The 126837-nt window shown below is 37.8% G+C and overlaps 2 protein-coding genes across 3 annotated transcripts in view; one reads left to right on the top strand and one right to left on the bottom strand.

Moving 5' to 3' along the window:
* The window catches only part of sdcbp2 (syndecan binding protein (syntenin) 2), a 48566-nt gene extending 44421 nt beyond the window's left edge, over positions 1 to 4145 (top strand). For both annotated transcript variants that reach the window (XM_051932591.1, XM_028812136.2), the window contains exons 7-9: positions 1410 to 1581; positions 1968 to 2059; positions 3399 to 4145. In XM_051932591.1, the coding sequence (XP_051788551.1) occupies positions 1410 to 1581; positions 1968 to 2059; positions 3399 to 3453 (319 nt within the window). In that variant the 3' untranslated portion in view covers positions 3454 to 4145. The remainder of the gene's footprint in view (positions 1 to 1409; positions 1582 to 1967; positions 2060 to 3398) is intronic.
* A 9865-nt stretch (positions 4146 to 14010) lies between these two features.
* On the bottom strand, positions 14011 to 80384 carry snphb (syntaphilin b). The gene is given in 8 exon segments (XM_028812137.2): positions 14011 to 15140; positions 15142 to 15541; positions 20155 to 20304; positions 29385 to 29504; positions 36069 to 36134; positions 43590 to 43686; positions 77333 to 77398; positions 80243 to 80384. Coding segments are annotated over 6 exon segments (1629 nt in total). The 5' UTR covers positions 43634 to 43686; positions 77333 to 77398; positions 80243 to 80384; the 3' UTR covers positions 14011 to 14291.
* Positions 80385 to 126837: the final 46453 nt, after the last annotated feature.

The following is a 126837-nucleotide window of genomic DNA, read 5'->3' on the forward strand; positions in this document are numbered from 1 at the left end:
GGGACTTGCGTGACGTGTATTGTTCTTCCAGAGGGGACAGCATATGACATTTTACATATTTAATGGCCACTCCCAGGTGCTGCCAGGCCACTTCACAGAATCCTCCATCACGCCCTGGGCTTGCTTAGTCCTACTAGTACCGAAAGCCTCTCCACTCGATTCTCTTGATTTTGAGGTCCTGTTAGATTGTGGTGCTCCTCACCCTGTGGCTGGGTGTGGCACCATTTAGAGGTGTACGTTGTGTACGTTGATCTGTTCCTCAAAATTTTTATATGTAATTTAATTTCCTGTATGTTGGAGTAAATGAGTGGAGGTGTCCCATTGAATGAATTGCTGAGTAGACACAGTCACGTGGGCTTAGCCCAGAGATGCTGGTAGTGGCGATCGAGCTCGGGGCTGCTGGTCTACATGGCAACCTTCTTCAGCCAGCTACACTATAGAACAGGGATCCTCAAATCACAGTCCTGGAGGGCCGCAGTGGCTGCAGGTTGTTGTTCAACTCTGGTTTTGTTAAATTACTGGCAAGGAAAGGTTTCTAATTAATTTCAAGGATTCTTAGAGCTTTAACTCTGCGATGTCAGGTCGTTCTCTTATCCTCGGTTTTCTTCCCCTTTCTAAGGATATCATCCAAATGATGTGAAGGCTAAAATGGAGGAGTAATTCTCAATCCTTCACTTTTTTTTGTCCTTCACTTTTCTCTGAAGTATTTAATTAAACCCAATAGTGTACAATAAATACACAGAGAGGTGTAAATGGTAACAAGCTAAATGGAGAAATGCTGGACTCTTTTGTCATTTGCATGTTTTTGCTAATTAGGAGCAATTAAAAACTACAAATACGGCTGTTTAAGACTAAAATAACCAACAAGGGGTCCAGATCTTAACAAGCAAGACAACTAAAGTGAAGCAATAAGGGCTCCTTATTAAGTAACTGGGTTGGAACGAAAACCTGCAGCCCTCCAGGACCGTGATTGAGGACCCCTGCTATAGAAGAACTCCTTCAGCAGCCAGTTGGGGCTCTAATGGTGAGGGTGCCCCCCACCTCGTGGCAGTCTGCCTCACTCTCTCTGCTGCACTTGACCCTCCCATTTCAGCAGCCTGTCTTCTCTGTAGTTCCCACCATTCTGTTATTCAGGTCCTGCTGCTGCTGCCACCACCTCAGAGCCACCTGCTTCACCTCTGTGGACGCGAAATGGGAAGAGGTACGACTCGGCGTGATTTCCAGCCAGTGACAGAAAGGACAGGTGGATTTGCTGTTAGGACCCCGTGCCAGTTTTGGTCCGTCATTGTAGAATGTCACAAGTGTCTGGCTTTACTGAGTCTCTATGTCCCTTTGCTAACTGTTGTTGTGTTTGCCCAAAACCCTCAAACCCCAAATGGACTTTGTGTAACTGTACACGTTTCCTCTAGGCCATTCCAGCGTACAATTACAATGCACAAAGACAGCAGTGGCCACGTGGGCTTCATCTTTAAGGACGGAAAGATCACCTCCATTGTGAAGGACAGCTCTGCTGCCCGAAATGGGATCCTGACCGACCACTACATCTGTGAGATCAATGGCCAGAACGTCATCGGGCTGAAGGTAAGTAAAGCGGCGGCGTTGATCTGTGCTTTATTATGGTGGCCTGTATTTCAAAACGTTTTGTCTGTTAAGAGTACATTTTCACAGTAAAACTGTTTGTGCTTTTGTAACTGTTCACACAAACTAAAGCTGTGCCTCCTTGTTTAGTTTCCTGATCTGCTCTTCCATCCATTGATCGTGATGGTAGGGTTTGTGGGGCTCAGAGCGTGTTTTGGTGCCGGTGGGGTTAGGTCAAGGGGCTAGGCCTGAATGGAGGTCAAGCTTAAGCACAACAGCAACACTGTGTGAGAATTTACAGTCCATTTGTCAGGTCAGCCCTTCAGATGAACAGATGGTCCATTTTGAGCCTCCATTAGTTAATGTGTGCTGTGCCTTTTGATTTTCAGGACTCTCGGGTCAAAGAGATCCTGGTTTCATCCGGAACTGCAGTGACCATCACCCTCATGCCAAAGTTCATCTATGAGCACATGGTCAAAAGGTAAAGCAACTTTCTGTGCCGCCTTTGTAGAGATTAGAGATTGAGATTAAGATAAACTTGTGCTGTCGCCCCGACTTTGTTTAGAATTAAAAAGTCATAAAAGGCAACGACGCAAGATCTTTGAGCACTTAAACGAACACCCACACAAATTTCTAATATGTAGCTTATAGTGAGTGATAGGCAAGAAATGTTTAATGTCGTGTTTTCATGCAGAGAGACGACAACAATGTTTCTGTTACAATTGGCGTCTTCAAGATACCAACACAGGCTAACGGCAAACAAAATCTAAAATATCTGGAGGGGATCTGTGGTTATTGGTGTCTCATAATCCCCATGTCCAGTCATCCAGTTGTATGTGCACCACATAACACCCAAAACTTTGTTAAATACACCACATCCAGAAACTGTCCTCAGACGTGATCAAACATTTTAAGTTGTAAATCCACAACCGATTATGTAGTGGTGGTCCATGAACTGTCCACTGTATCTGAAATGTGTTGCAGTCTGAGGTGTATTCTCTATCTGATCATGTAAAGCGAGTTAAAGTGCCAACTGTAGTTGAACTGAAGTACACTAACCCCCAAAGAGGTCTGAAGTCCAACCCAAGTACAAGTGTTTGGTCTCACCTCGGCACGTTCTCCTGAAGCAGCGTCGTCTTTAGTAAAAATACAAGTGTGTGGAGACGTTGTGAGCATGCGATTGGACGACTTGTACTTGTGTTGCACAATCCACAAGTCCTCTCTTTCATGGGTGTGTTGTGTGTTTGCTGCTGTCTGGTGTTGGCCATCTTATCACATCAGAATCTTCTGTTCTACATGGAAACACGAGATTAAACGAGCTGACCTGAGCTAAAACGTCAGTGTTGCCAATGTACCCGAGCCGCAGTGTGGCATCTCTCTGAGGGTCCCCTTGTTTTGTTGCACTGCTTTTGTCACATCCAGTTAGCATAATCTCTTATTAATTATAGTGAAGCACCTGTTGAAAATGCGCAGTTGCCAACGTTAGCCAAAAGTAGTTTTTAGTTCTTAATGTACAGCTCTAAATTATTTGTCATTTCTGTAAAACATTTTCACATGAACTTGTCAAGTTCAAGCCAGAGAACCTTAAGAGGGTGGGTGAGTTGGCAGCAGAGCTCCTGGTAAATGGTGTTGGTGCGCACCTCCCACAGAAGACTGGCGGAGGGCCGCAGTGGTGTAATGACCAGGGGGTGTAATAATCTCGTTGGGGGGGCTTCTGGCCTGCATCCTTAACTGTCCCTCCATCAGTTGCGGTCGGGAAGGTTTCAGGTGTGAAGTTTCAGAAGCTCCATGGTAATGCTGCTCTACCCCTCCTTCCTCAGAATGGCTCAAGGTCTTCTGAAGTCCTCAATGGATCACTCCATCCCTGACGTGTGATGGGGACGATGCCTTTGCACGATGACCTTGTATTCGAGAAGCCCTAGCCATGGAGTTCTGGATCTGTCCAAGTAGCTGCCTTAATATCAATCTTCTTGTGTGTCGGGAGGGATTTCTGCTCTGATTACAAACTTTTCAAATGCTGGCTACGTAAGATGTTTGTTTTTTGTTTGTTTTTTCCTGTTTTCAGAGTCATGTTATTAATTTACTTTGCCATTTTCACTTTGTTTATGGAAAAAAAATCTTGAGGTATATTTAGTAAAAATCTGTGGAGAGTTCCCAGTATGCATGATGGGTCCTAGAGGTTGCAGAAAGACGACATTCCAGCCAGTCAGCCCCGGTGCCATGTCCTGCTGTTGTGCATCAGCTCGACTCCTCATCGTGCGAGAATTCGTCTTGTTTTGTTTGTTTGTTCCTCTTCTCGATGTGTTGATGTTATCCTTGTTTATATCCCGGCCTGAGTGAACGAGACGGTCCCTACAAAAAAAAATGTCGATCAGTTGTGATTCCGATGTTTTGGCAGATTGAGTTGAAGTTCACCTGATGCCACCCGTCACGGGACGTGTTAATGTTAGTCCAGCACTGTTGAGATTTCTGTTCAGAGTACTAGTAACCAATCAATAATTAATCTTTTGTATTAAAGTATATATAATATTCTGTAATAAACTTTTATAGTTCAGTCAGCCACCCAAGTCGTGTGTTTGTGATTTTCTTACATTTTTTTAATAACATTAACACAAAGCACTCCCGGTGGTGCTGGACTGGCATTTCAGAAATCACACACGTTAGCCAGTGGTCCATAATAACTCCCCCTTAGCATTAACAGCAGGACGCTTGTTGGCACGTGTCACCAGCTGAAGGTCTGCCTCGAGCAGAAGTGGGCTTGACATGTTGGACATCACTGGGAGCTTAGAGAGACCTGCTCAGTGATGGAGATCGGCTGGACCAGAGCGAGACTGAGACTGAAGACGTGTTACACGTAAGAAACTGAGAGACCGAGGGCGACCACACCAAGGAGTGAAACTGAAGCAAAGAACCTTAGCTGACGTGCTCCATGCTGGTGGTTTTCAAGCCGTTTCTTGTACTGTCCAAGTAGAGGGGCGGGCAAAAGTATTCAGTCCCTTTGAACGTCCTCCGTTTTCTGCATGACCATTTCTGTTCGGTATTTTTAATGTGAACTCTTAACGCAGTTTCCAAAGTCCAAATAAACCATTTTCTGATGAAGAACAACTCCACAAAGTTCACTGCTTGCACAAGTATTTAAACCTCTGTGCTTTGGAAGCTCCAGGTTTACACAAATGACACAAAGGTGACAGTCGTAATGAAACCTAATTAGGTGCTGCTTGGGAGTCCTTTATCTCTCTCTCTGGGTACAAAACGCCCCCCGTTTGTAAGGGCCTTAGTTTGAGAAGCCACAGGACTATTTGAAAACTGCTGTCCAGGGGGTGCCATCACCTCAACCTCGAGGGTCTCTAGAAATTCTGTCGGGATGAGTGGGGAAGAATCCCTCCTGATCAATGTGCAAAACTTTGGACATTCTTACCCCAAAAGAACTGAAGCTGTTAGGGTAGCAAAAGGGTCCTTGACAAAGTAGGAATGTGTGGGGCTTGAACCCTTAGGGGCGCACACTAACTGTGGAGTTCAATATCACAGAAAGTGGATTACCTGGACTTGAGAAATGTGTTGTTACAACTCGAGTTCACATTAAAAATACTGAATGGATAGACAAGTGTACAGATCTTTGTCAGGCAGAAGACTGACGACTGTCATAAGGAGACAGACGGTGTTTGTAGTATGGCTGGTGACCAGCAAATAAATGCTTAAGTGAGGACATCACCGACTTGATGTTTCTAAGCGATCTAAAAGTCGACTGTCCACAGGTGGACCAACATGTCGTATGCTTTATTGAAGTCTATAAAGTGCTGGAAAACTGCTGTGACCCTTCAAAAGCAAAGGACAGAGTTGGCACCAACGTTCTACAGCCTGGAGACATTTGATGTTCAACTCGGTGATTGTCTTCCTTGCAGGCTTCTCTTTACATGTCACAGAAGTGCTTTTCTTAGTACTCCATCTTTTACATCGTGGGTTGGCACTCCCTGGTAACTGGCAAACCTCTTTTTCAGCACTTTTAAAAATGGGGGCTACCACCAAAGCCTGCCTGTCCCCCACCTAAACACTGAAGTGGTACGTTAGCCGCAACACTCCAACCATGCAGTGCTTTCATCATCTCATCCAGCCGAGTGGCCCTGCTGCTTCAAAGCTTTTTCAATTGCAACAGCAGCCACACGGATGGAACCAACGACAAACAAGGCTGCCGCCGATCCTCCAATGGTGTGCCCTGCAAGTTTAGCTGTTCCCTAAACAGCTTCTTCCGCCACTCATCCGTATCCCCAGTTGAGTCCCAACATTTGCCCACTTCAAGGAAGGTAAGTAAAGTGGTAGAACATGAAGCTTTAGCCGAGTGACTAGATGACTCCTAATGACAAAAGTAGGTGCAGCAGTTGAGGGGAAGCTTTGTCCTTCAGCGCAGATGTTTCATGCACATTCAGATTCAGCCCATCTTCTTTTACTGCTTGGCATTACTGGTGCAGAAGTGAAGGGGCTCACCGCCCAGCCACCTGCTGACCTGTCCACACACTCGTCAGGTCCAGCGACAGTCTGTGCCGTCCTGCTAGTTTCAGCAGCACACATCAAAACAGCAACATGGGGGATTTCTGTTGTTGGACGTTTTGCTGTTGCGAGTTTCTGGCCAAGCGGATGCCACACAATTAGCGGGTGCAAAAGTTTCTTGAATTTGAATTCAACAATTTGGTTTTACGAAATGACGTTGCGTCTCGGTGTAGTAAATGCAACACACAACTGAAATCTTTCCATGCGTTTTAATTTGGTGTCTGTTTACACAGCATAATGATTAGAAAAATGGTACAAAATGAGTGAAGTCCGTACAAAGCTGTGCTGACAACAGATGGTGGCTGCGTGGTTTTTTTATTTCTTTGCTAACATTGACAGGTACACAGACAGAGGTACTGGTGAAGCCGGCCTTAATCGTGCCAGCCTTGAGCCACACGCACACACACACACACTAAAAGAGTTCAAGGGGACAAGAGTTTGACAGTAAAACACAAAGCTGGACATGTGTGGTAAAAGGGTGACACTCCGGTGTTTATTTGCACCCCAGCATTAAAGCCAAAGTCCTATTCATTGTTATTAACAGATCTTTTAAACACCTCGCCTACAATTTCCATTTCTGTAGGAGTAGGACAGTGGGACATTACTGAGCAGATTCAGGCGTGTGACCCTGGAGCTAAGCAGGAGCTCCTGCACTGGAGTGCAGGTGGGCACAGCGGTCAGCCACCGTGAAGGACACGACCCAAAGTGGAACGCACTGTCATTAGACTGTGCCCCATCCATCTTAACTCAGAGACTTTGTTATGCATTACAGAATAAATAAAGTAATAATAAGCTAAAATTGAAGTAGTTTGGTCCAACCTTATCTTTGAGGTGGTCACTTACAGTAACTGTAAGAGTGGCAGTATTCTGTCCTCTAGGGCTACCATGGAGTACACCATGAAGAGTACAACATGAAGAAGGGCTCATTTCTCTAGTAAAGTTAACACTCGATTGACTTCAAACCCAACGCCGTCCACACACGCTGCTGTGACACTATTACATACAAACGTCTATACACTGCTCAAAACATGAAGGGAACACTTAATCCTCAGAGTCTAACACCAAGTCCGCAAAGCTTCAGGCATAGCAATCTGTCCAGTTAGGAAGCAGAAGCGATTGTCAATCGACGGCATGTTCTGTGGTGCAAATGAAAGTGACAACAGGTGACCTGGAGGGGCAACGACAAGACACCCCCAACAAGGGAATGGTGGGCACAGACAATTGCTCTCGCCTTCTCCCTCCTGACTGATTCCCCTCCTAAATGTCCTCGACACTACGGGTAGTTTGAGGCGGTACCTGCAGCTGACTCAGGTTGCAGATGTCCAGTTCCAACAGAATGGCACATCCATAGATTCCATCGCAAGATGGTCTCAAGAGCATGGAGGAGATACCAGGCGACAGGCCATACATGAGGACAGCTGGACAGGCTTGTAGTAGGACATCACTCCACCAGCTGGGCCGTTATCTGCTCCTTTGTGCGAGGAGGACCTCTGCTAGAGCCCTACAAAATGACCTCCAGCTGGCTACTGGTGTGCATGTTTCTGACCCAACTGTCACAAACAGACTCCATGAGAGTGGCATGAGGAGCCAATCTCCTCTAGTGGAACCTATACTCACAGCCCATCAGCACGTAGCTTGAGTGGCATTCGCAGACAATACCACAATTGGTGCCCTGTTCTCTTCACAGACGATAGCAGGTCTACACTGAGCACATGCAACAGACATGAAAGAGTCTGGAGATGCTGTGGTGAACGTTGTGAGGCCTGCACCATCCTCCAGCTTGACTGGTTTGGCACTGGGTTAGTGATTGTCTGGGGAGGCATATTCTTGGAGGGTCACACTGACTTCCACATGCTAAGCAATGGTAACCTGAGTGCTGTTAGATACCAGGATGAACTCCTCAGAGCCATAGTCAGACATACTGGTGCAGTGGGCACTGGGTTCCTCCTGGTGCAGGACAATGCCAGGGCCTCATGTGGGCAGAGTGTGTAAGCAGTTCCTGGATGACGAAAGCATTGATGCCATCGACTGGCCTGCACCTTCACCAGAACTGAATCCAATTGAGAACTCCTGGGATGTTATGTATTGGTGCATCTGATGCCACCATGTACCACCACAGCCGGTCCAGGATCTCACTGATGCCCTGAACCACATTGAGGAGGAGATCCCACAGGACAGCATCTGCCATCTCATCAGGAAAAGCCCAGAGGTTGGCAGTAGTGTGTATGGCCCCCACGTGCCTGTGTGCACTCTGGAGGCACATTAAGAGCTGCTGTGATGAAATTCACTTGAGTTGGCCCACCCTGTGATTTCAGTTTCTGACGGCCCACAATGGGTTGGTGAGTTTGGTTTCCGTTGACTGTTACAACATTTTGCTCTCAACAAATCGCACAGTACCACTCAGTAAAGATTTTTCATTTGAATACGTCATTCATTGAGATCCAATGTGTGATTTAAGCGTTCCCTTCATTTTCTTGGACCAGTATATGAAACTCTGAATGTGTCAATCTGAGCATTTCATAAATGACAATTTAAGCAGCAGATGGCACTGCGTCTGAGATGGGTTCAGCATCACTTAAGCCTCGACAAAATTAAAACTAAAGATCAGGAACACAGCTGATATACAGTCATATGAAAAAGTGTGGGACCCCCTCTCAGCCTGCATAATAATTAACTCTACTTTCAACACAAAAGATGAGTGGTATGTCTTTCATTTCATAGGAATATCTGAGTACTGCGGTGTTTCCCGAACAAAGATTTTTATGAAGCAGTATTTAGTTGTATGAAATGAAATCAAATGTGAAAAACTGGCTGTGCACAAATGTGGGTCCCCTTGTCATTTTGCTGATTTGAATGCCTGTCACTGCTCAATACTGATTACTTGTAACACCAAATTGGTTGGATGAGCTCAGTAAGCCTTGAACTTCATAGACAGGTGTGTCCAATCATGAGATATAAAGGGATTTAAGGTGGTCAATCGTAAGTTGTGCTTCCTCCCCTTTAACTCTCCTCTGAAGAGCGACAGCATGGGATCATCAACTCTCAAAAGATCTGAAAACAAAGATTGTTGAGTCTCCTGGTTTAGGGGAAGGCTACAAAAAGCCATCTCAGAGGTCTAAACTGTCAGTTTCAACTGTAAGGAATAGAATCAGGAAATGGAAGGCCACAGGCACAGTTGCTGTTAAACCCAGCAGGTCTGGCAGGCCAAGAAAAATACAGGAGCGGCATATGAGCAGGATTGTGAGAATGGTTACAGACAACCTACAGATCACCTCCAAAGACCTGCAAGAACATCTTGGTGCAGTTAAAGTTGAGGGTCAGATGAATTCAACCCAATATCAACAAATTCGTCAGGATAATGTTCAAGCATCAGTCACAAAGTTGGAAGTTACGCAGGGGTTGGATATTCCAACAAGACAATGACCCAAAACACAGTTCGAAATCTACAAAGGAATTCATGTAGAGGGAGAAGTACAATGTTCTGGAATGGCCGTCACAGTCCCCTAACTTGAATATCATCAAAAATCTATGGGATGATTTGAAGCAGGCTGTCCCGGCTTGGCAGCCATCAAATTGAACTGAACTGGAGAGATTTTGTATGAAGAATGGTCAGAAATACTTCCCTCCAGAATCAGACACTCATCAAAGACTATAGGAGGACAGCGTCTAGAGGCTGTTAGATTAGCAAAAGGAGGCTCAACTAAGTATTGATGTCATATTTCTGTTGGGGCGCCCAAATTTATGCACCTGTCTAATTTTGTTATGATGCATATTGCATATTTTCTGTTAATCCAATAAACTTAATGTCACTGCTGCAATACTACTGTTTCCATAAGGCATGTCATACAGTTAGGTCCATAAATATTTGGACAGAGACAACTTTTTTCTAATTTTGGTTCTGTACATTACCACAATGAATTTTAAGACGTTTCATTTAAAATTCATTGTGGTAATGTACAGAACCAAAATTAGAAAAAAGTTGTCTCTGTCCAAATATTTATGGACCTAACTGTATATTAAAAGGAAGTTGCTACTTTGAAAGCTCAGCCAATGATAAACAAAAATCCAAAGACTTAAGTGGGGTTCCCAAACTTTTTCATATGACTGTATATACACACACCTTGAAAAACCTAATGCATATTTTATAATGCTTCCACAATTAAACTATTAAATATAATTCTCTTTGGAACCATAACAGTATTGATTTAGGCAGTTTGCGTTGTAACCTTAAAGAATTAACTTCCTTACCAAACACGTCCCTTTTCTCAAGACGTATTGACCTGCACCCCAACAGATGGCACAACTAGCCACCCTGGAACAAAGAAGATCCAAACAATTGGGGATTTCAAAGACAAAGGTAAAGCAGGCCAAGGCAAAATTTGTTTAAAGGTTTGGTTTTATGGCGAGTTTGTATAATTACCATTTTGATTAAAAAGATCTTGAAGAAAAAAAAAAAAATGAAGATTTAGACTAAAGTTGTCAATCAATATCTATCATTCCTATTTTAATTAAAATGCTCAAGTAAAAACGTCAGCATCCTTAACCAGCACACTGATTTAATATTCAGTCTGAAGCAACACAAGCAACTTATGACAATTTAACAAAAAGCTTCAAATGATGCAGGTGGCAAAAACTTGACACAAAGACGCAGCTCTTGGGTAGACAGATATTGCCACAGTGAAGGTGCTTTGAAGAAGCCTCGTTGATTTTTAATGCTAATATAGCGAGGGTTTCCAAGTCTAGTCCTAGTGCCCCCTGCTGGCTACAGGTTTTCATCCCATCCATTTAGTAATCGTTTAAACACAACTGGTCTTCCATTTCTGGAGTACCTCAAGGACACAACAGAACTGAGAAACGACATGCTGGTCATGTGACATGGAATATAGGTGGGAGTGAAAACCTGCATCACCTCAGGGGGCAGAACCACACCTGGAACCCTAATAGGTACTGTTTCAGAAACAGCAGCAGGTGATTGTCAAGCGGGAACAAAATGAAAGCAGCTACAGATCAGAGGAATACATTCTTAGACAACATCGCTGATTATGTAAGTATGATGTCACAAAAACAGAAGATGGAGTTTTAGGCATTTATGTGCAATTATAGCAATTTGACACAAACTATTTTCATGACATCCTTCAAATATTGCAATATACTAGATAGTATTTATCATATCTACATAAAAGTTGCAAAAAGCGGACATGTCCAATTCAAGACATGCAAAGCAAAAAATTCAAGTAATAAACCTTAAAGTGAACAGTGCAAAATAAAATTCTGAATAGTTTTTGGTATATCTGAAACAAAGTGTTTTTCTTCATTTAAAAGGAGCAGACGTGAAACACAAAACAAATGAACATTTTGTGTAAAAATGCTTCTTTCCGACCCTGTTTGAGACTTGGGAGAACATAAGCAAATCAAGAAGGAATCAAATAAAGTAAAACCACCATCTCACTCCATTATCCAAAAGTTTAGGAAAAATACATTAAATGCAAAACAGTGAAAGAAATTTCATCAGCCTTCCTGTACACTTAAATCAAAATATTCTTCTTAGACAAGTCTGTCTACATTTTGGACAAGCATAAAACACAAGAGGCCTACTGGCATGCAATTGTGCACGGTATGGCAAGAGCCCAACAGCTGTTCTAGGGCCATCCGAATCCACCATGAAACGCAGTGCACAAGCTTCCTGGCACGAGTGGCACGAGTTCTGAACTTCACAAGGGCCTCCTCAAAGTGTGCAGCACTCACTCCACATACTGAAGGGTGGAAAAAGACCAAGAAAAGAATTCTTACATAAGCGTTAAGGAAAAAAAGTAGGAGCTAAACAATGGACACCTGAAGAAAGACATTTTGTTTGTATACAGTATGTGATGTGTTCTAAATAGATCTGACATTTGCCTTTTGCGCTTCTGCCAGATTACAGGTTTCCTTTCACCCATCATTCATTTTGGCAAAATTCTAAAAATAAAAGACCTGCACTGATCATACTTTATACACACAGTAGAACTGGCCAATAATAATGAGAAAGATCTAGAAAAAAGTGTGTTAAAACTTGATAATGAATTCCTTTAATCATAAACAGTGCTGTGAAAAAATATTCACCTCTTCCCAATTTTCTCATTTTTGCTTTTTCATAACACACAACTTGTTTCTAATCTCCAAACAAATTTAGTATAATATAAAAGACAATCTGAGTAAAGGGAATGCATGGTATTAAATGATTGATTTACTGTAGGAAAATAATTCATCAACGCCTCTCACACCCCCTTGGTCACTTAATCCACAACTGAACCAAATTTAAATGACAGTGGGTTCAATTCGAATAGACACACCCAAGCTTGATTGCTTGCAGCCCTAATGAATCTAAACGTCAATTCAGTAGAACCTGTGAAGTTGACTAAAAGGGCTCAACAAACTTCACACCGTGCCTTAGTCAAAAGACATTCCAGAAGACCAAATAAAGAAAGTTACTGAAATATATCAATTGGGCAGGGTTACAACGCAATCTCTAAAACAGACTCCAGCAGACCACTCTGACAGCCATCATCTCTAAATGGAGAAAACCTGCAAGAGAAGTGGCCAGCCTAGCAAATTACTCCAAGAGCACATGGAAAACTCATCTGGGAAGTCACAGACAAACCCAGGCAAATGTCTAAGGAACTGCTAGCCATCCACAGCTCAGTTAACGTCATTATCCATGATTCTACCATTAGAAAGACACGAGGCAAAAATGGTATCCATGGTAGAGTTGCAAGGCAAAAAACCTTGCTAAACATGAAGGACATAAAGGCTCATCTAACATTTACCAAAAACATCTCGACTGTCCCCAAAACCTTTGGGATAATGTTCTGTGGACAGATGCATCACAAGTGGAAGACACAGGTGCTGTTACATCTGGCATTAGGCTAACACAGCTTTCCACAATAAGAACATTGTACCCACAGCCAAACATGGCAGTAGTTGTGTAATGATACCATGATTCTTTGCTGCCTCAGCGACATGCTTTGATCAAGGGAAGCATGAATTCAGCTCTCTGCCAGAAAGTACTGAAGGAGAATGTCTGGTCACAGATCTATAATCTGAAGCTCAAGTGCAACTGGGTCATGCAGCAGGGTGGCAATAAGAAGCACAAGACCAAGTCCACCTTGGAATGGATGTTGAAAAAACATGGCCTACTTGAAGTCCTGAGTATACCCCATTGACAATATAGGGTGGGACCTGAGATAGGCAGTTCACAGTTGAAAACTCTAATGTGGCTGAATTAAAACAATTCTGTAGAAAAGAGCATGACAAAAATGTCTCCACAGCGATGCTAAAGACTGATTATCTGTTACTGGAAGCTTTGTTGCAGTTGTTGCTGCGAAATAAAGGTGGCACAACCAAGTATCGATTTGTTAGGGGTATAGGGATTGGTGAACTTTTCCTTTAATAAATGAAATGATCATTCAAAAACTGGGCATTGTGTTTACTCAGGTTGTCATTTGTATGATAATAAATTTATCTGGAGAACACAAACAATGAAGTGTTATGAATAAGCAAAATAGAGGAAATCAGCAAGTGGCAAATATTTTATCACACCATTGCATATATTTCTACAGTATATATTATACTGTACACATACACAGAGAAGAGAGTTCTATGTTTAAACAGCAATAATTCACTCCATCTTGATAGTATAAATCCTCTTAAAGTGAAATACGCTAATAGTTACCATCTTAAAAAGTTCGTTAGTTGAAGATATTGTTTAAAAATGATGAAATTGTTTACATTTTGCTTGCGTAATCTATAAAATACACCTGTGACTCAGTGTAGTGTAGTGTTTTCCTCTAAGAGTTAAACTGACCTAGTTACAGCAATATCTCTGATAAAACATTAATACACAATCAGGAGAAGAAGAGATTTCAATGAATATATTTTGTTTTAAACCTTGAAATCACATTCTATGGCACACAAGTCCTAGAAACAAAACGACTCAGGCCACCAATATGTTAAGGAACATAAATAAGTCACTTCTACATAAATATGGAGGGTATGGCTCTTCTTGATTGAACATTGGCAGACATTCAGACATTGACCCTTTGTCTAGCGTGAAAAGCTACAATCGTTGTCAGATAAATGCATGTCTAATTCCAGCATCTCAGTGCAATAGTGAAGGTGATGAACAAGTAAAGTTATATTTGAGTTCCACCATTCATTGGACACCCTCCACTGATCTTACGAATGGACTGCAGTGCTACAGCACAACAACCACGAAGCAAAGAGCTGATGTTGTAGACTGGCTGACCATTCCGACGCTGGCCACGGCACAGCCAGGCCACTGTAGGCACTATAGGTACAGCTACAGCCAGGAGGTCCACTAAGAAGTGTCGGCTCCAGTAGCTCTTCTCTGGACTTTTTGCTGTTGGTGCCTCCTTAGGGTTTTGCTCTTCATCAAGTTCATCATCATCCTCCTCCTCCACCTTCACCACCTCCATTTTGTCCGGGCTGTCTATCTGCCCCAATGCACTTATGGGTTGCTTTAGGGTTGGCTGGCAGTTGTCAGGACTTGAGACAGCACTTGGCCAGTCAGTACTAGTTACCATAATCATCGTGCTGGGATCACTAGAAGCCAAATCCACTGCACAGGCACACCCCGATAGTATCTGGTTCTGGTAATCCAAGGGAACCATCTCCATATCCTCTCCTTCTTCAGATATCCATGTAGATGTAGGACTACATGCCTGAGATTTCATTACTTTTTCCATGATGGTGTCCAGGTCTGGGTTGTAGTGGATAAAGTCGGTTTGTATGGCTTGCTCCTGGACTTGATGAAAGCTATGGTTATTGATCCCAATTTCCATGCTACTCTGACTGCTTATCAGTTTTTCAAAGGTAGAACTTTGTGGGAGTCTGGAGGCAGCTGTGTATGAAGTAAGCAAAGAAGCATCCTCAGATAAGAAGCCAGGTTCTTGAAGCTCTGTTCTGCTGGTGCCATTATCGCCTAAAACAAAGCCACTGTCTACCGTCTCTTCTGCTGAAAAAACTAGCAAAATCAGTAATGTTCTTTTCTGGAGCTGCATGGTCACTTAATTTTGTGTAGGTAGAGCTTCGTGTTAAGGATTTAGCTGGGGATCCACCTGCAGATTCCAGATTTAGAGCATTTCCTTCTTCTCTTGCCGAGTCATTCTGAGCCATTTCCATACTGTACAGTAAGGTTTCCAACTTTTTGTTCTGGATGTTGATGTCAACAAAGTACTTTTGAATGCCCATATCCTTATCAGAAATGTTATCCTTGACAGTGTCAATGACTTCTTTCAGCTGTTTAATCTCTTTCCTGGCTTCTTTTAGTGCAAGTTGTGCTTCAACCCGATGGCATTCCTCTTCAATCCAATCCTCCTGCATTCGTGAGAGCTGAGCTTTGAGTTCATCAACTTCTGTGTCCCTGAAAGTAATAATTTAAAAAAAAAAAAAATCAGCCATTTAAGTGCAACCACAAACTTGAAGAAACTGTACATTGCTAAATGCTACGTAGATATGAATACAGATCATCCCTTGCGATTCGCAGTCCATTTGTAGTGCTACCTAAATGGACTGCAAATCCCAATAGCCCCAGGAGTACTGCATCATTGAGCAGCTTCAAAGATTGTCACGAGATCTGCTGGGTGAAACATGATAAAGCACAGTCTTTAAAAGCGAGCCATAAGATCGTTGGGTGTTTTTTTTTGTGTAAACGCTTCACTGTACAATTGGATTACAATTACATCCATTGCCCATGCCCAGAGGGGGATGGGCGGTCTCATGGTCTGGAACCTCTGCAGATTTTGATTTTTTTTTTCCAGCCGTCTGGAGTTTTTTTGTTTTTTCTGTCCTCCCTGGCCATAGGACATTAATCTTATTCTATGTTAATTAGTGTTGTCTTATTTTAATTCTTACTTTCCCTTTTTTTTCTCTTTTCTTCATCATGTAAAGCACTTTGAGCTACATTATTTAAATGTGCTACATCATTATTATTATTATTGGAGTACATTTTTCTCTGGATTTATTTTTGTATCCTGTGCCCTCCTGTGTGTGTGTGTGTGATTTTGTCTGCAGAGCACTCCCAACATTCTAAAGATCTTCACGTTTATCGGAATCAAGGTAGAACAAAACTTTACGTAAGTTTCAGGAGGCTGTTTATGGCCATATTGTTTCATTACTACACTACCATCAACTGCAACTGTGAATCTGAACTGTGACATGAGTGTTTAGCATTTTGCTGGATTTCTTTCTTAGTATCTGTAATAGTAATCATTTTTATTGTTTATTACCATAAATATACATATATAGTATATACGTATACATAAAGTTACATTTTGTAAAATGTTACAGTTCACTAGTACTACACACTTTGTCTGGGGGATGCCATGCATCTTTACCTTGGCAGCCAGCCTCACTCACATGATTGATTGTAAAGTGATTGTTCTATTTCATGTTTATCATAAACAGTTTCATCTTTAGTGCAATAGACTTCAAATATTTTACAATCACAGGCTCAAAATGTATTTGCACACTTTCACATTTGTGGGTCTGGTGTCCTTAACCCCTGCAAAAATAATAATAATAATAATAAATACATTTTATTTAATAAGTGCCTCTCTCAGCACTCAAGGTCATCTTACAAAAATTTAAACAGAAATAAAAACAAATACAAAAATAAAATCAGATAACAATAAATAGTAGTAACAAACATGAAAGATAATTGGCTATAACAGTGATAAAATCGTAGTTGACATGCCAGTTTAAAAAGATATGTTTTGAGAGTAGTTTTGAATTACGTGATACGAGGGGGAAAACTACAACAATGCTCTCACTCTCATAGAACAGAGTCTGATGTGTGGTACAGTAGAGCTGCAGAGAAGGATCTGAGGGAGCAAGAAGAAGCAGAAATCTAAAGGGGACCAGTGAGGTAAGGAGGAGCAAGACTGTGGAGAGCTTTAAATGTTAAAACTAGAATTTTGAATTGTGTGCAGTAGGAGACAGGGAGGCAGTGAAGTTGTGAGAGAATAGGTGTAATGAGTTGTAAGTGATGGCTACATTTTTTTGGGGATGCCAGATAGAATGACATTACAGTAATCTATATATGAAGTGACTAAGGTATCAATCAATACTTCGTCCTGCTCTTGCACAACAAAGTACTGGAGTCGAAGTGTTTTGGAGATGCAAAAAGGCAGTGTGAGAAACATTATGTGGGATAAAAAAAGAAAGGGTACTGTCTAAAATGACGTTCAAGTTCTTAACCTGGGAAGAGATGTTTGAAATAGTGTTGTTAATTAAAATGGAAAAACTGTCAACATTAGTGAGCATTGATTTAGAACCAATGAGGAGCGCCTCGGTTTTATTGCTATTTAGTTGGAGAAAATTAGGAGTCATCTATGACTTTATGTCTTGAGATATGCAGTGAGAATATTTAGAGAGGAAATGGAGGTAAGCTTTAGTGGATAGATAAAGTTGTATGCTAGATAGATAGATGCTGTCAGCTTAACAGCGAAACTGGATGCCATGATGTTGAAAGATATTGTCTGTTGGGACGATGTAGAAGAGAAGTGGCCCCAAAATAGGGTATTGCAAGGGATAACGGAATTTGTTTCTCTCAAAAAACCCTAAAAATATTGCAATGTTGCAAAATCTGTTTTTACACACAGCTTCACCCAACTTAGAATTAAGTGAGTGATCTCTCAGCAAGATAGTCTCTTTACTTAACATAACATTTTTTCCCCATTAATTCTAAACAACAAAAGTTTTACTAATTATAAACTGCATGCAACACACTGCTATAGCAAACAAACCAAAAGCAAACAGGCCAATTACAGCTGGTGATGTAGCAGTACATTGTATGAGTAAAATCACCATGTGGAGTTAGATGGTCTCTAAAATGTTACTGCTTACAAAACACATATTAAAAAACAAATGCCAAAGAAAAAGGCATGAGCTGAAATGGAGGGCAGAAGATGATCTTTAAAATCCCAGAACTGATGACAATAAAACTGGAAATTAATAAATGTGTATTACAAAGCTGGGAAAGTGAAAAGCCAAAAAGTAGAAATGAGCAGACACAAAACAAAATCTTTATATCATTAGAGAAATTACAGTGCGAAATATGATATAGCACACGTTCAGCTCTTATTCATAAATGTTTTAGGTTTTCAAAGGTAAATGCCTACAGGACCAGAAGATAAGAATTAGCTGGTAAACTTGAGTGTTGTATTCTAAGAAACTGGACATTAGATAACCGTGGACGAAATTAAGAATTCAAGGCACAAAAGCTCAGAAATGTAAAGCATGACACAATAGAATGAGACATCAAAATAAATCTGCTGAAGTAAGAAAATACAGGTGAAGGATGCTGGAAGAAAATTAACGCTGGGTCCTAAAGTCAAAAAGGTCATACAATCCAAGTTTTGGTATAAATAACTGGAACCAAGCCTGCCAAAAATGCTCAGAGAGATGAACAGATTATTCCAGACTGGGGTATTATGATTAACTCTAGAAGAAAAAAAAAAAACAAATTTAAAAGCAGGAGAATAAAGTATGAGATGAGTAATTATGACAGTGGAGGTAAGTGAAGCTGAGAAATATACTTATAAATCATTTTGCTGCAGGAAGCAAAAGGTAGGAGCAATTACCCACAAATATTCATTAGTTAAGTTTGAATAGGATTAGTGAAAGAAAATGGAGAGAATAATCTGAGCATCCTCTGAAACTGCAAAAAGAAAGTTATTAGAAACTAGGAATGCAGTGCTCTAAATATTAAGTCCTGAAATTAGAACCCAAAAAAGTCCTGACACTAATTCCTATATACACCAGACTATGGCAGAATAAAAAAAAATGCTGTACATAGCAAAAGACAGTTGCTGGCTGTATTTAATTGAACAGAAAGAAAATCAAACAACATGGTGTTTGAGGACGTCACTTGCATTTGGGAAAACTACATCATCTACAGGACCCATCAGGTGAATCTGTGTTAATTTCTGCAGAAGGCAAAAGGACTTAAAAGAATTCGAGGATTATTCTGTTTTGATTATGACTTCAAGAGAGTGCCTAGCCATTGTGTCAGGAGACAGTTATGTTTTCACAGAATCAGAAGTAATAAACATTAACGAAATCATTACTTCTTTTGATGGACATTTAAAGGAATTTATTTATTCACTGTTTATTCATTACTATAGTTATTATTATTTGTGTATCAGTGGTTTATTCATTGAGTATTTTGTAATTCGTGGGTGGGGGGTTATGCACTGCAGTGTTGGATTTTGTAAACAGTTGATTAAATTGGTGTGTGTGTTTTCAGTATTTATAATAACAAATCTTCATTCCATTCCACTCTTACACTTGCTTCTGTTAATGTGATCTGTACTTGTTGTGTGGCTCATAGAAAATAGTATTTGTTATTTGAGCTCTGAATCTTTTTTTTTTTTGCTGCCACACTATGGACTGGTAGTGCACATTATAATTCTTCCATCAAGTAAAGGATCTTGAGGAGTGGTACACAATTGCAAAATGAAATGAAGGATGAATATATAAATAGTCTAAAAGGTATCTCAAATTATTGGTTGATAATATTAGAAAAATGAGAAGAGTCATATACAAGTAAAGGTTAGTCATCCAGATAAAGAATGCAAACAATTCACCTTATCAGTAGAGATTTTCCAGACTTCATGAATACTCTTCTAGAGAAATCAAAAACCTTGGGGGTTTTGAGGCTACGGGCATTACTTCATTCAAAGGCCAGACCTAAACAAATACTCACTGTACATTACTACTGTTACTTTCAGTTTAGTAAGTAAAAGTGCATTTGCTCAGACACTTCATATGTGTGACAAGATCATAGGAACAGAATCACACATAATTACACCCTGATAACACACCCTCCTATCCCATACAGAACACTTGAACAATTAAATATCCATGTGTATTTAAACATTTTTAAAAAGTATTTGTAAAAAAAATATTTTAAGATTAAAATAAGCTGTCTTTATATACAACACAATACTGTAAGCAACTGAAAACATCATCTACCTCTCCTGCAGTCTGTCTATGGATTCCTTTAGTCTGGCTCGCAGGTGACGGATACAGACTTCCTTCTGCTGCAATGGAGTCAAGTACTGCTCAGGGTTTGGTGGCTTAATGCCATGGTTATCACTGCAGGAGGAGTACTTCATGTGCCGTCTAAAGAAAAGAAAGATGGCAAAAACTGACACACAGTATCCTTGTACATGTATAAATAAATGTTAAAATATCACAGCCCATCTGTACATCCTGACAAGAATCCGGCCTGCATGGAATGTGAACCTGTAACAGAATGCTTTGAAACATTTTCATTTATACCAAATACTGGTGTAGCTAAGGGATCCTTAAGCATGATATATTGAAATTCAAGGTTATGTACTAATATAATAATGTGGTATTAATTACACAGAAACATAAAACATGGTAAAATTACTCCTAAAAAATGTTTTTATTGAACAATAAGGTCATAAAAGCAATTCACGTTCCAAGCACCCCTTACATTTTGTGTTTATTGTTAAGAGGTACAAACTGTCAAATGTTACTTTTCTCTTTGATGTATGGTTTCAGTTGTATAAATTTATCAAAGGTGCTAAACCTGCTGCTAAATGTCCAGTTAGTCTAAAGAACCTCTGAATCATGTCAACTGATTTCACTAAATTGTCACTTCTAAAATGCAACCATTCAAATCAATGTTTTTATTTGCTTCTAGACATTAGTTTTGTTATTACCTACAATATTCTTTACTGTGTTGTTTCTCATGGAAGCTGCCATGCAATGCTCCTGCAAGATGTTAACATGTTTAATGCAGAATTCAGCAGCAATGCAGTCTACAGTAAATGAATGGTTTCCATGCACAGGCCACTGCTTCTGCTGGACTCGTCAGTCAGTCAAATTATGTAAATTTGGCTTATTGATCAAAAATGGACAGTCTTTGTCTATTTTCAATACACGGCTTCTTAAAACCACACATCTGGCACAACAGATAGATCTGTTACGCCATTGCATTTATCACTGATGGCTAAAAACCACAGTACATGAAGACCAGTCTTAAAATTGCTTATACCTCATTATTCCTGGTTTAATCAACCATTTATTGCCAAATAGGAAAGAGGTTTTCCAAGACCTACCTAAATATAAGCAAAATGTTTTGTATTTTATTTTCCTAAACTTGATAAAAAAAAAGCATCACAGCCTTCAATTGAACTTGCTTCCCAAGCATTTTCAGGTAGAGGTATTACCCACTGCATCTTTCTGTCTGCTAAGAAAGGACATTTTAATTTCAATATTTAGGGATAACAAACTCTTATACAATAGAAAAACTAAACCCCGTTGACACAGGTTTTTTTTTTTTTTTGTTATTGAAATTTGTCAGTATTTGTTTCTCAGTACAGTGCTGTGAAGTGATCATACAGAGTTTTGGGGCCTACTGTGTATGTAAATGTGGACTGTCAGCCAAACGGCGGCACTAGCAACAGGATTGAAGAAGTGAAGATGATGAAATGTTCTACACTGGAAAATGTTTGGTGACCAGGGCTTAAAGGGCTGTTTGATTTCATATAACAACATATAACAACATCAATATGCTCCAATTTCTGGCCTCTTGATATCATACTAAAATAAACCAGTTCCAATCTTCAATCGTGATATGTCGCCCCTGTATGCTGCTCCTCCAATTCCTCAATATCAAATACTAAAATAACAAGACTAGCAGATCCCCTTGAAGATCAGAAACTAAAACATCACATAAAATATAAACAGTAATCCCTCCTCCATCACGGGGGTTGCGTTCCAGAGCCACCCGCGAAATAAGAAAATCTGCGAAGTAGAAACCATATGTTTATATGGTTATTTTTATATTGTCATGCTTGGGTCACAGATTTGCGCAGAAACACAGGAGGTTGTAGAGAGACAGGAACGTTATTCAAACACTGCAAACAAACATTTGTCTCTTTTTCAAAAGTTTAAACTGTGCTCCATGACAAGACAGAGATGAGAGTTCCGTCTCACAATTAAAAGAATGCAAACGTATCTTCCTCTTCAAAGGAGTGCGCGTCAGGAGCAGTGACTGTCAGAGAGATAGAGAGGAAAGCAAACAAATCAATAGGGCTGTTTGGCTTTTAAGTATGCGAAGCACCGTGGCACAAAGCTGTTGAAGGCGGCAGCTCACACCCCCTCCGTCAGGAGCAGAGAGAGAGACAAAGTTTGTTTTTCAATCAAAAATCAATACGTGCCCTTCGAGCTTTTAAGTACGCGAAGCACCGTGCAGCATGTCCCTTCAGGAAGCAGCTGCACAGAAGGTAGCAAAGTGAAGATAATCTTTCAGCATTTTTAGACGAGCGTCCGTATCGTCTAGGTGTGCAAACAGCCCCCCTGCTCAATCCCCCTACGTCAGGATCAGAGAAAGTCAGCGCAAGAGAGAGAGAAAAGTAAGTTGGGTAGCGTCTCAGCCATCTGCCAATAGCGTCACTTGTATGAAATCAACTGGGCAAACCAACTGAGGAAGCATGTACCAGAAATTAAAAGACCCATTGTTCGCAGAAATCCGCGAACCAGCAAAAAATCCGCGATATATATTTAAATATGCTTACATATAAAATCCGCGATGGAGTGAAGCCGCGAAAGGTGAAGTGCGATATAGCGAGGGATTACTGTAATGCATTGTGAGGGGGAACAAGAAATCAACAGAGTACCTCCTATATGGTTTCACTTTAACCACAGAATGGGATGGTATGTGGTATGAGCTGTAATGTGGGAGGAAGGAAGGTTCAGTAAAGCTCAAATAAGATGTGATTAGCAATAAAGCTCGCATTGGGTTGCCAGGGAGGGAGGGAGAAATACAAAAGAAGTGGATTCCTATTGTCCAACACAAGCAGTTAGTGGCTGCATTAGTTTAAATACTAGCACAGCTCAGATAGCAAGTACCACACAACCAAAATGGATGAGCAGACAACTCTACATATCCTGTGGTTCACCAGATTGTGTTTTTTTATTTATTCTCTTCTGTACAAATCAGTACTTTTCTCTCATTTTGAACCTCACTCCTTCATAACTTCTTGCCTTCATTGCTTCTGCTGTGAAAGACCTGAACAACAAAGCCCCTGGAACAAAACAAATGAAAGCAGAAATTCTGAAGTATAGCAGAGCCAGCCTAGAAGCAGCTTTAGTAATGCTATGCAACAAGTGTTGGCAAACAACAATGATACAGAGGGAGTGGTGAAAAAGCATGTATGTCAAGGTACCAAAGAAAGGAGATACCACAGACGCTACAAATCACACCACTCTGTTCTAGGAAAAGGCTACTGTCTCAAATTGCTGTGCAGAATACGTGATGCAACCAGTCCCTTACTGCAAAATGAACAGGCTAGCTTTCGACAGGGATGTCCATGCTGCAAAAACATTTTTGTTCTGCGAAATGTTATTGAACAGAAATCACTCCTGCCGAATTTCTACAACTTGACAGTGTGCACTGAAAATCCTTATGGGAAATTCTGACATTACGCCACTCCATCAACATCTCTGAAGAGCTATACTCAGCATGCTTTGTAAAACCCTAGAAGAAAGTGCACAAACCCACCCCATAGACCTGGACTTCTCTGATGTGGCACTCACAACTAAAACAGAACTGGCCCTACAGGCTAGAATATTAACGCTCGAAAGTGATGTGGGAAGACAGGCCACCCCACTATTGTACAAGGCCAAGACTGGATAACCAAGTTAGTTTAGTATTGATTAAATCTAGTTTCATAAAACAGATATCATGTACTATCATCCAGCGTGAGCAAAAGCATGGTGTAACAGAAAGGAAATGTTCAGCAGCGTTCCTCGTCACTTTCAGGATTGGCTGCCACAAACCAGACATCAGTGAATTATTGCCTTATGAGTCTTTTGAGGCATGTAGTCAACGTGTACTACACCATCAACATCCAAATTGTGCACAGGATCTTACCGGTGCTAGCTTGGAACATATAAATCTTTGATGTTACAGAATCATCATGTGGACATTGTTTGAACTGCTGTTTGCACATTGCACATGACAGAGGTACCTGGAGGGTCAAGACAGAGAGGAATTTGATTCCAGGTTGTGAAGTGTTCCTGGATTTCTGTGCTCGTCATTACCTGTCCATAGCAAGCACCATGTTCGAATGCTAGGATACTCAAATGTGCCTAAAACTATAGTACCTTGGGATAAAGGTAAGTGATTGATTTTGTAGTGGTGTAGATCAGGGGCCATTTGTTCCAGATACCTGGATAAAGTTGCACTGAGCTTTCAAATAGAGCTGGAAAACCCAAAGAGGTGATAAAGGGCCAGAAAAGACTAGCTGATACCATTGTTTAGAACAAGTTTAATGTCCACCCCATAAGTGCTTATTCTGAATCTATGGAGATGTTTGGGCACAAAACCTGAAGGGAACAGTGTTTAACACCTTAACAGAAGGTCGTTTGTACCTGTTACAGCAGCAATCCTAGGTGGTGTTACTTATAGTAAACACCATAAGCAAGGGAAGCTGTCAAGTTGAAGAAAAAGGCCTTTTGTGCAGTATTAGCAAAAGCTTGTCCAGATTTGTCTGAGAGGTCATGGCATGGCAAAAAGGCAGCAACCAAAGCAAAAACACATGCATTAAAGCCACGGATAATTACTTTTGAATAGACTGAAAATGCCCTCTGAATAAGTCTAAGCTGCACATAGCACCGGCTGCTTCAGAAAGTAAGGGAGAAACATCCTTAAGTGGGGATTTGGTTGAGAGCTGGAAGAAGCACTCTGAGGAACTCTTAAATGCAGAGGATATGCCTTCCTTGGAGGAGGCAGTGCCAGAATCAATGGATAAGGTTGGGACAATCTCTGTGGCTGAATTTAAATGTTAAATGAATCTTTTAACAAAATGTAAATCTTGGTATAACCAACTTTTTTTTGGACCAAAAATGGCCACCAAAGATAATGTGATGCAAAAAATACTTAATGCTGCTCCTACACTTTCCGCAGAGTGTCTCGGAAACCCTGCAACAGGTAGTCTCAACAAGAGAGACAATCTGTTGCGAAATTTCTAGTCTCAGGCAGCCTCGGGCAGGCAAAGTGAGCGTGTAGGCACGACATCATACACACAGCAGAATTCTGAGTCAGTGCTCCATCTGTGTGGGTAGTTGTGTTGTGTGCAGATACTGTACTGATTGAGTTTAATAGAGCTTCTCAAAGTTTTCTTTGAGATGAACAAAAAGAAAACGAGAAACAGCATCAGTTTATGTGAAAGAAAAATTAACAATCCTGAAAAAAGTTTTTTTCTGGAATGAAGAAAACTTGATATGTCAAAAGCATTTTGGAATCGCTCCTTCATTTTCATCCAACAACTCGTTTTCATTCTGTATTTTCATACCCGTATTTCTATTAAAAAAAATAAAACAACATCTAACGCCTCATTTTCAAATAAAATATTTTTTGTAGTTTAAGAAGCACGTTTTTTTTTTTATACAGGTATTGTCAAGCTTGGGTCACAGAGTTGTATGAGAGATAGGAAGATGAGTCCAGGTTTTCAAGGAAAATACAGGTGCTTTATTACTGTATAGAGAAGGCAGGTACAGGCTCAAGACTTCATTCAGAATAGGAGCTGTTAGGAGCCACAGCATGGGCAATCGTCCTGCTTTAGCATCCATCTTCAGATTAGAACAACACTAGCAGCTCGGAATCACTGCTGTGGCAGACACAGTCTGGAGAAGAGAGACCAGGAGTATATGAGGAAGCGCAGATCAAAGCCTGGTGTTAAATATTAAACATTGCGCAACAAGCACGGTCCACGGTATCCCTGATCCTGCAGAGGACAACCAATTGCTTTGCCCTTGGTTTACTGTTTACAAGACATAGAGCAACTACAGAGCTGTCCTTGCCCCACTGCTGTTAGACATGGCGAATTGCTGGCAGTCCCAGTCACAATACTATACGAATTTTCCCCATATTCATTAAAACAAAATTTCCGTTATAAGAAAATATTTTTATGATCCCACAAGTTTCGTTATAAATGGGATTCCACCTGTATGTTGTGGATATGTTTTTGCTAAAGTACCTCTTCAATGTTGCATGGAAGGCAGGGATAAATCCTTGGGATTGGTAGGCTGGGCGGAAAGTCTAATCCAGTATACTGTAATGAAGACTCTACCCAACAGATGTCTCAAGTATTCAGGAGAGGTTATGTGAATGCCATCCTGGCTGTTCAATTGCTGTCCACTCTTTCCCCTAACACAGATATTTGCAAAGTCATGGGAATTTGCCAACCCTGTCAATATGTGCTTTGCAGATTTGGAAAAAGCTTGTGACCTTGTAAGCCCACAGTATCTTGTGGAAGTTATTGCAAGAATATGGGGTCCCAGGGCTGTTCCTTTGTGCCATCTGATCTCCATATTTACAGATTTTGAGTTGTGTTCACATAATTTTTCAAGGACCATAATTTGTGGACCAATCGAGGTTCTGGAGTATCTAGTTTAGGAACCTAAGGGACATATCTCTGGTGTTTGAATTTGATGTTATCTTCTATACCTTATTAGACTGTGATCTCTGTCCACACTGGATTGGTTCATAGCAGGGTGTGATATATTTGGGATGAAAATTACCACTGTATTTTGAGAGGTCATGGGCCCTTTTTAGAAACTCTACGCTTGTTATATACAGGTACTGGGTGAGCAGTTGCCTGAAGTGGATTAGTTCAAGTACTTCAGGGTGTTATTCAAAAGCGAAAGTAGAGGTGATCATTAAGTTAATGTGGCAAAACTTTTACAATTGTACTGGTCCTTTTAAGGGGAGCTAAAGGAATTTAGGTCTCTGGAAAAAATTGTTGAGTTACCAGTTGATCTAGATCCCTATCTTTCATGAATACAAGCTCCAGGAAGTGACTAAAAGAAAGATTGTAAGCACAAATAGCCAAAAACACTTTCCAGCATTGAATTGCTGTGCTCGCTCTCTTTGACAAGGAGAGAAGCTCAGCAACCTGAGATCACATCCGAGTACAGTCGTGATGGAAAGGAGTAACCTTAGGTGGTTCAGGTATGTAGTTTGGTTTCTCCCGAGTACCCCTCTCGGAAGGTGTACAAACCACATGCCATTGGGAGAAGAAGCACACTCAGGATATGCTGAATGGATTTTCGTTCTCTGCTGTACTGGGAGCAACTGGCTTTTAGTTGGGGATAGGGAGGCCCCTGGTCAAACCAGATAAGCAGCTGGCTATTACCACTTTCACCAGGAAAAATGGAAAGAAAAGGATGATGAATATTCCTAAAATAAATATTATTTCCATGTACAATAGTGTGACCAATCACTACCAAGTTATACAATCATATGAAAAAGTTTGGGACCCCTCTTAATTCATTGGATTTTTGTTTATCATTGGCTGAGCTTTCAAAGTAGCAACTTCCTTTTAATATATGACATGCCTTATGGAAACAGTAGTATTTCAGCAGTGACATTAAGTTTATTGGATTAACACAAAATATGCAATATGCATCATAACAAAATTAGACAGGTGAATAAATTTGGGCACCTCAAAAGAGATATGACATCAATACTTAGTTGAGCCTCTTTTTGCAAATATAACAGGATCTAGACGCCTCCTATAGCCTTTGATGAATTTCTGGATTCTGGATGGAGGTATTTTTGACCATTCTTCCATACAAAATCTCTCCAGTTCAGTTCAATTTGATGGCTGCCAAGCATGGACAGCCTGCTTCAAATCATCCCATAGATTTTCGATGATATTCAAGTCGGGGGACTGTGACGGCCATTCCAGAACATTGTACTTCTCCATCTGTATGAATGCCTTTGTAGATTTGAACTGTGTTTTGGGTCATTGTCTTGTTGGAATATCCAACCCCTGCGTAAGTTCAACCTTGTGACTGATGCTTGAACATTATCCTGAAGAATTTGTTGATATTGGGTTGAATTCATCTGACCCTCGACTTTAACAAGGGCCCCAGTCCCTGAGCTAGCCACACAGCCCCACAGCATGATGGAACCTTCACCAAATTTGACAGTAGGTAGCAGGTGTTTTTCTTGGAATGCAGTGTTGTTCTTCCGCCATGCAAAGCGCTTTTTGTTTTGACCAAATAACTGAATTTTTGTCTCATCAGTCCAAAGCACTTTGTTCCAAAATGAATCTGGCTTGTCTAAATGAGCATTTGCATACAAAAAGCGACTCTGTTTGTGGTGTGAGTGCAGAAAAGGCTTCTTTCTCATCACCCTGTGATACAGATTTTCTTTGTGCAAATTGCGCTAAACTGTAGAATGATGTACAGATGCACCATCTGTAGCAAGATGTTCTTGCAGGTCTTTGGAGGTGACCTGTGGGTTGTCTGTAACCATTCTCACAATCCTGCTCATATGCCGTTCCTGTATTTTTCTTGGCCTGCCAGACCTGCTGGGTTTAACAGCAACTGTGCCTGTGGCCTTCCATTTCCTGATTCCATTCCTTACAGTTGAAACTGACAGTTTAAACCTCAGAGGTAGCTTTTTGTAGCCTTCCCCTAAACCATGAGACTAAACAGTTTTGTTTTCAGATCTTTTGAGAGTTGCTTTGAGGATCCCATGCTGTCACTCTTCAGAGGAGAGTCAAAGGGAAGCACAACTTGCAATTGACCACCTTAAATACCTTTATATCTCATGATTGGACACACCTGTCTATGAAGTTCAAGGCTTAATGAGCTAATCCAACCAATTTGGTGTTGCAAGTAATCAGCATTGAGCAGTGACAGGCATTCAAATCAGCAAAATTATAAGGGGACCCACATTTTTGCACAGCCAGTTTTTCACATTTGATTTAATTTCAAACAACTAAATACTGCTTCACTAAAAATCTTTGTTCGGAAAACACCCCAGTAGTCAGATGTTCCTAGGAAATGAAAGACATACCACTGTTATCTTTTTTGTTGAAAGCAGAGTAAAATTATTATGCAGACTGAGAGGGGTTCCCAAACTTTTTCATATGACTGTAATTAATGATAATGCAATGATAAGCATTAACCATATAGGTTTATGTTTACTCTGACTGTTCCTTAATAAAATATTTAACATAGAAAGGACTGCGTATGTACCAAGTGAAATCTGAAAGAAGATACAATGTCAACTGGTTCACAGGTGCAGTCCAAGTCACTGTTCACTAGTTACAAATTTTTCTAAACATACTATCTGGATGAATTTTCTCATATAAGTAAAGATTAAAATGAATTACTTAGAACCGAGATCAATATTAGTGTTTTATTTTTACCTGGGGGTTGGACTTCCATCACTACCTTTACAAGAGCCAGAATTACTGCTGCTACTTAAGGAGGATGTGCAGTAGGGTTCACGGAGAGATGTCCCAGCACTGACAGGAGGAGATGGTCGCCTGGAGTTAATTAAAAAGGGGGGAAAAACATGAGCTCAGATCAAAAGGAATACATGTAAGCTAGACTAAGTAGAATTACTCAACCTGATATGGCACACAGAAATCATTAGGCTGGGGCAACATCTGTTTAGTTAAAACGGACATTTGCAACATACGCTACAGAAGTATTTGTGAGAGACAGTAATGGGTAAGAAAAAAAGGCATTACCCCCAACCCTGTGTTTTAACTGCAGATTCAACAATGATAATATGTTGATGCTTTTGTTCATGTGAACTAACCAAACGAGACAATGAAAGACAAGAGAGAGATAATAACATATTTAGAAAATTCTTGTTATTATGAAGGTTGAACAAAAATACTTTGCAGGAGTCTTAACAAGTCAACAAAAAAGAACAAAACAGGAGTGAAATTCTTACTTTTTTGCTTTTGATTATTGGACAAGTACAAACTAGTAATTTCTTGTCATTGTTGGTCTTGGTATGATTTAGCAAGGAACTAAAACCACCATGATATAGACATAAAACACCACTGTCTAAAATGTGGATCTGCCACTACATTCAGCTACACACATCATGTATCCACACCAGAGAATATTCCATGTATATTTAAGTTTTATGGCTTAAACATTCTGGAGGGACCCTCACATACAAACATACGCATACATCAGGCTCTATGCAACAATGATTTTTCCCTCTTTATTAAACATAACATCCATTGAAATATGATGAAAGGTCGTTACTATTAATGAGTTAGTTTTGTAAATTTTATACATACACATATATTTTGTGAAATTTGTGAATTTCCCATCGGGATTAATAAAGTATCTATCTATCTATCTATCTCTATCTATCTATACTGTACTGTGTGTTTGTGTATTTGGGCTGTCACAATATGAAACTTTCACACTTAAATGCTATACTAAAGTGCATGTCATTCAGTTACTTCACCTAGTAACCTATACACAAAAAATAAATACATAAATAAATAAACAAACAAACAAACAAACACTACAGATAAATTACGCACTCCATGGAACAGTTTGTGGCTTTTGTAAACACACCAGCATGTATTGGCTCTCCTATCAACTATATGCAACAATATGGTCCTGAGTGTGCTTGACTGGCCATTGTCCTATACATGCAATACAGAAACATCCAAAGTAGGCACTTGTCCTCTTTTGCTAGACTTTCAGGGGCACACAAAGTCCATTAAGAGAGTAGACTTAAAAGGGACACTGAGAGCCAAGTACACTACCCCTACTTGCATTCTACAGTAAACACTAAAATGAATGGTTAAAGCTTCAGCTCTGCCAAGATTCTTTAAGCTTGCATTCTAAGCTTCATCCGATAACAAAAACTAACTGATCCATGAGTTGACATGTCTGAAAAGATTCCTACAGACAAGAACACTTACATTTATAATTACATTTTCAGCTTGTAATAGCAAGCTGCATCCTTTTCACTCTGGTGGACAACATGCACTTCCAAGCAGATAATGTTAAGTGTAAATTGAGGGGATTATGATTCAGCCAATGGTTACAACTTTCTTTAAAAACTGGGTGCATACACTTCATTCTCTTTGGAGCAGGAAGCTCACCCACTCTCTTGGAAGCAACTCTCCATAGAGCTAGCCGAGAGTGTCCAGCTCCAAAAAGTGTGCCACAAAGAGTTGCACAGCTCCCTACAAAGTGGGGAAAGTAACAGAAAAGTAAAATCCTTTATTAGAACCTGTAGTAGCTACTGTTCAAACTGAATATTAATTACACAAATCAGAAATTCTATAATTTAAAAATCGGAATTTTGATGATCAATATTAATATAGAGAAATCAATATTATAGAGAAATTGTTTAAGGTATAATTATATGGTATAAAAGACAAGAGGCTTGTTTTAGTCTAATGAAAGGATTAGCAGACAGTTACTTATTTTCAAAACATCTGACATGATATTCTGCTTGCTTTCATGAACCTTGTTGGAAAAGAGATTTAAAAAGAATTGGGCTAGGAGTAAACATACTAGTAGAATGCATGATTTGCAAAGTATGAGGACCATTTGAATCCTTGGCATTTTGATCTGTGGCACATACACAATATCTATGTAGTGGTAAGACATTTCAGTCATGAACTACAAAACCACACCCTGTGTTACCTGTGTAAATGTTCCACATGCAGAAATATATTAAGAAATTAAACAAAATATCATATACTTAAGATACATAGGCTATGTTAGATAAAAAGATTTGATTCCTCCACCACATTTTTAGTTCTTTTGTTATCTTTAGAATTAGATGTTCAATACACCTTTGTGGTAAAGTTAAAAGGAAGGCACTCTTATTAGTAACAAACAAACATGAAAGTTTATTTTTTTCTCTCTTATATGTAGAGTGCACAATTTTTATGAGCTCTAAAATAAATGAATAAAAAGTGACATGAAGTTTACAACATTCAAGGTCTTCATGTATTGTGAAAGAAAAGTCTGTGAGAGGGCTATTACAAGTACCAAAAAGCTCAATTATACTTTTAGACCACAGAGCCCTTTTACACTGGATTTCAAATTCTCCCTTATGCCTTTTGGCAATCTCTAGCTGAAATGTCATACAAGATAAACAGTAGTTTTCTCTTTGGTACTGTCCCATAAAGCAAAGCAGCAAGTGGTGAAGTGTCTAGGCAACAGTTGTTGCCTGCAGCCTCTCACAAAGCCACTGAAGATTTCTTTCAGAGATGTAATAGGTCTCTTGGTGGCCACCCTCACTATTGCCACTGCATTTTCAGTTTTTGAGGATGGCATGCCGGCAGATTTATACCTGTGTCATTTCATTTCCATTTTTAATGACTGACCAAACTGTGTCACAGTTATTCAGTGACTTTTAAAATTTTCTGTGTTCTTCTATAACCTTGACACAGTTGCTTTGAGGGTTCCTTTATCCTTTACTCCTTGACTGCTCATTTAACTATTATGTGACTTCTAAAGCTAACTGGCTGCATCAGTGAGGATTTAAGTGTAAAATCATAGTAAAAGGAGGTGAATACTTAGGAAATCAATTAGTTTGTGCCTTAAACTGTAACACATTTAGAACAACTTTGTTTTCACTTTAACATTGAATAGACTTTTTCTGGTGTTCAGTGTCAAAAAAGCCTAATTAAATCTGCTGTGATTCAATGTTGGACCAATAAAAAAAAAGACATATTGGGGAAAAACTTTTAACAGGCACTGAATCATAATAGATATAATTATAATAATGTTGGAATAGAGACACTTGTTGCCCATCACAACTATCTCCCACATAGGATTTAACTCCAAAAACCTTGACAGATTTGAAAACAGCAAAAGACACAGATCTACACAGATGACCTAAAGAAGAAAGGAAATGTTTATCACTAGTAAACCAGCATTGCTGCTACCTACAAAAGGTTGATCTGTCTACAGTTTGCGAAAAGAATAGTTAAAAAAAATTACATATACATTATATAGAAGTAAGATCAGAATCATATACTGTAGAATCAGGGCTACCTGAAAGTGCAAAGTAGCTGAATGAAACTTTGTGGAAGCAGGAATTATATGGAAAATTGTGTCACTGGTGACCTCTACCCGAGTATCTCTTCAGGGATGAAGTCAAAAGCAATGGTTGCACATACCTTTAGATGTTTTCAGTCGTTGCCTGTACAAAGGCTTTCTAAAAGCATTGTGGCCTCTTTAATAGTGCAATTTCCACCCTGTTTAAATTGTTATGTAATATCATTATACTTTTTCACCTACTGTAAAGCACCTTGAAATTATACTATTGTTGAAATATATGTCCAGTCAAAAGTGTTAAAATTCCTAAGACTCTGATAATCGACAAAATCTCAGACTGGTCCGGCTAATTTTAAACTCCGTTAAGCATTAAGAATACCAGAAAAACAACTAAAACACCATTAATATTTATAAAATATTCATTGACATTTTTCAGATGACCATGCAAAGCTAAGTGATTATACTGTAGACTAAGAGCACAATTCTGAGCACTAAACATTTTACTCTGAGCAATAAAGCCATCGGAATACTGACATGGTAACATCTGGTAATTTACTAAAGGCAATAATAATATAGTTTTGGACTGTGAGGATAATCTGTCAAACAGCAGCAGGTTTACTAGGCTAATGCTCTGTGGTAGCTCAGAAACATGGGAAGACTTCTGAGCAGAATCACTGATTCTGCAATAATATAAAGGACCGTCTCTTCAGAGAGCAGTAAACAATGATGTCCCCCCAAAAGCAGCTCAATAACACACATAGTATATTACAACGTTTGCAAAATGAAAATTAGAGGTCAATCTTAGTTAATATTCTCAATACAGTTCTCACAGCTATGATCAAAAAGTCTGTTTCTATATGGAGTTTCTAATGCACAATATTCTTATTTACCAAAAGTATAATTTAGCGTTCTTGAAAAAAGGCTAAATCTTCCATACATCTTATAAACTTGAAACTGTTCTTATTACAGAAAAAGAAAAAAACATTTTCACTATAAAACAGGACTCTGGACAGGCAGCAGTTTTTTTCTGCATCACTCATTGAGGTGTCATCTCACACAAAAAACAAAAGATCCTCATACTGTAACTGTCATATTCACTGCAGAGCACAATGCCATAGGAAACAGGATGCACAGCTCCTGTACCCTCACTCTTACTCACCCAGAGTGAAAGTAAAGGAGTGTGCCTCCTCATATGTAGATCTCAACTTCCTTATCTTTTTATGAAACAAAGCTATAATTTAACTCTGGCTATATTAGACTTCTACAACATTTCATACACAGCATATCTAGCCTTTACTGTATAGTAAACATGCTATACATTTTTATAGGTATAGGTCAAACAACATTCACTGTTCTTGTGGGGAACTGTAAGGGGCTGCCTAGAGATATTTTACTATTCATAATTTTCCACTGTACATTGAACATATCCCCTTCTACTGTATACAATAAGCAGCATCTGAATACATTCCCTGAAGAAGAACCAGACCTTCTACCTTTTACATCAAATCAGATCTTAATCATGTAACAACTGGCTTTGTGAAGTGTTTGCTACTCAAAGTATTTTTTTTGCAGATTCAAAATTTACCAGTGGCCTGCTGAGATTTTACCGAGTTAAAGAAACTGTAGCTTGCATAGAAAGAGACACGGTGATCTTGGACATAGTACATAAGGTCGCATCTCACTAATTTTGGACCTCTTCCATAATAAAAGATGAAACATTCCCCTTCTGGGCTGTAGTTTAGCTTGTTACTTTCTGTACAGGTGTGGTCCAGGTGATGGACTGGTATCACATCTAGTGCTGGCTTCTGCTTTGTGCTCAAAGCTACTGGGAAAGTCTCTGCTCTCCACAACCCTGACTTAGAGCGTCAGGCTTCAGAATATTTCAAAACATGAGCAGTGGAGTACTTAATAAACCATGCCAACTAGTTAACATCTCATAATGAAAGAAAGGTGATTCCCACACTTCACTGCAAAAAAAATTATTTTACTTTGCAAATCAAAATTTGCAGCTTTTTCCAGGAAAGAACATACTGTCAATAAATTAAAGAAAGTATGCTTCAAGTATTTTTCTTCCTCTTTACTGCCGTTTCCTAGCATAAAGACCACAAGTTAATACAGTGCACAGGTAAATGTCTGTCTATTTTCAAATAAACCACATTATGTTTCAGTGTTACTTCTCAAACATCTTGAAGCCAATGGGTGGTCGGTTTATCATATGCAGAATGCATATGATCTCAGCTATCTACTCCTGTATATTTGCAAATGTTTTAATTTTCTTATTGAAGTTTAAGCTAATTGTTTGAAACGGGGACTGTTTAAGTAAAATCATACACCAGGGAGAAAAGTATTTTTTAGGAACAGGAGTCTAAACAATTCTACCAATTTTAAACAGAAATACTTATATTTGTACATTTGTGCACAATTTTGCTTGGGATAAGCTCGGCCTATACAGGACTTTGTACTGAAATAAATGCTCAGAAGAATAAAATCAATCAATCAATCAATATTACTGGTTCAAGTAAACATCTTGTTGAATTCCAAGTACCTTGAGCTCCAAGAATCGAAAGGCTAACAAGTCTCCCACTATACAGTTGTCAATGCCAGGTACACAAATCAGAGTTTGCTCTTTAGGGTGAGTAAGCTACAACATGCTCTTTGATCCAAGTAACTGGTGAATATTAACACTTATTCACAGTGGGGGCGCAGATATTCCTTGTTTAAATAATACATTCCAACTATTTCCCAATAGCTTTTCCAGACCAGGCATCTTCTACCAAGCATAATCATGCAAAAACTGGAAAAAAAAAAACACCTTCTATACTCCACAAAAGCACCACTCTTAATTCTGTTACTGTTACTCACTAATGACTCTGGTAAAAAGAATAAATATATTTTTGGTATGCCAAGTTACATTTAAGATCAAAGTAATCATTTCATTTAAAGTATCAAACTCTGATGTTATTTGTACTGCACAAAAAGCATAAATATATACAACTATTCTAATGAAAATGAATAGTGTGTGTGGGGAAAAAAAAAATACAATAAATTCTCACGCTGAAGGGGAAGACAACATTTGCTGCAAACGGCGTTTCGGCTGCAGTGCCTTCAAGGGGTTGAATCTGAGGAGAAAAAGAAAAGGTAAAGTATAGGCTCTCTCTTTAACAAGACTTGAAACAAAGGAATCTCTTCCCCTTCAGTCAGATTTATTGTATTAAATTATATTCATCCTGTTTTCTGCCATTATAATCCACGCACTACCCCATAAAATACTGAATGTTCCAATATCAAAATATGGCTTCTTTTCCAATACAGAATCCTGCCCACAAGCTCAGTATATAAATAAATCAATCAAGTAAGCATTCAAGATAACAGCAATAACTCTTGGAAAAATTAAAACATAAAATTCAAAATAAAGATTCAAGGTGCATTTAAGGTAGTCCTGGAAGCAGAGTTACTGTCTCCTGTACAGAGGCAGATTTAATAAATAATACCTGTAATGTAACATATGCAATGCTTCAGTGTACAGGTAAAACATAACATGATGTACAAATTCATAGTGAGCTACTGGGTTTCAACACATGTGGTGTTGGTAACATGAATGTAGTAAAATTCTTTCCATGACGCCCATTTTATCTGAAAAGTTAATTACTTAGAAAGTTTGATTAAAAAAAAAACAAAAAAAAAAAAACGGTGACACGAAAAAGAATGAAACAAGCAAAATTATCCTATAGACAGACATGTCTGTCCTAATTTTAGTGCTTTGATCATTAAAGGAAATTCAGCAATTTCAGATGGTTTACTTAATTTCAGAATTTATATTTTATATTATACACACACACACAGAGTATATAACATATTACTGATGGCAATATCCAATAGTAGAAGCATTATAGAAATTACATCTACTATTTCAAGACTTTCAAACTTATTTTCCATGCAAAAATAAAACCTAGAAAAAAAATTGAAATTAGCACAATTAAAAAATAAAAAAAGCACTACAGTCATTAAAATACTGTGCAAAAGTATTTAAAAGATCTCTAAAGCAATCAAATCAATATCTAGAAAAACAATCTAGAACAGAAGAGAGATTTATAAAAGTGCTGTATCAGTGTAAGCACATAATAAAAAGGAAGAATAGGTTAATAAAGCAAATAAAATTTGATACATATGCAAGCCAAAGCAGATTTTGACAAAAGGTATAACCAATAAAATGAAAGCCCATCTATACTTTCTTCACTAAAGTGAAAATGTTTTTATGTAGCTTATTTTCCAGTAATTTTGCACAGTGTTACTGACCAGGCTTACCTAAAGGTCACTAAAGCGCACAAATTAGTAAAAAGGTCAACTCTGTTCTGTCAAGGCAGTGGCCACTGTCTCATTTCAAGGTTTCAAATGTTGCAATTACTGTATGTCAAGGTTTAAATCCTCAATACTTGAGCCGAGTAACTAAAGGGTCTCTTATTTCCAGTACTATTAGAATTTTAAAATCAATAATGACAAAGGGTATGGTTTAAAATCAATATTAGTATTTGTTGGAAGTATGATGAGACTGTAGTAATGTATATAACCTTTTCAATCTGTTTAATAAAGTTTTTTACATTTGTACATCCTTGCTAAAAAATAAAAATTACTTTGTATGGAGAAGTTTTCTTAAAGGAATATTTCACCCAAAAATGACTGTGCAACTTTTAGTGGGGGCTGAGAAAAATGTTTAATCTCATATTTTAATGCAGAATGGACAGAAATTGAAGACAGAACTTTTGACCAAAAAAGACCCATTCCCTCCCTCCCTCCCTGTCATTCATTGGTCAGGAATCCTAGTCTTCAATTCAAAAAGTTACTCCCATGAGTCTTTAGGCTTCCCTGTAAAATGTACATGCTGATAATTCTATAAGTAACTATTTTACAATATTTTAGCACAAAAGTAATTTTTTTGCACATTTTGAGCAAGCAACTGGATAACATATGTGAATTATGCAACACGAGTAAAATTGTTTTTGCTTTTTTCTCCATGGATGTTTTCGAACATCATTTTCTGTTGTGCAGCAGATTCTGAAAGTTATGTCTAAATTAAGTATAAACTTTTAAGCAACACAAGGCTGTACGGAGAGCTATGTATTACTTTTGTAAAAAACTTGATTACTATATAAAATTTACTGTTATAAACTATGTTCCTGGTTATCACTAAGTGTCCATAGTGACAAGGCAGATTTCAGAGCAACAGGGAATGAGTTATAAGGAATGATTAAAAGTGCTGAGCCTTTTCAGTTTAATCAAAAGGAGATTAAGAGGAGACTTGACTAAAGTGTTTAAAGTTATGAAGGGAATTAGTACAGTAGATCGAGACTTTAAAATGAGTTCAGCAAGAACAAGGAGATACAGTTGGAAACTTGTTAAGGGTACATTTTTCACAAACAATAGAAAGTTTTTGTTCACACAGAGAACTAAAAACACATGGAATAAGTTGCCAGGTAGTGTGGTAGACAGTAGAACTATTTTGGAAGAATTAAGCATTTAAGACCGATAAGCTTTACTGGGCTGAACGGTCCATTCAATTGTAGATTGGGTTCTAATGTGGATCTGGTATGTGCTTGTGGTGTGTCTGTTTAGGTGTGTTCTTCTTAAACACCTTTATTTATATTAAAAAAAAAAAAAAAAAAAAGGATTCTTTATTGTCTTTAATCTGTGAAGACTGTTTAGGCTATGTTTTTGAAGTACGTTTTCTACTTCACCCAGGTTCAGGTTATGTCACTAAAGCCAAGTTCATCTAAAGATGACATTGATAAACAAATGAAACACACATTGTAATTCAGAGATTTAGCATTTGCTTTAATTAGCTATTGCTGTGTTCACATACAAATATATACACACAAATCCATCCAGTCATACATTTTTCTGAACCCACATAATCTTTTACAAGGTGGGAGGCAAAAGCATATTCTAGAACTCTAGAAGCATTGGGTCATAATGTAATCATTTCCTTAAAATATATACTTCAATAAAATATATACAAAAATGCATATTCATAATATATATGGCTAAAAAAGAAAATAAAGTGTCTCACAATTACAAGCGGTCACATTACAGCTGTTACACTTTTTTCTGTAATGTACCTATCTGAAACAAGGCTTAATAAAAAAAAAAAAAAAAGTTTTCACCATTTCTCCAACTACAAAAACAGATGAATAAAGATATATATATTCTCACACAAGTCAGTTAATTTATATTGGCAATTAAACACTGCTTAAATGAAAATATACAAACACATAGGTTTTAATCATCTTAAATCATTAATTCCACTACAGCTTTTTTGCTGTTAAAAGAAACTTTCTATATATTTATACATGTGCTTTTGTTCTTCAGCTAGACATTCACAATTCTTGTGGTGTAATTATAAATGTGAATTACCTTTTTAATTATGGAATACTTGTTTTTTACCAGAACCTTTGCTATATGGCACACAGCAACAAATAATAAACAATGAAACTTTTTAAAAAATTGCAAATGTATCAAATGTTCATAATCATCAAGAACACACAAGACTAACATGCTTATTCTGGTATTCTATGGCAAATGCCAATCGAGCTCCACAGTGCTGGGCAGTGAGCACAGGGCCCACTAGAGGATGTCGGTCCCTCAGGCCACCCTCATGATGTGGGTTTCTCATTGTTTGCTCAGAGACATTCTCACCAGTGGCCTGCTGGAGGTCATTTTGTAGAGCTTTGGTAGTGCTCATCCTGTTCCTCCTTGCTCAAAGGAACAGATACCGGTCCTGCTGATGGGTTAAGGACTTTCTACAGCCCTGTCCAGCTCTCCTAGAGTAACTTCCTGTCTCCTGGAATCTCCTCCATGCTCTTGAGACTGTGCTGGGAGACACAGCAAACCTTCTGGCAATGACACGTATTGATGTGCCATCCTGGAGAAGTTGGACTACCTGTGCAACCTGTAGGGTCCAGGTATCGCTTCATGCTACCAGTAGCGACACTGACCATAGCTAAATGCAAAACTAGTGAAAAAAGTCAGAAAAGATGAGGAAGGAAAAATGTCAGTGGCTTCCACCTGTCAAACCATTTATTCCGGTTTTGGGGGTCACCTCATTGTTGCTCCCCTAATGCACCTGTTAATTTCATTAACACCAAAGCAGCTAAAACTGATTAACAACCCCCTCTGTTACTTAACTGACCAGATCAATATCCCAAAAGTTTCATTGACTTGATGCTATACTCTTATTAAAAAGTTGACATAAAAGAACAGGTCAACAGAAAGGAAAGTGCTGTGTAGGCACAAGTCCAGAACAACACACATTTTATTTTACAATGGGAAACATTTCCCCAAATCTCCCACTTGCACAGCACAGTATAAAAGCACAGTAAACAAAGTCCACAGCACTGTCTTTTCATCTCTCTCGCCTCCCCTCCTCCTCAGGCAAGCTTCATCTTCAACCTCCCGACTCTTACTCCTGGAATGACAACAGGCAGGTGCTTTTATGCTGCCCCTGGGAGTGCTCCAGGTGGCTCATTAACAAGGTATGGAATCACTCCCAGGTGTGGTGAAAGCCCAAAGTAGGGCTCTGCAGCTCCCCCTGGTGGTTACCACAGAACCCAACAGGGCTGCGGCAGACACCAACTCCCATAGATCCTATAGGGGAATCCGAGGTGCCACTGTAACCCAGGAGGGGTGCCATCTACTGATCTGGGGGAGGCAGTGCCCAGTGTACATCTGCTTCCCCAGTCCTTCCAGAAGTACGGCCTCCCAGGCCAGGAAAAGGGCCCCAGCCATCCATCACTCTATATCTATAAATATGTAAGTTATTATATATATATATATATATATATATATATATATATATATATATATATATGAAAATTTTGAGACGAGACTCTTGCCAAGAGATTTTTTTCAAGTCCCGCCCTCCTCTCAACCATTTTCAACCACGCCCCCAGTCCTCTCACCTCTGATTCATGTGAATGCTTTTGTCAGACACAGTTCCTGCGCTCTCCGCTCTTATAAATTTTTACGTTTTTTTCACTTTAAGTTCCCAATAAAAGAAGACTTATGTCCAAATCTTATTGAAGAATTTCATCCCGAAGGGTTAATCAACAGAAGAAATGAGTACAGGGGCAATCCTAGCACCGAAGAATGATGAAGTCAAACCAATTAACACAAAAAGTGTCAATCAATTACATGGCAATGACATGTAAAATTTTAACAGGCGACAAGAAAGGTAATGTAGTACATCTTTCGCAGATAACAGACAGCAAAGGAGATCTTGATATGCCATTCATATTAAAAAATGTTTAAAGTTTCCCATTATGATAGCTTTTGCTATGACAAATAAATCACAGGGACAAACATTCAAAAAAGTTGCTTAATTTATTAGAGAGAAAGAAACGATATTTACTCACGGCAGTTATACATTGCGTTGTCATGATGTAAGTCCAAACACGGAATCAAAATTCAGTGAGATATTGACGAAAAGTTAATTAAAAAAATTATTTGTACTGAATTTTTACAGTGAAAGTGTGTAAGTTTAAAAAGTATTTGCATGTTAAATTTCAGAGCCAAACAGAACGAACCCCTCTAAACACAGCATGAAACATAATTTTCTTTGAATTTATTACATTTTACTGTTTTTTAACTATGGTTAATTACTCGCTGTAATGTTAAAATAGTTAGTTCTATTATGCAAATGTAACAATCGCTTCCCCATACGTGAGCAGAAGATCCACGAAGTTCGCCCAGAGGTTAGCGAGCAAAGCGAACAGGATGGCAGAGCCTTCTAGTGTATATTATATATCGTGTTTCCCCGAAAATAAGACCTACTCCAAAAATAAGCCCTAGTCAAGATCGTCAGCTGAAAAGCAAGGTACCCAAGGCCAGGTTTATACTTCATGCGATGTGACGCGTGTGCCCGAAACTTCCATTAAATTCCGAGGACACCTTGCCACAAATCTCTGAAAAGGATGTTTAATAACTACATTCATCAATCAGGGATGCGCCCATTCCAGCAGCATCGGCACAAGACAGAAACAAAATCCCTGGACGGGGCATCAGCTCATTGCAAGGTGAACACAAGCACACACATACATTGGCGTCATTGTATCTTCACCAAATCCCCAAACCTTCATGTCTTTGGATGGAAAACTGAGCACACTGTGGAAACCCACCAGGAAAACACCACAAACTCCAGGCAGGGATCACAAGGGACATGACTCCCTGAGAGACAGCAGCGCTATTGCTCTGCCACCCCATATGTGTAACTGTTAGCAGTACTGTATTCATTATTTAAACAAAGTTAACGATTTATCTGTAAAATGTAACCTCCATATTTTAATGCATTTCATCATGAAAGTGATATCAAGTATAAATCTAAGAATTCTAAATGTGCAGAGACCTGGAATATTATAAATTTAATGTGTTCTGTGTGGTGATGCTGCTTGCCACTGCTGTCAGGTCAGGAGGAAGCCCCAGAAGCGCATGGCAATTAACTGGGTCGGTTTTAAGACGACGTTTACGACAGTCTACTTTAATGATAAAGTAAACTACGAGGTTAAAGAGGACATTTTGAGTTTAAAGCTGAAATCTCCACTTTAAATCACAAAATAGACATTTTCATTATGTAATTTTTTTTCTCTGTGGCTCAAATACGCCACCATACATTCTGATGGTATTGTAAAGGTGCAAAAAAAAAAAAAAAAAAGACAGAACAGAAGATGGCATGTGAGACTTTTAAACTGTATTGTGTCATTACTTTGGGGAATATGCAATGCTTGAATATAAAAGCACCACGAATGCATTAGTATGTTGGCATTTTGCTTCACCACATCGAACCATTCATCAAACATCGAAGCACGCACATCGATCCTGGAGAATCCTAAAAGCGTAGCAAGATATTCAGGGTTTGAATGTGGAGAGTTCCGACGATATTCCAGAAGAAGATGACAGGACTGTATTTGGATAAATGTATATTGTTGTACATAAATAAGCCCTAGTGCATCTTTTGGAGCAAAAATTAATATAAGACCCTGTGTTCAGAGAAACACGGTATAATATATATGATATACACACACACACACACACACACACACACACACACACAGAGAATGAAAATTAAAATACAGAATTAAAACTTGTTAGTTTTAAGGCTACTCCACAATTGCTCATACTAACAACTCCTGTGGACATGCCGGATTCATACTCTTATACTTTGCCTGATGTTATTTTCAATGCACAAGAGTTTGTTAATTGTCTGATGTTGGTATTGTAGGACTGTAACTAGTCTATGTGAGACACTCAAGTAATAATTTCATTGTATTATGTATGTACAATGGTAACTTCAAACTTGAAATTTATTTTCAAAATTAAATTGACCTTATGCATGTACAGTAAGCATACTTTGCAATGAGCACACTTGGCAGCACTAGCTACAACTGGGATCTAAGCATGCTCTTCTGAAACTGTGAAGAAACAGTGCTAAACGCTGAACCGCTACATACACAAGAAGAAATCCAAACAAAAATACAGACAGGAAATATCATTTAAACTTTTTGTTTTTTTAATAGACTGTCTATTACCTGCGTGATCCAGTCAAAGATTTCCGGCTCGTTGGAGCAGACATGGAGATGGATGCCGCTATGGAGCGTGAGCACGGTTTTTTCAATCTTGAACTACCTGCGAGAAAATAGATATGCAAAGATCACTTTACAGTGCTGTTTAGGATATTTGGATTTCAAATGCTGCTACACCAAACGGACCATTAGCATAAGGAACAAACCACACAAACAAAGAATTTTTTTATTTAAATGTATTATTCAGGTTTGTGGAATTTACTGCATAGATGTTCTCTAGAAAAGACTAAAATAGCTTTGATGCCAATATTCAAATCTATGCTTAAGTCCTTTCCTTTTCTATCATGAATTTAAAAGCTATCATTGCAACATTGAACATTAAGCTATTGAACTTTAAACTATTCTCCTTGTTATAAAGTACTTTCCTGGCACATGTTTACTGTGCTGGCTATACCTAGTTTTATTTAAAGAAGCACAGAGCTAAAATTAATTTGCATAATGTATGTATATGAAGAATATGTCCCATCTCACTATTTGCTTCATTATGTCTGGTCTAAGGACTATACTTACTAGAAATATACGCTAGATTTTTGACTTGTTGTATATATTACAATTGTCCTCACATACAGAGTAACCTTGTTGTTCTCTTTTAAGTCTAATTTTGCTAGTATTTCCCATTTTGTTTATAATTTAAGCCTAATACCATGAAATATCTCTGTAAATTTTACATTTGTTCTAATTCAATCAATCAATGAAGAAAGTCATAAAAACTGGAATACTCCAAACATGTCAGATGATTTTTTTCAGTTCTGAGATAATAAAATTTAAATGGATTACTTAGGAAAGTGTATTTTTGTTTATGTAAACTACTAATTTAGTTTACGTTCCCCATAAACTGGAGTCTTTCTGGCAGCAAAAAACATAAGCCAGGAACGAATCCTAGTAAGTACATCAGTCCATTACAATAAAGACTCAGCCACATGCTCCGACACTAAGCCAATTTAGAATTACCAATAAATTTAACATTTTAAAAGAGTTAGAAAAAAAAAAGAGTACATAAAGAAAGCCACACACAGAAACGAGTAGAAATTGAACCAGAAACACTAACGACTGCACCACGGTGCCATCCAATGACAATTATAATTATAAAATAGTCAAGACATCCCTATTCATAGTCTTCAAATTAAATATGATTGACTAATTTATCTATCTATCTAATTGAAAACGACAGTGTACCAAACTCTGAGCATCTTTTAACTCCTTAATGGCTTACCATGCATTATGGACTCAATAGAAGCATTTTCCTGCAGTTTTCTAAAACATTCCACATACAGTATAGACAACACATTCCTTCCCCGTTTAAGAAATGAATTTCCCAAATGGAATTACATCTTAAAGTGTCAGTTTTGAATGTATCATTTGCTAAAAATAATTTGCAGAAATTGCCATTTTATTGATTTCCTAAGGCCCATGTACAGTATATGTTGTGTATCCTGTAGTATGTATACAGTCCCAGCTATAAGCTATATGGCAACTTGCAAAATTGTGATCAGAGCTGATAATTGTATGTCCCAGTGGATTACTGTCTCTTAGCTTGCATTCAGTATCTCTTCTATCATCGAGATGGAGCAGAAAGCTATGAGGCAAATTAAGTATGAATGCTTTTACTTCATGAGTAGTTCAGCCACAACAATTCTGTTAGGGGACAAATCTGTTTGTAGCAATAACACGCAGAAGGTACACTTTTTCCAGGAATAAAGTTTTCTTTATGAAGGAGTGGCTAGTTTGCATCTTGAATTCATGCTTTGCAGATGATCTTGTAAGTGGGGTGAAATATAGTTAGCAGGTTTAAATAAAGCCAAAGAATGTATATTTTGTCAGAAAAGCCTAAATTGATTTGTATACGCTTGAGCTACTTTTTGACCAAAATGTTATAATTTGGTTGCTGCATTGTTACATTTTACATTGCCAATGAAGCCATTAGCCTATTTTTCACATCAAAACACAACCTGATGAATGTTATGGGCAATTATGTTTGGGACTTTTGCATCATTATTGCCAAGCATAGCCATGCCATTGCTGTGTTCTATGTAAAGAATAACATTTCATCAGTTACTTATAATGAATCTGCTTTACATATAGCAAGAAATGTCCTTTTCTTAGTGGATACTTACTGATCTAGATATGTCACCCTGCCAAATTTCATCTTTTTAACTAAATGGGAAACAGTTTTTCTTGATGAGTGAGTGGACTTTGAATTTTATATAATAATTTATTAATTATTATTACATATCTACTGTAAAAGTGTGCCAAATTAGTTAAAACAAATTAGTATTAAAAACTCCTACCACAACCACACAAAATCCAAAACACTCAACAGCTAATCGTGCCAGTTATTATAAGAATATTAAATTGTACATGCAAAATTAGTGTGTATGCCTAGGCAAAAAACTTGAGGGTTCAAAAACACATGGTACTATTGACATTCATGAGGCTCTCACAAGGAAAATAAGGCTTTAGTCTTGGCAGACCAATATCCCATCCACAGACAAATTTCTGGCTTGGAACAAAAACAGACATCTTACTCTGATTCAACTTGAGTATCACACATAGTGTTGGTGGTTTACAGCATTCTGCATTATGGTAGACATTGTAGAAATTACAATGGAGCTATAAAACAAACATGTAATTACATATACAGTCTCTTCCAAGTATTCATCCCCAAAAATTATTTTCACAATAAATGGTCTCAGATGCTAAACTTAAAGTAATGCATTAATTCCAGATATTTAAATTTAAACCAGCTCTTTAAAAGCAGTTTTTGTAACATGCTTTTTAGTAATTTTTTGTTATGAGGAATAGTACAACTCATGGAATAATCTGCATTTCGATAAATGACATATCAGACAGCCTATAATCCACAGACAACTTTAGCAGAAAAAGTTATTAAAACTCTAAATACTATTACTGCTTCATTCATATGAAATCAACATCATAATTGGGCCAGATGACTTCCAGAAATGCAATTAGCTCTTAATTCAGCAGTTCACGAATTGAGAGGCTTCTCAGCTTGCTCTTGGGTGAAACCTTAAAGGGCCATTGGACAGACTTACATCGCAAGCTCCTCACCCTTCAACTAAAGCATATGGCATAATTCAAGTTTAAGATCAGTTCTCTAGGGAGTTCAAGAAAAGGTTGGGGTTTTTCCCAAATCCAGACCAAGCAAATATTATAATAAATGCCATAAAAGATATACAGTTTGTGCTGGGTGATTTTTTTGTGGGTGTGGATACATTACATTTCCAATGCAAAACAAATTCTCTGCAAAATTACGACTCAAATAGGCAGAGCGGCAAGCACAGAGAAGAGAAAGGGGGCCTATAAAACTAAGTAGGATTCTGAAGAGATTAGGTAAAATATGATACTGTTTAAGCAGTTAACTTAAAATCCTTCTTTGGGTACCCAGTAGACCCAGCTAAGGTGGGGTATGTACCTTATTATATAGACTTAGAAATGGTAATTTGTCTGCGTTCTCCAGTGGAACCTAAAGTGTTTGTCCTTTAGAGGCCACTGTATCATTACTAGAAATCAGACAGCTCCACATTGGTTTTAAAACATAAGGATGTAGAAATCACAGAAACAAACAAAACAAAACAAAAAAAAGACTAACAAAAGGGTGGCATAAGATCAGAAGCAAGAAGGAGGAAATGCAGTGGACACTGATATACCAGATCTTAATGTAAATTCGAGTTTATGATTGGACATCAAACAATTTATGGCTTACTTGATGATATTGTAAATCGTTGGGAAGAGGATTTGTTCCCATTATGGAGAGAACTGGCAAGCCGTTAAAAATTTTCTTTCTTGGAGATTGTGTGGATTGGTTAAGTTTACCCCAGGCAGGCAGTCACAATCACCTGTTAATGAAAATAAAAACCGAGAACTAAATAATTAGGTAGCATGTGTGTTATATGTAAATTCTCACCTGGGGCTTGAGTATACACAAAAATTTGAATTAAACCTTGATTTTATCTCGGCAATATAGTAAAAGCTCAGGAAAGCTGTATGGTAGCAGGGTCTCCATTTTATCCAAGGAGCCATCTGTTACACCCTATCAAGTTTTCATTCCTGGTGTAGTAATGAAACGTTTTCATTTCTTAAGTTAACAATTTCGTAAGCCATCATTAGAAAAATTAACCACTACTCATAATGTGCAGAAATGTGACGAGTGGCCTACTGGTACCAGAAAGCACAGTATTTATGATCTCACTGCCCTTATTGAAATCACAAAAAGGAACAGAACATTTGTGTGGGATAGCTTGGCTGGTCTCGTTACAGTGCATGCTGGATACTTTATCAGCACACATTCTATTTCAAGTCAATCTAGCTTCATTTTGCAATTACTGATAGATCGACTCATTTAAAAACCGAAGCCCAGAACTACTACCTGCATCAGAGTTTGCACAATAAAGCAAATGAGAGAAGGTGAGATAGAACAATGTAATTTACAACATCCGCTCCCTATGTTCTGATGAAGGAAACGCTACAGTAATTCTTTTAGATTTAAGTACAGCCTTCGACACCATTGACCACTTTGTTATATTACACAGACTTGAAAATTATCCTGGGCTTCCTGGCACTATCATTCTGTGAGTTTAGTTAATATTTATCTAATCGATTTCACTATGTATAGTAATGTAATGGCAGTACTCGGTCATTATATTCAGAAGTTAGATTAGATTTCTTGCAGGGCAAGACTCATCCATTACTGCTTTCATTTTACATGCTTCAGCTGGGAGCGGTCATTAGAAAATACAACATTAACTTTCATTTGTATGCAGATAAATAACTATACCTTTCGTTTAGGCCAAATACTCTAATAGTGTGCTTAATTCATTGCGACTTAAAATGTGTTTTTTCTGTATTTAATTAATGGTGAGGGGGATTTAATAAAATACAAATGTCCTGTCATGTTTTAACTCAGCAGGTCCAAACACTAGTTTTATTTAATCAGCACACAACTTAGGCATTCTCTTTGACACCATTTTGTACTAAAATGTACACCACATTCAAAAACCTGCTTTTTCCAGCATTAAAATATTGGAAAATTAATTTTTTTTCTGAACATAAAGGATACTGAGAAATTAATATACTTCTTTCTACTTTGACCAATGTAATGCACTATTCACATGATGCTCAAACATTTCCATTGGTAGCTTTAAGATACTTCAAAATAAGGCTGCAAAAATGACTAGAACTTGACAGTACAACCACATAACTTCGGTTCACAAGTCTGTGCACTGGCTTCCAGCTAAGATGATTTGAAAAAAATCTTTCTTCTTACATATAAAGCTTTACATAACCAAGGTCCTACTTATCTGCATTCAAATGGAGATTGCATTATGATCTAGATGTTGGTATACAGCTAGTACTGTACAAATGCTTTCCAGGTATACAAAATTCTGCACTACTTTACTCCCCTCTCTCTATTCTGTAGTGGTGTAATGGTACTGGTTGGATGGAGGTTAGAGAGAGAATATGGTTGGACTGATCGAGTCAGAATGTCATACTGCATGATTGGAATTCACAGGAGCATACCACAACTACTTCTGACTGAATGAAGCCTGCAACTGAAAATAACTGTAAAAATCATGTATTGTGATGGGGTCTTGAGGTATGTTTTTATAGGCGTTAAAAATTAATTACATTTTATGTGGGCACTGCTATTTTGTAATTGGTATTGTTTCAGTTACCAGGCGGCCACTAGGCAGGTTGCACATTTCTGGTCATCACTTGACAGCATTACCTCAAATGTTATAATTGTCAGCATTGTGCACTTTGTTTATCCAAGCTTCTGAATTTAACCTTAAATGTGTATACATACATCAGTAGTAAGCCAATTTAAAAAGCTGTTTGGCAATAAACACTCTTCTGTCCTACCTACAATTTATATCATTTTGTGGCATTATCTATTCCGACTACCAATCTTTTTATTCTGCTCTTATATGGCAATTCCTGTTTGAAGTCCTGGGTTTTGCTGCGTAATTTCCACTGTTCTGATTGCAGTTTTCAAAGAGTAACTGCTGGCACCCCATACAGTCAATACACTTAAATAGAGCGGGCACAAAAAAAAAACAATACTTTGGTACTAGTTTGGTACCAGCTTTTTTATATTATCAATAGTACCGAGAAAGTCAATACTGTACATTTATTGCCTTACATTTGTAAGAGATGAAATGGTAATGAGATTAACTTTTTAATAGCATCATACATAGTTACGATAAATTAATGCAAGCCTTACATTTATTTTCCAATTCTAATGAACACTTCATACAAATTTCCATCTGTCCAAGCATCTTTCCAGTTTGCATGCAGTTTAATGTCACGGATTGAGGAGGGGGACCTCACATTCATCCACAGTTACACATACAGAACTGCGAGAGGACTGGCAGTGTAAACAACAGTTCCAGCAAGAAAACATTGATGCAAGATTCAAACCAAGTGGCTGTTTGGCTTGTCTACACCAGCAATTGCACAAGTTGCTCAATTTGTTAATACCAAATAAAATGTATTTAGTGTTTCAAAGCTTTGAAAGGACAAGAGACATCTCACTATTAATACAACATGTACCGTGCTTACAGACACGTAAATTACTGAAAAATAGGAATGTGATCACTAGCATAAGAAAGCCTGAAAACATTAAAACAAAAGGCTGTTTATTAGTGGTCCTGAAAAAAGACCATGTAAAAGTGACAAGTTTGATTTCACACAAGAAGCTTAAAAGTTGGGACAAATGTAAAATTAAAGGGGGGACAGATTTGGACACAGCAGTGTGAGTTTCTGATGTTTGAAATCTGAATTAATTTGACTCCTCTGTTAAATATGTTTCTTCAGTAACCAGCTAATGATGCAAAAAATTGTTTACAATAGTAAATGTTACAAACCTAACAGAAGGATTCACCGGCAAATGAGACTTTAAACCATGTTGTTACAAAAACAGCTTTAAAGTGTTTAATTGTAAATATCTGGAATTATCTTGGATTTCACCAATTCAACAGTATACATTACTGTATGATAATGATTGAATTTTTAGATTTAGTATGGATTTTAAGAAGTATATTTCAGTTACTGGACAGAAAATTTCATAATAAATTTAGAATGTTCACATGCTAAAATAAATGCAGGTAGTTTATGATAATATTCTTTACTAGCCGACGCCCGCCGTAGCATACAGCGATGTAAGAATAGGAAGGAATTCAGAAATCAAGAAGAAATAAATACTTCTTGAAAGATGCAGTTGTGCATAGGTGTTTTGGTGGAGAAGACAGATAATGAGTCGAAAGATCTAACCCTAGAAAAAGCCATGTACAACGGACCGTGGCTGAAGCACAGGTCTGTGCTCTGGTCTTTGGGTATCCGACAGTGCATGTAGAATTTCCAACCAAGCAGGATTACATGTGAAAGTGATAAATCAGGCTTTCCGAATTTACGTACTATGGCCATGGCATCCCAATAGTTTTGTTGCATGTATCTTGGACTTCCTGGAAATGTGGACGTCAATATGATCATTTTGCCTACACGTACGTTATTTTCAGCGTTTGCTTGCAGTGCGTCCGATAGTCCTTTGTATCAAACCCACGCGCAGATCTTGATGTAATTTGAGATGGTTGAGACGCACACCCTCTGTTTTAACATACACATCTACGACGTACTGTTGGAATAGTTTGCCGCTGGAGTGCAAAATACTACATGTATTCCTCATTGCTAACCTGTATGCAGAAAATTGGCATTGAGTAAGCCTTATTCACTTGGCAGTTCTTTTAATTTTTAAATCTTTGTGCCAGCCAATGTCTCCATAATGGAAAAAAAGTGGGTAAACCATAGGATCACAATTCATATTGAGTGTGGAAATCTGTTTACAGGAGTTGCCTATGGGATAGATGCAAATGTCCCTTTTGGCAGGCAGTTCGCCATCTTCATCCATTATCCTCCGCTTATCCGGGGTCGGGTCGCGGGGGCAGCAGCCTAAGCAGGGAAGTCCAGACCTCCCTCTCCCCAGCCACCTCCTCTGGGAGGACCCCAAGGCGTTCCAAGGCCAGCTGGGAGATATAATCCCTCCAGCGTGTCCTGGGTCTGCCCTGTGGCCTTCTCCCAGTGGGGCATGCCCGGAACACCCCCCAGGGTGGCGTTCAGGGGGCAACCTAACCAGATGCCCGAACCACCTCAACTGACTCCTCTCAATGCGGAAGAGCAGCAACTCTACTCCAAGTCTCTCCTGGATAACTGAACTCCTCACCCTATCTCTAAGGGAAAGTCCAGCCACCCTGCGGAGAAAACTCATTTCGGCCACTTGTATCCGCGATCTTGCTCTTTTGGTCACTACCCAAAGCTCGTGGCCATAGGTGAGGGTAAGAACGTAGATCGACTGGTAAATCGACAGCCTCGCCTTTTGGCTCAGCTCTCTCCTCACCACGACGGACCATTGCAGAGCCCGGATTACTGCGGATGCCGCACCGATCCGTCTGTCAACCTCCCGCTCCATTCTTCCCTCACTCATAAACAAGACCCTGAGATACTTATACTACTCCACTTGAGGCAGCACTGTGCTCCCATCCCAGAGAGAGCATTCCACCCTTTTCTGGCTGAGAACCATGGCCTCTGATTTAGAGGTGCTGACTCTCATCCCCGCTGCTTCGCACTCAGCTGCGAACCGCTCCAGTGAGAGCTGGAGGTCACTGTCCGATGAAGCCAACAGAACCACATCATCCGCAAATAGCAGAGACGAGATTCTGAGGTCACCGAACAAGACCCCCTCCACTCCTTTCACTTCTTTCTGCGCCTAGAAATTCTGTCCATATAACTTATGAACAGAATCGGTGACAAAGGGCAGCCCTGGCGGAGTCCAACCTCAACAGGAAACAAGTCTGACTTATTACCGGCAATACGGACCAAGCTCCTGCTCCTCCTGTACAGGGACTAAATGGCTCGTAGCAATGAGCCTTGTACCCCGTACGCTTGGAGCATACCCCACAGGATGCTTCGAGGGACACGGCCGAATGCCTTCTCCAAATCCACAAAACACATGTGGACTGGTTGGGCAAACTCCCATGCCCCCTCCAGGATCCTGGCCAGGGTGTAGAGCTGGTCCAGTGTTCCATGGCCGGGACAGAATCTGCATTGTTCCTCTTGAATCCGAGATTCGACCATCTACCGAACTCTTTTCTCCAGCACCCCTGAACAGACCTTACCGGGAAGGCTGAGGAGTGTGATCCCCCTATAGTTGGAGCACATCATCCGGTCACCCTTCTTAAAAAGGGGAACCACCACCCTGGTCTGCTAATCCAGAGGGACTGCCCCCAATGTCCATGCGATGCTGCAGAGACATGTCAACTAGGACAGCCCCACAGCATCCAGAGCCTTGAGGAACCCAGGGTGAACCTCGTCCACCCCAGGGGCCCTGCCACCTCGGAGCTTTTTAACTATCTCGGCGACCTCAGCCCTGTTATGGACGGGCCCCCTCCGGAGTTCTCCAGCTCTGCTTCCTCTAAGGAAGACATGCTGGTGGGATTGAGAAGATCCTTGAAGTATTCCTTCCACCGGTCAATAACGTCTGCAGTTGAAGTCAGCAGGGCCCCATCTCCACTGTACACAGTGTTGGTGGAGCACCGCTTTCCCCTCCTGAGGCACCCGACGGTTTGCCAGAACCTTCTTGGTGCCGAACGAAAGTCGTTTTCCATGGCTTCCCCAAACTCCTCCCATGTCCGAGATTTTGCCTCTGCAACGGCTGATGCCGCCACACGCTTGGCCCACCAGTACCCCTCAGCTGCCTCTGGAGTCCCACTGGTCAACCAGACCTGATTGTTCGCCATCTTCTCCGACGAAAATAACTGCAAAATCGGTGTGACATGTCGGGGCATTGTATCGTCATAAATCCTGCCTAGGGTTTTCTTTGAAAACCATTCACACAGATGCTGTTGGATTAGACTGAGCGATTTCATGCATGTGTTTGTATGATTTAGCGAGGGGGTTAATGGTTCTAAGCATGGAATCTAGCTGGACAAGTAAATTTTCGCTGCATGCAGAGTTTGCTTTACTTTGTAAGCGTACTTCAGTAGCTTGCGGCGTGTCAAAAACATACAACTGTCCATATCCTGGGGAGGTAGAAGTGTTAGCGTATAGTGGAGAGATTTGGTGATAAATTTGCCCGTGTATTTTAAAACAGTATGGTCCGTGGCCAGGAGATTGAGTTATCTGTGCACCCATGTAAGCAAACACTAGAGAAGAGTTGTATTCTCGAATGTGTTCACGATAAATTTTTAGCTTCTGATGTTTGCTGTGTAAGAAGGTGTTGTAAAGAGACAGGTGGCTCCCGCAAAGGTGGTAAAGCTACTTTACCGTTGTAGCAGCACCTCGAGTACTTCTTGGATGTATTATGCTCAGCAGGCCAGTATAGTGCATGACAGTGTTTGCACTGCTGGTCTGGAGTCCCAGTGTTGTACTCTTGGACGGGAAGACAGGAATTAGGTGAAGTACCACCTGTGGTAACGGGAAGAGAATTGTGTGTATGTCTGCCGAGACTGTTTGTTTGGAAACGTTGCTTTGCAGATGTCACATTGCAAGAGTTGTGAATGAGTTTTGTTGCGTTTAGTCAGACAATCCTGTGTAGTGAACTTCTTATTGCATTTCTGGCACTCATATAGTTGTTGGAAATAATGCCTTTTCTTGTGTTTAGCAAGTGAGGTTCGCGTTTGAAAAGTTTTGTTGCAGGAATCACACTTGAAGAATGTGTTACTGGAGTGGGAGTGAGGTAATTTTTCAGCAGAGTGAATTTTTGTGTGCTTGTGAAGATAGTTCTGCATTGTGAAATGTTTTGTGCAGGTGTGACACTGAAACAATTTGTCGTTGCAGTGAATTTTGTGTTTGGCAAGGCTGGGTTTTGTTTTGAAAGGTTTACTACAAATGTCGCAGAGGAAGGTTCTATCTACCAGTAGACGAAACTGTAGTGTTTTGAAGAAGAATGACTGAGGACTGATGTGTTTGTGTTATCAGACATTATATGCTGCTGGAGGGCTTCATAGTGGCCATTGTCCAGTTGTCCCGACTACAGAAGGTAAATGAAGAGAGTATTTCCAGAATTGTAAATGCAAGGCAGGATGTTGGAGTAGTGTTTGAAGTAAATGACAATGGTACCATGGAGAGTCTCTGAAAGAGCTTGAATATCAGCTTCACCACCATAAACTTCAGATGTTGCCATGTATTGGATAGTACTCCTGACTTGTTGTGATAACTCAATTTGCATTGGAAAGAACAACAGGAAGAACATCTCCAAATCGGTCCCAATGTGATGCAACAAAATCTACTGCCCTATGTTGTAGTGAGAGTGCATTGCCTTTGTCAACCGTCTGGGTCACGAAATAACCCACTGATAGGAACAGGCAGTTGCTGGATCCCGGAATAGAGATGATGTTGTACAAAAACCCGTCAACAGAGAAGATACTGTCGTTCATTTTATAACAAAGGCTTAGGAAACAACTGCTGCAGTATAACGAAAATAGCAAGGTGTATGGGAGGCCGCAGGCAGCGTGGGGAAGGGTTTGGAAGAGGACGAATAGGAATCGAGAAATGCCGTGTCGGCTACGTGTGGGCGGGACCGGTTTTGAAGTGGAAGCAGGACAAACCAGAAGAGAAATATATATAAAAGAGATAAACTTTATGCCAAAACCACCCAAGGTTATAAATCCTGTATTTGTTTTTACACTGGTGGGATCCCCACCTCCACCCCACATTACAGTTCAAGCCCTGCATTGTGTTTATTTATGAATGCCAATACTTATTTACTTAAATGATAGTTGGGTAACTTCTTAATAGATATATCAGTATTGAAAGTTGTTAGGACTGTTAGTATTTATGTATTTGATATTGTATTATAGAAAAAGGCGCAATATTATTCAATTCAATGGTGGAGGAATTTGAATAAAAAGCCATTGAATGAGAGTTATGTTTTTGCTGTAGTATCGAAAGGTATCGTTTATTGTAAAATTTCACTTATATTGTGGCATTGCTACACTACAAGATGTGGAATGATTTGTCTGATATTATAAAAGAAATCCTTAGGTGTCAGCTTTTAAAAATTACGATTATGCCTTATGTGCTTTAGTCTAGTATGGCATGACTAGACTTGCCTATTAGCTATTCTTTTTGCATTTCTCCTTTTTAGTGATTTTTATAAAATGTTCAAGAATTATGAACTGTTACTGACCCTTCTCCATTCCGTTTCTCTTCTTGTTATTTGGTAGAGACACTTTGCTTGATTGCTATACTGCTTAGCAATTGTCCCACCCAAAAATATTTGGAAGCCTTGCAATCCAAGTATGAAAGTGGCATTGCTACCTTAGACTTCAGAGCACAATCACATACAATACTGTAGAATGCAGAGTTAGGACTGTGTGGACATCTGGCCAAAGGCTCCGACATGTGGGCACTTCTGACTTTGTCTTATAACTGTGGACCTCCAGAAGTTTATTTTCTTTACATATGGTGCAGACTGTTGCTCTTTTTCTTTACCTTTGTCAACTGGTCATTTCTCATCCACAATATCAATGTACATGTATTGTTAGGATTTATATAAAGGAGTTTAAAAGAGCTTTGATGTGTTGTGTGTATAAACTAAATCAGTCTTTTATGTGTGTACATTATGCATTTTATAAAATTTGTAATCAGTAAACTTGCTACAGCACACTAAGCTCAGTGAATAGAATAGTGCACATCAAATAAATGGAGTTGAACTAGAGGCTGAGGTCTCTGTGTGGCATAAACTGTATGCTGCACATACAGGTCATAACAAAATACAAGGCAAGCTATTTAACGTCGGCTTTTGTCAAACGTAAAACGCTTACTGTCCTACTTAAGAAAACTGATGCATTTAAATACATGGATTGTAACAGGATCCAAAAAGTAAATATTGCTTTACAGAGGTATAAACACCTTCTATGGATCGCTCCAACAAGAAACACATAATATTTATATAACAATATAGGTGTACAAATTCTTGTAGAGAAGGCAGCCTATAAGCAGTAAGCAAAATTCAAAGCACATCACAAGAGCTGCCCATGAACACAATAACAAGTAGTACTGCAATTCTGACTCATCACTCCTTAGACTGGGAAAATGCTGATAAGCCCTTTTCACTAGAGAAAATAAGTCATGACAACCCTTATATAGTTATGCAACCAAGCATAGATGTCAAAAGAATAGTGGGGGTACAGAACAGTTGAGAATGGTTAAATATTACATACTGAGGTAAGCCAAGCATAGTGTAATAACATTCAACTTTTTTTTTTTTTTTTAATATACACATCAATGAGTTCTGGGTCTATCTAGAGATTAGCAGCTTCATTAAACATTTTTTCTTTTATTTCAAAATATGGTAGATTTCCTATATCAATCAAAAAATGAATTATAAAAACAAAAAGTGAAAAGGAAATGGTTGCTTTAGCCTAAACACAAATAGACAATGTAATGGAAAAGGACTCCAAATGTCTTTCACATAATCACTATATAGGTAAAAAGTATTTTGAACAGCTGTGCTTTCTTGTCAATGATTCTAATCATCTAGAAAATGAAAACAATGAATGTCAAGGTTAAAACATGCACATATTATATACATATATATATTTTTTATAAATGTATACACACACATGCACTGTATGTTTATATATATATATATATATATATATATATATATATATATATAAACATCCGTATCTCTCAAAGCAGACAAAGTTGCTAGGCAACAGCATGTCAGGATTAAAAGAGATTCATTAAAAGAACAAGATTGGATATAGGTCAAACAGTTCAGATTTTTGAGCAAATACAGAATATGATGACTACCACTCACATCCATACATCATCTGCCAGCTTCAAAGCTGCTGCTGATGCTTTTACAAATGACCTTTATAAATAAAAGTTGAACAGGAACAAAAGCAAATTTTTAGCCTGTTTACATGTATAAAGCTCCAGATATCTTAAATGACACATTATCTGTTCATACGATTTTGGGGTGTATAAGCATCTTTTGGAGAGCTGCACCATTAAAAAAAGCTTATGGTGACTAAAAACAGAAACAGAACTGTAATAAAAAAAATTAAAGCTCCAGTTTTTGCTAACCTTTAATAATAGCATTTTATGTTCAGTTCTCTCCTGCTGTGCAAAGACTTGAACTGGATCCAGATCGCTCAGCATCTGTAAAATTTCCATTGACGATTTGCTAATGAAAAAAATCCTTCCTTGCACAATTCTGCTTGCACACAGGAAACAGCTACCATTCTCCTCCTCTTTCCTTCACTGCAGTAAGCAGGCGCACCACAGCTTCACCTAAATGACACTGAACTACAGTGCTTGCTTTCACTGTTACAGCGACAGTGATTAATTATGATGGGCTGTTATTTCCTGATCTTGCTAAATCAAAAAGCCATGGCAAGCTCCTATTTCAAGGGCTGGCACTTGCACACACATATTGCAAAAATCTGATGTCAGTTTAAAATGTTCCAGAAAATCCAATGGAAATTACACACTAAATATGCAAGTGTTCTAGAAAAAAAAAAATGTATCACCTGATTCTATACGCAAGATATACCTCTCAAAAAACTTTGTCACCCCTATTCTAAAAATGAAATTTAATATCTATACCACAATATCATTGCACAATATTATAATTCTCATGTACACATGTATGCACAGTCAGCTGTAGTTATTACTAAACATTTGCAGACAGCAATTAACAGTGTCAAAAGCATGTAATTGTGGTGCAATCATAAAATTATTTAAAAAAGCCAATAGAATGATGAAAGAAAACATCCATTCATCCAGCCTTGTAAGGAACATTCATGTAAGCACCCACATTTAAATCAGAGTGCTAATTTTACATTTGACAATTTTATATTTTGACAACATTTCACATTTGCTACGTGCAATCCAGTAACAGAAACCTATAAAATTGTAAATTTGATTGAACATCGCTTTATTATAATAAAAAAATCCTGGGACGAGATGTGACCTTTTTCAGAGAGATACTTTCACGTCCCGCGTGACTTTGTGCCAAGAGATTTAACCATGCCCGGGGCCGGAAATAAAAGACAAAGAGTAGATGACAAAGTAGAAGATGGTAAAGAATTAAAAAACATTGGTGCGATACACATGCGGAGCAGGTTAGAGAGATAATGGAAGTACTAAAATTCGAAAGTTTCAATAAAAATGATAGTAAAGATCACATTAGCATAAACAAACAGAAATTACTCAGTGAAATAACTGAACAGCGAAAAAGATTGAACCCAGCACTATATTCATACCAAAAAACGTTTTTTATTTTTGTTATGATATGTATTTTTCTTATACCGCAACACCATTTTAAATAGCCTAAACAACGTGGCGCAGCAGGAAACTGTTTAAGGAGGAACCTTTTTCACTGCTGCACCGCTAAACACGCATACAACGGAGTACATGCATTAGTGGAGATATTGAATGGTGAAAATGGACAGAGAACATTCCGAAACTGAAGCTGTAGCAGACAATAAAATTGAACATGATGACACAGAAGAACTTTTGCCGAAAAAAGGAGCTGTGTCTGTTGTCTGGAGATAGTTTGGTTTTAAAAGGTCAGATGTGGACCATTATGTTCAAATGTGTGAATACTGTTTCTATACTGCTGGATAATACTGCAAGCCAAGTTGTACTTGTTTTATTTTTTTTCAATACTGTGTAATTATACCTAGGGTACTGTGTAATAGTGCGACAACATGTTGACTTTATTCTCGATGCTTATGACTAGAATAAAGTCGACATGACTTTACTATCGTAATTTGTCATTAAAGTAGAATATCGTAAACTAAACTTCATCTTAAAATGAATATTTAAAATTTACTAGATTTTCTCAAACCCCATCATAAGTTCTGTAGCACATTAAATGCTTTGTGTTAAGTGTTCCCGGAGCCATGTTAATCACTATGTGCTTCTTAAACTGACTTCCTTTTGCACTAAGAGGAGGCACAGGCAGCAGACAGAATACATTAATTTCATGATTTTCCTGCTCTCTGAACATTTAGAATGCCAAGATGCATTAAAGCATGTATTAATCATGTGGGGGGCACGGTGGCATGGAGGTTGTACTGCTGCCTCGCAGCAAGGTGGTCCCGGGTGTTCCCTGCCTTGAATTTACATGTTTTTCTGGTGGGTTTACTCAACATGCTTCAGTTTCCTTTCAAAGTCATGTAGGATGTGGGGTTTTGTTACATTATATTGACCCTGCTAGTGTATGTATTGCTCATATTCACCCTGCGATGTGCTGGCGCCACATTCAGGATTTGCTCCTGCCTTGCACACAATGCTTGCTAGGATAGGTGCAACCCTGAATGGTTGGCATAATTAAACATATATAACGAAGATTTTTTTTTTTAAAGTTTTGAACACTGTGTGTTCTAAGTGTATAACTAGTTTTAAAATTTCACAAAGACGTTTGGTGAAACAAATCACGTGTGGTGATTGGTTATGCAGAGAAAGAAAAAGGATAGGAAAGGAACTGGGGGTTTGTTACATCACACAGAGACAGCACACATGCAATAAAGAAAGTCTGCTCAGAAGAACTTCCATTGAATTCTGTGTTCGTATCTCCGACCACCAGATCACGAACCCAACATTTACACAATATTTAAGTTAAACCTGTGCGATACCCAGTCATATATCCAGTTTTTTGGAGCCTCGTCACACCTGCCATAAAGTTCTCTATACTGAACGTACACCTGGGGACCCCTTACTGCGAGGCAGCAGTGCTACCGTGCATGTTTAATACCTGCTTTAATGCATTTCATCATGAAAATGATATCAAGTATTTATCTTAGTATTCTAAATTTTCAGAGAGCAGGAATATCATGAAGTAGCTGCGTAGTGGCGATAGCTGCCTGCGCCTTATCTTAGTGCAGAGGAAGTCAGTTTAAGAAGCGCGTAGCGATTAACAACTGGGTCAGGGAATACTTAACACAAAGCATTTAATGTGCTACAATAGTTATGATGGGGTTTGAGAAAATCTAGTAAATTAAACATTGATTTTAGGATGAAGTTTAGTTCACAACATTCTACTTTAGTGACAAAATAAACTGAGAATAAAGTGGAAATGTTGAGAATAAACATGTCGACTTTATTCTCGACATATAGTTTTTTTTCTTTACTGTGTATTTTTTTTTCTTCACCATGGCCCTAATACGCTTCCGTAGGGCTATACAACAAATAGCATTATAAATGCAAGTTGCAGTTTTATTTTTTATGTATATAGCTTTGCTTGAAGCAAGGTCCATAGTTAGTGCAATTTGCCTTAATGATGGTTCAGCTGGTAAAGTTCTCATCGCCAAGTTGCACTCGTTTTGTTTTATTTTATTTTTATTTGGTGAATACTGTGTAATGCACCTCGGCTTGAAGTAATAGTATTATTACTAGAAGTTGCACTATTATTTATTTTATTGTAATTATTTATTAGTTTAAATATTATGCAGTTTAATGATGGTGAAGTTATTTAAAAAGTCACTTTAACGTGTCAGTGGACAGAGATTGTTAACATTAACAGAAAGTATAGTTTGTTTACCAACAATATTTACTATTTATTCCTTTTCTAAGACATGTTCAGTGCAATACAACTTTTGAAAAGCACCTCTGGATATTTAACTAAGTCTAAATGCCTCTTTGGATGGTTGAAAATATGTTGTCAAAATTTTAGTTTAAGTTGTTTGCAAACTTTGTTTAATAAAGAGGTTCTATATTTTGACTGCAACGGTCATGCAACGTGATTCCTTCTCTTCATTAGTGCCACCCCCTTGAAAACTATCACTTTATGGGGCCATGCAAACCTGTATTAATACTAGTGTGCACATTAAAAGTTTTTTTGTACAATGTACAATTCTCATGACAGTGGAATAGGTTATTCTTAGCCAGTCTACTGCAGTAATTGCAGTGGAAAATGTGGTTAACATCCACTCATGCTTAGAAAAAAAATACCACTGAATACTGTGAAACCAGTATAATTTTGAAAAATACTGTGATATAGAATTTTGGTCATACTACCCAGCACCAACTGAATATATTCGGATTTAAACTTTAAGTCGGAGACTTGTAGATCGTTTAATTTGTGTTGCCATAAGGGAAAAGTAGTATTTCTTCCCAATGAAGAGGCGTATCCGCGAGAGTTAAAAGATTTGTTGTTAGGCGAAAGTGAAATCCACATATGCAAGCAGCAGAGGCATGAAGTGGCTGGTGCGCAGCAAAGGCCCTCAGGTTGTCGAGCAAAGCGAGCAGGGGGCGAAGCCCCCTAGTATTTATAAAAACACAAGATTATCACAGGCCTTATGCTTATCTTAAATTCACAGTGGCCAATGATTTTAACTCTTTTTTGTGCAGTTTTTGATGCTGAAGAGTTTTGCCAAAGAAGAACTCCGCCAAGATTACTTCAGCATGTAAACCAGCGAGGCTTCTGCTTAAACTGGGTTATTCACTTTAACCCAATTATGTGTGTGCATGTAAATGCACCCAAGTGTTGGCTATCTCAGTGGGAAACGTAGTGCTTGGAAGATAGTCTGTAATGGATGTGTGTGCCACATTTAGCCCAACATCTCTAAAAGATGGTGATATGCACAAGCAGGGGAGACAAAATACAGTGTTTTCCTTATTGCTAAAATTAGTGGACAAGCTGCCTATTACTCTTAAAAACCCACTTAGTAATCTATTGGTGTCAAGTTGGGACAGGAGTAAAGGCATTGTGGTTTCCAATCTTGAAGCAACTTGTATTCATTTATTAAGTCACTGTCAGTTTCAAACTTTTCTGTGATGTTTATTTTGGTGTGTACTTCTGTTAATATTCCTATGTTCTTTACATCAATTCACGGTGAAAATATTCCTAACCTTGTGCTCCATTTGTGGCATAATGCAAAATTTAGTCTCTCTGAAATCCCTGAAACAATCTTTTAAGTAGTCATGCACCAAGATTCACTTAAGGTAACATCTTCAGCAACTGAGCAGTGGCAATATATTATGAGTGCATTCCTTAATTGTGACATACCTTCCCATCTAAAACTCACTGCAAGTCTTTTTTAAGACGCAAATCTTGCCTTAATAACACGATTACCTTGCCCCAATCAGAAATGTTCTGGCATTCTCTCCCCCTTTCAATAGTTTAACTTACAACTCAAAGCAAACAGTGTTCTGACCTCCTGCTTATCAAAATAAGGTAGAAAATGCCAATTAAAAGATGTGTATTCCTCATTTAATGCAATTCATATTAAATTTTGTATGTATTACTTTTCTGTGACTATGCTTTTATTTTAATAATAAATTCAGAGAGATATCCATTTTTGTTGTACAAAGACAATCTTTAGGACAATCTTTACATTATTATTCATTTATTGGTGTTAACTCTACATTGAAAACAAATGCCACCCACTAATAATTTTCTAGTGGAAATAAGTAATATGTGATCTGGATGAAGAGTTGACTGATCATCAACTCTCTGCACTCATTTTTTGCTAATAGTTGGAGGACCACAGTATAAAAACTATACAGTATACAGCCATCCACCGTAAGGTTCAACCAGAGCAAAAACAGGGGGAGGGGACACATCTGGACACACAAATGGCACTCCATCCATCCATCCATCCATTTTCCAACCTGCTGAATCCGAACACAGGGTCACGGGGGTCTACTGGAGCCAATCCCAGCCAACACAGGGCACAAGGCAGGAACCAATCCCGGGTAGGGTGCCAACCCATCGCAGGACACACATAAACACACCCCCACACCAAGCACACACTAGGGCCAATTTAGAATCGCCAATCCACCTAACCTGCATGTCTTTGGACTGTGGGAGGAAACCAGAGCACCCGGAGGAAACCCACGCAGACACGGGGAGAACATGCAAAGTCCACGCAGGGAGGACTTGGGAAGCGAACCATGGTCTCCTAACTGCGAGGCAGCAGCACTACCACTGTGCCGCCCTCAAACGGCACTCATCCCTCTCCTTTCACATATGCCAGTGAAAATCTCTACTGGCCCAAGAAAATTGAAAACTTCAGAGCAAAGCTTCACATCTATGCCCGACGACAGGAAGCAAAAAAAACTTCAGTACCATTGCTTTATACATTTTGGGGTAGGTTGTTGCCGCCTTCTGCGGTTGCTAGTTACAATTTGTCTTTTTTTTAAGATTCCTGACTGTTTTCCAGCTTATTAAACATAAAATAAAAAAATGTTAACAAAACATTGCCTTATACTTAAGGTTCTAAGATTAACATTGCTTTCAACTATGGTAAAGCCTAGAGTTGTACTAATGCCACTAGCATGCACAACGCCTGAGGTTTTGTGATTGGCAATGTTTTAAAGAGGATTCTACAGAATTCAATTGTGGTTTAAAACTGCTGTCAAACTGCAGTATTTAAAACAGTGACATAGGTGCAGAGTTCTTTTGTACAATAAATACAGTATACTTAAACGGCAACGAATTAACAGAGATGACATGACCTGGTCCCGTCATGTTCAGAAGGAATGGGGGCCTGATGCAATACATCTAGTGTGGAGGTTGAAGGCAGAGGTCTTAACAGACTGGAACCCAGACACAAAAACTGACTCTTGGGATGTGGAATGTCACCTCTCTTGGGGGAAAGGAGCCAGAGTAGGTGGGCAAAGGCAAAGCGCTACTAACTAGATATAGTTGGGCTCATCTCCATCCACTCCCTTTGTTCTGGACAGAAACACTTCAAAAGAGGCTGGACTCTCCTTTACTCTCAAGTTGCCCAGGGGGAAAGGTGTCAGGCGGGAGTGGGCTTCTTATTGAGTCCCTGCCTGGTCAATGCCATGTTAGAATTTGTCTCAGAGAACAAGAGAACTGCCTCTGTTAGAGTGAAGGTTGCAAAGATGGAGGACTCTGACTGCCATATTATATATGCCTATGCACCAAATGTTAGTTTGGAATAATAGGCATTCTTGGAGTTACTGATGGGGATCCTGGGAAGGGTCCAATGCTGGGGAATCCATAAATTCTGTGAGGAGACTTCAGTGCCCAAATGAGTAATATGTTCTGAACACTCAGGTGAAGAGAGGGGCAGAGCTGTCAACTGAACACCACTTGGTGGCAAGTTGTGTCAGATGGTGGAGGCGGCTCTTGGAAAGCCCAAGCAAGTAGTGAGGGTGGACTGGGAACATCCGGGGGGCAGATGGGGCCTGTCCAGAAGACTTTCAACTTCAACCTCTGAAAGAGCGTTTCCCCACATCCTGGGGTAGGCTGGGGACATACAAGTTCAAATGGGCCTCGTTCAAAGCCTTCCCTTTGGAAGTAGCTCCAAAGAGCTGCAGCCTGGAGACCAATGGAGCCACTCAAGATGGCAATCCAAGGACCAAATGGTGGACACCAGAAGCGAGGGATGCCATCAGGCTGAAAAAGGAAGCCTTCCATATATGGTTAGCACAGGAGACTGCCAAAGTAGAAAAGAGGTACTGATAGGCCAAAGGTTTGCGGCCAGGGAAGTAAAAACCCAGGTGTGGGAGAAGTTCAGAAAGACCACTGAAATAGACTATTGATCAGGCTCAAAGAGGTGCTTGCACACTACCAGATGACTCAGAAATGAAAGGCAGGGATTCACCTAGGTTGTTTTCAGTAAGGGTGGAAAGTGCTGACCTGGACTGAGGATGTTGTCTAGTGGTGGAAGGAACACTTTGTGGATAGACACACCCTCTGCAGAGAAGGCAGAGCCAGAAGTTAATAGGGGATTAAATGCCCATTTCCCTGAGGGAAGTCACCAAGGTAGTAAAGCAACTCCGCAGTGTCAAGGCCCCGGGGGTGGATGAGATCCGCCCAGAAATGCTAAAGGCATTTGGACATAATCAGTACTGGGCATTGTTGGGACGTCATTGGTGGCACGCCTTTTCAATATTGCAGGAGTCCGTCCAATCAGACTACATGTGTTTTGTGGACTTAGAGAAGGTATGGGACTGTTCCTCAAGGAATTCTGTTGGGGTTGCTGGGAGAAGTAAGGGGTTCCAGAGCCCCTAATAAGGGCTATTCGTCCCCTGTATAATCAGGGCAGATGTGTCCATTTCCAGGGGTTTTGGGGCTCCATCAGGGATGTGTTTTTTCTCCTGTCCCATTTGTGATTTTCATGGAGAGGATTACCAAGGTGCAGCCAGAGAGGTGAGGGGGTCCAGTTTGGCAGCCTTAGAATTGCATCACTGCTTTTTTTTTGCAAATGACATGGTCCTGTTGGTTTCATTGGGCTGTGAACTCCAGCACACATTGGGATGTGTGAAACAGCAGTGATGAAGATCAGCACCTCCAAATTTGAGGCCATGATCCTCAGTAGGAAAAAGGTGGACTGTCCTCTCCGAGAGGGAGGCAAGTTACTGCCACAAGTAGAGAAGTTTAAGTACCTTGAGGTCTTGTTCACGAGCAAGGATAAAAGGGACAGTGAGACTGATAGATGGATTAGGGCAGCGAGTGCAGTTATGCGGTTCCTATACAGAAGAAGGAGTAGAGTCAGAAGGCAAAGCTCTCGATTTACCAGTTGATCTTCATCCCTATGCACACCTCAGGTCATGAGATTTCAGCAATGACTACAAGAATGAGATTGCAGGTGCAAGTGATCAAAATGAGCATTCTCCCCAGGGTGGCTGGACCCTCACTTAGAAATTGGGTGAGAAGTGCAGACATATAGGAGAGGCTCAGAGTACAGCCCTTAACCTTCTGCATCAAGAGGAGCCAATTGAGGTTGTTCCAGCATCTGATGCAGATGCCTCCTTGTAGAGGTTTTATGGACACGGCCACCTGGGAGGAAACCCCATGGAAGACCCAGGGCTCTCTGGGAGGATTATATCTCCCAGATGGCCAGGGAATGCCTTGGGATCCTACAGTATGAGTTGGCAAGTATGTCTGGGGAAAAGGATGTATGGGCCTTGCTGATAAGATTGGTGCCCCTGTGACCCAGATTCAGATAAGTGGTGGAAAATGAATGACATGACCTTGTATCAAAGTGCAACAATAATTTTCTCATTAACTACTAGACCTAAATGATCAAAACAACATTTCAGATTTTTGTTAGATTTACAAATATTACAATTTATCCACCCATCACAAAAATGTTTACTCATTCAGAATGTTTGTTCATAATAAAACAAACTGCAATGCAATGTTTTCTGCAATGTTTTTCAGCTGTTCTTAGTTTCTGATGCTCTTAAAATTTGCAGTTAATACATACAGTACATCTTGCAAGGCAGTTTACATATTTGTTTTGGTAGAAGGCTTACTAAATACCAGTAATCTAGGTACTCTTGGAGGTTGGAGACAAGTCTTATAGTGAATTAGAACAAAATTTAAGATTTTACAGGGTTTTTTCTTAACTGAGCTTTATTAGAAAACATACTGTTTAGTGCAGTTGCATCACTTATTGAATTTCCTCTTTCTCAAGTTTGTGCCTAACATTGTTAATACAAGGAGGCTTTTTCTGATTGGCGATAGCCCATCTAGGTAGCGCAGTGGGTAGCACAGCTGCTTTGCAGTAAGGAGATATTGGAATATGTCTGAGAATTATTGAGAGAATAATTAAACCACAAGATTGTTAACACAAAGCACATGGTTAAACAAAGCAAAAGTCAAAGGTGAGAGACAGAACATAAAACCAGCAACCAAAATTAAACAGATCAAGATGTTAATCGTAAATTTTGGTAAAAAGTAGTCCTAACCAAAGACAAAAACATAGCACTAGGGCCTACATAAATTAGAAACTATGCTACACAGATGCTGAATGTTGTATATCCACCAAGAGATAATGAAGGTTGTGATATATCAGGTTTAAATATCACTTCCATGACATCAACTGCAAGACAATCATTGTTACATGAAACCTGTAAATGGCATTATGTAAACAAAGAAAACAAAAATTGATCCAAAATAAACTTTTTCAAAACATAAGAAATAAATCACAGAAACAAATTCTTATAACAACATGTTAATATGACAAAGCACCACTTCAACATTCCTCAGAAGGCAGGAAATAGTGCCTGGGGAAAGGGGTGATTCAGTTACAAAGTGAACACACTGCTCAGCCTCACTGTAAAAGGTTCTCTCTTATATATATATTATATACTTCTCTTCTGGTTCATCCTGCTTCCACTTCAAAACCAGTCCCACCCACAAGCAGCCAACACGGCATTTCTCGATTCCTATTTGTCGTCTTCCATGTCATGCACTATACTGGCCTGCTGAGCATAATGCATCCAATAAGTACTCGAGGTGCTGCCACAACGGTAAAGTAGCTTTACCACCCTTGCGGGAGCCACCTGTGTCTTTACAACAGTTTCTTACGTAAGACAGCAAACATCAAAAAGCTAAAAATTATCGTGAACACATTCGAGAATACAACCCTTCTCTAGCGTTTGCTTCCATGGGTGTACAGATAATTCAACCTACTGGCTACAGACCATACGGTTTTAAAATACAAAGGCAAATTTATCACCAAATCTCTCCACTATACGCTAACACAGGCATGTCAAACTCACTACCATTGGTGGGCCGCTTCGACTGCCATACGTGCGTCAGCGGGCCGTACTGTAACAAATACTATTATACTATTATACAAAGTTACTGTAGCTTTTTTTCCAATACTGAAAACTTTAAAAAATGTAACATTTAAAGTTTAAAGAAAATCAATTTATTTCCATGCAGTCTCCATACAACAGTGTAGAATTAGAGTCTTAACCTCTTAGCTAGGTCCTTATTATATTACTAGGCTCAGCCGCCTTTTAATGCGACCGACTTTTATCCTCAATTTGTGTGCGCTCCATGTGTACATCAGGCATGTAAGTGTAGGGAATGAGAACATCAAAGTGCCCATTCATAACATTTCCCGTAAACCTAAGTTTTTTTATCCCCTCGAGTGCCTGTCCAAACTTGGAGTGTAGGACTCCATAATATACATGAAACTCATTGGGGAACAACTCTCCCGCTGCCATTAGCTCAGAAATGGTACCATAAGTTTGAGACTTTGACATTTCAGTGAGATACTGAAGATCATTTGTATAAGATTCCTGACGGCATCATTGTAAATGGCTGAAACCTTGACCAATTACTTAAAACATGTCGTACAATGTCAGCCCGAATCTGTACCACTAAAGACGGAGTTTCATGCACTAAATAAGCTATAGATGAGAATAAATAAGCACCATCTCCCCTGATATTTACTACGCGGTGAGGCATTTGTACATCATCAACATTAATTATTTCCAGAGACATAATTTTGTCTATTTTTCCAGCGCATCGCGCACAAAAGCAAGGGAACAATGGGAGCACCAGAACTCTGCTCACATCGCGTCGCTTTGTACCGCAAGCCGCAAGTAGTAAGTCTGTGATAAGCGGAATACCGCTACGCTTTGCACTCACGGGACGGAAGGACAATCCCGACCGCTTTTATATAGTGTCTTGATGATGGATATTCATTAGATTATATTCATTGCTTATATAGGAGCCTTACAGTGTGAGATTTATTTCTTTTGTCCCGACACTTGGCATCTCTTGTTAGTAACCAGTTCGTCAATATCAGGCTTGAAATCTTGTGCAGCTGCAACTTTTATGAGGGATGAAAGGTGCTCGACAGTAAGTCTTGAGCGATGTGGGGTTTTGGTAGCTTTCATTAACAAAAACAATTGCTCACAAAGGTAAGTGCTTCCGAACATTGACAGTACTCTCGATGCCAACTTACGGATCTGCACATACGAGGGTGGCAGGTAAGCATACAAGCCTGGCACACCAACTTCGTTGTATTTTGCCTTCAGGATAGAATCTGACCGCACTTCAATCAATTCCATTTGGATATTCTCAGGTGCATTCTCAACGTTGTAAGAGAACAGCACAATGCCCTGTTGTGTAAACTGAAATCACAAAAATGCTCACTGAATTCATTGCTCGGTAATTCAAGTTGGAAAACCAATCCTCCAAAAATCAAATTTTTCTTTACTAAGTTTACTTCAAAGTTTATATTGTAAAATAAATATGCAAAAAGCCACCTGACCTACAATAATTTTACAAACTCAAAATCACAAAAATATGTTAATAAACAACTCACCAACTTCTCGCGTCCACTTCAGATCTTCAGCTATAGTCTGCACTAACTGTTCGTTACAATACTAGCACAAAATTACATGAAACTAGAGCAAAAAAACGTGAAAATATGCGGGCTATTACTACTCGTGATGGTCAGTTCTGTCCAGTGGCCAGTCTCAGCAGCCCAGTTAGTAGCGTAGCCTTAGCAGGGGTGGCTCTAGGCTTGTGGTGGCTCTGGGCAGAGAAAGAATCGGTGGCCCCTTCGCCTGGCAATGTCAATACGGTATCTTATGCACGACGGATGGCCACATCCATTGCGGACACTGCATAGCCGCCTCGTGCTCATGACACGCTTCTATATACGCGTGTCCGTAACTTGAAAACCAAGTGGCGGCCCATGATATTCTCATTACGGCAAAACATTATAACACTACATATAGCTTACTGCTCCGACTCTAGCGACATTTGTAAATACAGTGTACTAGTTAACAAGAAACAGAATGTTTTTCGGCCACATTGCCGTCAGCTGTGTCGTTATTTTCTCTCTGTTTTATATTCAATATATATTGGCGTGGCGGCCCCTGGGATTTGGCGGCACCATGCAGGTGCACAGTTTGCACATGCCCAAGGCCACCCCTGCTGCAGCCTAGCACTTCAGTTGTGACGCTGCGGTGCGTTAACTTTGGTCAAGGCTTGTGGCTATACTAGCAGATGACGTTTCTGGTACCATAATGCCATGGGAAAACGCGCTTTTGTCAGAAGGCAGAAGTAAGAAAAGTCAATAAGTAACACCGAAGATGCAGAATGATTCAATCACAAACGATAGTAATCATTTTGTACAAGTTCAGTGCTAACTAGGATCTGTCATGAGGGCTGCACAGATATCTGTTGCGGGCCGCGTATTTGACATGCCAGCGCTAACACTTCTACCTCTCCAGGATATGGACAGTTGTATGTTTTTGACACAACGCAAGCTACTAAAGTACGCTTACAAAATAAAGCAAATTCTGCATGCAGCGAAAATGTACTTCTCCAGCTAGATTCCATGCTCAGAACCATCAACCCCTTCACTAGATCATACAAACACATGCATGAAATCGCTCAGTCCAAACCAACAGCATCTGTACGAACGGTTTTCAAGGAAACCCCTAGGCTGGATTTACGACGATACAATGCCCCGACATGTCACACTGATGTTGCAGCGATTTTCGTCGGAGAAGATAGCGAAATGCCTGCTGAAAGGGACATTTGCATCTATCCCATAGGCAACTCCTGTAAACAGATTTCCACGCTCAATATGAATTGTGATCCTATGGCTTACCCACTTTTATTCCCTTACAGAGACATTGGCTGGCACAAAGATTTACAACATGTTCACGATAAAAGAACCGCCAAGCGAATAAGGCTTACTCAATGCCAATTTTACACGTACAGATTAGCAATGAGGAATACATTTAGTATTTTGCACTCCAGCGGCAAACTATTCCAACAGTACGTCATAGATGCGGATGTTAAAACAGAAGGTGCGCGTCTCAACTATCTCAGATTACATCAACAAGACGCAGACACACTGCAAGCAAAAGGTGAAAATAATGTTCGTGTAGGCAAAATGATCATATTACCGTCCACATTTCCAGGAAGTCCAAGATACATGCAACAAAACTATCAGGATGCCATGGCCATAGTACGTAAATTCGGAAAGCCCGATTGATTTATCACTTTCACATGTAATCCTGTTTGGCCGGAAATTCTACATGCACACTGCGTCTTTCAAGAAGTTTTTATTCCTTCTTGATTTCTGAATTCATTTCTCATCGTTTTCCATTCCTATTCTTACACCGTCGTAGCGCCGGCTAGTGTTGGAATACTGTAACAGATACTCCATCCAACAGCCGAGTCTCAAAATTGGAAGGAACAACATTGCTTCCATCCTGGCTATGGAAATGTGGATCAACTCTTCATCTCTGCAAAGGTATTCAAGAGGTATGCCAACCTAAACTGGTGTTGTTGTACTTTATGAATTAAGAAAGAACTGATCACCTTGTACCCTATGGTATCTCACGGAAGTCATTACAAGAGTATGGAGTTCTAGGGCTTCCTATATGCAATATTTGGTTAATGTGTTTGAAGAGCGAGAGTCATGTTCACATAGTTGGTACTAAATCAAGACTGTTTAATTTGGCTATTGGACTCCAACAGGAGTGCATCTTGTATTACGTCTTCTTCATGGTTCTCATGGACAAGATATCATGTTGAGGGGTGGATGGTATCCAGCCTAAGAAAAGCATTTCAGTTGTTTGCAGGGGATGTTGTCCTCTAGGCCTTACAGATTATGACCTTTACTTTGTACTGGAATATTATACATCTGAGATTGACCAACAAATCAGTGCATTGGCTGCAGTTTGACAAATATTGTATGGAACATTTGTGGTGAAGGGGAACCCGAGTCTGTGAATATGGATGAATGAGATCACAAGCATAAACAGCCAACAACATGCTTCTGTGTAGAAGTTCAACAACACAGATGACTTTTGATCAAAGCTGATGCATCTCTGGATAGAAAAGAGCCAGTTAAAGCAAATTGGACGCATAGTTATGATGCTCTTAGGAGTCAGGGTCAAAAAACCTGAGGTACATTCAGAACACACTAGAATGATTATTGTTGAATGATATAACATCGCAAAAGAAAAATTGTACACTGTAGAAAATTGTAAACTCAAGGTTGAATGTAACAGATCGCAAATATATGGAGTAAACCAGAACAAACATTTCTTAATGTCAATTTTCAACATTGTATCAATATATCACCTATTTAATAACCTTAGGAAAAACTAATAATTAACTATACTCAAGATGCTGAGTACTGCAAGGCTAATGGAGTCAATCTGCTAATGTAGAAAAAAAATGCATTTGGGGAAAAGATGGATGGAAATCAATAGGAAATAACCTTTAAATTTGCTTTGCTGCATACACTTTTTTGGAACACATTAAAAGTAAACATAAATTTCCCCAATTTCATCCATCCATCCATCCATTTTCCAAACCGCTGAATCCGAACACAGGGTCACGGGGGTCTGCTGGAGCCAATCCCAGCCAACACAGGGCACAAGGCAGGAAACAATCCCGGGCAGGGTGCCAACCCACCGCAGGACACACACAAACACACCCACACACTAGGGCCAATTTAGAATCGCCAATCCACCTAACCAGCATGTCTTTGGAATGTGGGAGGAAACCGGAGCGCCCGGAGGAAACCCACGCAGACACGGGGAGAACATGCAAACTCCACGCAGGGAGGACCCGGGGACCGAACCCAGGTCCCCAGATCTCCCAACTGCGAGGCAGCAGCGCTACCCACTGCGCCACCGTGCCGCCTCCCCAATTTCAGCATCATACAAAATTAACTCCTGAACATAACAAACCTTTATTTTAATTAAGTTTAGTTTTTATTTAAAGTACATCTCCTCAGAGAAGCAGTTCAGCTAAGGATCACAATCCAGATCCATTTAATAGTAACTCATATATTTTGAATAAGTAACCAATTTGATTAACACAGGAAATTAATAGTAATCATAAATGAAACAGTTTTGTTTCTTTTCCCTAGCTGTCTCATTCTAATAATATACTTCACACTAACAAAGAATTTGATTAATGTATGTAGATCACAGTATAGATTAGAATTAAGGAAGAACAACAGATGACATGCGTACCATACAGCAGAAAGTCTTTGGACGACAGAAATTATGAACAACTAGGAAATGCATTTCATAATTTTACCTAGTAAGAGCAGAAATCAAATGTTCAAAAGTTAAATACAAAAAAAAAAAAAAATATCTCTTAATAGAACATATACTGTAGACCAGGCGTGTCAAACTCACTAGCACTGGTGGGCCGCTTCGACTGCCATACGTGCGTCTGTGGGCCGCACTGTAACAAATACTATTATACTATTATACAAAGTTACTGTAGCTCTTTTTCCAATACTGAAAACTTTAAAAAATGTAACACTTAAAGTTTAAAGAAAAGCAATTTATTTCCATACAGTCTCCATACAACAGTGTAGAATTAGAGAGTCTTAGCCTCTTAGCTAGGTCCTAATTATATTATATTCATATTATATTCATTGCTTATATAAGAGCCTTACAGTGTGAGATTTATTTCTTTTGTCCCGACACTTGGCATCTCTTGTTAGTAACCAGTTCGTCAATATCAGGCATGAAATCTTATGCAGCTGCAACTTATTTGAGGGATAAAAAGGTGCTCGACGGTAAGTCTTGAGCGATGTGGGGTTTTGGTAGCTTTCATTAACAAAAATAATTGCTCACAAAGGTAAGTGCTTCCGAACATGGACAGTACTCTCGATGCCAACTTACGGATCTGCACATACGAGGGTGGCAGGTAAGCATACAAGCCTGGCACACCAACTTCGTTGTGTTTTGCCTTCAGAATAGAATCTGACTGCACTTCAATCAATTCCATTTGGATATTCTCAGGCGCATTCTCAACGTTGTAAGAGAACAGTGCAATGCCCTGTTTGTGTGAACTGAAATCATGAAAATGCTCAGTAATTCAAGTTGGAAAACAAATCCTCCAAAAATCTAATTTTACTTTACTAAGTTTACTTCAAAGTTTATATTGTAAAATAAATATGCAAAAAGCCACCTGACCTACAATAATTTTACAAACTCAAAATCACAAAAATATGTTACTAAACAACTCACCAACTTCTTGCGTCCACTTCAGATCTTCAGCTGTAGTCTGCACTAACTGTTCGTTACAATACTAGCACAAAATTACATGAAACTAGAGCAAAAAAATGTGAAAATATGCGGGCTATTACTACTAAGACTGTCAATGGAACGGCAACTGCATGCAAAAGACTGTGGATGGCCAACTGTGCAGCTTCTTAGCCATGGAAAATGGGGAGAGGATGTTACAGATTAAAAGCATCAAAAAAAAAAAAAAAAAAAAAAAAAAATGTATAAATACTCGTGCCAAGTTAAGTGAGTAAACTAATGAACACAGCTTGGTGTATCATCTTCCATTTGTAATGGTCAAGAATTTCTTGAGTGGGAATGACAGCAATGACCTTGAGCAAAAATTAATTCAGGTTATATTGCAGTAGTTGAATGGAAATAATCAGTACTTTTGTCAGCACCAAGCTCAGCTTGATCTCAGATGTTTGACTTTATGTGAACAAGCTGCACCACTACAAAAGTTCAATTGCAAATGAGAGCTATAAATAAAATGAAAATGACTCATACTGCATTTCAGGCTAGGGTTTACCTAGAAATCCCAAATGTATGCAGCCACATCAGCAGACAATTACCAAAACAGGAACAGAGTGGAGTAAAAAACACTGCAGTGAACAGAAACATATATACATACACATCCCCACATGCAGTGGATAGTGCTTTCGTGCTCTATATGTATTCAGAATATTTATCTATTGGAAAGGATGAAAATGACTTCTAGATCATATCCTTAACAATACAGCTAAAATTACCCGCACAGAACTACCATTATAAAATCAGCTTTAGCATGAGAACATTTGCAGTGTAGGACTTTAAGTACAGTATTTATCTACCATATAATAAAATACTAGCATGGTAAAGGTGCTACATAAATAAAATGTATTTTTTATAAACAGATTTGATAGCTGCTCCTATTATTCCTCACTATCCAGTTGGGCCTCAAAAGTAGATACTCCATCAACCGGAGCCATTTCACAATCATGTGATGATCAGTTCACAGATCACCTCTCTTTACCCGACTGCCCAAAACATATTACCTCAGATTAGATGATACACTTACAGCTCATCACTGACCTTTGCCCAAGGTTCTGTGGTGCCAGGTACACTTATGAACATGTTTGTCCATAATTCATGCTATGTTCAAACACAATCTATGACTAGAGTTCCATTATATCAAACTTTTTCTCTGGTTCAATGTGAAAGTATAAGATTAAAAATTCTCAACCATCTTGTTTATACTGTGCATGTATGCATTTTTCAATGAGTAAAAAATCATTTTGCTGTTTTTTGGTCAGGTGTTGGTATTGTATTATTAACACTAACCTGTAGGACATATGCCAAGTAGAAACTTTATTGGTTTCCCTTTTTATGGAGCCTAGTGAAAAACATTCTTGAAGCTAGTATATCCCTACTGGTTTAATGAAAATTGTCATTCTTTATTCTATGGATAAGTTGTGTTTTTTTTTTTTTTTTTTTTTTTAAAACTTCACTAAAATAGTTATAAAACTAATGAGACTTGTTTCTGGATTAAAAAACACACCATATTTACTGTAAATCATTTGCATCAGAAGGAGGAACTGATTGGTATGATATTAGACTATTTAAAAAGGAGAATACTCATCATACACTACTCAAAAAAAGTGCCTGGGTGGTGGCGGGGGACTACTAATTCAAATGTAAGATTTCTACAAGACAAATGACCTTGGAGGATGAAGGAAGTAAACGCATTAAGAGTCCTTCAAATTTTATTGAATTTAAATCTCACTGGAGAGGATATCTGACCCTGGTTTACCAGTTCTCTTCACAAAGGATTTAAAAATGCTAAGGGACTGGTTACAAATGATTATACTGCTGCATCACAGTGGATAGTGATGATTCATTATTCTTCACAAAGATAAGAATGTGTACAAGTTAACAATTGAAGGCCTCTGACTATATCAAGGTCATATTTACAGAACAGTGATAATAAAATCTATCAAAAACAAAAATCTTTCAAAGTTTCTCTATTATTTACCAACTTATCAAGACTACTCTTTACTTTGGTATTCTAGTTTATAAGGAATAAAAAGAAGGATTCACCTCTAAACTTAATATTAAGATAGTTAAAATGATCTGCTACTATATGACTTTTGGCCACCAATTCAATTCCCATCTCTCCATTGTCCTTTTTCAATTAGAATGAGCTCTCCTCCACCATCTTGTGAAAATGTGAGCTGCACACTGCCTTTTTAAACCTAGTGAAAGGCTGACACAATACCTCCACATGTTTCAATCTAAATGTCTAAACAAAGAAGAAACCACAAGTTTCACTTACCAGAACAAAGACTGACAAAATATACAGCAAGGAATCAATCATCAATTCACATTTTAAACCTAAACAAAAATAAAAAACCTACAAGATGCCTTTGAACAGTGTACAAAAAAAAGACATCTCAAACAGCTTCATATTAGTCAACATCCAGCAAGTTGAAACAAGCTATTTTAAAAATGCAGTAGAAATTCATTTTAAAAATTAAATTTGACATGCAGAAAAAGTTGTAAAGTTTGCTTGAAACATAAAACTGCCATCCAGTTGTTTACAGATACTGCATAGCCTATATGGTAAACACCATAACTAGCAACCCCACAGAATAACATTAGTGACAAACAGCACCTAATGGCAATTAGCATTTGGACTCTTGTGAAACTCAAAACACTTCTACAAGCCAAAGTGTAAACCATTGCATAATCAACAAATGTGAAGTATACTTTTGTACTCTGTAGAAAGTTTAACCTTGGGTATTCTGGGAACAACATTTTATGTACTCTATGTCGTCACTGTAGTCTTAATTTCAAAACCTTACTTAAGAAGACTTTCCTACACTCATTAACGAGAACCTTACCTTTCTCAGCTAATGCTTCATTTTAGTCACTGGACAGTCCTTTTTCAAGGAGCTACAATTCTTCAACTGCAAAAAATAAATAAAAATAAGAAAAAATAAATGTAATCATCAATGAAAAGGTTTTGATTAAAAGAACAACAACAAGACGTAGCAAAATGTACACCAAAAAGTATAGGTACAAAGGATTAAGTTTGAAGTCTGAAGAAAAAAATATGGTACATTCACACTGAAGCAAAATTCTGATTTGTTTCACTCATTTGAACATTTATAAAAAACACATGGAACTCCAATCTTTCAGACTGGATTTAGACTATTTTGTAGCAGAAACATACAGTATGCAACTTGAATGTGACATGCATTTGAACACTTGAATCAGACTTGTCTGGAAATTTACACTCCTCAACTAATATTACATCACTCTTTAGGCAACCTTTATCACATTACTGTGTTAAAAATCAAGATGGATGATGGTATCAAATCAGCATGTCAATGTGAAGAAAACTAAATTCCTGACTTGAAAATAACCAATGCGGGTGAATGGCGCCAGAACATATTATTTAAAGAGAATCTTGTGCACAGACACCGACAATAATTGCTGCTCATTTTGTTTTGGGGTTTACTTTTTACTACTTTGACATTTTTTAATTATATATTTATTTATTTATTGGTTGGTCCATTTTAGTGATTTTTGTTAAATATCTGATTTCTGCATGCCTTTTATAGGCTATTAGTTATTTTCCAGGTATAAACTATTGAGACAGGATAAAGCATTACCATTGATTTAGGGTAGCCTGCCCACATCAAGCTTTTGCCTGTTGCTGACAAGAAGCATTAAACTTCATAGTGAAGTGAAACAGCATGGATATTATGTCAATGAAATATCCCAACTCTTCTGTTGTGGGAAAGGAATGGAGTTGTGTGCAATGTGAAAGGGGAATTACTGTAAATATGTAATTTTAGGTTGTATTTATAAAATGGAATATAAAATGTACATCATTTTCCAGTCAGTCTTATCAAAAACTGAGATTGTGAAAATATCTTAAATGAAGTGCAGCTCAGTCTCGCATGAATATATGCAGTCAACAGAGCTACTGAAAACAGCTCACTTTTTTGCTAAGAACAAAGTTGTAAACAGTACATCTGAGGTAATTGTTGGGTTTTACAAACAATGCAGTGTCCATCACTTCAGCTACTAAAATATTATGAAACAACCGGTAGAACAAAACATAACATATATGAATACAAGTTTCAAGAAGACTGAGATATGCCATATTCCATTGTTAGTATACCAACACATGGCATAAATAATGCAGTTAACATCAGTCCTTTTCAATGGCTGATTCTTGGGGGAAAAAAAGTGATAATTTTAGTCCGTTAAAACTTAAACTGAAAAAGTTCAGCTGCTTCATTCTCTCTTCATTGACTAACAAAGACACCAGCACTACAATAGACTCTAGTAAAACAATTAAATTTAGCCTTTAAATTGTATAAATTTGCAGCACCCAATCTGAAAACTAGATTGTGTTATAGGAAAGTGAATATATTTACCTTATTAACACTGATTAAGTTTGACACTTATTAATGAGCATTTACAAAATTATTCAATTAGAATCTACATTCTATTTGCCCAGCTATATTCTTTTGAACTATTCAATCTACCTAATTACTCAGAAAGCTAATTCAATGTAACAGGCAAAAGGAGCAGGGTCTGCTCAGTCATGCATACACATTCATACCAGGATCATTTAAAGCCACCAGCTAACTTAACACACATCTTTTCGAAAGGTTGAAAACTACACATATACACAGGGAAAATAGGAAACCACTATGTCAACAGTGACTATTCTGGTACTGAAAGTGTTATGGCGGCATTACCTACAACACTGTCACCCTTGGAAAATGACTATTTATCTAAATTGCCTTAATGTACAATTATATGCACATTCAAAAAATGACAATAAAACTAAAACCACAATGTGTAATTAATATAAACAAGAGCTGCATGACATAACACTATTAACTAAAAAAAAAAAGCAACTGGCAAATTAAATCATCTTTTTATAATAACTTTACAATTTTTGCTATAAAATATAATTTAACATAGTTTAACTTGTGCATTTACCTGACATACAAGACTACACATATTCTATGGCTCATTTTACTTTAAATGACATAAATTGTTAGGACTAACGGTGATTTTGGAACAGGTTACATTAAGATTTTTGCCAAGTAATTTCAAGTAGCTAAATACAATTATGTGAGCATGAAATTCTTTACATTACTTAAATTTAATCACTCAGAAATGCACCTGTTCTACCACCAAATGACTTAAAACGTGCAAAAAGTATTTCAGAAAATCGCAGTCACGAACATTTGTATTAATCAAATAAATAAAATAAAAACGTCACCCATCGACTGGGCTTGATTTGTCTAGTTTAAATGCAACATTGTCACAAATGGCTTCCAACGGAGTACAAGGCCCGCCATGACCGGTCTTCTGCGACCACAGTTTTGAATCTATATGCATTATGAATTTCGAAATGCACGAAACGGAGGTTGAACTCAAGAACTGGGCCGCGGACTCATGGAGTGAACTCCACGAATAGTAAAGATGAAGGAGAAGTCACACACCTGAGGCAGAAATGGGAGTCTGTAGATTAACTAAAGAAGACACGGCAATGCAGGCAGGAGATGCGACCGCAAACAAACATAAAAAAGCGGTCTCCAAACCATATTTCGCTCGCATAATGAACAGGCGCACCCTCGCCCAGACCATCATCGGAGCGACCTTGAGCCTACTCACCTATCATATGGCCTCAGCACCACTGCGGCATGCCAAGCTTTGAAGCGTACAATGCAGCGCTGCCGTAACATGCAAACAGGATGGAAAAGGCGCATCACGCCGCTTACCTGTTTACGATTTTACGACACACCAGCCTAAGCCGCGGCGTTACCTCCCAACCCTTCCTCTTCCCTGACTGGTGATGCTAATTAAGCAGTGGGAAGAGCTGAGGGTGCAGAGATTTCTGGCTGTCCTCTTAAAGTGGCACAACTAGCAGCTGCTGCTGAGGTGGAGCACAGAAAAAAGCGTGTCTGGGAAGTGGAAATTGCCGAAGTCAAAAAAGAATCCCGCTATTAACAATAATACACTAACACAACGTTTACAGTGATTCACTCTTTATCTTATTATTATTTTTCATTGATTAACATTTTTTTTCTAATCCATGTTATTAAATTGTACATTATGATAAAAGCAGCATTTACTCAAAACATACGCATTAATTAATAAAAAGCATGAAAAGAGCAGGTCACACGTCACACAACTGAGAATTTTTAAAATAAAGCAAAACATCGCATCAGTGGTATTTATAAACCGTTTTGGATCCTGCTTAATAATAAGTGATAATGAAAATTAGATCATACTGTATATGATACACAAAATCATAAACATAAAGATTTTGCGGGAAATCTCCAGAATTACAACAAGCAGCCACATCGCTAAGTCAGGATCAAGTTTGGTAATCTAAAGCAAGATAAACAACTAGGAATACAATTTAAAGACAGACTAAGAAAATTTTTTAAAAAATGTAGAATTTGTTTCCTCTGCCATAAATCTACAGAAATTTAAGCCTGGGCATTGTCTGGGTGGAATGTGCACATTCTTCCTGCTATACCCAGGGATGAACTGTCACCAAATTTAGGTATGGATCTACCCTTAAATAAGAAACTGCTATAATAAGCCCCTGTCCTCCATGACCTTAAAATGTTATTTGTTCATTTAGTAAATGGATGGCATGCAAAAAAAGAAAAGAAAAAAAAACCCACAAAAGTTTGCAAAAAATAAACAATGCTACAAAGTCATTCAAATTGTTCTCTAAATGTTCAAGCCTTAACGTATACAGTATTTTTGATAAAACATATCATATTTTTATAGATGTTAGAATACAAGTAAACATAATTTGCTAAATAAAGTTCAACTTAACAAAATAAGTACTCTACTAGGAGTATGTTTTCTGTTTCTTTTCTTACCTCTACTGATGTTCTTGTCAAATTCCAACAGAACTATCCAACTTTAGATACTGAGGAATCTACTACTGAAATATTTCTCTCCAGGAGATAAAGTATTGCACAAGATATCTGAAAAGTTAACATTCTTCACTTTCTGTTTTCCTATTTTGTTAAGTGTTTGTAGAATGCCAATGCAAATGCCAAAACATCTTGAAACATAGCAATAATAATGTTTTTTAAATTTGCTTGTTAACCCAAAATTTATTTTTAGTGCTTCTTACTGTTTTACGGTATACATTTAACGTGGTCATAACTTTGAATATGACAAAACAGCTGCTTGCTAAAACGGCAAGAGCACAGCAGCATTTAAATTAGTCACATTAACAGGTATTACATAAAAGAAGAGTGGGAGTTCAGGTTACATTTGAATTTAATTATTTCTTCTTTATGGTTCTGAACAAACTCCAGGAACAGAAGAAAAACTGAACTAGTACATTACAATGAAAAATTAAGATTAATTGAAATATTAAATTTTGTAAAAGTTTGGCCCAGGTGTTGCAAGAATATCATTATAAGGTTTTAGCTGTGTTACATTAATTGCCCCTTGCTTTTTTAATGCTAAAAGACAAATAAATTTTTCAGCGGCTTGTTTACGATTATTATGCTCGCATAATTCTTGCAAACAAAAACTTGTATTTCCACTTTGGCTGTGTTTCTGCAAGAGAAAAAAATTACAGAACATTAGTTATTATGATGACCATTCAATCTTAATCTGCATATATTAATTAAAATCTAAATTATTGCAATATCCAGTTTAGAAAACTTACTGGATGCTCTGTTATAGTCTGATGTGATTTAATTCATATATTTTTTATGGATGTGCCAAGAAACAATATCATAATGGATAATCAGCCTGCATGGATGGGTATCCCAGATGGAAGGATCAACAACAACAACAATTTACTTCTTGTATAGCCCAAAATCACAAAAGGAGTATCACAATTTACTTTAACAGGCTCTGTTTTTGACATCCCCAAGCCTTGAATCCCTAACATGAAAAATCTCCCAAACAAATTACCTTTGTAGGGCAAAAAAATTGAAGAAATCTTAGGAAAAGCAATTTAGAGATAAACCTCATTTTAAATGGCTGTTTGTTTACCATTGCTATGGGGTTGCTAGGGTCTCACATCACGAAGGCTGCTTCTTTTGATGTCAGCAATGATGTTAGCACAATGGTATTTAAGCCAACAGAGCATTGTATACGCCATCCAAGATTGCTGATAAAAACAAACAAGTTTTATACTGTTTAAGAGCTATTTGAGTATTTACTTTGGCATGTTTTTCAGATTTGGTTTTATTTCGGTTTTGGTAATTGGTTTATTCTGTCTTTTGGTATTGATCCTTTTTAGCTATGTTTTCTTCTAGTCCATATACTGGTCCTTGTCCTCTTGTTAATCCTGCAATACTCGATTGTGGTCAGAACATCAAGAAGCTCATCTATTCAATCAGGGGTGCTAAATGCACCTTGTATCTTCAGGTCTGGGAGTTTCTCCACCTTTGAGCTCTTGGAACTAGACACTCTGGAATCACTCTGAAAATTCTGTAATGAGGCCACAGAAGCTTAACATTTTCAAAGCTTAGATTTGCTGCCAGTGATTGAACCCACCCTGAGAGGACTAAGAAGAAGCTTTACTTCAAGAAGGGAACTTTGATATTTAAACTCCTGTATCAGGAAAGGTCCTGCTTTACCCTAAGAAGTCTCAAAAGCTTTGGCAGAGAGCCTAACTCTCAGACCAATCTAAGGAAGAAACTGCCACAGCACAGACTCATACAAGTAACATGTGGCAAAGGCAACAAGTGTGCTCCTCCAAAAGCAAAGTTCTCCACTTGAACCCAGAGCCATAACCTACAACTCCATACAGCATTGGAGATCACCATTAAAGGCTTCAAATTGTAAAACTGTTTACCTGTTCCATGATAAATTAGAAGAGTAAGAGATGTCAAATTGCAAGGTAAATGCATGATTTCTTATGTGAAATTGTTACTGTGTAACAAGCTCATGATTAATTGTGTCAGGTAACAACTAGGTATTAAAGACTTCAACTAATTTGGAGACAAGTACATCACGCCACAGCCTAAAAGTTTGTACTTCTATCACCAAGAATTTACATTAAACCAATGGGGAGCAGACTGTGACAAAATTTCTAAAGAGCAATGCTGATCAAATAAGCTGGTAAAATTAAGAAACTTCAGAAAATCTCTAAACGAACTAAGAATAGACACTTCAGTGTTATATGCTTGTCTCATTTGTCTTGTGTAGATTTTTTTAGTCTATAAGCAATTAAATTTCTACAGTACTTGTGCATATCAATTCTATTTCTTAAAACAAGGATCCTTTAGTTACCTTTATACCATACAAGCTTAATGGCTGTGAATCATCATCTACAGAGAAAATTAAGGAATGTAAATTGGGAGCCTTACCAAAATGTCTAATTAACTGAGAATAAGAGGCAAATGGTTGTTTTCACTTTAGAAATCAGCTGTAGAATTTTTTTATTTTTATTAAGTTATGGTATGCATGCAGATGCGGAATGTTTACTACTCATTCTGCATTCTTATGCTATCAAGTTTATTGTTAAAAAAATCAACAAACTTATTGATGGTATCTTTCAGATTTTTTTGTCAATGCTATATTTTCCCTAAATACACCTTGATTACAACCTTTTAATATTAAGTACACTTTTTATATGTAGTTGATTTTGAATTAGCAGCCAAGAATAATTTTGTATTTTTTTTTTTTACATTTTATTGAATTTATTAAAAGAAAATAATAATAAATAATAATAATTCATTACATTTATATAGCGCTTTTCTCAGTACTCAAAGCGCTATCCACACAGGGAGGAACCGGGAAGCGAACCCACAATCTTCCACAGTCTCCTTACTGCAAAGCAGCAGCACTACCACTGCGCCACCTGTGAGGACAACATTCCATACAAGGAAGTCAAGTTTTTCAAAACTAAGTTCAAATCAAATCAACCCTCACCCATGAGAAAGAGAGATAGGCCAGCAGAATAAACCTTTAATAGTAGGAAAAGTAAGTAAATAAATACATAAATAAACAAATAAAAACAATTAAAATAAATAAGGGAAGAGAATCCACTTTCTCAATTTAAATGCTTATTCTAAAATGTTACTGATTAGATCCTGCCAGGTTTTAAAACATTTTTGCACAGATCCTCTAAGTGTGAATTTGATTTTTTCCAATTTCAAATAATATATAACATCAGTTACCCACTGACTTAAAAAAGGTGAGTTATGATTCTTCCAGTTGAGAAAAATAAGTCTACATGCCAATAGTGAAGTAAAGGCAATTACAGTTTGTTTGTCCTCCTCCATCTTAAGCCCATCTGGAAGTACACCAAACACAGCTGTTAGTGGGTTAGGAGGGATTGTGACACCAGGGCTGTGTGAAAGGCATGTAAAGATTTTGGTCCAAAATGATTTTAATTTGGTAAAGGCCCAAACCATATGGCCCAATGAGGCTGGAACTTGATTGCAACGTTCGCAGGTTGGATCTTGCCATGGAAACATTTTTGACAATTTTAAACAAGACAGATGTGCTCGATAGATGATTTTAAGTTGAATGATTGTATGCTTTATGTACTGTACATAGAGCTTGAGTGAATTCTGTGCATTGCTGCCTTTTACTCCTTTTCTGAAATGTTGAGTGAGAGATCCTTTTCCCACTATACTCTAGAATCTTTGAAAGGAAGGGATTTTAAAATGTTTTTGTATATTACAGAAATGCTGTCTGAGTCCTCAAGACATCAATATTTTTGATGGAATAGAAGTAGGCAGGAGATGAGGAAAATTGGGCAGGTTTTGTTTGGCAAAGTTTCTAATTTGGAGGTAGTGAAAGAAATGTGCCGCTGGAAAGTTAAATTTGGAGTGTAATTGTTCATAGGATGCAAAGATGTTGTCTATGTACAGATCTCTAAGTCATTTAATCCTGAATGTTTTCCAGACATTAAAAACTGCGTACATTTAAGAGGTTGGAAATAGGTGGCTATTGTGCAGAGGTGCCACAGATAAAAGCTTCTCTATCTTGAAGTACTTCCTACATTGGTTCCATATTCTGAGTGAATGAAGCACAATTGGGTTGTTAGTATATTGGCGATAACTTATATTTACTGGGGTACAAAGCAAGGAATATAAAGAAGTACTGCAGGATTTTATTTCTACTGTGGACCAAGCCTCTGCATGTTCATCTATTTGTGTCAATGTCTAGGTTTTTATAGCTTGTATATTTGCCGCCCAGTAATAAAATTTAAAGTTAGGTAGAGCCATGCCGCCTTCTGCCTTAGATCTTTGTAGGGTCGCCCTTTGGATATGTGGATGTTTTGAATTCCAAATAAATGAGATTATGATTGAATCTAACTTCTTAAAAATTATTTATTAATGCATATTGGAATGCTTTGAAATAGAAAAAGAAGCTTAGGAAGGATACTCATCTTGACAGTGTCAATTCTTCCAGCTAAAGTGAGATGAAGGGTAGACCATCTATGCAAGTCTTGCTTAATATTAATTTTGTAATTTAAAGTTGTGGGGTGTACTGTATTATTATTTCAAAATCTACGCAATTCTGAGCCTCTCCACAGAGTAGAACACCGGGCAATTTAGAAAAAAATAATAATTGACTTAAATAATCAAGCAATAATTCTAGATCAATCAAGTAAAATAATTGGTTACCTTTAAAATGCTTAAAAATTGATGAGCCCTCTTGTTAAGGTGTATCTCTCTGTTATCAATTGTGTTGTCAGGATTTGATACCTATTTTTTGAAAAATAAAATCAATAGTTATGGATTAAAACAAGTACGATTTTTCTTTAGTATTGTATTTTTGTTGCTTAAGATAAGTGTAAAGAGCAGAGCACAACATTATACAATGCCTAATATGACCACAAGGGGGAACCCCAAACACAAAGTCATCCAACACAATTCTGGGTTCAAAAAAATTGTTTTTTTCATTTTTCACCCACACTTTTAAACACAAATGCCAGCCAAAACACCTCTAAATTAAATAAAATTAAGTTGAGTGTCGCCGTTGCATCCCGATTCTGAGTCTCTGATGTGAGGTGGCAGGCTCCTTTTCAAACTGGATATAGGAATGCTTCTGGCGTCCTTAGAAGCACTTCTAGTTCACATGGAAAGCAGGGAGGTCCTCCCCCAACAGCACCCTTTACCAGCACCCAGGGAGAGCGCCAGGGTTGCCCTTCTGGACTCCCAACACCCAAGCACCTCTGCGGGTGTCCAAACTGGGACGCCACAAGAGGACCAGTGCCACCTGCTGTATGGGGGAATGGAACTGCTCCCAGTTTCTGCTGGACCATCAATTACTTTACTCCAGCCGGGCACAAAGTCATTTCCTCCTCTAGCTGGCAAGCTTATCTGTCCTTCCATTCTGGCATCCCATCTGAGAAAGAAATCATCCTCCAACCTGGCTGAGATGCCCGTCTTTCCTTTTGGGCACTTATACTATGTTATAAAAGGGAAAGTTGAAAGGGCATTCTACTGGACAGATCTTTGGCAAAAGATCAATTCCTCTGCATTAAAATAAGTGAATTACGAGTTTCTAGTATTTGTAATTTATACTACTGTATATGTTTCTTGATTCTGCATATAATAAAGAAATCAAATATTGTGTGACCATTAAATTTCTAATTAAAAGCCACCACTGTGAAGAGGGAAAGTTAATACAGAAAATGAACAGATGAAGGGATGAGTTAATTTCAGTATTTTTGCCCCATAAAAAAGTGTACTGTAATGCTGTAAAGCCAGCTACACACAACTGTTGGGTAGTGGTAGTTGGTATCAAATACATCCATCCATCCATCCATTCTCTTCCACTTATCCGAGGTCGGGTCGCGGGGGTAGCAGCTTGAGCAGAGATGCCCAGACTTCCCTCTCCCCGGCCACTTCGTCTAGCTCTTCCGGGAGAATCCCGAGGTGTTCCCAGGTCAGCCGGGAGACATAGTCCCTCCAGCGTGTCCTGGGTCTTCCCCGGGGCCTCCTCCCGGTTGGGCGTGCCCGGAACACCTCACCAGGGAGGCCTGATGAAGCAAACAGGACAACATCATCTGCAAAAAGCAGTGACCCAATCCTGAGTCCACCAAACCGGACCCCCTCAACACCCTGGCTGCGCCTAGAAATTCTGTCCATAAAAGTTATGAACAGAATCGGTGACAAAGGGCAGCCCTGGTGGAATCCAACTCTCACTGGAAACGGGTTCGACTTACTGCCGGCAATGCGGACCAAGCTCTGACACCGGTTGTACAGGGACCGAACCGCCCTTATCAGGGGGTCCGGTACTCCATACACCCGGAGCACCCCCCACAGGATTCCCCAAGGAACACAGTCGAATGCCTTTTCCAAGTCCACAAAACACATGTAGACTGGTTGGGCGAACTCCCATGCATCCCCCAGGACTCTGCTAAGGGTGTAGAGCTGGTCCACTGTTCCGCGACCAGGACGAAAACCACACTGTTCCTCCTGAATCCGAGGTTTGACTATCCGACGGACCCTCCTCTCCAGAACCACCGAATAGACTTTTCCAGGGAGGCTGAGGAGTGTGATCCCTCTGTAGTTGGAACACACCCTCCGGTCCCCCTTCTTAAAGAGGGGGACCACCAACCCGGTCTGCCAATCCAGAGGCACTGTCCCTGATGTCCATGCGATGTTGCAGAGGCGTGTCAACCAAGACAGTCCTACAACATCCAGAGCCTTGAGGAACTCCGGGCGTATCTCATCCACCCCCGGGGCCCTGCCACCAAGGAGTTTTTTGACCACCTCGGTGACCAGAGTCCCTGAGATGGGGGAGCCCACCTCCGAGTCCCCAGGCTCTGCTTCCTCATTGGAAGGCATGTTATTGGGATTGAGGAGGTCTTCGAAGTACTCCCCCCACCGACCCACAATGTCCCGAGTCGAGGTCAGCAGCGCACCATCCCCACCATATACAGTGTTGACACTGCACTGCTTCCCCCTCCTGAGACGCCGGACGGTGAACCAGAATCTCCTCGAAGCTGTCCGAAAGTTGTTCTCCATGGCCTCCCCAAACTCCTCCCATGCCCGAGTTTTTGCCTCAGCAACCACCGAAGCTGCATTCCGCTTGGCCTGCCGGTACCTATTAGCTGCCTCCAGAGTCCCACAGGACAAAAGGGACCGGTAGGACTCCTTCTTCAGCTTGACGGCATCCCTCACCGCCAGTGTCCACCAACGGGTTCGGGGATTGCCGCCACGACAGGCACCGACCACCTTACGGCCACAGCTCCAGTCAGCCGCCTCAACAATAGAGGCACGGAACATGGCCCATTCGGACTCAATGTCCCCCACCTCCCTCGGGACATGGTCAAAGTTACAGTTTAACTTAAAATATTGTGAAAAATAAGGTGACCTTGGAGGCCACAAGGAAGAAGAGGGCTTCAAAGCTCAGTCCTCTCGTCTACTGATTTTTCTTTTCCAGGAACCATTTCCAGTTCTTAATTAATCTTGTTTTCTCAGATGGCTTCTTTTTTCTCTTTAAGTATTATTTTGCAGTTTGTGTAGTGTTTTACCTTTTAACTTGTGTACTAAACATATACACTGTTACAAATTACTTATCTTGGATTTTTAAATCAATATTTTGTTTTCATTTCTCTGAATATTAAGAAAAACTTTATTTCTACTAATGAAATAGTGGTGTAATGGACAATAAATAAGCTGGCACACAGTTAATAGTATTGTTACTTGCACTGAATTTGTGGGATGGCTGATAACGCAGGGTTCTGTGGTAAAGCTAAAGCAATGAAATTAACTTAAACTGTAAATAAAGTAAAATTGTCTCACATTAACTTATTTTCTAATTTTATTACAATACTAAAACACAGTGCTCCCTAAACAAGAATTCAGTACATAGATGAGAAATGGCCCCTTAAAAAAGTGATATGGGACAGTGTTAAATAAGGATTAAGTTTGATTACCATTGCTATTGAAAGAACAGGTCCAATCTATCTCACCCACCAGAAGAAATAAAAATATAATAAACTGTTTTCTTTGCTATGTAAAATAGTTTGTTACAAAATACCATGAGTGAGCTAATTTCAAAAGGGACCCATCTCAGGTTCATACGTTAATTATTATATTGCATGTTCATTAAGGAGACCACCTCCAGCTGTAACAATAGCATCAATATTTCTCTGAACTCAGAGGTCTTTAAAATTAACAGGGAAACTTTACTGACACTGTGAATGAAAAATCAATTAAACGTCTGAAAGTTAGCTGAAATTACTTAGCCAAGTGATCATGTTTTTTTTCAAAATGATAAGCAGGCAGATTACAAGGATGAAGCTGTGGAACACAAATCAGCAGCACTGAACAATACTGTATTACATATTTTGTTCTTGGAAAAATGGTCTACAGTGGTCTGAAGCAACAAATATTAAAAAGTACTTCAGCAAACACTTACTTATTCATTCATTATCTGAACATGATTATTCTAATACAGGATCACAGGGAGAGGGAACACATTACTACAACAGTCAGACTTTCTTAACTGTAATACATATAAAGTATTATGTGCTTACATTTTCAAAATTGCTTTCAGCTTGGTCAACTTCACTCTCCCGTCTTGCAGAATCAATAGACACAATATTATGAGAAGTAATATTCAAAATGGTTGTCTCCATCTTTTTATCATCCTGCACAGGGAAGGTTTTAAAATTGAGAATCAAAACCACTTATATAATCACACAGTTAAAACATATACTTTCCAAAAAAACAGCACAGAATTGTCTGGAAAAAAGTTTTGCTTCAGTAACATGAACTTCAAACTTTACTGGCAACGTCCTGTGATATACGAGTGTGAGGTAATCGACCTTCCAGGATATGTATCTTTTGACGGTATTTATTTTAATTTTACCTGTTCTACAAAAAGGGGTACTAATGGAAAAAAGCAAAATAAATGCACATTTATAAATTTATATTAATCTATGCAAAAGGATAAATGATTAGAAGTAACACCCTAAAAGCATTTGAATATTAATATACTCCTGGCTTCAAAACACTAATTGTATAGGACCTGAAAATCTGTGTTGGGTTGAAAAGCCTTTTGTCAGATCATGTCATGTCATTTTCTAACCCGCATAATCCAGACCAGGGTATGGGGCGAGGCTGGAGCCTATCCCAGATAGCATAGAGCACAAGACAGAAACAAAACCTGGACATGAACACATACACACACACCAAACACACACTGGGACAGATTAGCATTGCCAATTCACCTAACTTGCATATTTTTGGACAGTGGGAATAAAATTGGAGCACCCGGGGAATACCCATATCGAGATGTGGACAGCATGCATTGTCCATGCAGGGAGGACTGAGGACTTGAACCCTGGTCTCCTTACTGCAAGGCAGCCGCACTACTACTGAGCTGTAATTAGTGCAAACACAAGCACAGTTTTTTGCAAAGGCCAATATTTATCCTTGTGGCTGGAATACTTTGTTCAGACTGACCGTTCGTGCTTTTCTCAGTCATTTCAGCTCAATTTCTGAACTGACAAAAGCGTATATGTTAAAGGATATGTTTTGTATTTTTCAAGTCAAAGTTATTTTTTTCACAATCAAGTGATTAAGAGATTTAACCATGCCCGGGGCCGGTGAAAAAATTATAGTTAAGATCGCATTAGCGCAAATAAACGGAAATTATTACTTGGTGCAATAACGGAACAGTGAAAAGAGATTGAATATATTGTTTGGATTTAAACTTTATGTTGGAGACTTGAAGATCGCCTAATTCATGTTGCCATCAGGGAAAAGTAGTGTTTCTTCCCAATGAAGAGGCATATCTGTGAGAATTAAAAGATTTGTTGTTTTGTGAAAGTAAAATCCACATACGTGAGCAGCAGAGACGCGAAGTGGCTGGCGTGTAGCGCAGGCCGGGGGGTTGGCGAGCGAAGCGAGCAGGGGGCAAAGCCCTCTAGTCTTCTAAAAATATTTTCTGCTGCTCTACTGTGATTTATTAAAGGATTTATACTTCACAGATAATCACTACCATGACAGTTTTATGTTAATAATTTCATTATACATTTATATAATTTTTTTATCCTTAAATTTTTAGTGCTTCACGTTGACAATTTGTGCGTTGCAATATTTTGTAACTGCGTTGTCAGTAAGTGTTGCATTGCTGCTAGGGACCCCCTCTCAGAAGGCATTGTGTACCACATCATCTATACTATGCCTTATAATTTCACACTGTATTCTGTGTAGACTCCAATATCCTAAATCAATTAGTTAAACAACTTCATTGTGAGCTCTCATGGTGAAGATTTTTTTTTCCGTCATTATTTAGAGCAATTCTCATTTCCGTTTTGTTAACGGTGTTGTATCTAGATTTAGAAGATAATATGTCTTTTGATTATATTACGGTTTTGTATCTGGATTGTGGTGGCAACACACCTTTTGATTCTTGATTTATAGTAATTTACCTTTCTAGTTCATTGCGAGTTTCATGTTTAGATTTTTTTAACAATATGTACTTTGGCAATGAACCTCTTGCTGTTCTCTTTTTAGATACATCCAGGGTTCAACTTTTAGAGTAGTTCCTCTGATTTTCACTATAAAAATCACATCTCCCATCCAGCTACTCTGCCCCTACAGTTGACTAATTTCCCTTTTGTCAGGAGGCAATTCAGAATACTTGGTTGGATCTAAAAAAGTAGATGGACTTTGCTTATGCTGCAGTCCAGCAGATTACCCTGGATAAAGTGACTGGCATAACACAGAGGACTGTAAAAGTATTTAAACCCTTTGAAAGTTTGCAAGTGTTGCTGCAATGCAAATCATGCACATTCATTTTGTATTTTTACTACAAAAAAAAAAAGTGAATATGCTTCTTATGTGTTCTGCCTGTATAGAGTAGGGCAGATTTATTTATTTTTATTTATTTATTTATTTTTAGGGACCAAAAACCAAAGTACTGTCATAGAAAAGAATAAAAATAAAAAAATAAAAAGTAAGACTAGACAGTATTCTAAGCAGACAAAGATAAGGTGGTTAAATACACAGAAGGGGAAAACGGAATTAAATTAATTGAAACAGTTTGCATTTCCATCTGAGCACTATTGGACCAATGATCCAGACATACATTTCACTGGTTAGACAGCAACTAACATTATGCTCGGCATGGACAGACAGTCATATCCAATCAGACAAATTTTTTTAAATAAAAAAAAGAAGTGCAAACATTGTTCAAGAATTGTCTGAGTCCCTGCTAGATGTTAAACACAGGAGATTACTATGTCATATACTAAAAACAAGGCACAATACCAGAATCGTAGTCTAAACAAAAAGAGCACATAAAAGTGTATTCCTAGATAGTGTTTTGATTGCTGAACCAACAGTCTATCACCAGATGTTCCTTTGATAAAGTCTTAACCTTTGGATGGTTGCTTAAAGTGAACTTTTATCTTATAAATCATGGTAATCAGGATGTAATAGGTCGCTAGGCACATCATCATAGGAACCAGACACACAATATGGCGGAAACCATGAAAAACAAACACACATAATCATGAGCAGAGAAATCAGCAATAAAAGGTTAACATAAAGAAATTAAAATAAACATTAATATTGTATGGGGACAAAAACAAATATAATAAATTAAAAATGAAATCCTGATATTCATCATATTTGCTTTTCATGGCTGGCACCATTTTGCGCATCAGCTATATATACTGATCTTGGAATGTTGCATAGTTTACTGTCAAAAAAAAGCAAAGAGTACGCGACACGTGTTTCGCCCTCATTTGGGCTCATCAGGCGTACACACTCTACTGCTTCCCTCTCGGGGAATCGAACCTCGGACGTCATCGTCAGAGACGAAGTCCCTTTACAGTGCGCCACGGCGTGTAGTTCGTTTATTTGACAGCCTGTAGGTCCGGTGTATTTACATTCATTGCATTCGTAGTCTGAGTCTCGACGACCTGAATTGTGTGGGTGGTTAGGTTGGGTGGGTGGTTGAGGTTCAATTCCCCGAGAGGGGAGCAGTAGAGTGTGTATGCCTGATGAGCCCAAATGAGGGCGAAACACATGTCGCGTACTCTTTGCTTTATTTGACAGTAAACTATGCAACATTCCATGATCTGCTTCTTGTAACTGAAAGAGGGCACTGTGGCAGATGTTTGCTGAATGGAAGACCAACCACAAGCGTTACCTGGTAGGCAACCACCCACACAATTCAGGTCGTCGAGACTCAGACTACGAATGTAATGAATATACTGATCTGTACAGGATGTTGTCAAAAAAGGAAAAACAAACACTACTAAGAAGAAATCCTTTTAAAGCTCGTCTTAACTTTGTGAATGATCTATGTTTTTGAAAAAAGGATTTGGGATCAGATGAAATGGATGGAAAATAGAAATTACTATTAGTGGAGTAAACAGAGCATGGCCTACTTACCAATAAACATTACCCATGTTGGGATGTATAATGACAAAGGGAAAACGAAACGAAGGGAAGTGGAGGAGGGGCATAATACTGGAAAATATTACGTGCCGGTTGAGCAAAAATGTAAATATTAACCAGGACAATAAACCCAACCTCTGAGCTAAAGCAAAACTAGAGTAGGTCAATAGTAAAATGGTATATATCAATATAATTTTTTTAGCAAACCCAAAAATGTAATCAGAATTCATAATTATTATTTTGAAGCACCAAGTCCTTAAATGATGAGACATAATTGAAAAACTAAACACACACAGCAAGTGCTAAAGTTGTTTTTATCCTCAATTTCGAATAACTAAGAAATAATGCTGATTTTAATGACGTTGAAATACAGATGTCAGAAGCTATGCACTTCTAGTTGTTCTGCATAGCAACACCTTACACAACAAAAAACAAATGATGCCCACAACTTTCACCTACATACAATAAGACTAATTATGTCAGGATAAGTCTCATGATTATAGGATTTCAGACTTGTTGTGCTGCGATTTAGTTCTGAATCGTGGCCATTTTATTTATGGTTGCTATGCTTATTGTTAGTCATGTGACTTAGGTATCATATTGTCATAATTACCCACTTATATAAAATGGTCGTATACTACTTCCTGTGTTCAAGTTTCTGGATACTTCTAAACAAACAAACAGTACTAGCAAGTAAGATAAACAATGTGTTGGTACTCAGGATGCTTGCTTTGTTAACTGATTCAGGTTTTGTTTTGTATATTGGATTTTTCACAGTGTTATTTTGAATTCCTGTTTCGGACCTTTGCTTGTTTTCGATGAGGTTACTCACTCATCTAGCCCTAAGGATGCCTTCATTTCTGATATCTATGTTTGCACATACTGATTAATTTTGCTAACAGTCAGACACAATTTATTTTTGTTATGTTAAGAAAAACACTTTGAATCTGAAAATAAATGTTAGATTTGAGTTCTCCAATATTAACAATCATAAACACAACCTAAAATTGCCATGAAGGATTACACAAAACATCACAAATGAAACCAAATCATTATATCTAGTCTTCACCCACCATTTGAAATAATCAAGGGCAAAGGGCAAAATGCCTCCAAATTAAATAATTTTTACATTTGACAATCTTCTAAAATGAATGTTTATAAAACTAACTTGAAAACTTATCTTTTAGAACAAGCTTTAATGTGTTGATAGTATCCTTTATAATAAATGGTTTTGCATTATGTATTTATTTATTTTACTAGACATTAAGCCCGTTACAATAATGGGCGCTAGAACAGTAGTGCATAAACATTAGTAGGAACAGTCTATATTAAATGACAAGGGACCTTGACCTCATTCTGTTTCTTGTCTTAATTTTTTTTTGTCAAAAATATTTTTGCAAGAAGCCTAAAGTAAAATAATAATAAAAATAAAATAGAAACATATATGACAATACAGTAAGTATAATTAATATTACATTTATCCTCTCCTCTGTGGCTGTTGATTGATGTGTTATGTCTGTTTGAAGATCTCTTATCCTGCCTCTCTTTATTTTAGCTTGCTGTGGCGTCTCTCCAGCAAGTACTGTGCAGTTCCCCAGCAAGTATTTTAATCTGTGCTGGCGTGGAGCTGATTATTGTATGTGTGGCGTCTCCCCAGCAACGGATTTTATGTGCGCGAAAACAAATCTACTTTTAAAAGTCATCCTATTGTAATATCATGAAAATTCGTATATTTAGGAAAACCCCTTCAACGACTGACACTTTACACTTTACCGGGCCAAGCTTCTTAATCGCAAATCTGACATCCTCAGAGTGAACGCTTGCACAACAACAAACACTAATCCCACCTCTTTGGGGAAGCTGGTCTCCACGTCTCAGTACCCGATTGGATTTTTCATGCCTTATGTTTTAGGTCTTACTTCATTTACCGAAATCCGATTGGATCAGCCGTGTGATATTTTATAGGTCCCGCCCTCTAAGTCTTGTGTGACGCGTCAGGTGGCCTTTGAAGCATCTGCTAGAGGCCGGTGACTCTACCACTCATTCCGCCCTTCCCTGTACTTCCGACCTTGTCGGTAATATGCGTTTAATTTTCTGTCACAACAGTGGGCAATCAGCAGAGTCTCCCCAGGAACTGATGTAATGTGTGGCGTGCAGCTGATAATCGTGCCTGTAGCGTCTCTCCAGGAAGTACTGTGCAGTTCCCCAGCAAGTATTTTAATCTGTGCTGGCGTGCAGCTGATTATGGTATGTGTGGCGTCTCCCTTCAGCAACGGATTTTATGTGCGCGGCCGCGAGTACCCAATCAGCACTCTCCCCAGCAATGATGTCCTTTATTAAAGAGTGCCCCACGCATACGCACTTCACCAGAACACACACACAAACGGACACATGGACGCACACAGGGGTTTTATTAAAGAAGATTCTTGCATGCCTCTGTTTTTAACTTACTTGATATGCATAGTGTCTTTAAATGTTATTAAAAATGTGCTTATAAATATAATGTGTAGGTGCTGCTATTTTTTAGGTAGGACTAGAAGGCATAAGTGTTTGTTGTTTTATTATTTTATTTATTTTTGTACACTGTCGTTTTCCTTAGCATAATTATTTCATTTTTTGTTAATAAAATCCCTCTGACCACCTATATTTTTGGGCTCAATAACCATTCATAAGTACACATTTCAGTCCATAATGTATATACTACTGCAAAGGACTAGTGGCCTGCCAAGGGGTCTTTTCTGCCTGTACATCTACAGTAATCCCGCCTCCATCACGGGGGTTGTGTTCCAGAGCCACCCGCGAAATAAGAAAATCCGCGAAGTAGAAACCATATGTTTATATGGTTATTTTTATATTGTCATGCTTGGGTCACAGATTTGCGCAGAAACACAGGAGGTTGTAGAGAGACAGGAACGTTATTCAAACACTGCAAACATTTGTCTCTTTTTCAAAAGTTTAAACTGTGCTCCATGACAAGACAGAGATGACAGTTCCATCTCACAATTAAAAGAATGCAAACATATCTTCCTCTTCAAAGGAGTGTGCGTCAGGAGCAGAGCATGTTAGAGAGATAGAGAAAAGCAAACAAATCAATAGGGCTGTTTGGCTTTTAAGTATGCGAAGCACCGCGGCACAAAGCTGTTGAAGGCGGCAGCTCATACCCCCTCCGTCAGGAGCAGAGAAAGAGAGAGAGAGAGAGATAGAGAGAGACAGAGTTTGTTTTTCAATCAAAAATCAATACGTGCCCTTCGAGCTTTTAAGTATGCGAAGCACCTGCAGCATGTCGCTTCAGGAAGCAGCTGCACAGAAGGTAGCAACGTGAAGATAATCTTTCAGCATTTTTAGACGAGCGTCCGTATCGTCTAGGTGTGCAAACAGCCCCCCTGCTCAATCCCCCTACGTCAGGATCAGAGAAAGTCAGCACAAGAGACAGAGAAAAGTAAGTTGGGTAGCTTCTCAGCCATCTGCCAATAGCGTCCCTTGTATGAAATCAACTGGGCAAACCAACTGAGGAAGCATGTACAAGAAATTAAAAGACCCATTGTTAGCAGAAATCCGCGAACCAGCAAAAAATCTGCGATATATATTTAAATATGCTTACATATAAAATCCGCGATGGAGTGAAGCCGCGAAAGGCGAAGCGCGATATAGCGAGGGATTACTATATATCAGTTTGGCCAAAAAGATATACTTACATGTTGCCAAGACCTGTTATGATGAATCAGGGTATCAGATGGTGACTGCAATTCACTTCTTGTTCTGTCCATTAAAGAGTCTTCTAATTGACTTGCCTCTTCAATTAAAAAGGTTCCTGTTTAAAATTTTTATAGAAAATTTTATGACCTTAATATTCACTTGCTGTGCTATATTTTTTTTAAAGTGTATTTTCATAGATCAAATATTTTCAGACAAAATATACAGAAACATAATAACAATAATATATTCTTGTAATGAAATGTAATCTTTAAAACAAGTTAAACTCATTCCATTCTAACATTAAACCTTTATACTGTGAAAGACATATGCAAAATATGAAGAAAGAATTTATTAAAGATATTCTATAGTTTATATATGGATGAAAAATGAACACATGTAACGGATGGCAGGCATGGGCCAGCATCCTGGCTGAGCTGATTCAAGTTTCCTTACCTGGATGGCCTACCAGATGGGCAGGGTGGTCCCTCCTGCAGCCAAGAGATATGCAGGAATCAGGAGGCTGGCATCCCAGAAGGACTTGATAAAGGTTTCTAAACCATCTGGGATGCCAGTACAATGGAGGGACAGGGGGAGGCAACTTACTTGGGTTATTTGCTCCCCTGAAATGCTAGATGGAAGCATTCTTGGGTTACGGTACCTCTACGGATACCCACAGGGCATGTTGGGAACTGTAATCCCATGGGGCAGCACTGCTGGGTTCCATGGGTGTCACTAGGGGGGTCTTTAAAGGGATTGATGGTTACTGTTTCATGGACTTTCATCTAACCTAGAAGTGCTACCAAAGGACCATATCACAGCAACGGAAGTACACCCGGGTCCTAGATAAAGGAAGCAGTTCTGCTTCAGTACAAGTTGGAGTTGGGAGAGGAGCTGGAAAACACTCACTAAGAAGAAGCGGAGAAGAGAACAGAAAAGATACATTATGGTATTGTGTTGTATTATACAGAGAGACAGACTTGTCAAAGGTACTTTATAAAATAAATGTTCATGTTTGAGCCTGGAACTTTGTTTGTGAGATTGTTTTTTGGGGTCTGGAGCTCAGTGTCACCCTCATCTGGTCACACACATTAAAACAAAGTTATATTCAGCAAAGCAGAAATATATAAAAAGTTAACTAGCAGTTCAAATAAATGTTAGAAACACAGAAAATAATATTTAAAAAGTTCAGAAGGATGTGTAAACTGAGCCTGTACCTTGTTTCATCTGATAGTAAGGTTCTTACACTACTATAATACAAAGTTCTGAGTAGAGAAGCTTCTAAAATAGTTAATTCTGTCCTCTTCACATTTAAATTATTAGTTTAATTAGCTTTTAACCATTAAAATAAAAAGATTTTACATAAGACCGATAGTGGTAATTTATCATATTTCAATTTTTATCATATTTAATAGTAAATATTTTGCATTTACTACTAATGAACATAAACTGCTGGTAATTTCTAAAATCTTAAACATACAGCCTTTATAGATGAATATCACTGAATTTTTTACTGAATACAGTGGCTTTGTTAATTCTTTATTTTATATTTTTTTGCTTGTATAATTTGTTTTACTAAGTGAAATAAAGTAAAATATCAAATACATGTTTAGAAAAAGAAGCAAGCAACTTTGGGCAGGGGGCATACAGATTTAGGAAATGTTCTATAATTTATTATAATTACCATACAGCAGTATAAAATACATTTATAACTATAACTTTGCAATTATAATACACCCAAGCATAAGACTGATTATTAAAGTATTTGAAGGAAAAAAGCAGTTTCTACCTACAATTAGATGAATTACATTTAGCTGCCAAAAAGACAAAAATAATGAGTGATATAAGATAAAATCCATAATACAGTTGGCACTCTAGCCCATTTATTAAACCTATTAAATCCACAATTTTAATGGAAATATGGTTTAAAAGTAGCTAAAGAATATAAAAATAAAGACTAAGCAATTAAAACCTAGACCTTAGGATCACTGTACTGCATGACCTTAAATATGCAAGTTATAAAGAATAGGTTAACCATTTTCATATGATCCCTGATGTCTTTTATTTTCTATTTCTTCACTTCCATGACTCATTAGATTATCAATAGTTGTGGACCTTGGAAACAGCTGAAAAACATTAAAGAAATGAAATAATTAGGCACTTTTAACAAGTAAAAAATAGCAAGTCTTTAAAAATATTGTTATTTATACATTTATATAATGAACACAATAATAAAAGCATCGATCAGATTTATTTCAAGGGAAAGAGATGTGTTTGAGAATTACAGCCTGAATCTTATATGTTCTGTGACACTGTATTTCCATGTAATTTAATTGTTTAACTCAACTCAACTCAACTTTAATATCTCATATATGCATATTCATTTGGTTTGTGCATCAACAATAAACTTACACAGATAGACATTTTAAAAATAAAAACACAAGGAATGAGCAATATAATAAAAGGAACCACATATAAATGAATACCAACACGCATATATATATTAAACATGCATATATGCATATGTAAATACATATACTAAAAAAAACTTTGTATCCATCTATATTTTGGCTTATATGAATCTTCCACGATGGGTGTGTATTTTAGTTACCTTTGCTCATTAAATAATTTAATTGCTGAGGGTACAAATGATCTCTTATATGGAAGTTGTTATTTAACATGGTAAGAAACTGCTTAATTCCACAGAGCTAAAATTAAATGTAGAATGTAGTGAGTGGGGTTTGGAATTTTTGAGAATTTGGTGGAGTTTTTTAAGAACCATTTCCTCATATAACTGTTGCACTTATTTTTGTTCCACCACCAAAGACCCTACATATTGTTTTAATCAGACACTGGAGTTTGACTTTGTCTGGGTTATGCATGTTGCCAAAGATAAAGATTATACCAAAAGAAAGAATGTTCTGCAGAACAGATAAGTAAAACATATGGAGAATATGGCTGTTCATAACACAGTCATTCAATTTACGCAAGAAAAACAGCCTTTTCTGGAATTTCTTAGCTGTATCCAAAGCACCTTCATTTAACTGGTAATCAGTCATCTTTAGGATGTGACTCTGCCTACTAGTTCACCATTTATCTATCTATTTCCATATATGGGATCTTTGTCTTTAGTTCTTTATCTTTAGTTTTCTTCAGCTAAGTTCACACAATATTCTTGTCTACACTATATTCAAAATAAACAATAAAATTAAAAATCCAACAATGCTCAGTATTACTTTAGAATTCAGAAGGAAGAATTTTAATATTATTTTCCTTGTAATATTTGAGTTTTGCTTATTGTAAAACAAGTTATTTTAATTGGATGACTTGCTAGAATTAAACAATATCTTTAAACATCCATCCATTATCCAACCCGCTTTATCCTAACTACAGGGTGACGGAGTCTGCTGGAGCCAATCCCAGTCAACACAGGACGCAAGGCAGGAAACAAACCCCGGGCAAGGCGCCAGCCCACCGCAGGGCGCACACACAGACACACACCCACACAACAAGCACACACTAGGGACAATTTAGAATCACAAATGCACCTAACCTGCATGTCTTTGGACTATGGGAGGAAACCGGAGCACCCAGTAGGAAACCCACGCAGACATAGGGAGAACATGCAAACTCCACACAGGGAGGACCTGGGAAGCGAACCCGGGTCTCCTAACTGTGAGGCAGCAGCGCTACCCACTGCCCCACTGTGTCGCCTCCCTCTTTAAACATTATTTTTCAAATAATTTATATTAATACATATGCATGGTCTGTGATGAACTGGTGTCCTCTTGAGTCATTCTTGGTGATGTTGGTTCCAAGGTCCCTGCAACTAGGAAAAAGGTCCGTGTAGAAAATGGATGAATGGATGTTGCCCAATGTATAAAAGTAAGATTAGGCCAAATTAAGAGCCACTAAAGAAACTGAAATCTTTTATGTTAAGCTGATGCATCCTTAATGCATCCTCAACTAAGCTTTTTTATTACTAATGAAAACTTTCACTTCTTAAATTTAACATTTAAAAACTTAGTACTATGTAAAGTAAAAAACATAAATAATGTTTATAGTACACAATAAACATCCCTTAATATACAATAAATATTTAAATTATGGAAATTTTTTTAATTTTGTTTTAAGCATATGTGTATACAAAAAGTTACATTTTTAGTTGGAATTACCTTTAATAACTTTTTATTCATCAAACCGAAGGTTGGCTTTGAAAGAAGCTTATTTGCAGTTCCTGCTTCGTTCCATTTCATTAGAGATTTGGTAGGTGGGGCAAAGTCTAACCAAGTAATTATGTCGGAGAAGTCAGAAAGCTGCTTTTGGATGACACTACTTGAAAGCTGCATTGAACTGTCTATAAGAAGGTTCCTTTTCCTCTTCCTATTCTTTTTTTCTGAAGGTGCTGCAAAAGTGAATTTAAAATCAATTATTTTGTTGCTCCTTTTATTCATATCTTTGGTTTATTTTAATGTGTTAATCTTTGGAGAAATTTAAAAAACATTACCCTTCAAATTGCAAGGTATGATGTAATGTTGTATACCTGTCAGTAAATCTTAATGAATAAAGCACCATGCCTCCAAAAATACCAGAACCTAAACAACTATGATATGAGAACTGGCAGATTTCATAATTTTGTTCTATTTTCAGTGTGATGTTGTATGTACAAAAATTTTTTTCTAAAGTTAATTAGTTAGTTAGTTTTTCTTATTTTTTCTAAATGTTTCAAATTCCCTTACCATGGAAAACATCACCTTTCAATAAAGATATCAAAATACTAAATAGCTGGTAGGTAACATATAACATGTCACTGTAATTACATTCAATTAGAGTGACATACAATTTACTCACACTCAAAGAAAAAGTATGACAATTAAAAACTGAACTTGTCGGACAAGACACATGGCTGCAACACTAAAGCAGAAAATGTTATTATTAAATGTCAATACATAAAACAATTTTTATTATGCTTGTTGAAGACAAAAAGACACCCTTTTGGCACTCTAATACATTTACACTTTTAATTATCAGAATCATTTATATGCATTCTCAAACATTCTATATCTAGAAAGGCAGGCACTCATCATGCCTATTCACTCAGCTGATGTGAAAGAAGGACTCAAGAGTACAGAATGTGACTATAAGTAACCAAGTTGGAGAATGTTTTTTTTTTCATTCCATTTACTCATGCAGGGCATCAAAAGAGCACAAGGAAAACTACTAAGAAATGGAGATAGCTCCTTCACACAGTAGTTTACTGTCCACTTCCTACCCATACTTCCTAGATGTTGTCCTGATTTGTTAACTAGCTGTTGTCTTTCTGTTTATTTTTTGTATTTAGCCAAATAACTTATTTTCTATATAAGGGAATATAAAAAAAATTACATTTTATACGGTATTTGTAAAAAGTATCATCATGGTCAGTATTTAACAGTAACTAATTATAATTAGCTATAAAATACTGGATTAAAACAGTTTAACCAAATTCTTACACAATACGTTTTACTTAAATGTCATACACCGAACAATACATAATATTGAAATGAGTCATTTTCAAATACTTACTAGAGAGTTCAACTGGCTTCAATGAAAGTTCTTCTTCATTAAATAACAGAGTACTTTCATTAATTGCTGGAACATTGTCTTCTGATTCATCATAGGCATGTTTATCCACAACTACAACCAAAACAAACATGAAAGCTTCAACTATTTAATTAATTTATTGATTTTGATTCAACTATGTCTAACTAGGAAGTACTAAACTAAAAATCTGAAAAATACACTATTTATATTGAATTGTTCTTAACAAACAAACTCCTAGGCAGTGAGATTTTCTATCTGCTGATTATAACGTTTTAATATTGCAATTTTAGAACCATTTACTATTTTAGATGTACAGTAAGCATATTCTTGTTGAAGTAAAATACATTATTTATTACTAATGAAATATTATAAAACAGACAGTAGATTAAGATTACTAGACAATGTAATAATTAAAATAATATACCCTTAAACAGTACCACTAAGTAAGATTTTAAGTTTTAAACCACTCCATCATGTTGTTAAAATTTTCAGCTCAATTTAACCATCCATCCATATTCTTAAGTGGCAGTAATGATGAAAACAATAACTAAAGTGAAACACATGACAAACTTTTCTTTGATACATTGGTCAAATCTGGAACATTCTAGAGTATTCTTGAGCACTGGAGTGGGGAGAAGTCACAAAATTCCATAAATATACACCTTCCACCTTGGTCAATGTCTGTGTGGAGCGTCACAAACCAATTTTTGTAGCTGTGTGTTTTTTCACCAGGTGCCCCAGTTTATTCCCATATTCCAACAACCTGCACGTTATGTTGCTATGCAAGTCTAAACCAGCATAGTATTTGCAAAGGTAGCAATAAATGTGTGTCTTGGAGAAGTCTTTCTACTACAGTTGGTATGCTCCTTGGAATATTAGGGATTTATTTGATTTTACCAAGAAATTTATGTTTGGCAAAACATTCCGTGTGCTGTTACTAGTAACTGTCAGTCAGTATCTGTAAATAGGTGAAAAGCACACAGCATTATAAAGCATGTTTGGCAGCATAAACCTCAGTTAGAATACAGATCACAGCAAGACAACATTAAAACAAGTTTTTATTTAAGGTGGTATTTAATTAACTAATCTGTAATCCAAAAAGAAAGGTCAAAAAGACAGCGTGAGGTGAAAACAGCAACTGCTGTACTCGTAAATGTATCCAAAACACTAGATAGAAACTGAATTAAAAAATGTTGACAAGTTTCTAAAAACAGAAAATACTAAACACAATATTTCAAAAAATGCAGCAGGAGCTACACAAAACACTTTCCTAAGGGCAAACAAGCATAACAATTAGGCAAAGGTATCAGAAGAACAGAAACAAAGGCAGAGTCCCAAGACAAGCAAAAGATCATAACCAGCCAAAACACTTAAATTGGGGAAAAAAATTAACCTGGAGGCACTGAACTAGAAGCTTTTGCAAGGACAAACAACCACAATGCTGGACTGAAGACCACACACTTTCTATTTTTACTGCCACTTTCATGTGGCATAATTAACATTACATGGTAAAAGACACTCACTGGAGGGACCAGGGATAACATAAAAAGAGCGGCAAAGGGTGGAACCTACTCATGGCAGTGAGTATCAATTGAAATGCAGCCCCCTGCATATAGTCTCATTTCATTTCCTATAAATTTTGCTCTTGGGCAAAAACAGCAAAAACCCTCCAAAACAAACTGAAAGATCTCTTTTTGGCAAAAAAGATCTAAGAGCAAAGATAAATTAATTCAAGAGTTATGTAGAAACAGATCTAAAGCAAGCCAAACGAACAATATTCAGTACACAGTAATGGCAGCATGCAGCCTACATTCTGGACAGCAAATCACCCATTTCAACAAACCAACAACAATGCAGGTATTCAACCTTATACAGTAAATCTGATGGGACAATATGACAATATTGTTATTGTGAATCTTGATATTTGTTCAACTTGTTTAATTTCCATGTTATTTTAACTTCATTTTTATTGTTTCTTCAATTATGTCTTTTCATGTCAGTTTTGTGAGTTCTTTTCCAGTTCATGGCATCAACTTGCAGTATTTGCTCATTGGGGTCACCAAATTACTGTATATATTAATTTCCATGATTGTTGCTATCATGTAAACACCACCTATATAACACATGTCATTAACGGAGATGCAGCTTGTAATTTTCCTATCTGCCTAATGCATCCAAGCTGCCTAGTAACCTAAGGGCAAAAAAATGACACCATATGACAAAGTAATCCAAGTAAGAACAATAAATCTAAAATATTAATGCACATAAAATAGAACTAGAACTGGCATAGCCAACACTACTGAAAAGCATTTTCTATACAACCTCCTTAAAATAATGAAATTATGATCATAAAGACATAATGAACTGAACAATAAAATAATTATTTAGGAAAACTTCTCGTAATTGTCAGACAAACTGAATATGCTAGACTGGACAATATTAATGAGCAAATGGTGACTTTGTGACATTTGACAAATGTCCCCAACGGCATTTAGCTGGTGTCTGTCTGAATCCTTATACTGGACCACCACTCTATTTTATAACTACTAAAAAATATTATGGGATGTATTTTCATACTATGTTTTAACTGAATATGATTACAAACAGGAAATAAAACTGAAGTGTGACCATCTTAGGGTGGGATTATGAAGTGAGCGCTTGGTAAAGTGAGTATGATTGTAAATGGGATAAAAAAATTTTCACAGCTCTGTTGATCCCTTTGGTGGCAAGGATGATTATACTGTGAACAAGTCTCATGTATTATCGACCCAACGACTGCCACCTGCGACTCAAACATGACTGAGAAACACTGGTTTATGTACAGTATATGTGTCTGTTTGACCAGTTCTCCGCTGACGGCTGCATGTATCCTGCCCTGTGCCCTGGGCTGCCAGAATAGGAATTGTCCCCAACCCCATAACTTAGCACTGGAAGAAGCAACTATGAAAGCAATGTACGTTTAGTTTATTTCAAATGTGAAATGTAAGAAAAAAGCAACAAGAAGAAATAAATAACATACTGAACGTCTGTGTCACAACTACAACAGAAGGCTGGAGAAAACCCCGTCCGGGACGCCCAGGAGGATAGGAGGAGAGCTCATTCCTCCTCCAGAACATGAGGGGGCGTCCGCCCTGGTTGTATTGGGGGCCACGGGTACAGAGCTTGGAAGCTCTACCCTGTAGGGGCCCGTGGCCACCGCCAGGGGGTGCCCTGATGCCTTGGGGACCCTGGACCCCAGCGCTTCCGCCACACCCGGAGGTGCTGGGGGGAAGAGAAGAAGGAACACCCGGAGTGCTTCCGGGTACACAGCCGACACTTCCGTCACACTGGGGAGTGCCGGTGGAAGATTGCCGGGGAGCACCTGGAGCACATCTGGGTCGGGAGGAAGAAAGATGATGTCGGGCAAGGACGGCAAGGAGGCGGCCTGAAGAGAGAGAAGGCATTGTGTTGTGGCCAGGACTTTGGGGTTTGTGAGCACAATATGGACTTTGTAAATAAACGTGTGTTGGGTGACATGAGCGTGTCTGCCTGTCTGTGTCCGAGCCAGTCTCCACAACTTGTAAACTGCTGCACAAATACTCCAATCAATTTCATAAAATGTAAAGGTTCGCTGTGTCTAGCGGTAAACAGAAATTGTTCCATGTACCAGCATGAAAAATAATTTTGAAAGTAAAGTACATAATTATAAGTACATAGTCACAAATTGTTTACTTGTTACTTCAGAGTGATATATAATATTTGATATATACTGTATATATCATTTCTAAAAATAAAAACTATATAACCGCTACTGCAACACTTGTTTTAAGTGATTATTTAGGTGCAAGAGACTAAATGTTTCCAAAAAGGGACAGACCACATGCCGAACAGTACAACTTTGCAATGCTAAGGAATATGATATCTAAGCTTGGTACAATGATAGGTGACAGACTGGTGCACAAAAGAAAATTGATTCCAAGGTGATGCATCATAAAAGGTCCTTGGTTATGTACTATGAAATCCAGTTTTTTGTAAGAAATTCCTAAAGCATCATTTTTGTTTGAGTTATATTTAGTTGATATTGGTGTAAACAAAGGTTTTTAATCACATAAAATACTTTCTTTTAAAAATCCAGAGTATTGTTCTTGCTGCTCTTCGGCCATTTACAGCCCCTTTATTACATACAACAAAGTAATAGCTGTTTATTTTTGGGTATGTAATTTAGGTACAATAATACCAATTAGGTTTTAAGGGGCACCATTCACTTTGAGGTCAAAACCAAAATCCACTTTTTACTTAAGTGTTTTTTGTACTGTTTTAACGCTAGACAGAATGCTCCTAAACTGCTTGAAAAGTTATTTCCCATTATATTCAATGGCACTACTAACACCTAAGCATTTTAGCAGTGAGTGGTTTACAAAATTTCTCCATGCAGCAGTTTTTGAGCACTTTCAGCCAAACGCTTGTTCCACTGAAATCAATGGTCACGCTCATAAAATGCTGGCAAAAGAGAACAAAGAGTGTTTTAGAAGCCTTTTTACAGGCAGTCTTCTTGGATCAGCCAGAAATGAAGCAGCTCATTGAAACTAAAAAAAAAAGAAAAAATGCCGGTGTCATCTTGCACATGATTTCTTTGGTCGTCTAGTGACAATTATTGAAGTAGAGATCAAGTGGGCATGTGCTTAGCAATCAAGTGCCAAGAATTCAACAAAAGTGAAAAAGTATATATTTATAGTAGGTTTAATCGGGTTAAAGTTTAGTACAGAGGTTTTAACTTATAGACAGAGTGGTTAAGCAAAGAGGGCATTCCTTTCTTATAGCTCCAACTGTATGAGGTTTGCAAGTTCTCTCCTCGTTTATTTGTGTTTTGATCTATATTAGTAAGTAGGACCACCTGTTTTAACACCGAACAAAAGAGGCTGCAAGTGCACAATAATACAGAATACAAAAAGAAACTAAGTTAAATCTTAAATTCTAGGAACAATGTCTCAGATGAAAGCAGCAAGTTCAATAACCAGAATCCAACAAGAAATACAAAAATCAAAAATGGAAAACAAAATCCAAGAATGTGAAGCAAAATAACCAACAGGAGAGTTAATACTTCAGCAAAGAACTAAGGCAATGCAATGAGATATATAGGCTTAGTTATAATTATTGGAAAAGGCAACAGGCAAAATTATAAGTAATACAAAAATAAGAACAAAAAAAAGCAAGTGGGGAAGATCGATTATATAATTTACAAAAAAAAAAAAACGAATATAACAATGCAAAATCATAACTCTACATTTCCAGTTTTTTAAATCCAACATTACCTTTAGATGGAAATTTTTAAAGTTTCTTTTGACAAATAAAGTCAAAACAGGCTTACCCACCTTCTTCCTTTACAAGAAATGTTAATGACTACTCATTCTACTCATTCACTGAGTAGTCATACTGAGCACAAGATACAGTCCTGCTTAAAATTTTAAGGGTAAATAAAACTGCCATAGAAGGAAGACCTTTACATATTTAGACACTGAACTTTGGAAAGATCTACTGGTCAACAAAGAAGACATTGAACTGATTTTGGCAACTAAAACTTGGTTGAGGAATTATTTATTTAGTATAGAATATTCCTGTTAAAACTTCCATTAACGTTGTTAATACTGTATTAATTTTTAATCAATTATGAAATTGTCAGTTTTAGCTCATAAGTCTTTCTAAATCTCTTTAATTTCTTTGTGTCATATTGTGGTGCTTGGCATACTTGCCATTCTGATAAAGTTATCCCTACTGACCTTAGAAGAAGATATATAAAGAAGAACATCACATAGGAACTCAAACTCACAAAACAGCGTTTGAGACCTTTGAGGCATTCTGCTAAAATGATCAATATTAACCTCCTCCACAATACTTCTGACAATGTACAGATGTGTCTGGATAACCATTTGGTCTAGCAATTATGATTTTTCCTTTTTCCAATCAACATGAAGCCCAGATTATGTTATCTGGAATTTCGGGTAGTCTGGAATTTTGTTTTTCTCTCCTCCCTTACCAGTTGGACTTATCCTAATCTTAATACATAATTCGCCTGCCTCCTCACTCACTCACTCACTCACTCACTCACTCACTCACTCACTCACTCACTCACTCACTCACTCACTCACTCACTCACGTCCGAAGCCGAATGCGCAGTAGCCTTCTGCGCAGCTGCCCGAAAAACCTTACGAGACCGAAATCCAACCCCAACATTGCGGCAGGCGGCGGATTTAGCCTACGCATTTCAGGATTATTATTCTGAAATCCCAAATCCTTCTGCCCGGGCGTAGGATATTAGCCCCGATCACAGCCAACCCTCACACTCAAAATAATACGTAAGAACATATTATTATTAAGTACTTTCAGCGGCAGGAACGACTCCACAGCCATTGGATCATTACACTACCGTCGTCCGCTGATGTTGATGTGTGCAAAGCGAGGTACACATTCTAAGCCGCATACAAATCTCCACAGATGGCGCGGTACACATTGTCGTGCACTGCTGCTGAGATATGAGTAAAATAAAACGCTGCTGGCCTATTCGCACCAAGTACTGAATGTTCACCACACCATCTGGAGTGATTTTAATGCCCCTTGCATCCTCGCCCTTTCAAAACTGCTTATTCTCACAACTTGGTGCCAACGGCCGCCAAAATTCAAAGAGAAAGGCGACTTTGATTAAAGCTCTAGAGGCCTGAAAGGCGATTTCGACTACAGCTCAAGGCCTAATTATGCATTCTGATTCAATTACACATTCATTCAATACACCTATATCAGGTTTGTGGTGCTTATACTTATTACTATTCCATATTTTACTGGAACATTCATCATTCAATATTATACTATAGGCCTGGAAAATTCATCAACTAACAGTACAAGCCTGTACAGTAATGAGTAAAGTGGACTAAAATCATTACAAAAAAACTTCTTTGTTTCTTCTTCTACTTTTCATTGATTTTTATTTCTCATTTTTTCCCTTCTACTGCCATAGGCCTACATAATTATAAAATATGGCAATTTTTATGCACATGACACAACATAAATTAAGCTTAAAGACTATATGTGTTTCCAAATTCAAAGGGCATTCCTTCTCAAACTAGCATTCGCCATGACTATAAACAAGTCACAAGGACAAACATTTGACATCGTAGGAATATTCCTTGCCGAACCCGTTTTCAGCCATGGTCAATTATATGTGGCTTTTTCAAGAGTCAGAAGGGCGAGTGATGTGAAGGTGCAAGTTAAAGATGGGCCACATCAAGGGAAATTACTACCAAACAGTGAGAGTGTCTTCACAAAAAATGTAGTCTACAGAGAGATTTTACAACTTTAGTTGCATACTGAAAGGCCTCCAGTATACAAACAAAAAACGTTGTCATAGATAGCATGTATTTTTTAAGTGTACAGTATTTTTTGCCGTGATAAAGTCATACATTTCCCAAACCTCTTAGTTAATTATCATTACTTACATCACTTTCTTATTTGTTTCTTACTTATCATTTGTTCTTCATACACTGCTGACACAAACTCGTGCCCGTTTCACCTTACGTTGTCGAAACGGGCTTTTTGTCTAGTGACTTCAATAAAAATTTTATCCCTCACTTATTTAATGATATATTTTATTTCGTCAAATACCTCATATATTGAATGATATTTTGTGCTGAGCATGCTGCTTTTTGTTTTTTCACCCAAATATATTTTATATGTGTCAAGCGAAATAGTTTGTAAATGAAAGTATGCTATGTTAGAAAATATTTACAAGAAAAAGACAATGTCACACAATCTTTTACGTAACAAAATGCCCCTCTATATTTTACTAATCCTTATACAAAACATTTACACTTACAAGTCCAGTCTGCATTATAGTAATCATAAATACATTGTGCTTATAAATGAACTTAAAACTGGTTTCATCTAAGACATAACAAAATCAGCAGAATACCATTGCATAGTACATGTAGGAAGAAATACACAAAATAACATTTCTGTTTTAAACAATGCTTTTTCCAAAGAAACCATTCCTTTACATTTTTACCTTTTACATTTTTTTATGAGGAAGTTTAAAATAAAATTCCTAAAAATTAGATACAAATTTCTCAACAATCTACATAATATAAAGTAAATAAAAAGAATTTAAATTAACATATTCTTTCACTATGGCAATATTATTTTAAGATGATTCTACACATTGAATGTAAGTTACTAATAGGAAAACCCACTGTATTAGTTATTATGTAGGTCGCTTAACTGAGCTAATTCTTTTATGTAAAATATATAATATCTACTCATGATAACTGATAAAGGCGTACTAAGTAAAATATATATACCTTGACTGTTTTCATGTGTCAGGAAAAAGGGAACATCTGAAGTGTTCATCTCAGAAGAATATTTTGTAATATAATCTTCATCATCACCACTGATTATGAAATCTAAATTTTTAGCATCAAAAACAAAAATTAAGAAAAAAACAAATGTTTATTATATTTAACATGTTAATTTATTATTATAAAATGAAATATAAATAAATAATGTTGGAGAGTCATGACTGGCTTTGTGGTCAAAACCAAAATCCACTTCTTAATTAAGCTGTGTAAATAAATTGGAACTGCACATTCAATTACTATCATCACTACATACTACATACATATTGAAAAGAAGATAAATATATAACAGAATAAAACTGATTGTAAACTTCAGAATACACCACACAAACTGACAACATCAATTAAATAAATACTGTAAAACAGCAAAAGCAATTTTTATCACAGGAATGATCCAGGTTTTGATTAATGGATCAAAGCATGCAAATACTCAGAATTAAATTCCCGCTAGTCTTGTTTTTTTTTTTTTTTTTTAAAAAAAACCTTCTAACTTCTTTTCTAGTGTTACTATTCTTTAGATAGATGGTGTGTTATTTGTTTCAGAAGGGGAAATTCAAATCTTCCAGCATACTGCAACATACTTTGTATATACATAGTATACTTTATATTGTCTGTATGTCATTTGTTTGTGAATGGGAATTTCCCCTTAGGATTAATAAAGTATCTATCTATCTATCTATCTATCTATCTATCTATCTATCTATCTATCTATCTATCTATCTATCTATCTATCTATCTATCTATCTATCTATCTATCTATCTATCTATCTATTTTATTATGGCTTTAATGTAAACAGGTAAAAACATTAATGTGGTGAATTTACGGTAAAAAAACAACCTAAGCAGTTAGTCTCAGTGATCAGTCATTGGTCAAAAATACTCCAGGATAATATCTGAAGAAAAAATGGGTAGCATTGGTCATGGTTCTAAGTTTTTCCTGTTGTCCTCTGTTTGTGTAATTATCTCTCATTGAGTCATGCCAAGTCCTATAATATAGCTGATCTTCCTGATTACTTTATTCCGGTGATCTGCCAACCCAGAACAGGGATTACTCCCTCAGCAGACCACATCATATAATAGTACACTATCCACTTTAGAAAACTTATCTTTATTTGATACAGTAATATGGTGAATATCCAGTATTCTCATCCAGCATCTGACTCCCTTTAATTTGGCGGCTACCTGCTTCTTTTTAAATTAATACAGGTTAAAACTAATAAAGATCCTAGTGTTATTTTATCTGTAAAATGTCTAAGCTGATAAGTATTTTTTTTTTATTTTAAATGGTGTAATTCTAAGCAATGTTAAATAAATATTTATTTAATATCTGCTACAGTATTAAAATATAAACATCTAACATAGTCACCATGGTATTGAGCGCAAAGCCTATGTTTCAATTTAATTCTCAATTACAACTAAACACTTTTTAAATTACACTTTTATGTAAAATGAAGGAAGGAGAGCTATAACTTTCTGAGAATATTAAGAAAATCAAAAGAGTAGGACAAGTAAATTCTGGGTTAAGAAACATACAGCTAAGTAAAACAGTCATTCAGAATAACCAGAATCCAACAAGAAATACAAAAATCAAAAATGGAAAACAAAATCCATTCTTCTGAAACTGAAAATTTTAGCTTTTATTTGCTGTCGGTTTCTTTGGTATTACATAAAGAAAATACAAAACTTTCACTGTGTGCAGTCTGGCTCAGGTTTTTATTCATATCAGATATAGCTGTATTTCACCCTTACACAAATTAATCTAAAGTGTGGCAACATGCTGAAAACTTAAAAGAATTGTTCTTTAGAGCATTTTATATTATACTGTTAGTATCTTTTAGTTTGCCCTTACAGTTTATAAAACACTTCATCTTCTCCTTGACCATTCTTTTACAACTAAAATACTGAAGGGCTCTCTTTGCACCACGTTTGCCTTTTCTGCAGCATTTCTAATTTTCTTTTAACTTTAGCTATTCTGAAGCTACCACAGTGTTAACAGTACCAAAATAAGATCTAAATGATTAACTACAAGAAAACATGCTTAAGCTGCCATTTCATCACTTCCTCCAGGTGGGGTTAGAGACATGCCCTACTGTCTGATAAACTGGAAGGGAAATCGTTCAGAATTTCAAGGTAAATATAAATTTTTCAATGATGCCCTTGACACGGTTTTTAAACTCTGCTGCATGTATTTATTAATTTAATCTCTTTGCTTTCCTTTCTTAAACATTATGTATTGTAAGTATTCAAATACATTTTTTTTCATCTCAATACCATTTTAAAACATTGCTTAGTTAACACTTGCCAATGCATTAAATAAAACAAACACTTCAGAAATCACAGTAGGAAGAGTAATTTAATTGCCAAAAGTAATTATACTTAACTCATTGCAAGGTTAGAGAAGATTTAGAAAATAATTATTATACCATTATGGAATTTTTTTCTTTCAATATATAGTAGTTCATCACAGTGAACAAAGTGAAACACTGACAGGAGAAAACTAAGGAAAGTAAGTATAAAGATAATGCATATATTGTATCCATAATGGATTGAAAAGCCAGGCACACAGTTAAGACCTATAAAAGCACTTGCACATATTTTGATAAATACATTACTGGATGCTATAGAAACCTGTTTAAACAATTACTATTAACAAAAAATATTTTTTTACAGACTACAAAATTTAATCACATTATATGTCATGAATCAAAATTTTTTTTCTTTAAAAAATATGACATTGCCACAAAAGTTCAGCATTTATCTATATCATAAACAATAAATTACACATCATACAAAAAATGATAAGCTAAAGTAACGCTGTTTAAAGATTTTACATACCTAAAATACCACCACCATCCTCATCCCCAAAACCGTCTGCTACAAATTGGTGATCAGTAAGATTACTAACACCCGACAGTACCGAATTATCGACACAGAAACTCATGCTTCCATCAAAGACATGCAGATCATTTTCTGAATCAGCACAAATCAAATACAGAAATGTTAACAAAATATATGCATTTATACAGAATATAAACTAAGTGAAGATTAATGATATTCTACTTAAATGTCACATATTGAAAATACCAAAAATAAGAAAGTTCATTCCCAAGTCCTCTTTCATTGTGATGTCTTCAGTCTTGGCTTGGTTCAAAGTAAAGTACTCAGCAACTTCAATAGCACTAGAAAAAAAAAAATTCTCTGTATCTTTGCAAACAGGAAGTATCCTATTTCATCACTAGTGATTTCAATTGGGCATGGTTTAGGTTAATTTGATATTGAACTTTCATTTCCTTTACGGTAGGGCTTTTTTCATTTAACCAGACAAAACAATTTCAGTTGGTTTAACCTTCTGCACAAAAAGTACATATAAATATACAACTACACAAATACCATCCTGTTTTTATGTGCTGCAATTAAACATAGAACTGACTAAAATTAGTTACACTTAATCTTGCCTGTGAATAGCACTACATAGCAGGCTTAAGTTTAAAGGTTTTTATTTTTTCATGTCTATACAGTAGATTTAAGTTTAAAGGTTTTTATTTGTTTCACGTTTATGCAGCAAAATATAGAACATGCTTTCTCATCTGTATTTTTAAAGTATTCTACAAGTAGAATAATGTTGTACAATTGGTTATACTATTGAAGAGGCGATTCGCAAACCTGTCTTAATAACTATAGCAGAATCTGTCTGTCTTCCTACTGTGAAGCAATATACCTAGCAGTATAATCTAAATATTGAGTAAGGTTTACGGTAAAATAATTATAGTGGATCAAAAAAACACCAAATAATTCATTCATAAATACACATATTATTAAAAAAGTGTTTAAGCAATGTCTTAGCACAGTGCTGCATTTTAATTGCCTAAGCACAAAAACACATTTATTCCATCAAATAAACATGTCAACCACTGTGTAAATAGTTCATGTAGCTGAGCATGTTTTAAATTGTTATGATTATATCATGGAAACAGAGAACACAGCAAAACTCTCTAGATCATAGGTGGTGCATAAGGATGAAAAATAATGAAAAAAAAGAAAATTTTACTTGATATCAGGTAGCTCTGTTTCAAAACAAGTAAAGTCTTCAACAAGAGTGATGGCTTTATGGGCAGCTTCTAAGCTCTGCTCAGGAAGATCATTTAAACCTACAGAAAAGTGGTGTAAGTCTGAATTATGGATTAACTGATAAAGTAACAAAATTACAAAATAAAAATGAAGATTGATTTATTTAAAACATACATTTCTGAAAACAAATAGATTGAAAACAATGTGAATCTGTTAATATTAATACCATTCTTCACTCAATTTGTATTAATATACTGATATATAAAAAATCTAGATATTTTTATCATTATGCTAATTTTATTTATCAGTTTATTGCCTTCATTATACTACTTAATTCAATTTGTATTAATATACTGATAAATAAAAAATCTAGATCTTTTTATCATTATGCTAATTTTATTTATCAGTTTATTGTCTTAATTATTACCAGAGTATAAATTTATTTTTTCATATATGGAATACTGATTTAGTTCCTGAATACATTTCTGATTTTTTTAAACATATTTTTATCATCCAGTTAAGAAAAATAAGTCAGCCACCTGGGCGAAAAGCCATCTTAACTTTAACAACAGCTTCATTGCAGTCTATCAAGAGGTATCTTGCTTTTCTAGAGTAGATCCTCACAACTCCTAGAAGCAAATGTCCAGAAATTCTTAAAGCGATTTCTATCTAGGGTTGAAACAGACAAAGCATGTTCTTTGAACAAAATGTTAAAAAATGTTACATTTAAAACACAACGCATATTCCACAAGCATCAATGCAAGACAGAACTCATTCACACATCCATACTAGTTTACACCAGGTCATTTTAGAGTTACCAATTTATCTAACTAGTACTGTAAATCTATGGACGGTGGAAAGACACCATATGAAGAAAAATTTTTTAAAGTATATATACAGTAGTAAGAAATAATCATTTATCTTTAAAAATATCCTTTTACATGCATGTTGGGACTGTGTCTTCTCAGATAATAAGACTGTAGACAGTCCAGGTTCAAAGGTTGTTTTATTTTTTTTTTTGGCTTGTTTTACTAGTCCAGTATGGGGCTGACAGTTTGAGTGCCATAGTTTCACTACAGATGGAGACCCCAGTTTGTTTTTACTATGTTTCAACATGTTTGTTCAATAATAACATACTGTATCGTTCATTATACAGTTAACCTGCCTTCAGTCTGATGTGAAATTTATGTATATATGCAAAAAAAGAAATTAAATTGTTGATATTTATTGAAGTATTTCTTTTAATATTGGCACTTCATATAATAAAAGGAACTCAAATCTGCATAAACTTAATGTTGCATTCTCAAAGTCATGTGGTTTCTGCCTATCGATTTTCCTTTCTGTTTCAGTATATTGCTAAACTTTTTTTGAAACTTTGACCTTATCAAAAAAAGCATGGGGGTGTTGGATGGGAATTATACTGTATAAAGCATAAAACATTGGGTTCAAAGCTGCAGTCCTAAGGGAATGATGGGGAAATGGGTGTGTACTCAGGGTATGGAGTATTTGCAGATTTTTCACTCTGCACACTCTCTTGAAGGTACTGTTTGCCATTACCCAGCTAATGCCTCATTTATGATCCTTGATTGAAAGACTTTTGTGGCGAGCGCCCTCTTCTACGCAGTGGTGTGCTGGGGAGGCAGCATTAAGAGGAAAGACGCCTCACGTCTGGACAAACTGGTGAGGAAGGCAAGCTCTATTGTTGGCATGGAGCTGGACAGTTTAACATCTGTGGCAGAGCGAAGGGCGCTCAGCAGGCTCCTATCAATTATGGAGAATCCACTGCATCCACTTAATAGTATCATCTCCAGACAGAAGAGCAGCTTCAGCGACAGACTGCTGTCACTGTCCTGCTCCACTGACAGATTGAGGAGATCGTTTCTGCCCCAAACTATGCGACTCTTTAATTCCACCCGGGGGGGTAAACGTTAACATTCAACATTATACATAGTTATTGTCTGTTTTTCACCTGCATTATTATCATTCTTTAATTTAATATTATTTATTGTATCAGTATGCTGCTGCTGAAGAATGTGAATTTCCCATTGGGATTAATAAAGTATCTATCTATCTCTATCTATCTATCTAGTTTCTTACTAATAAACAATAATAAATAAAAATCTGACAATGTATTTGCTGTAGATTAATCTGTGTTGGAGTTAAAGGTCAGTCATCAGTCAGTCAGTCATTTCCCAACCCGCTATATCCTGCTGGAGCCAATCCTAGCCAGCACAGGGCGCAAGGCAGGAACAAAGCCCGGGCAGGACGCCAGCCCACCGCAGGGCACACACACACACACACCAAGCACACAGCACACACTAGGGACAATTTAAGATCGCCAATGCACCTAACCTGCATGTCTTTGGACTGTGGGAGGAAACCCATGCAGACATGGGGAGAACATGCAAACTCCACACTGGGAGGACCCGGGAAGTGAACCCAGGTCTCCTTACCAGCGCTACCACTGCGCCACCCTGGATTTAAAGGTATATTGCAGACAAATAAATAACGAAAAATATTAAAATGTGGAACCCCATGTTTTGCAGTATATGACCCAGAAAAATAATTTTATAAGATTACTTGTAATAGAACTGTGCCAAAGAACAGGGTCAAAGGGTGATTTAAGACCATCCATGCAGCAAAAAAAAAAGAAAAACCTATTCCGTTTGTTTAAGTCTGATACATTAATAGAACTGTATTCAATGTGCTATTTAATAATTAAAAAAAACTGAAGAAAAAATATCATTTGCACATTCTGTTTAAATATATTTAATCAGTTATTATTGCTTCATACTGGTAATGAAACACTTGCTTACCTTGGGTGTAATCATATCTTTGATTGCTGTTTCTAAATTGCACTCATAAACATGGACTTTGGTGATCTTCTTTTCCCAGTGAGCAGCAAGCCATATTTTTGCCAAAGGCCCTCTTTTAGATTTAAGCAGGTGTGTATAAAACATCTTCCAATGCAAATTGCTAGAAGCCTGTTCTTAAATAACTAGAGAAAAGAATAATGTAAATGATATTTTATCTTAAGAATGCAACAATTTTTAGTAACTTTGTAAAATATACTACTTAAACTAATTTAATTTGCATATTGTGGCCAATATCCCAAAATGATTTTCTGCTGATTAATGATTTCAAACAACTGCTGGAAACCAGAAGGTTCACGGCCATAGGGATGATAATGTGTAGAAAACAAATGATTGCTATTTGCATAAATAAAGAGATTCCTTCTGTTGAGTAACTCTGTTTCGTTCTATTTGTAGATATTCTGATTATTTTATATAAAAATGCATTTGACGGAAATTATGTTTCACTTATTAATCTTAATTGAAAGCACTGGGGAACTGGCTAAATAATCAGATCCATTGTAGCAGGTGAAAAACAAATGTAAATGGCTTAAAGGCAAACGGAGAAGTCGGCCATAAGTGGACCTCGGATGCAGCCTGTCTGTTAAATTATGTATACGATGCATTTTACACATTAAACTCATGAGTGTTTGTACGTGGATGGCACATTTTTGCTTGTGACAGACACAATGCGATGCCCACGGTGATGGCTGCGTTCTCTCCCATCAGTATAAGTGGCACTTCCATATTTTTCTCAAACGACAGTCCACCTCTTTTTTTTTAATAATGATATTTGCTGTTGTATAAATGTCACGCCTTGGGCTGTCAGAAGCACACTAAACTTAAACCAAATCAGGACGGTAAGGCCGTTAATGACGGCGACAGCGTCACAGATTCGAGCCCACCCTCCTTCAGTCGGTAAGTCCAGAATGTCCCGCAACCAATTAAAGGGGGGTCGGGGAGAGAAAAGGCGGCCATTCAAGCGGAAGATTAACATAAACTAACCGGTAGTGAACAACAGCCGTCATACTCTTCACGTAAGCCGAAGTCATTTTATAGACATTGTAGGCGCCGCGAGACTCGATGAAAGTCTCAAATTTTATTTGCTCTGGCTGAACCCTGACAGTGCGAAACTAAAGGTTGGAAAAGAAAAAAACAAAATGCGCTTACGGAATTATTTTAACTCCGTTTTGTAAATGTTTTGGTAAACAAACTATACCGCAGTAGAAAATCTATTGTCAGTTCGCGCTGCTTGCTCCGTCTGTTTTATTATTATTTTAAATTTCGTCCTGGATCTGCGCCACTGCCAGCCGTCCTGTGACGTGTCCGCTAGAGAAGCGAGCTGCTGCTTACCGCCAATTCGTCTGCGCGTCCCGCGTCAAACACTACACTGAGCGCGAAAGAGCGCAGCCAGGAACGTCCACTTCTTGTTCTTGAGTAGTTCAACAAAGAAGTCCGTCGTTTTGTTATTTTCACATTCGTTCATTCATTTCGCCATAATGTCTCGTTTGGAGTAAACCTGTGGATTTGGCGAAGTTTAATCACTTTATAAAAGCATAGTTTGACGACTTTTTTAGTGTATCCTAGCGGGCATTTCGCGAATGTTGTTTCGTGCTACTGGGAGGAATGAATGTCGAGCGGATGAGTAAGCATGTACGTTACGTCCTGCTTCCATTTGCTAAAAATGATTAATAGATAGATACTTTACTAATCCCAAGGGGAAATTCACATACTCCAGCATGTTGGGGCTGTGACTTCTCAGATAATAAGACTGTGGACAGTCCAGGTTCAAAAGTAGTTTTATTTATTTATTTATTTTGGCTTGTTTTACTAGTTCACATACTAAATTTTCCCCTTATGTGAATTTCCCCTTGGGATTAATAAAGTATCTATCTATCTACTCCAGCAGCAGCATACTGATAAAGAACAATATTTAAATTAAAGAGTGATAAAAAAGCAGGTATAACAGACAGACAATAACTTTGTATAATGGTAACGTTTACCACCGAATTGAAGAGTTGCATAGTGTAGGGGAGGAACGATCTCCTCAGTCTGTCAGTGGAGCAGGACGGTGACAGCAGTCTGTCGCTGAAGCTGCTCCTCTGTCTGGAGATGACACTGTTTAGTGGATGCAGTGGATTCTCCATGATTGACAGGAGCTTGCTCAGCGCCCATCGCTCTGTCACAGATGTCAAACTGTCCGGCTCCATGCCAACAATAGAGCCTTCCTTCCTCACCAGTTTGTCCAGGCGTGAGGCGTCCCTCTTCTTTATGCTGCCTCCCCAGCACACCACCGCGTAGAAGAGGGCACTCGCCACAACCGTCTGATAGAACATCTGCAGCATCTTATTGCAGATGTTGAAGGACGCCAGCCTTCTAAGGAAGTATAGTCGGCTCTGTCTGTTTCTTACACAGGGCATCAGTATTGGCAGTCCAGTCCAATTTATCATCTAGCTGCACTCCCAGGTATTTATAGGTCTGCACCCTCTGCACACAGTCACCTCTGATAATCACGGGGTCCATGAGGGGCCTGGTCCTCCTAAAATCCACCACCAGCTCCTTGGTTTTGCTTGTGTTCAGTTGGTGGTTTGAGTCGCACCATATAACAAAGTCCTTGATTAGGTTCCTATACTCCTCCACCTGCCCACTCCTGATGCAGCCCACTATAGCAGTGTTGTCAGCGAACTTTTGCACGTGGCAGGACTCCAAGTTATATTGGAAGTCCGATGTATATAGGCTGAACAGGACTGGAGAAAGTACAGTCCCCTGCGGCGCTCCTGTGTTGCTGACCACAATGTCAGACCTGCGGTTCCTGAGACGCACATACTGAGGTCTGTCTTTAAGATAGTCCACGATCCTTGCTACTAGTTATGAATCTACTCCAATCTCTGTCAGCTTGTCCCTAAGGAGCAGAGGTTGGATGGTGTTGATACAATAAGTAGAATAATAATAATAAGTAAAACTACCTTTCTTCAAAAATCTCAGAACATGTTTGTTATAACGTAATAAATAGATACTTTATTAATCCCAAGGGGAAATTCACATACTCCAGCAGCAGCATACTGATACAAAAAACAATATTAAAGATTGATAATAATGCCCACATAAAATAAAGTGATAGGAGTGATCAATAAAAAAGAGAAAAATAAAAGTAGAAAAATAAAGTCATACACGGAGCTGCTGAAAAGGCTGCCACCCTAATTCATTTAGGGCCATGGAGGAGGAAAAAAAAGTGTTGAGAAAAAAGTCGACTTTATTCTTGCTGTTTATGTCGAAATTAAAGTCGACATTTCCACCTTAAACCCTTGTTTTTTTTTCTCTCTCTCTAGTTTAGCTTTGTCATGTCGTAGACTTCATCTTAAAAAAGTTAGACCTCTTATATCATTAAAAGATGCTGAAAAATTAGTTCACGCTTTTGTTTTCAGTTGACTAGATTACTGTAACGCACTCCTCAGGACTACCCAAAAAAAGGCATAAATCGTTTGCAACTGGTGCAGAATGCAGCTGCTAGAATCCTAACTAGGAAAAGAAAATTCGAGCACATTTCTCCAGTTTTGATGTCACTACACTGGTTACCTGTGTCATTTAGAATTGACTTTAAAATACTGCTTATGGTTTACAAAGCCTTAAATAATCTCGGTCCATATTATATATCGGAATGTCTGACACCTTATATTCCAAATTGTAACCTTCAATCCTCAAATGAGTGTCTGCTTAGAATTCCAAACTTAAAAGAAGTGGAGAGGCGGCCTTCTGCTGTTATGCACCTAAAATCTGGAATAGCTTGCCAAGAGGAATTCGCCAGGCAAATACAGTGGCGCACTTTTAAAAAACTGCTAAAAACACATTAAAATGGCTTTCTCATAACTTCAATTTAGTTTAATCCTGATGCTCTGTATATTCAATTAATTGTCATAACTATTCATGGTGGCTCTAAAATCCGTACTAACCCCTACTCTCTCTTCTGTTTTTTTTCCCGGTTTTCTGTGGTGGCGACCTGCGCCACCACCACCTAATCAAAGCACTATGATGTTCCTACATTGATGGATTAAAAGCCAGAAGTCTGTATGACCATCATCATCAGGTCCTTCCATGAGATCCCTAAATACAAAGAGGACTGTTCATTTATGTTAGGTAGAATACCCAGAGGGGGCTGGGTGGTCTCATGGCCTGGAACCTTGCAGATTTTTTTTTTCTCCAGCCATCTGGAGTTTTTTTGTTTTTTCTGTCCTCCTTGGCCATCGGACCTTACTCTTATTCTATGTTAATTAGTGTTGTCTTATTTTAATTCTTACTTTGTCTTTTTTTCCTCTTTTTCTTCATCATGTAAAGCACTTTGAGCTACATTATTTGTATGAAAATGTGCTATATAAATAAATGTTGTTGTTGTTAAAATGTTTAAATTACTAGGTTTTCTCAAACCCCGTAATAACTAATGTAGCAAATTAAATGCTTCATATTAAGTGTTCCCAATGCGGTCCAGCTGCAGTCAGGACAGGTTTAGGCCTCGGACAAATTCAGCGACGTGAGACATTCTGCGGGCCTCTTGTTCACTGTATCTTTTTTGACTCCACCTACTTTCTCGTCCCCAGGCCCCTAGCCCCAACCCCAAAAACACTGTGTTTGCGGTACACTTTTGTGCTAAATGCACTTTTATAGTAATGGTGGCAAACTGAACGTGTGTGCAAAAAAAAAAAAATTATATAAATAAAAAATGCTTCACTAAAATAATCTGTCGTGCTAATGTAATAGACCTCGCAGCTATTTTATACCTCTTCGTGCTTCTGAGGGCAAGTGTGTCATTTCTCTGGAGCATAAACTCCAGTACAATTAATGCATCGTAAATATAAATATTAAAATTTTGTACACCAGTAATAATACAGTACAGTACTAATGATATTACACAGAGGACCACAAACGCAGTATTCTAAAGAGCTCCTAAACGTCAGGTGTGTAGCATTACATATTTTGACTGCCAAATTATATGATTCATTCAATTCAGAGTCTGTAAGAATATGTAGTGTTACTCGTAGCTGAGTGCAGCACATAATTTATTATTCTTCATCTTCTTCCTTAGCATTTCCCATTTTTATATGGGGTCAACCTTCTGATTACCAGTGTAGATCCTTAGCTACAGAGCCACTACTCTGTTGAGTGCAGCATATAACTTAACGTTTTAAACAGTGCAGGCTCATGAATGAGACATGGCAAATGCAGATATAAAACGTGTGCTATAAAATACAAAATGTTAAGATTTTTTTGTTCAGTTTGTTTCTAATATATGATGCCAAAACAACTGCTTCGGATGCAGAACTGAAAGACCTCAATAGTTCCTGCACTTAAATGTATATTCGGCATTTATTAAATGGAATTGAAATCGTCATGAGGGGTGTGTAACATAGGCGTCAGTTCACCAGCGAAATGGGAATGGCTCCAGAATGGGCGTCAATTTATGGACCTCATAGTGTCTGAAGTGCGTGGATCTGTCCGAGGCCTAAAACTGTCCTGACCACAGCTGGACACTTCAAGTGTTCCCTGACCCATGTTAATCTCAACATGATTTTTAAACTGAGAGAAGCCGCAGGCAGCGATCACCACACAGAATATATTCACTTCACGATATTATTGCTTTCTGAACATTTAGAATGCTAAGGTAAATGCTTGTCCAGATTTGGTAGGATTAGGACATTTTTTCATCGTGTCGAGTATTACCATGTTATACTGAAGCGTATTAGGGCAATGTAGAAGTGGGGGAAAAATAGACACAGTGAAGAAAAAAGTGTATATCGAGAATAAAGTCAACATGCCAACTTTATTCTCGACATTTCTACTTTAATCTCAATGCTTATGTCGAGAATAAAGTCGGCATGTTGACTTCATTCTCCTAGCTTATTTTGTCATTAAAGTAGAACGTTGTAAACTTAATCTTAAAATAATGTTTAATTTACTAGATTTTCTCAAACCCCGTCATAACTAATGTAGCACATTAAATGCTTCGTATTAAGTGTTCCCCGACTCACATTAATCTCATTGTGCTTCTTAAACTGACTTCCTCTTGTACTGAGAGGAGCCGCATTCAGTGATCACCACACAGAATACATTCACTTCACGATATTACTGCTCTCTGAATATTTCGAATGCTAAGATAAAAACTTTATCATTTTCATGATGAAATGCATTAAATCATGTATTAAACGTGCAGGTACAACAGCTGGAGTTCTTGAAGGGACAATAAACTGTCCTTTCAAGGACTTCTATACGGCTGGTAGTGTCAGTCCTGTCACATTATATTTTGTATACTATATGACCTAATGACATAACATTACATTATTTTTTTTCTCGTTAAAACTTGAAAAGGGTTCAGTTCAAACTCTTTGGTTATCACATTATCAACAAGCTTTCTGTAGAATGCTCATGTATGCATTTTACAAACATTAAGTGGCTAATTAACTAAAACTAATGCAGATATACAAAAAATTAGGAAAATTAAGTGCAAGTACTGGAGTTCTGAGATGCCAACAGAAAATACATTTGTGATTTGGTTTAATTTATGCATGCAAATACTTTCCATAATGTGTGATCATGATAATAAGGTAGTCTTGCATTAACTGTTAAGAAAAATTGAGCACAACAGTTCTTACACAAATAGGAGAAACGTTTAAGTATTTAATAAGGTTATAAATAGGCTACAATAAGTATTGTTGTAAATATTTGTATCCATATATATTGAAATGCCATGTATTTTCAAGGTTAGAAAGAAATGGAAATGTTTTGTACAAAACAGGATATTTCTTAATTAATTTTTTTTAATTGTACAACATCAATTTCTGCAGAAAGACTTTGAAAATTGGATGTTTTGGCCTTGATCACTTAATTTCAGTAATGTGACTTTCATTAGTAGCCTGTATTGTACGGCCTGGTTTGATAACCTCTGTTGAGGTAGTTATCAGTCAGTGTAGATATACATTTTGTTCGGTTTGTCTTCATGTTCACAAAGATGTTTTAGTATTAAAGTCTAGTTAGGCTTGCTTTTTTGTGATTGGGAAACCAGAGAAATTAGGAAGAATAGCTCTTTTGAATACTTGTTTTGTTTTTTACTGTATAGTCTGCCCAGTACACTTTTCCAAGGTTTTGTGTCTTGAAAGGCTTAAGCAATAAGTTTATTTCTTGATTAGTTCTTATTTTATTTTGCACAGTAGAGATATTATACTTACAGAAAAAAACACAGTAGAACTACCCACTGTTAACCTATGAAACTGGGTCAACAGAAGTAAGATTGATTCACTTTTAAAAGTATGTACACATAGATTATATTGCTATATATACCCTTACTATGATATATTTTAAATTGTCATGATATAAAAGTTTTGGCCATACCCTTACATATAATATTTGAAAGAATATGTGCACAACAGCTGTTATGACCTCCAGTTCCCAGCTGCAGATCCAACTCTGCTTGTGTTTCATTACCTCGTATTGAGGATCTGCTCTACATGTCAGGAACATCTATAAATGTATTAAAAAGAACAATGTACAAGTTGAAGTATCCTCTCTCAAGGTATATTTGAAAGAATAAAATAATCTGTAGTTAAGGCCTCACAAAGTGTGTCTGTACATTGAGATAGATGTTCACCAATACTTTCTGTATTGTGTTTTTAGCGATTTCCAAAATGTATACATTTTGTCAAATGGCACAGATTTTTATTTATAAATGTGCATTATTTGAGATACCTCACTGAAATCCGAGCTTTCTCAACTAGTCTCCTTGATACATTAATTTGCTACATTTCAACAAAATCAGTCCCTTAAGAGCCAGGTTGCTTCCTGAAGATGGACTGTCAGAATAATACACAGACATTTTATGTGAACACACCTAAACATTCTATTCTGGTCACTTTTAATGAATCTGATATTTTGAAATAACTTCCCGTGAAATTTAAGATAGCCCAAAATATTTTTTGAGATCTTATAAAATTGTATGTATTTTCATATATCTGAAATGCAGTTCAAGGTATCTCAAAGTGACCTTCTGTAAATTTTCCTCTTTTGTGTAAGACCTCCTCTCATTTTAAGCTATCTTGAAAATGCATTTGGGAAATTTTTCAGTTGCATTTTATCTCCCAATGAATGGGGAAAATCTCTTAAAATGCTTTTCAGATAGTTCATAGTATATTTTATATATCTCAAAATGGTCAGGTTGTGTTACCAAGATATCATAAAATTTAATCAGGAACTTATAAAATGTATTTCTGATGTCCTTTATGTTGACTCTGCTTTGAGACATGTAAAACACAGTATATTTCTAAGTATCTCTAATTTCCTGACATCTTTAAGAGTTTTCTCCTCCATTTGAGATATCTTAAAATGTATGTTAAGATATGTGAATATAATTTTGTAATATGTGTAATACCCATTTTGATAA

The sequence above is a fragment of the Erpetoichthys calabaricus genome, chromosome 10, assembly GCF_900747795.2.
Source record: "Erpetoichthys calabaricus chromosome 10, fErpCal1.3, whole genome shotgun sequence".
NCBI classification, from domain to species: domain Eukaryota; kingdom Metazoa; phylum Chordata; class Cladistia; order Polypteriformes; family Polypteridae; genus Erpetoichthys; species Erpetoichthys calabaricus.